At 45.2% G+C, this 140,834-nt stretch overlaps 6 protein-coding genes, 4 long non-coding RNA genes, 12 other non-coding genes and 1 pseudogene across 24 annotated transcripts in view; 13 read left to right on the forward strand and 10 right to left on the reverse strand.

The window, feature by feature from the left end:
* Window positions 1-2,186: 2,186 nt before the first annotated feature.
* Window positions 2,187-2,259, reverse strand: Trnaa-agc (transfer RNA alanine (anticodon AGC)). Its single transcript has one exon. It is a non-coding gene; the product is annotated as a tRNA-Ala (tRNA).
* A 12,330-nt stretch (window positions 2,260-14,589) lies between these two features.
* On the reverse strand, window positions 14,590-25,417 carry LOC139706083 (uncharacterized). The gene is made up of 3 exons (XR_011707801.1): window positions 25,256-25,417; window positions 16,613-16,687; window positions 14,590-15,058 (listed from the first exon to the last, which is right to left on the reverse strand). It is a non-coding gene; the product is annotated as an uncharacterized lncRNA (long non-coding RNA).
* LOC114102788 (uncharacterized) lies at window positions 23,375-39,660 on the forward strand. Of its 3 annotated transcripts, none has more exons than XR_003584568.3 (4): window positions 23,375-23,513; window positions 30,654-30,858; window positions 38,028-38,304; window positions 39,570-39,660. It is a non-coding gene; the product is annotated as an uncharacterized lncRNA (long non-coding RNA). The 3 variants fall into 3 exon arrangements; XR_004618765.2 differs by having other exon boundaries at window positions 30,672-30,858; XR_004618764.2 differs by lacking the exon at window positions 30,654-30,858.
* On the forward strand, window positions 24,016-24,109 carry Trnai-uau (transfer RNA isoleucine (anticodon UAU)). Its single transcript has 2 exons — window positions 24,016-24,053; window positions 24,074-24,109. It is a non-coding gene; the product is annotated as a tRNA-Ile (tRNA).
* Trnas-gcu (transfer RNA serine (anticodon GCU)) lies at window positions 32,542-32,623 on the forward strand. Its single transcript has one exon. It is a non-coding gene; the product is annotated as a tRNA-Ser (tRNA).
* Window positions 39,661-39,699: 39 nt separating the features above from the next.
* Window positions 39,700-42,503, reverse strand: LOC114102781 (histone H2B type 1-K). The gene is made up of 2 exons (XM_027948301.3): window positions 41,996-42,503; window positions 39,700-39,788 (listed from the first exon to the last, which is right to left on the reverse strand). Exon 1 carries the CDS (start codon window positions 42,491-42,493, stop codon window positions 42,113-42,115), a length of 381 nt encoding a protein of 126 aa, XP_027804102.1. The 5' UTR covers window positions 42,494-42,503; the 3' UTR covers window positions 39,700-39,788; window positions 41,996-42,112.
* A 247-nt stretch (window positions 42,504-42,750) lies between these two features.
* On the forward strand, window positions 42,751-43,708 carry H2ac11 (H2A clustered histone 11). The gene has a single exon (XM_027948297.2). It carries the CDS (start codon window positions 42,798-42,800, stop codon window positions 43,188-43,190), a length of 393 nt encoding a protein of 130 aa, XP_027804098.1. The 5' UTR covers window positions 42,751-42,797; the 3' UTR covers window positions 43,191-43,708.
* Window positions 43,709-47,886: 4,178 nt separating this feature from the next.
* LOC114102776 (histone H4) lies at window positions 47,887-48,266 on the forward strand. The gene has a single exon (XM_027948296.3). The coding sequence runs from the start codon at window positions 47,897-47,899 to the stop codon at window positions 48,206-48,208; it is 312 nt and encodes a 103-aa protein (XP_027804097.2). The 5' UTR covers window positions 47,887-47,896; the 3' UTR covers window positions 48,209-48,266.
* Window positions 48,267-49,311: 1,045 nt separating this feature from the next.
* On the reverse strand, window positions 49,312-52,411 carry H2bc12 (H2B clustered histone 12). The gene has a single exon (XM_027948300.2). The coding sequence runs from the start codon at window positions 52,399-52,401 to the stop codon at window positions 52,021-52,023; it is 381 nt and encodes a 126-aa protein (XP_027804101.1). The 5' UTR covers window positions 52,402-52,411; the 3' UTR covers window positions 49,312-52,020.
* Window positions 52,412-52,699: 288 nt separating this feature from the next.
* On the forward strand, window positions 52,700-53,450 carry LOC114102779 (histone H2A type 1-J). The gene has a single exon (XM_027948299.3). It carries the CDS (start codon window positions 52,700-52,702, stop codon window positions 53,084-53,086), a length of 387 nt encoding a protein of 128 aa, XP_027804100.1. The 3' UTR covers window positions 53,087-53,450.
* A 3,772-nt stretch (window positions 53,451-57,222) lies between these two features.
* Window positions 57,223-57,294, forward strand: Trnah-gug (transfer RNA histidin (anticodon GUG)). Its single transcript has one exon. It is a non-coding gene; the product is annotated as a tRNA-His (tRNA).
* Window positions 57,295-57,653: 359 nt separating this feature from the next.
* On the forward strand, window positions 57,654-65,220 carry LOC139706006 (uncharacterized). Its single transcript, XR_011707678.1, has 3 exons — window positions 57,654-57,791; window positions 62,844-62,979; window positions 65,121-65,220. It is a non-coding gene; the product is annotated as an uncharacterized lncRNA (long non-coding RNA).
* On the forward strand, window positions 63,653-63,726 carry Trnat-agu (transfer RNA threonine (anticodon AGU)). The gene has a single exon. It is a non-coding gene; the product is annotated as a tRNA-Thr (tRNA).
* A 7,095-nt stretch (window positions 65,221-72,315) lies between the features above and the next one.
* On the reverse strand, window positions 72,316-72,389 carry Trnai-aau (transfer RNA isoleucine (anticodon AAU)). The gene has a single exon. It is a non-coding gene; the product is annotated as a tRNA-Ile (tRNA).
* Window positions 72,390-77,807: 5,418 nt separating this feature from the next.
* On the reverse strand, window positions 77,808-77,880 carry Trnav-cac (transfer RNA valine (anticodon CAC)). Its single transcript has one exon. It is a non-coding gene; the product is annotated as a tRNA-Val (tRNA).
* Window positions 77,881-92,233: 14,353 nt separating this feature from the next.
* Window positions 92,234-92,316, reverse strand: Trnal-uaa (transfer RNA leucine (anticodon UAA)). Its single transcript has one exon. It is a non-coding gene; the product is annotated as a tRNA-Leu (tRNA).
* A 4,069-nt stretch (window positions 92,317-96,385) lies between these two features.
* On the forward strand, window positions 96,386-96,458 carry Trnav-aac (transfer RNA valine (anticodon AAC)). The gene has a single exon. It is a non-coding gene; the product is annotated as a tRNA-Val (tRNA).
* A 5,909-nt stretch (window positions 96,459-102,367) lies between these two features.
* Trnai-aau (transfer RNA isoleucine (anticodon AAU)) lies at window positions 102,368-102,441 on the reverse strand. The gene has a single exon. It is a non-coding gene; the product is annotated as a tRNA-Ile (tRNA).
* A 9,830-nt stretch (window positions 102,442-112,271) lies between these two features.
* On the forward strand, window positions 112,272-120,435 carry Prss16 (serine protease 16). The gene is made up of 12 exons (XM_027948291.2): window positions 112,272-112,341; window positions 112,412-112,572; window positions 113,364-113,463; window positions 113,599-113,728; window positions 115,164-115,287; window positions 115,489-115,566; window positions 115,659-115,706; window positions 116,212-116,499; window positions 117,184-117,325; window positions 119,490-119,669; window positions 119,748-119,893; window positions 120,006-120,435. The coding sequence occupies exons 1-12, from the start codon at window positions 112,272-112,274 to the stop codon at window positions 120,072-120,074; spliced, it is 1,536 nt and encodes a 511-aa protein (XP_027804092.2). The 3' UTR covers window positions 120,075-120,435.
* Window positions 120,436-124,565: 4,130 nt separating this feature from the next.
* On the reverse strand, window positions 124,566-124,639 carry Trnai-aau (transfer RNA isoleucine (anticodon AAU)). Its single transcript has one exon. It is a non-coding gene; the product is annotated as a tRNA-Ile (tRNA).
* A 779-nt stretch (window positions 124,640-125,418) lies between these two features.
* On the reverse strand, window positions 125,419-125,491 carry Trnar-acg (transfer RNA arginine (anticodon ACG)). The gene has a single exon. It is a non-coding gene; the product is annotated as a tRNA-Arg (tRNA).
* Window positions 125,492-128,749: 3,258 nt separating this feature from the next.
* On the forward strand, window positions 128,750-129,275 carry LOC114102605 (Golgi apparatus membrane protein TVP23 homolog B pseudogene; annotated as a pseudogene).
* Window positions 129,276-135,511: 6,236 nt separating this feature from the next.
* Window positions 135,512-140,834, forward strand: part of LOC139706085 (uncharacterized) — an 8,738-nt gene continuing 3,415 nt past the window's right edge. Inside the window, exon 1 of the long non-coding RNA XR_011707802.1 lies at window positions 135,512-137,545. This is a non-coding gene — a long non-coding RNA (uncharacterized lncRNA). The remainder of the gene's footprint in view (window positions 137,546-140,834) is intronic.

Below are 140,834 nucleotides of genomic sequence, written 5' to 3' on the forward strand. Positions count from 1 at the left end.
ATAAAACTTCAGAGGAAGGCTGTTCCTTCCAGGAAGAGAATTCTGGATTCTAAGCTCAATCTACAGATTCTCTTCCCCTAAATAAAAGTGACCTAGGATACAAGCTCAGATGAGAAGCCAGCTTTTCCAGGGAGAAGGACACCAGAGCAGTGATCATGTTGTCCTGACTCTGCCCCAAGCTCCATTAGTCCAACCAAAGGTCTCACACCCCCAGTGGCCCTGGTAGGCAAAACTTACTCTTAATGACCATGTCAGGAAACTCAAAACCACTGGAGAAGGAGGAGACTGAGTGCTCTCTTCAGGTGACAGCTTCCCTGATTCTCCTGACCCCTTGCTGGCTAATGACTCCCCCACAGCAGACAGGTTACCCAGGTTGCTATGCACTTAATTCGTTTCTCATCTGTTTCTTCCCAATTTAGGATGTAGATCTATGAGGGCACACGTGTTTGTATTTTATTTACTCTTGAGTCTTTGCACCCAGAACAGTAGCAAATATGTCCTCCTAACTGTGGTAGGGTGACCTTCAAAGCACTTAGTTGGAGGGGAATTTGCCTGCAGGTGGAGAAGTGAACCAACCAAACACTTGTGGGTTTTGGGTGTAAAGTAAGTGTCTTCACTACTCATTCTATCAAACCACTGGGAACTGACTTCTGCTTCACTTGAAATCCTTGGTCGTGGGATTTTTTTTTTTTTTGGGGGGGAGGTGCTGCTTTTACTCTGCATTTTATAGTCTTTTTTTTATGGTGGGGAGGGGGTGTGGGAAGCACCCACCCTTTCTGAGGTTGGAACTCAGAACGTTCAGATGATGAGATGCTGCAGGCTGCACCAAGAAGGCAGGCCAGCGGGGCAGTTCACAAAGTATCCCATTCTCCTATCACCACTGCTTTACCAATCTCCAGCCTTTAAAGATAGTCACAGCATGTCAGCCAATGCTGCAGCTGAAGGAGTCTCCACTGTCACGGAGTTCCTGCCTCCCCACAGGTCACCAGCCACCGGGGGCCACAGCCGAGGGCACGCGACCTTTGCCATTCTTGTCCTGCTTGTGACACAAGTCACCTGTCCCTCGGGGTCTAATTCAATCTCAGACCTCCCAAAATTCCCTCTGCTTTTTTTTTCTTTTCTTTTCCTTTTTGTACCAGGGATTGAACCCAGGGGACCTTAACCACTGAGCCTCAGTCCCAGTTCCAGCCCTTTTTATTTCTGTTCTGAGTTTGGCTAAGTTGTTTAGGGCCTGATTAAATTGCTGAGGCTGATTTTGAACTTGCTCCCTCAGCCTCCCCAGGGGCTCAGCAACATTGCACCTGGCTTCTCTGGTTTTTAATGGTCGCATTTAGATCATTTACATTTAACGCTACTACTAACAAATTCGTATGTAGACCTACTATGTAATAATTTATTAGTTTGTTCCTTTATTTTTATTCTATGTTTCTCTTCCTGCTTTTTATTTTTTTTATTTTAGGCTTATTTTAACGTTGTGAGGGGTCTCGGACCTGCCATATGTGGGTAAAACGTCTAAATATTCTTAAAATAAACATCTTGCCATTTAGGTTGGATACAGAAACTTCATCACCATTTAACCCCTTTACCTGACCCCTTGTGTTATCTATGTAGTACATCTAGATACAATTAATCTCCTTCAGACAATATTACAACTTCTGCTTTTAATCACCAAAAACACTTTAACCCACAGCAGAATAAAAAACAAACAAACAAACAAACAAAAAAAACCCCCAAAACATTGCATTTCCCCAGGTATTTCTTATTTCTGCTGCTGTTCCTTCATTGGTGTGTTCTAAGCGTCCAAATGACCACTGCGTCCACCTTTTTGATGTTTCCTTGTTGTTTTCAGAAGATAGAGAAGTCAGTCATCTGGGGAACCCAGGTCCAAATAGAAAAGCTGCGGAATGCGGCCAGCGACCCCACCACCGATCAGCACGGTCCCTTTTGTCCTCCCCGGAGGGTGGCTTAAGGACAGGGAACTCAGTGCCCCTAGCCAAGGTCCAGGGCAGGGCTGGGGCCAGTGTGGTCTTCTAGGAAAGGAGAAAGGGCGGTGGGAAACCCCTGGCGTTGACGGCGGAGAGCAGGTAAGTGCTGCCTGTTTCGCGGTTAGAGCACGTTCTCGGGAACCCTGCTGGCATTATGCGAAGAATTGTCCAAAATTGACCAAAACTTCCTCCGGAGCCAAGTGGAGGATGCGGGCGTCGATCCCGCTACCTCTCGCATGCTAAGCGAGCGCTCTACCATTTGAGCTAATCCCCCGGCTACCGGGAGCCCGGCGCCTCGGTTTATCTGGGAGAAGACGCGGTGGTCCACGCCCTGCTATCCCTGCTATCCCCCCGCGACCGTCAAGGCCGTCCCGCGAGCTCAGACTCCACCGAGACCGACTGGAGACGGCCCAAGCTGGAGCCGGCCGGCCCTCTGGGTCCCCAGGGAGGGAGACCTGGTACCTGCCACCCCGAGGATCGCCGGAAAGGCGCGCCCGCCCACCTGGGGTCCGAGGGCGGCGCACGGCTCCAGGGCGGGCGTGGGGACCGCAGCTCCACACGACCCCTCCTCTCCTCTCCTCTCGGGCTGAGGTTGGGTGCTGGACACGTGCGCTCACTATGTAACTGACGAGCGAGCCTGCGGGTTCAGGGTGCACCGCCTGCAGCTTTGCCCTACGCCTAACCCAGGGATGACCGGTCCCGCTGATGAGACGGCACTGCTCCAGCTTCCGTGGGTAGTGGACAAAGTCCGCTCGGCCTCCGTGCTGCACCCGAGAGCTCCCGAGCTTATTCCCGCGGCTGCCTGAAGTTTGGGTCCTCTGACCACACCTCCCACTCCCTCCTCCACCCCACCCGCCCCCAGTTCTGGAAACCTCCATCCTACGCTCTGCTCCCGTGCGCCTTTCAGATCCCACCTGTGAGGGAGATGGGTGCCCTTTGACTCTCTGTGACCTGGAGGTCCATCTGTGTCGTTGCAAATGACAGGGATTCCTCATTTTAAAGGCTGTATGGACTCCGTGCGTATCTCTACCACATTGTCCTGGTGCACCCATCCGTCGATGGACACGTGGGTTGATTCCGTGCCTTGGTTGTTGGGAATAACGCTGCGGTGAACCCGAGGGCGACGTCTCCTGACCTGCCGGTGTCCCTCCTCCTAGGTACATGCCCAGCAGGGGGCGTGCTTGAGCATATGGTAATTCTATTTTTAACTTTGAAAGAAATTGCTGGACTGTTTTCCATTTTGGTTGTGCCAATTTACATTTCCACCAAAGGTGTACAAGAATCCACTTTTCTCCATAGTGGGCAACATGTATTTTTAAAACAAATCTTTTTTTTAATGATAACCTTTCAATCAGGTGTGAGGTGATATCTGGTGGCTTGGGTTTGCATTCCCCGATGATTAGTGATGTTGAACAGAGTTTCACATGCCTCTTGGCCACTTGTCTTCTTTTGAGAAATGTCTGTCCAGATACTTTGTCCATTTTAAAACCATGTTATTTGTTTACTTGTTGTTGAGTTGTTTGAGTTTCTTATACATTTTGGATATTAACACCTTATCCGATGTGTGGATCATAAATTTTTTCCCCCGTTCAGTGGGTCATCTCCTCATTCTGTTAATTATTTCCTTTGTTGTGCAGAAGCTTGGAGTTTGATGTAATCCTACTTATTTATTTTTGCTTTTGTTGCCTAAACTTTTGAAGTCCTATTAAAAAACTCATTGCCCAGAGTAACGTCATGGAGTGTTTCTCCTGTGTTTTCTTCTAGAAGTTTAACAGTTTCCAGTCTTATATTTCTGTCTTCAATCCATTTGGGTTTTTCACGTGGCGTGATACTGGGGTCCAATTTCATTCTTCTGCTGGTGATATTCAGTTGTTCCAGCACCATTTACTAAAGACAATGTTCTTCCCCACTGTGTGTTACTGGCACCTTTGTCAAAAATAAGTTGACTGTAAATTATAAGATCAACTGCTGGCCTCTGGATGCTGTTCTGTTGGTCTGTGTGTTTGTATTTCCATGCCCAACACCATACAGTTTTGATTACTATAACTTTGTAGAATATTTTGATGTCAAGTACTGTGAGGTCTCCAGTTTTGTTCTTTTTTGCAGAGGCTTGCTTTGGTTATTTGGGGGCCTTTTGTTTGCTTCCATATGAACTTTAAGATGTTTTTATTTCTATAAGACATGAAATTGGAATTTTGAGAGATTGCACTGGATATATACATCACTTTGAGTAATATTGGCATTCTAACACACCTGTGTCTTCAGTTTTTTCATTAATGTTTTTTATTTTCAGTGTGCAGCTTTTTTCCCCTTTCTTTCTTGGTTGAATTTATTTCTAAGTTTTTAACTTTTTTGCAGCTATTGTAAATGGGATTTAAAAATGCTTTTGCAAGTATTTTGGTTGTTAGTGGACACAGATGCTACTCATTTCTCTGTGTTGATTTTGTATCCTGAAACTTTACTAAATTCATTTATACTAACAGTATGTATATATATATATATATATATATATATATATATATATATATATATATATATTTTTAATTCTTCAGGGCTTTCTGTGTGCTCAGGTGATCTGTAAACAGGGTCAATTCAACCTCTCCCTTTCCAGTTTGGGTGGCTTTTATTTTCCCTCTTGTCTTCTTGCTTTTGCTGTTCTTTTGGTACCTGATACTATGCTGAATAGAAATGGCCAGACCGGGCATGGGTTCACTTTTCCTGGGCGCTTAAGCATGCTGGTAGATGTGGGCAGGCCATTTAAAGCCTATACTGTATTGCAGTACATTTATTATGTTCCTAAGTTGCTGAGAGTTTTCAGGATGTTGAATTTTATCAAATGCTCTTCTGCATCTATTGAGATGATCATATGGATTTCCCCTTAATTTTATTAATGTATGCATCCCATTTATTCATTTGTATATTCGAACTATCCTTGAATCCTTGGGATAGATCCCATTTGGTCATGGGGAGTGGCCCTTTTACTGTGTTATTGAATTTGAGTTGCTGGTAGGTATCTTGTTTTTATTAATTAATTTATTTTAATTAGGTATATATGACAGCAGAATGCATTTTGGTCAATTGTACATAATTGCATCACAACTTTTCATTTGAGTTGCATTTATCTTGTGGATTCTTGCATCTGTGTTCATCAGGGGTGTTGGGTTGTAATTCTTTTTTTCTTGAAATGCTCTTGTCTGGCTTTAGTATCAGGGTGATGCTGGCCTCATAAAATTTTTTTTGAAGAATTTGAGCAGGATTTAGTTTTTAAAATATTTTGTAGGTTTTAGCAGTGAAGCTATCACTGGGATTTTCATGGATAGAAGACTTTTTATTAATGATTTAATCTCCCTGTTATTAGTCTTTCAGATTTTCTATTTCTTCATGATTGGGTCTTAGTATGTCTCCAGGAATTTATCCTGTTCTTTCAGATTATCCAATTTGTTGGCTATGTAGTGATCTCTCATGATTCCTTGTGTTTTCATGGCATCGGCTGTAATGTCCCCTCTTTCATTTCTGACATCTTTTTCTTTTTTCTTAGTCTAGCTAAAGACTTGCTGATTTTGTTCATCTCTTCAACAAACCAACACTTCAACAAACCAACTCTTAGTTTGATTTCTAATTTTTTTTTTAATTTTCTTTTTGATTTATTTGTGTTCTGATCTTTATTATTTTCCCTCTTCTTTTTTAAAAAATAATTTTTAACTGATACATAAAAACCTTGAAAATTGTACATATTAGTGGAGTAACAACTGATGTTTTAACAAATGTCTGCATTGTGCAATATTTAAGTCAGGTTAAGCATATCATCTCTTTGATCATTTATTTACAAAGAAAACTCTCATAGTCCTTTCTTTGAGCTTTGTGAATGTGGGGTCACGACTGTTATCTACAGTCACCCTGCTGTGCATGCTAGAGCCTCTTGCTCCTCATGTGACTTAACCTGGCCGTCCACCTTTCTCCCTCCTCCTTCCTCCTGACTCTTTCAGTATTTGGTAACCGTTGTTATTTTCTTATTTCTACCAAGTGTGGGCTTAGTTTGTTCTTTCTTTTCTAGTTCTTTGAGGTGTAATGTTAGGCTATTTCTTTAAGATCTCTCTTTACTGATGTAGGCACTTTCTGCTATATACTTCTTTCTTAGAAGTATATAAGTTTTGGTATCCCACAAGTTTTGGTTTGTTGTATTTCCATTTTCATTTGTCTCAAGATATCTCAAAAATTCTCTTATTTCTTTTTTGACCCTTTGGTTTTTCAGGATCATGACATGAATTTCAACGTGTTTGTAGAATTTTTAAAATCTCTCCCATTGTTGACTTCTAGTTTTATACCATTGTGGTAGGAAAAGATAATTGGCATGAATGCAGTCTTTTAAAATTTGTTAAGACTTGTTTTGTAGCCTGACACATAATTTATTCTGAAGTTCATTGTGTGGTTGGGAAGAAGATTTTTTTTTGTGTGTGTGTGCTGGGGATTGAACCCAGGGCCTTGTGCATGCAAGGCAGGGACTCTACCAACTGAGCTATACCTCCAGCTCAAGAATACGTGTTTTGATGCTGTTGAACAAAACATTCTGTAAGTCTTTCAGGTCCATTCGATGGAGTAGTTCAAGTTCAATATTTCCTCATTGATTTTCTCTCTAGATGATCTGTCCTTTGATGAAAGTGGGGTACTAAAGTCCCTACTGTGTCTGAATTGCTGTTAGAGTCTGTAAACAAGTCAAAAATAACACCTGGCATTTTGCCAGGGGAATGTTAGAGTTCCTAAACAAGTCTGGATGGTGCCTGGCAAAATGCCAGAGGGAGTGGTTTGAAAAGTAACAAAAGAGAGCCATTAAGTGTAGAGATTCCTTATTGGTTGACTGATGTATCTAGTTTATGCTAATTAGATAAGCTGTGTGGAATGTATAAATACTGCTCATGTCCTGCAATAAATGGCTCCTACTCCTGCTGTATCAACGTACACAAGTTATTCGTCCCCCCCCCTGATTATTTTGCAGCCAGCCGGCCTTCAACAAATTGCAGTCTATCTTCCCCTTCTGATCAATTAATATTTTCTTCCTATATTTAGGTACACCAGTGTTTTATGGATTACACATAGATTCACATATAGAATTACAATTGTTGTACCCTATTGATAAACTAATTTGCTTACCATTGTTTGTCTGTTTTGTAGTTTTGATTTAAAGTATGCTGCCGCAGTCCAGCTGCAGCAAACTAGCCGGGGGGTGACAATTTGTGTAGATTGATACAGCAGGAATGGGAGCCGTTTATTGTAGGACAACAGAGGTATTTATACATTCCACACAGCTTATCTTAATTAGCATAAACTAGATACATGAGTCAACCAATAAGAAATCTCCACACTTAATGGCTCGCTGGTGTTACTTCACAAACCACTCCCTCTGGCATTTTGCCAGGCGCCATCCAGACTTGTTTACAGACTCTAACAGTATGCTTTGTCTGATGTGAGTTTATCTACTTTCTTTTGGTTTCCAATTCCATGGAGGACCATTTTCAATCTCTTCACTTCCAGTCCATGTGTATCCTTGAAGGTGAGGTGAGTCTCTGATAGGTAGCATGTAGTTGGCTCTTGATGTCTCTCCTCTTCCTCCTCCTTTGGAGATCCCATCCACTTACACTGAGGTGATGAATGATGGGTAAAGATGTATGACTGCCATTTTTTAAAACCTCTTCTGGTCATCTTGTGCTTGTTCCTTTCTTCCTCACCTGCTGTTTTTCTTTTTGAATTTTTGTGATGGTGCTTTTATTCCCTTTCCTTTATCTTCTGCATATTCACTATAAGCTTTTGCTTTGTAGTTACCCTGAGGTTTCCATAAAATGTCACATTGTTATAATAGACTCTTTTGACTTTCAATCCTCATTCATGTGTATCATGTGGAAGTCATAAGATAAACCATATGAAAAAATAGCAAAAAACTACAAATGTAGTGCAGAAAGGGGTTTAGAAGGTAAGAGCATGTCAACATGGAGGAATAAAAGTGGATGTAGATGAGGAAGCAACACAGGGTGGAGAGAACACGCATGCACAGGAGTCCCTTCATGCATGTTGGAGCAGGATGCCTGTTTAGTTGGGGTGGGTGTGTATGTGGTTGTGTTACTGGTGGGTTGTTCAGTGGGGTCCAGTTTCTTGGCACTGGAAAGTAAGAATTGAACAAGAAATATAGAAGTAACAGGCAGAGCATAGATTTACTGAAAGTGAAAGTAACACTGTTAGAGGAGTGGGCCCAGCCAGAGTGGCTCAAGGCCTCCCTCTGGGTGAGCCTTGACTCATGCTAAGCTGTGCCTCTGTCTCTGCACAGGGACCAATGGAAGACCTTGATTCCATTATTTACTTTATTTTTGCCTAATTGGAATCCAGAACCTATGGCAGGAGTTGTGGTGGTGATAAGCCCTCAGTGGAGGGAGTTAGCTATGGTGATTGGTCTATCATGAACAGGGACATGGTGACTCATCTCTCCTGTATTCCTGGCATTTTTCTTGTACCTTGTCATCTTGATGTCTCTAAACTCCTGTCGGTTGTAAAATGCCTACCAAGGGAAATGGTATCTAAAATCCTAGCCACTTGGAGACATGTCGGGTACAGCATTTGGAAGATGAAGAATCTTGAAAAAATTCCAGTGGAGTTTTTTGGGTCTTCTAGGTATAGAATCAAATCGTCAGCAAATAGTGCTAATGGCGCTCCCGGCGCCATCTTTACAACACTCCTGAGCTCCGGGAAGATAAGTGCTCCAGGCGCCATCTTTACCAACAAATTTAAGTTCTTTTTTTCCTATGTGTATCCCTTTAATTTCTTTCAGCTGTCTAATTGCTTTGGGCAGTGTTTCAAGAACTGCGTTGAATAGAAGTGGTGAAAGAGAGCATCCCTGTCTTGTTCCAGTTTTTAGAGGGAATGCCTTCAATTATTCTCTGTTTAGAATGATGTTGGCCTGGGGCTTAGTGTAGATATGTAAGGGTAAAAGAAATTGAAGTTAAAGCGTAAAAGTTAAAGGTTAAAAGACTGGGTGTTGTAAAAGTTTCTAAGCTGCAAGGTCTGAGTTAAAATGTAAAGGATTAGGTATTGTTAGGTTTCTATGCTACCTGCAAAACCTGAAATTTCTGTAGCTGTTAAGACAATGCTTAGAACAGCCCAGTAAATATTTCCCCTGGCTGTTTGGTTATTTAATAACTGAAGGGCTCTGTGTAACTGGTCACGTAGTCCTCTAGGCCCTAAAACCAATCAGTTTGAATGTGTACCCCGTTTAGAAATGACCTATCACTCCAGCCTGATCTGTTCCTGCCAATGAATGAACTAATCATGTTTAGGAGTTGTTGTTCGATTTTCCCGCGCCTCATGATGATTTGTTCTGATGTATACAAAGCCCTCCGCCCTCCCCAAAAAGTGTACTTAAGCAGTGCTCAGCCCCTGCTCGGGGCTCTGGGCTGCTTTCCCTTCTTGAGTGGGCACGGAGCCCCAGCATGCTGGTTCAATAAATCCCCCTTCTGCCAATTGCATGAGTGGTCACTTGGTGGTCTCTTTCTCCGATGTTTCGCGGGACCCTTACATTTGGTGCATTGGCCGGGAAAAGCGCATCGCCGGAAAAGGAGACCTCCAACGGACTCCTTTAGGGGGTAAGTAAGGCGCCTCTTCCTCTTCTTCTTCCTCCTCTTCTTCTCCTCCTTCTTGTTTTTCCTTTGCGATCGCTTAGAGCTTTTTGGTTTTTGGCTCGGTGGAGAGCGTAAGTTCTCAGAGCTTTTTGGTTCAGGTTTGGTTTTTGGCTTGGATTGGTTTGGTTGGGTTGGCAGCGTGGCCGTCAGCGGAGAGTGTAAATTCTCCCTGGCAGTGGTGACAGACGTGTCCTAATCCACAGGCCACTCCTCTTAAAGGACGCCTTAGAGGATTCGGGGGGGGGGCGAAAGTGCCCCCAGTTGGTAGAGGGACAAGAGTGCCCTCGTTTGTACTCTGCTGCCAACCTGTTTGGTTTCACCGGCAATTCCTTTTCTCAGGTTGAATTCACTGCCTGTCTTTAATCTTTGCTTCTAAACTTGTGTTAAACGTTTACATTTACTGTGTGTCGTGTTTGTGTCACATTTGTATTGTCCTGTCCCTGTCTTTGTTTGAGTAACTCCCAGTATGGGACAAAGCCATTCCATGCCTCTGTCCCTGACCCTTGATCATTGGGCGGATGTCCGCTCAAGGGCCCAGAATCTTTCTTTTTCAGTGAAACGCCGGACCTGGCAGACACTCTGCACTTCAGAATGGCCCACCTTCGGAGTTGAATGGCCCCCAGGAGGGCCCTTCCACCTCCCTCTAATCTGCGAAGTCAGAGATATTGTTTTTCAGCCGGGGTAGCGTGGCCATCCAGACCAGCAGCCATATATTTTAACCTGGCTGGACCTCTGTGAATTTCCTCCCATATGGGTGAAGCCTTTCCTGGTCCCTGCCTCCACTCCGACCCCTTCCCCCAAGATCCTATCACTCAATCCTTCTGCTCCTCCCCTCTTCCCCTCCATTCTCCCTGAGTCACAAGATTGTAGATCTTGGGGTTGTGAAGGAACGGGAGCTGCATGATGATCTTTGTGTGTCATTTTGTCTGTGTCTCTGTTAAGTGTGATGGCATTGTTTTACTTTGGACCGATGCAGAGTCCCAAATTCCAAACGGCCTTAGATGTGTGGAAGTAACTTTAGCTAAATTTTAACCTAATGCTTCTCCTGTGAGGGACCAAAAGTCAATAGAACCGCCAGCTTTTCTGTTCTCACCTTTTACACCTTTCTTAGCTGTGTTTTAAAGAACTTTGATAAACTTTACCCTCCTTTGTTGAGCGAGATTAGGGAAGCAGTGTTTTCTTTTCTTCCCGTAGTTGGCTTGAGCACGCCCACTGCAGAGGGAAATGCCTGGGGTCTAAAAACTTTGATATCTCGCTTAAACTTTTCTCAAACTCGAAACAACTGCAAGCAGAAGATGAACTTTTTGGGAAGCTGACTACTGAAAAGTTAGGAGATGTGAGAAATGCCTAGTGCCTGGGGTCAAACCAGGCCAGAGGAACTAATCCTATAAGTAAAAGGTGGAACTAAGGGGCTCCCAGCAGCTACCAAAGCCATTTTGCTTTGGGGAGTCTCCTCCTTCCTTACCTGCACTTTAGGGATTACTCCACCTCTGTTTGCTTAACTAATGAGACAATAAATGCAGTAATGTGTTGAAGTTATAGATTGTTTCTTGGGGATAATCTTGGCTAAATGTGTATCTAAAAGATAATTTTTTTTTTATTGTAACAGTTTGGTATCTGAATGGGTTTCTAAAGCATTGCACTATCTTCCAGTTAAAAGTTGGGTTTAAGCAATTGTTTAGTTTGATTTCAGATAGTTCATGCTAGAAAACTTAAATACTTAGGGTAAAAAAATTAGAAAGTTTCAATTTTGAACTGGGTAGCCTGAGAAAATTCCACTAGGTATTCCAGTGCATTAACTTGGGCGAAGATAATAAATTATGATATGATATCTGTTCCCCTCAGTGTGTAAGATTCAGAAAAAAAAGGGGGTGCTAAATTAAAACATTGGTCTGGCTTATTGAAATGACATTAATTAGCAACAGTCTTGGAAATTTTTAAGGCTTGATTTTGGATGTACATGATAAAACTTAATACTACTTTAGGAACTTCAGAACAAAGGAAGCAGCTTAATGATCCTGAGGAAATTTCCTCTGATGGTGGCCTTTATATTACCAGAAAAAGATCCTATTTTCAGTTTTGTGTGGGCAAGTGTTTCTAATGTAAAGAGATATAAAGATATAAAATTTTGAGAATTGTATCTTAAACCTGAAAATTATGACTTATAGCTAAAATGCCTTAGGCATGAGGTTTCTGCTCAGAATTCCAGTTTTCCCAGTTCCTTCCAGACCTCAGCCAGGACTTAAGCTGATATGCAAATAGAAGAAGCTTGGGGCACTCAGCAGGAGACAGATTTCAGGCCCAAGGAAAAAAAAAAAGGTTAAAGTGTCTTTTTACCTGAACTCAAACTAGACCCCAACCAAAAAGTAAATTATATGGTATTTATTAATTACTGGCCAGTCATCTTTTTTAGGACTCTTGCTTTTTCTTAGATTCTGTATTTTTTTTTGGAGCTCATGATTTTAATCCCACAGACGGGTTAATGTTTTCTGATCAGTGCCGCAGTCTGGCTGGGCACAAATCACGAGCCACTGAAGCAGGAACAAACTTTATTTTTAAACTGTAGGAAAACACTTCACACAGCTCCCGGGGAATCGTCCTGAACGCCACGAGGCTTGTCCAGGAACCCCCCGCTGGAAATATCTCTCCCGGAAATCCCTCCTCCTGCACTTCCCCAACCAATGGGAACTCTCGGGGAATCCCCGGAAATCCCCACGAGAACTCCAAAATAGTGCGAGAACTCAAAAGTTGCGGCAGAGGCGGATAGTAATGCCTCGCCTGTCAATCAATACTGTTGGCAAAATGCCAGGGGCCATACAGACTCAGCCGTGGCTCTCAGCAGATCAGTCCTATTTCTGATCAACTGTGGAGTTTTTAAACATTGCAATGGAGATTTCACCTGAAAAAGCTACTAGGGTGTTACACTTGTGTTATGTGTTGTATGTCGGTATGTCTGTATGTGTGTATGTCCATATATCCTGCAGTGATATGACAATTAACAGATGAGGAGCGCTCATAAAAAAATTTAAAAATGGATCCAAATATCTTTGATTCACGTGATTCAAATGGTTCAATTTAAATTAGATAAACATATAAAAGTAAAGATGTCTTGCTGAGAGCCACGGCTGAGTCTGTATGGCCCCTGGCATTTTGCCTAGCTGTCTCCCTGCAAAATTCTTCATTGGCAACCTTCCATAACAAATATTGTCCTCCATTTAGCACAGATTTACACATACTAGCCCAATCTGCTGGCGTCATGTCCAAGTTGGTAATGGATTCGACCATGCTTACAGTGAACGGTGCTTGAGGACCATAGGTTGTTACAGCCTCCTTTAACTGCTTCACTGTTTTGAAATCTAAAGCACGGTGAATTCGCTGCCCTCCTGCCTGCTCAAGTACAGGGCATGCTAATCTTTGAGGTCCTGTCTCAGGATCCCATCTATCAACTACGGGGTTTGAGGGCCACTCAGCTATCTCCATAGGGGGAGCTGTTGGTTGAATTACGCCCTCTGATGATAGAACGGTGTTAGTAGCAGCCTCCTGTTGTAGCTTTTTCCCTAATAGCTGTTTCTCCTCTAAGCTTTCTTCCTTTAAATTTTCTTCCTCTGTCTGACTAGCTTGAGAGACCTTCTCTTTTGCTTGATCTAAAATGTCTTTCTCCATGGTCTGAACCTCTAACAATTTACTTAACACTCTTTCAGTTTGTTTTTTACTAATTTCTAATCTGTTATAAAGATAACGCAACCCAATAAGATAACACAAAACAAAACCGAAACAGAATGAAACAAAAACGGAACAAAAAATTGTTGTATCAATTTTCCTATTTTCTTGATATGTGCATTTGTGGTCTATTTCTATCTCTTCCTCAGGGGTGAACAACTTCAAACCTTGAGCCAACCATTTTTCCCAATCTGCCTGAGAAAATTCTAGGGATAGGCAGCTTGAAACAAACACAAAACAAATCAAAACAAGAACACATTGTTTTTTAAAATGGTCACCGATTCTCTCACCTTCCCTTAGGGGCAAGTAATTTCACTTACCCCGAAGCTTCAGACGTTCCCCGTACGGGCCACCAAATGCCGCAGTCTGGCTGGGCACAAATCACGAGCCACTGAAGCAGGAACAAACTTTATTTTTAAACTGCAGGAAAACACTTCACACAGCTCCCGGGGAATCCTCCCAAACGCGCCACGAGGCTTGTCCAGGAACCCCCAGCCGGAAATATCTCTCCCGGAAATCCCTCCTCCTGCACTTCCCCAACCAATGGGAACTCTCGGGGAATCCCCGGAAATCCCCACGAGAACTCCAAAATAGTGTGAGAACTCAAAAGTTGCGGCAGAGGCGGATAGTAATGCCTCGCCTGTCAATCAATACTGTTGGCAAAATGCCAGGGGCCATACAGACTCAGCCGTGGCTCTCAGCAATGTCTTTAAAATTAAGCTTATAAGTTTTTCTAGGTGTTCAAAAAGACCCTAATAAAATGATGATGTCTATAAAATAATCTGCTTAAATTCAGAAATTTACAGATATTGTTTTAAAGTGTGAACAAAAGGAGGTTAACAGATGGAAAAGAAAAACTAGAAAGTTTTAGGTATGGATTTAATAGAGGGAAAATGTGTTTCTGGATAAGAGAGTCTATGTGATTAAGTAATTAAGAGGGTTTAAATAAGTGATAAAAAGGTCTGTGTAAGTTAGTTATATGTGTAAGTTTTTGAGCAAGTAATCTTAAAGAAATTAAAAATTATACAACTATGGTTAAACAACAACTGTTATTTTTCAGTACTTTTCTTGTGCTCTCTTACTCTGCATAATATTCTTCCAAAACCAATTGCAGAAAGTTTCTAATTAGACTTTCAACCAGCTTCTGCTTAGGCACTACCGGCCTCTGATGACCGATGAACCCCTAGCATCTTCAAGAGAACAGTTCACTCAGTGCTGAAGCTCACTACCAAGCACGATGGAATGCAACGGACATCAGACAGTGGGAGACAACAAGTTCGGAGAATCTCATAATCTGCCATCCTGGATTCATGAGTCTTTATGTCCTTCTGAGCTTCCTCATGGCCCTTGGTCTCTTTTCTGTCAGTCCCCCAGCATGGAACTTCTGCCAAAAATTGACCTTTGCTTTAATCTTTATCTTCATTCTGTTTTTATTCGCTCTGATTTTCTTCAGGTGCTGGTAACGCCAACTTGGCGCCTATCTGGAAGAACTTACTAATAAATGGGTTGCCTGCCACTTATCTAAGCCCTACAATCTCCCCCTTAGTTCTATATAAGCACACAGCTTTTTGCAAGGTTAATTATGGTGCTGTTAATGTGTTCATATCTTCCAGGTATACAAGTCTGTAAGGTAGAAGCTTCAAAAGAACATTATATCGAGCTGGTGTTCTAAAGTTGTATGGTAATTTTAGGCTTAAAAGAAAAAAAAAAAAACATGTTGGAGATTTATTCATATCATTTGTGTTCTACAACTGGACTTGTTATCAATAAGATATGTACGGTTCCATGTTACTTTCTACTCTGACATACAATTTATGTATTTTTAAGTTAATGAGAGCCTAATCTGTGTGAAGGTTTCATTGCAAAACACAAAAGTACATTACTACTTTTCTACAAGAGGTTAAAAGCTTTCAGCCTTTAATTCATGTTTTAAATGTGATATTATGTTGTGTTAGCTAATGTTCATGTAAACTTGAACAACAATTTATGTAAACTTTGTAAAATGATCAGCTTCAGAACTATAGTACTTGAGATTTATAAAGAGCCCTGCCTTACTTGAGATAAGGCTCTGTCCCATCTCACTACATGTGAAAGTGGCTATGAAAGAAGTAAGCCAGATTTCAGTACAGTTAAAGTTGTGTCCAAAAGTAGGTTTTTGCCAAGATTACTAGGATCTCAAATAGGAAATTATGATGTATAACCCTGCCAGAATTCAAGGTAGCTATTATGTAAGCTAAATATGTTTGTACCCTAGTTAGTTTTGTTTTGTAGTTTGCTTATAGATGGTTTAAGGATTGCCTGTTAATGTTTTAAAGAGGTACTGCTTTAAGAACTCACAAGCTGGGTCAACTTAAGATAAGGAGTTATCACCTACAGGATAGAGAGATAGACATTAAAGCCCAGTGCTCTTAATAGAAGGCTGTTAACTTATTTGCTGGATGTTTAAGATTAAGTTTTAAAATTAAAAATTTGGCTCTTGCCCTCTGAGTCAGTCTGAATCAGGGAATAGGGGACTTCTCCAAAGGGCTCTGCAACTCTAGGCCACATAACCTCCTGAACAGGGAGATTAATGAGACCAGTGGAGGACAGAAAGCCAATCGGTGCATTTGCTGTGAAGAGGAGGGTCATCAGAAAAGGGGAAACATCCCTGATGCTTCCGAGGGAAGCCACATGGTCAAGCAAGGCCTGGACCCATCCTGGCGCAAATGGCACTAGCAGAACTGAGAAGCTGCTATGAAGTTCCCCGAGGACTCCCAGGGAAACTCGGCTGACTATTGACAATAGATAAGAACAAAAGTCAGTTTGACTTGCTTCATCTTAAACACTTAGCAATAGTTAAAGCCAAAGCACAGTTGTTCCTGGACATTTTAAATGATAATAATAATTAAATGTAACTTCCAAAAATAAGTAAACTGGAGGCTACAAAAGAGATTCTCAGACAGAAATGTCTGATAACTATTAAAAGGAACTGCCAGAGTAGTTTTTAGTTTAAGGCCCACAGATATTCCTAACCTACACAGGTAGGCTTGGTGTTTGCTAGTATGGTTATCCAGCCCTAAGTAGCAGAATTAAAGGTTTCTCTATTAGACACAGGTCATACTAGTAAAAGGATTTTGCAAGATCAGATGACATTAAATTATTAGACTATATCTTAAAGGAAAAGGACATCTGTAAACCTAAATGTTAGTTGTTGTGTTTACATCCCCGACATTTCTGGCAAGGTGACAAAGGTCCTTAAAGATTTACATGCTCAGATAGAAGCCATGTCCTCAGCAACTTTGTCGTGGAAACAATATCTTAGCTCCTGGTTCTTGGTACTTCCTGGTGAAAAACATTGTTAGTCTCTGTCTTGGCCATTATACTCATTGGCATATTCCTGTGCTGTGACATTTATTGCTGCATCAATATAGTTCCAGTACTAATAAATTCTTGTTTCTCTTATAGACCACCTATCCCTCGAATGGCCCTCCAGCCTAATACTTCTCAATTGGACTTTTATCATAGACCACTCGATAGACCCGATTATTAAAGAATTTTATTGAGATTTTTTGCATCTATGTTAATAGAGATATTGGTCTGAAGTTTTCTTTCTTTGACATGACTCCAAACTGCTTGCCCCACACCGTCCCTTTTCAGCCTGAAGAAGCCGGAAAGATTCTCTTCGCTCCCCCCTTCCTTACAGCAGTAAGGAGTTCCCAAATTAGAGGGGGGAATAAAGCCAGATTTAAAGTTAGGTAGTCAGTGTAGTTAGATAAATCGGGGTCTAATACCGAGTGGAATCTAAAATGGAGGCCATGCTGAAAATGATTCCAGGGAACGCAAAACAACTCATGAAATGTGAAACCCTTCAATGATCGTGATGCATTACTTTTAAGATTAAAAGTAGTCAGAAAAAGGAGTGGGGAATGTAAGGGTAAAAGAAATTGAAGTTAAAGCGTAAAAGTTAAAGGTTAAAAGACTGGGTGTTGTAAAAGTTTCTAAGCTGCAAGGTCTGAGTTAAAATGTAAAGGAGGTATTGTTAGGTTTCTATGCTACCTGCAAAACCTGAAATTTCTGTAGCTGTTAAGACAATGCTTAGAACCGCCCAGTAAACATTTCCCCTGGCTGTTTGGTTATTTAATAACTGAAGGGCTCTGTGTAACTGGTCACGTAGTCCTCTAGGCCCTAAAACCAATCAGTTTGAATGTGTACCCCGTTTAGAAATGACCTATCACTCCAGCCTGACCTGTTCCCGCCAATGAATGAACTAATCATGTTTAGGAGTTGTTGTTCGATTTTCCCGCGCCTCATGATGATTTGTTCTGATGTATACAAAGCCCTCCGCCCTCCCCAAAAAGTGTACTTAAGCAGTGCTCAGCCCCTGCTCGGGGCTCTGGGCTGTTTTCCCTTCTTGAGTGGGCACGGAGCCCCAGCATGCTGGTTCAATAAATCCCCCTTCTGCCAATTGCATGAGTGGTCACTTGGTGGTCTCTTTCTCTGACGTTTCGCGGGACCCTTACAGATAGCCTTTATGATGTTGATATATGTTCCTGTTATCCCTAGTTTTTCTAGTGTTTTGAACATAAAGGGCTGTTATATTTTGTCAAATGCTTTTTCTGCGTCCATTGAGTTGATCATATGATTCTTTGAGTCTATTGATGTGATGAATTATATTTATTGATTTCCATGTGTTGACCCAACAACCTTGCATCCCTGGGATGAATCCCACTTGATCATGGTGCACAATCTTTTTGATATGTTTTTGTATTTGATTTGCCAGAATTTTATTGAGATTTTTTGCATCTATGTTAATAGAGATATTGGTCTGAAGTTTTCTTTCTTTGACATGTCTTTGCCTGGTTTTGGGATCAGGGTGATATTGGCCTCATAGAATGAGTTTGGAAGTGCTGCCTCTTTTTCTATTTCCTGAAATAAATTGAAGAGTATTGGTATTAGTTCTTCTCTAAAGGCCTTGTAGAACTCTGCGGTGTATCCATCTGATCCTGGGCTTTTCTTGGTTGGTAGGCTTCTGATAGCTTCTTCTATTTCATCACTTGATGTTGGTCTGTTTAAATTGTGTATATCTTCCTGATTCAATCTGGGCAAATCATATGACTTAAGAAATTGTCTATGCTTTCAATATCTTCTATTTTATTGGCGCATAAGATTTCAAAATAATTTTTAATTATCCTCTGTATTTCTATAGTGTCTGTTGTGATATTACCTTTTTCATCACATATGCTGGTAATTTGAGTTCTCTCTCTCCTTCTCTTTGTTAGCGTAACTAAGGGTCTGTCAATTTTATTTTTTCAAAGAACCAAACTTTTGTTTTGTCAATTTTTTCAATTGTTTCTTTTGTTTCGATTTCATTGATTTCAGCTCTAACTTTAATTATTTCTTGCCTTCTACTGCTTTTGCTGTTGATTTGTTCTTCTTTTTCTAGGGCTTTGAGATGTAGTGTGAGGTCATTTATTTGTTGAGTTTTTCTTCTTTTAAGGAATAAACTCCATGCAATGAATTCTCCTCTTAGTACTGCTTGCAAATTGGTGCAGCCAATATGGAAAGCAGTATGGAGATTCCTTGGAAATCTGGGAATGGAACCACCGATGACCCAGCTATCCTTTTCCTTGGACTATACCCAAAGGACTTAAAAACAGCATCCTGCAGAGACATAGCCACATCAATGTTTATAGCAGCACAATTCACAATAGCTAAACTGTGGAGCCAACCTAAATGCCCTTCAGTGGATGAATGGATTAAAAAATGTGGCATATGTACACAATGGAATTTTACTCAGCAATAAAAGAGAATAAAAATCATGGCATTTGCATGTAAATGGATGGCATTGGAGATGATAATGCTAAGTGAAGTTAGCTAATCCCAAAAAACCAAATGCAATGTTTTCTCTGATATGAGGAGGCTGACTCATAGCGAGGTAGGGAGGGGGAGCATGGGAGGAACAGGTGAACTCTAGATAGGGCAGAGGGGTGGGAGGGAAAGGGAGGGGGGCAGGGGATTAGCAATGATGGCGGAATGTGATGGTCATCATTATCCAAAGCACATGTATGAAGACACAAATTGGGTGTCAACATACTTTGTATACAGAGATATGAAAAATTGTGGTATATATGTGTCATAAGAATTGTAATGCATTCTGCTGTCATTTTTTAAAAAAAATCAATAAAAAAATGAGAAAAAAAAATTTCACAAAGTTTACCAAATCAAAGTGCTGTTTAGTTCATCGTGGAACAAAGGAAGGGATAGTTGATGGAGAAGGAAAAGATTCCAGAGGTCGTATAGGAAGCCCCACAGTTTGTCAGGCGGTTGGTGTGGGGATCATGGGAGAAGGAGTCAGGGTTACCGTCCAGGGGTGTTGGGTTCCTTGTCTCTGCTCAGCAAAGAGTTGAAGAACAGGACATACAGATAGCAAGCAAGCAGCAGGTTTACTTTAAAAGTGACAGTAACAGACTTTTCTCAAGAGAAGGGGCTCCTGAGCTGGGAAGCTGGTGGGGGAATTTTGGCTTCTTCTTTTTATGGTCTCTGGAATTTCCTCTTTTCCTTATCTCCTCCCCTGTCCATATGCTCTTCACTATTACTGACTGGTGCCCCCTCTGTCCCTGTGTCTGTTTTAGTTTTTCTATTGTACCCCTTGCTCAGGAGCATGAGTACAGAAGTGTCTGTATGATTGGGTCCCCTGCTGTGTCCACAAGCACTTTTGTCAACCAGGAAGTAATAGATACGCATAAAGGTGGAACTCCCTGCTGCATTCAGACATGCACATAGCATAGTTTGGTCAATTTCCTTCCACCTTCCTCCTTTTTTCCCACCCAACTCCCTCACCTCAATCCCTTCCCTCTGTCCCACTGATCTCTTCTATTTTCATGGGATTCCACTGTCCAAAGCAATACACAGATCAAACACAATTCCTACCAAAATTCCAATGATATTTTTCACAGAAATTAAGTAGCTCTAAAATTCACCTGGAACTGTTATTGGAGGAGTCCCTGAGCAATGGTACTAGACTCAAGGTTCCAACAGACCAGGTTCAGCCACCTGACCCAATACTGCCCATCAAAGAGACCAGTAGTGGTGAAGAGAACTTTAATCATGGCCAGGCCAGGAAGAACAGGCAACAAGCCTGCAGTCACCAAAGAGCTGTCTTCAAGGGACTGACAGAAGCTTAGAGGTTTTATGGAAAAGGAGAGCAAAGGCAGGGTGGGGACTCTATGGAGGGGTGGTGGTGACGGCACAGCTGGTTATCTCCTGACTGGTTCTCCCCAGGCGGCTCAGAGGAGTCTGCATAGCTCCAGGGGGCGTCTGGTTATCCTGAGATGATTGCTTCTGCTGGGGGGTGGCAGCCTCATTTCCTGTTGTGGTGTAATTGCTCCCATTTGGGGGGTGATCTTATCATGGGGTGATCTGTGAGGTTCTGCAGGTGACTGCAGATTTGGGGAAATGACTGCAGATTTCAAAGTGTCAATTCAGGCGACTGGCAGTTGAATGTCCCACAAATCTTGAAAATGTTTTGGCTACTCTTTTCTTGGTGTTCCCAGTCTTGCAGGAAAATGAGATAAGTAGGTAAATTTGTGTTGATAAACCTGGTATTACACTTCTCAGATGATTACCATGCCTATATGAAAAGTTGGCAAGACTCTGACCCAAGGTTCAAGGTAATAAAGGAGACAGATAAAAAATGAAAGCAGAGATGTCAAGTTTTATCCTGCTTTTAGTTACTCATTGGGCATCTGCAGGCCTAAATCAAGAGTAGGTGCTTTTAGCAAAGGCAGCCTTTCTAAGTCCCTGTTATAGAATCACAAAAGACCTCAATGGCCAAAGCAATTTTGAGGAAGAACAAAGTTGGAGGTATCACACTACCTAATTTCAAAATACACTACAAAGTCTCGGGGAATGAAACCGACCAACTTATATTGCTATATTGTCTGCATGTACAAATATGTAACAATAAATTCCACTATAATGTATAACTATAATGTACCAATCAATATTATAAAAACATAGTAACCCAAACTGGATGATACTGGTACATGATTGAACCTTGGGTCAGAGTCTTGCTAACTTTTCATATAGGCATGGTAATCACCTGAGAAGTGTAATACCAGGTTTATCAACACAAATTTACCTACTTATCTCAATTTCCTGCAAGAGAATAAGCCCAGAAATAGACCTAAGCACATAGGGTGGTCTATTGATTTTTCACAAGGATGCCAAGAATACACAATGGGTAAGGAAACTTCCTTCAATAAAAGATCTTGGGAAAGTTGGGTATTTATGTGGAAAATAATTAAATTAAACCCTTACTTCATACTATATGTGAAAACAACTCAAAATGGGTTACATATCAAAACATAGGCTCAAACTATAAAACTAAACAAAACAAAAAACAACCCCAAAACTATAAAACTCCTAGAAGAAAGAAAACTCAGGGAAAGTGCTCCTTGAAATTGGCCTTGGGAATGATTTATTTAGTTTTTTGGATAGGACATTAAAAGCTCAGGCAACAAATGCAAATATAAATAGGATTACATCAAACTAAAAAACTTCTGCATAACACAGGAACTAATCAATAATGTGAAACGATATTGGAAAGATATTGGAAAAATATTTGCAAACTATGTCTTCTAAAAGCTAATATCCAAAATATATGACACACACACAATTCAGTGGGAAAAACAAAACAGAAATATGCACATACAACCTCCCCAAATTTAAAAGTGGACAAAGAACCTGAATAGACATTTAAAAAAGACATACCCATGGCTTACAGGTATGTGAAAGGAATGGGCACTATTACTAACCATCTGGAAATGCAAACCGAAACCCTGTGGAGGTGTCATTTCATATTCGTTAGGAGAGTGAATATCAACAAAATAAAAGATAAATATTGGTGGGGATGTGGAGAAAAAGTCGGTGGGAATGCAAGTAAGTGCTGCCCTTATAGGAAACAGCACAGAGGTTCTGAGGAGTTGAAAATAGGCCCACCACGTGATCCAGTCCTCCCTCTTCAGGGTAAGTGCCCAAAGGAAATAAAATCAGGGCCCGAGTGTACCTGCTCTCCCAGGTCATGGAAACGTTGTTCTCAGTAGTTGAGGTGTGCGAACAACATGCCAACTGAGAAATGAATGAAGCGAATATACCGTGCAGAGCTACCCAACCTTACAACAGAGATACAAAGAGGGGAAAGGAGGAACAAGTCCCACACGGATGAAGCTCAGTACCGTGATACTAAGGGAAAGGAGCCAGGCAGCACTTCGTCATCTCCCTCCGTGGATCCAAAGATCTTGAACGCAGAAGGGAGTAGGGAGTAGGCCTGTGGCCGGAGGGCGGTGGCCAGAGGTCAGGGTCGAGCCCTGTGGCCGGAGGGCGGTGGCCAGAGGTCAGGGTCGAGCCCTGTGGCCGGAGGGCGGTGGCCAGAGGTCAGGGTCGAGCCCTGTGGCCGGGAGCGCGGTGGCCAGAGGTCAGGGTGGAGCCGCAGTTGTGAGGGATGCCTGGGTCCAGAGACCGCAGCTGACCCTGCGCTTTCACCGGGCCCACAGGAGACGTCCGTGGGGGACGTGGACAGGTCAGTTAGCTTGTCTGTGTGATGTGTGGCAAAACCTCCGTATCAGGGCTGTACGTATTGTAGCTTGAACGTGTGCCGTTTGGATTTTTTTTTTTTAAATGCAAACAACAAAGAGCAACAACAACAAAAACCCCAGCAGGTCCCTAACTGCGGAGTCTCACGCCCGCCGCGGGCCCAGCGGCTGACCCCGAGCACGCGCACCTGTCCCACGGCCTCCCCGTCGGAAGGGCCCAGCAGGAGGCCTTCACTCAGACCCTTGGAGACCTCGCTGTCCCAGAACCGAGACTTCAGGGTTTCAGCGACCCCCCCCCACCGGCGGTTTCGGTCGTTTTCAGGTCCCGGGAGGTGGGTGGCCCCGGGAACGCACCGAGCTCCTGGCGCTGCGTCCGCCCACCCTGGGTGGCCCGCGTGGCTGCCGAGAAAGCGTCACAGCTGCCCTGGTCACCGCCCCGGGTTTCCAGCCCGTTTGTCAGGCGGGAGCCCGGGCGAACGCGACGGAAACGCCACTTGCGGGGGCTCGGGCTCCTGCGAGGGACCTCCCCGCCCGCTCGGTAGGCGCAGGGAGGAGGCGCCGGGGAGAGAGGCCGGGTAAGGAGAGGGCGAGGGCAGGCGAGGCTGGGGAGGGAGGCCAGGGCAGGGGGAGCGCCTGGGACAGAAGCCTGGGCGGGAGAGGCTCGGAGGAAAGAGGCCAGGTTCGGAACCTCGCAGGGGAGAGGCTGGGAGAGGCGGGGCGCGGGCAGAGGGTGAGGGCAGCAGGGGAGCGCCAGGGGCCAGCGACGGGCTCCACGCCTCGCGGCCCCGGACTTTCGCCGGTCGGCACGGCACGGTGACCACTGCGCGTCCTCTTGGCCACGCGGGGACAGCGGCAGTTTCCCCAGAGTCCGCGCCTCCCGGTCGCCTGGGAAGGACGCAGCAAGCGGCGCTCGGAGCCTCCAGGTCCCGGGGCTCCCGCGGGTCCCCGCTGAGCCCAGGCACCTCGGGCGCGCGTCGGGGAGACGTGGCCCAGGGAACCAGCGAGCGCGCCCGGGGTCCCTGGCCACTGGGACCCGATGTGGGTTGAGTAAGGAGCGGCCGGGAACAGGCTGCGGCTGCTCCAGTGGCGCAATCGGTTAGCGCGCGGTACTTATACGGCAGTATGCTCGCGAGCCATGCCGAGGTTGTGAGTTCGAGCCTCACCTGGGGCAGCCCTGCCAGGGCGAGCCGGTGTTTTCCCTCGCCTGGGAGCCCGGGAGCTGGGGCACGTGGTGGGTTCCGCCTCTCCATCCTTTTGAGAATCTCCATATGCTTTCCAGGTTGCACTAATTTGCAGTCCCACTGACAATGTTTAAATGTACCTTTCCCCCATCTCCTCAACAGCATTATATAATCTGTATTCTTAATCATGGACACTGTGATTGGAGTGAGATGAAATTTCAATGTAGTTATTATTTTCATTTCCCTGACTGCTGGAGATGTTGAACTTTTTTTTTTCTTTTTGTATGTATTTTTGGCCATTTGTATTTCTCCTTTTGAGAATTGTCTCCAGTTCTTTTGCCAATTTATTAATTAGGGTTTTTTTGGCATTAAGTTTTTTTGAGTTCTTTATATATTCTGGGTATTAATCCTTACTTGAGGAGCAGGTGACAAAGATCTTCTCTCACTCCATAGGTTCTTTCTTCACAGTCTATTTAGGGGACTTCTTTTCCCGAAGAGCTCCGGACTGTGAGAATATGTAGGCATTGATACTTTCACTTAGCTTATGTCTTCAGCTGTTCCCACTCCCACATACTTTCAGAGGAGACATTAAAGCTGCTTACGGTGATCACTTCAGATCAAAGCCTCAGACTAGTCATCCTTAGGGAAAACAAAAACTTGTTGATAATGCTCTCCACCGTTCCTCCAATCACATTACAAACTTGTAGTGATGATCTGGAATAGGTTGAAGACTAACTATCAAAGATAGTAAATTTGCTATTATATCATGTGGGGGTGAAAGGGAAGGAGAGAAACATTGGGCATAAGAAGAAAGAAAAAGAAAAGATAGAAAAAAAATATACAAACCAAGGGGAAAAGGAGAAAAAGATGGATGGTGGGGACTTGAGGCCATACCAGGTAAAAGGGAGAAGAGCTAAGAGGAGCAAGGGTAAACCCAAATTAGGAAGCAAAGAGAATGATTCCCGTTATTGCTTTAGAACATTAGAAGAAGTACAGTCAGATGGGTTGAGGGCACAATATCAAATACTAAGGGAACAATTATTGATCAAAGTGAAGAGTGACAGGTTTATCACAATGGACAGTAGACCTACTTATGGGCAACCATGCCAAAGGGAGAAAATTCTTATAGCGTCTACCTGGATTGGATTTCATCAGGATTTGGCACCTTTAGAAGACGTCCATCACTCTTCAGCTTTGGGTCCTCCTGGAGGTGCTGGGGCACAGGAGCCACTTTCCTGGTGGCTAAGGGTTTCTCACCACAGTCCCCTCTGGGGCCTGGGCTGCATGCTGGGAGGGTGCTGGGCTGTGTCTGCTGGCTGTCTACTGGTGCAGGAGCCCAGGAGGTGTTAGAGTCTGTAAACAAGTCTAGATGGCACCTGGCAAAATGCCAGAGGGAGTGGTTTGTGAAGTAACACCAGCGAGCCATTAAGTGTGGAGATTCCTGATTGGTTGACTGATGTATCTAGTTTATGCTAATTAGATAAGCTGTGTGGAATGTATAAATACTGCTCCTGTCCTGCAATAAACGGCTCCCACTCCTGCTGTATCAATCTACACAAGTTTTTTCGTCACCCCCCTTAGTTTGCTGCAGCCGGACTGCGGCAAGGAGGCAGGGCTCAGGCTGTTGCTTTGACTGCTGAGGGACACTGTGCCCTCACTCCCCTCCACAGGGTCTTCTTTGACAGCCTGGTGGCTGTCAGCAAGCGTGGCAACTGTGATTGCAGGCTCTCTGTGGACGGTCTGTGGTGCCGAAGCGTCCCTCTGACTGAGGTAGATCACCAGAGCTCTGTCCCTGAGACTGGGAAAGAAAGTCAGCTGGGCCACCTGCGTCTAAACTCCAACTGCCTGTGGCTGTGGGTCCAGTCCTGCTCTCCTTCACTGCCTGGGACAGAGATGGTTGGGTCACCTGTTTCTCAGCCTCAGTGCCCATGGCCTTGAATCGTGGGTGTCTGCTCCCATCTTTGTATGGGCGCCCACAGAGGCTGTGTTGAGCACGGGATCAGGGCCTTCCTATAGACAGTGCTCCTAACCTCAGGTCATTGCCCCTTCTAATTTGACCAGTTCTCCCCGTCCCGAAATTATTAACAAATAATTCATTATGGTCATTTAAAAAAATTCTAATATTTGAATGTTTATTTTTTAATTGTTTTTATTTTATTTTCACTTTCATTACACAAATGAAAAAGCAATACAAAATGGACAAAGTATAGGAGAACTTGTTATCCAATATTTTTTAAAAAAATCAACACTGATTCTTTTCCTTAGGGCATTATAATTATGCATAACTCATTGTTACATATTTGTTCATGCCACAATGTAACAATATAACTGGGTGCACTGTGATCCAAGGTTCCCCCCCCCACTTCCCTCTCCTCCTTCCTCCTGTTCTCCTTTCTGTATTCTACTGGAATCCCTTCTAGTTTCCTAAGATTCCTTCCCCCAACTGTTTTCTTCTTTTATATCTCTGGCTTTGAGATGTGAGAGAAAATATATGACTGTTGACTTTCTGAGTTGGGTTTATTTTGCTTGACATAAGTCTCTCAAGTTTCATCCATTTTCTTGCAAATGACATGATTTCATTTTTCTTTGTGGTTGAATAAAACGTCATTGTGTATATATACCACATTTTCTTTATCCATCCATTTGTCGAGGGACACTTAGGCTGGTTGCAGAGTTTGGCTGCTGTGAATTGTGCTGCTATAAGCAAGGGTTTGTAAGTATCCCTATAGTATGTTGGCTATAAATCTTTAGGATGAATATGGTGGAGTGTTATAGCTGGGTCATATGGTGAATCCACTTCTATTCTTTTGAGGAATGTCCACATTGATTTCCATAGTGTTTGTATAATGTATAATCCTACCAACAGTGCAAAATATTCCCCCCATCTTTGCTAGCATTTATTATTATTTGTATTCTTGAGGGATGCCATTCTGACTGGAGTGAAAATAATTTTCATGGTAGTTTTTATTTCAATTTTCCTGATTGTTAATGATGTCAAACATTTATTTTCATATATTTGTTGGACATTTGTATTTCTTCTTTTGAAAAGTTCATTTTTTCCACTTATTGATTGCTTTATTTATGCCTAAGTATTTTTTGTTGAATTTTATTCTGGTGTTAAGTTTTTAAATTCTTCATATATTCTGAATATTAATCCTGTCAGAAGTGTAGCCACAAAATTTTCTCCCATACCGATGGTTCATGGGTTCTATCTTCTTAGCTCTTAAACTGTATCCTTTGCTGTACAGAAGCTTTTAAGTTTGATAGCATTCTGTCTGTTAATTCTTGGCATTATTTTCTAAGCTTTAGGGCTGATCTAAGCGATAGTTTGAGTTCTTCTTTTCCTATCCGTATTCCTTTAATTTCTTTCATCTGTCTAATTGCTCTGGCTGGAGCTTCAAGTACTGTGTTAAATACAAGTGGTGAAACCTTCCAATTGTTCTCCCTTTAGAATGCTGTTGGCCTTAGGCTTAGTGTAGAGAGCTTTCACAGTGTCTTAAGCTGGAAGGGGAGTCACATAATGGAGTAAGTGACAAGAAGGCTGGTCAAGGCTTCCCTAGGGAGGACTATGATCAGATGGACATGCAGAAGTCTGCTAGGCAGAGGGACAGCATGCTCAAAGGCCCTGTGGTAAGCGGGGAAATCAGAAGTGGAGAAGGCTGGCAGAGCAGAAGTGCTGAGCTGGGAGAAGCATAGTACAGAGAGGGCGGCTGTGACCAGATGACACAGAAGCATTTAATGGATGTTATTGTTCCTAGTGATGTGAAGCCATTGAAGGGCAGTAAGCTGACAAATGGCACGGCCTGCCTTTGGTCTAATTTACCTTTGAAGACACATTCAGCCTGAATGTCCACTCATGGGAATGGTCAGAAGCTTGGTGGATATTTAATGTACTATGGCCTGAGGCAAGTGGCAGCATGAAGTTTGATTTCTTTCCCCACATGCATTTGAGAGCAGGGGTCTGCTACCCCAATACAACAAGTGTCCTGGAAGAACCTTGGCAAGATCAGTCACAGCCTCCCTATAAATGGGAGGAGGCAGTGGCAGGCGGACACCTCCTGGAGACCGGCTCAGGGACAGGGGCTGGAGTAGAGGCTGAGGTCCCTTGGCCTTTAGGGTCTGTGTCTTTGGTTGTGGCTATATGAGCTAGCAGAAGGACAGAGACCAAGGGTGGGGAAGGAGGGTGGGGGCGGGACCCCTTGGACATTCATGTGGCCTCCACGATCTCTTCCTGCTGATGTTTTTGATGTAAAATGGTTAAGTTCATGCTTATCAAGGATTTGAGAATCCAACAGAAGAGGAACAAGGGAAGCAGGTGCCATGCAGACCTGGGCTGCAGCCTCCCCCACCTGGAGGCTCTGGGGCTGATGGTGATGGCCTGGACCACTGTGAGGAGACTGGTGGTGCTGATGGACAGGCCCCGGGCCACCCTCTCCAGGGAAACCACAATCTTACAGCCTACGTCACCTAGGAGGTTTCCAAACCAAAGCTGGCTATTGTCCTTGGTGTACCTTTGCTAAAAAGCATTAGGGTATTTGCAAAAAACAAGTGGATGAGAATGAGGTGGATAGGTTTCTTCTCACTGCCTCTGGAAACGTAAATGTAGTTCACAAGAACAAAGGTGTTCCCATCACTGCCAAGTCCTCTTAGAAACGTGAAGGTTGTTCCCTTGACTAGGTTCAGAACCATCTCCAGACAGGAAGCTTGGATTCAGCAAACACCTTTGTAAAGAAAGCCACAGCAATTGTAAGATGCATCTGCTAAAACAATTTTATGTCAGCAATTTCTAGAGTATAAGAACAGCCCCAGGATATACATAACAGTGCAGACTTTTGTTCAAGTTACTAGTCCTTTTCCTGTGGCACTCTTTATTTGTCATTCTATGTAACAGCCAGCACCATCTTGAGGACTAGTATTCAATCAAGTTTTTCACCCCAAATTTCTTCAAAGCCTCATAAAAGAAATCCCATCTACCTGTTGAAATCCGTAATATCCCACCTATGTTAAGCCTCTGCGTAGTTCATTAAACACAGTTCCCCAGCCAGAATTTCTTCCTGCCTTTTTTATTTCCTTCCATCATATTCCCATTAATCTATTTGAAAAACTCATGCTTGACCTGTCTACCTTCCCTGACCCGACACAGACACAAATTCTACTGTCAACATATTTAACGTCTTGCGAATTCATCCATGTTTAAATTTCCTCAGTGTCTGTCATTTCATTGCATGTTCCTTTCTATCCATCATTTTGGTTAGCATGACAATTTCTCAGTTTGCTTTTTGCTTCAAGTTTTGTCTTTGATGAAAATAACTTCATATTTCTGTACTTCTTAACCCCAAAATTATTCTGTGATTTCACTGCTTACAAATACTCAGTGTTTTATTTTTTTTTATTATTTTGTTTTTTTAATACTCCTCAACATGAAGCCAAACTGCATAGTTTTTCCAGGTTGGATCCAATAGTTGAAGCTGAGTCAGCCAAAGACATCTAGGAAAAAGTCTCTTCCCTGAGAAATCCAGTAGACAACAGGAAGCAGTCAGGGAGGGTGCCCCAGAGAAACCAGCAAAAGCTCCTCCTTAGAGGTCCTTAGCAGGGGTCTGAGTTCCCCTTATGACCTCAAGGGCCTCCAAAGGAGGGCTGGGTCAGTTCTGCATGCAGTGGTGTCTATCAAAGGGTTAGGATGTGAGGGATGCGCACCTGCTGCGTGCTGTCAGGAGAGGAAGGCAGTGTATGAATTAGGAATCCCCAGAAAAACCTCTCTGTAGAAAAGGAGGTTGAGAGACACTGGGCATGATGAACGCACGAAGTCACTCGAGAAGAATCAAGAGGGTCAAGAGGGCATTTTATGGCTGCTGCAGAACACTGGGGGAAGCCTGAGCTGTGTCTTTTTTTTCTAATGTAGTCAACAACAGGAAAATGCTTTGATCTTTATCATCCCATCGGATCTCATGCAAGCCTGGACAGGATGTTACCTTTTCACACTTTACCTTTTCCCATCTCAATCTCACCCAAGAACTTATGCTAAACTATGTTTGGTTTCTGCAGAACAAAGGAACCAGGCTGTTAGAAATAAACCCAGGATTTACATAAGTTCTGTGTGCTTCAAGTGTCGTTCTGCAACCCTACCCCTCTTCTTCCTGCAAATCATTAAAGGGTTGCTTTTCGTTTCTCTCTGATGAAGGTCTCTGGCAGCATGAAGTGCAGGAATTCAGGCTGTGCCCAGGTTTGGTACCAGGCAGCCCCTGAGTTTAGGAATATCAGTTACTGCCTTTCAACCTCTGTTTCCTCCCCTGACTGATGGGGAGGCTGAAGACTGTGCCAATGCAGGAGAGAAGGCAGCACACAGTCCTAAATGTCAACTGCATGATGCCTTTGGCTACAGGCTTTAGTGACAGGCATAGCAGTTGTAATAACTCTGGGAATAAGTGGATGGACTGCTTATTGTGAAACTGGGTGCCATAAAGGTGACTACAGTCAATATGCCTCAGTACCCCGAGCACTTACCAAACCTGTTCTTCTTTCACATCTTTCTAGTAACTCTTATTTTCCCAGGATTCTCTCACTTTCCCAGACTTTCATAGCCTGACACACCTCTCAGACAGAAGGAAGAATGACAGAGGAGGAATATTATCCCAAGTTGCATTAGGAACAGTGTCGTCAACTATTATAAAAGATAGGCTTTGCATTCGGAGAGATGTGCAGTGCCCCTTCCGGGCCTAACACCCCGCAGCTGAAGCAGGTAAGCCCCTCCATTCCAGGCCCCGTTGTCTACAGTCAAATGTGAGATTAGTGTTGCTTGCTGCATAATACCAACCAAATTTAAAGGGTGTTACCTCAAATAATAATATCAGGCTGAAAAGCACCAGTAATGATTAATTCTCAAGAGAGAAACTGTGTTTTTAAATAAAAATTATTGTAGGAAGTCCACCAAATGGCAGACCTACAAAGAAGGAAGTTGACTTACATGGGATGGCACAATGTTAGGTGTAAGAACAGAGAGCTGAAGAATGGATGCAGAAAGAATACCTCTGAATTAAGCACTTGGGGCCTTGGTAATGTAATACAAGTGCAAAGGCTGCCCCTTGTAACACAGTAACACACCAAAACTTAGGGGCAGAGACCTTGGGAAGCTAAAGATGCTGGCAGTCATAATGCAGGACCACACGGAGCCTGAGGAGAGTATTTCCTGGAGGCAGGCAGTCCTCTGTCTCTGGAACTTCAGAGCACACCACAGAGCTCTCTGATGAATCCAGTTCCTGAACACAGGGCAAACAGGCTCCAGCACATCTGCAGGGACATCTGCTGTGAAGGGCCCCTGCATCTTGCTGGCCCAGGTGCCTACAGGTGCCAGAAGAGTGAAGGTCCTAAGGCTCAGACGCTCTCAGCAACTATTTTGTATTCACTGGAAGAGAATGAAACCTGTGCTTCTTAGGAAATGTCACCCGGCACCGTGCGGAAAGCAGGACTCATGCCCAGACAAGCTCTGCACCGGTCCTTTAACAAGGTGCAGCTCCCGAGGTCGGAAAGAGGACAGCCTCTGAGATACACAGAATGAGTCTCTTCCCTTCCTTCTCAAGTCCTTCTTTACACTCAGGAATAGAATCTATGTGAGAGGTTGTAGCTCTTGAATGAAGACAGTTAATGAAACACCAGTTACTCCAATCACCACGTCACCCTGAGATGAGCCTTGGGTGACGATTGTGCTGTCGGGTCCTCCTAACTGAGGAAGATGGGTTTTAGATCCTGTCGCTGCGGTTTGTGCCTGCTGGCTGTACAAGGGGACCGCCCTGCGCTGGCAGCCTCCAGAGCAGTTCCTGGGTCCCATTAGGTTCTGTTTCTCTTCAGGAATAGAGTCATTTCTCTCCCTTTAGAAGCGGTTTGGGGGGTTGGCTGGAGACTGGGTTTTGATCATCCTTGCTCAGGACACATACAATAGATAGCAGCATCAAGATTTGAACCCAAGAGCAGAGCCCCACCTCACACAGGGTGGCCTCTGCTGCTGGTCCACCTGCGCACTCCGGCCGGTCCCCCTTTCAGTCTGTCTCACTGTCTCTGGATCTCACTAGGCTCACATTTCGCACAGAGTGGAAAACCGCCCAAGTAGGGGGACAGACCATAAATAACGATGGTGACGCGGAGCCAGGAGTGGAGGTTGTTCCCCGAGCTTCCTCCCTGTCGCAGCCCAGCCTCAGCTGCACTGAGGGACCAACCGCCCTGCTGAGACCCGGGCTCCCAGGCGCAGAGGGCGACCCCGGGCTGGGCCTGGCTGCCTGCGGCCGCGCACAGGTGTCTCCCAGCACAGCAGGCGCCTTGGCGGCGCGGAGTCACCGCTGTGGCGGGTGGTGCGGACACTGGCCGGGTCCTCCGTCCAGTCAAGCACCTGCCTAAGCTAGTGTGGGGGAAAGCAGCGCCACTACCCCGTGACGAGGTGGCCGAGTGGTTAAGGCGATGGACTGCTAATCCATTGTGCTCTGCACGCGTGGGTTCGAATCCCACCCTCGTCGGAACCTTAGAAAGTGGGATTGGAACTCACTTCTGGCCAAATTTCTCAGGACTCCCTAAATTCTCCTGGCAAAGGAAGGAGGGTTTACAAAACATCACCAATGTGGCCACCGCCTTCAGCTGGAGAGAAGCCCATTCCCACTAGTTTTACAAATTGCTAATGTGAACAGTAAAATTCAGCAGACACCAAGGCAGAAATCCAATTAGATTCTCAAGATCTGAAGAAGTGTGTGGCCCAGAAGAGATGGCCAGGGTTTTCATGGACCGTGCATAAATCCAAAAAATTTACTCTTGCAGACCCTCCAGGTTCTTCAGATGCCTTGGTAACTGTGCAGAGATAAAAATTCACCTGAGTGAGGGTCTGTCCTGAACACTTTCTTTTAAACTTTTGTTTTCATTTTAATAGCTGCATTACAGCCAAAGGAGCTGATGTGCTACAATCCAGTTTACCAGGCTCCTGTTTTTGAAATGTCTAGTCTCTTAGGAGAATTGATGGTTTAAGGGATTGTTGTAGAAGTAGATCAAAGGCCCTGCACATCTCTGGCTGTGGCTGATGAGAAGCCAGGTTCTGTCCTTCCTCTTCGCAGTACCTCCGTCTGGACAGAAGGGACCCAGTTCCCCCAGAGACCCTGGCCAGACTGGAACAGTGGTGATCTATACACTTCATACATAGACAAAGTGAAACAGACACAGCATATTCAAATGTATCTCAAGCCCACTTCATGGGTAGCATGGCTAGAATTTTTCAAATTCCATTTTTCTAAGTATTTTTGTTTGCTATAAGCCTATCAGACTGACTGCAAATATTTTTCCTGTTCTCAAATAATTTTTAAAATAATTCAATCATAGAAACTTTAAAAATACACTGAAGTTTATATTACTATAAAATATCCATGAAATTATCTCAGAACTTCATCTTTTCAGTTTTGAAATTCCTATTTACAAAATAGCATTCTTTAAATCTTTAAACTTTTTCTCTTGGACCCTTACCCTGCATGCACAAGTCCATAAACGTTGTGCCAACTTAATCACATAGCAAGCACCTGTGCAGCCCTGGCAAAGGCCATGCAGCCCTGGCAAAGGCCATGCAGTGGTGTCAGTTGCTGGCTAAGAAGGGCTCCTGTATGGTCATTGTCCCTTCCCCACAACAGCAACCACTGATGGACTTTGGCTTCCATTACTACTTTGCATTTTCTTATTATTTTAGCACCAATTTATTCTTAAATGCTAATCCTTACTTATACCTGAACATTATATAAATAAAATCATATATATTTTCTACTTTTTGCTAATATTCCATAAGTTTCGTTTTTCTGTGTCAATGTCACTCCTCTATTGTGATTTTGTGTGGAATGCCACAGAGTGAATTCACTGCGACTTATTTATCACTTGTCTTCATTATCTCTCCATGGAGGAAGCCGCCCTGGAGCTTAACACATTTATCATCTTCTCATTTCTGAGGTCAGGAGTCTAGAAGCAGAGTGACTTAGCCAGGTGCTCTGCTCAGTGTTCCTCAGGACACTTCAACCAAGCATGGGTCCAGCAACACCAAGGTCAGAGAGGTCCCTGACCTCCTCAGGATGTGAGAGGCCCTGGGTGTGAGCGCCTGCTGTTTGGGGGCCACTCTCCACTCCTGTCCTCCACACTCTGCAGGACAGTCTCAGCAGAGTGGCTTGGTCCATCACAGCAAGCCCGCCAGAAGAGCCAGGAGAGGGGCAAGACAGAGGTCACCACCTCCAAAACCTCATTTGAAAGCACTTTCCCAAAGCACTCGATGCTCTTCTCAAAGCAGATTAGATGACTCCGAGGGCGCCTTTCTCCGAGGGTGTGGATCTTTTCTCCCTGTAAACTCACACCACAAACACCCCACTGAAGAATGGGCGAGGGTTCTGAAAAGACAATTTTCTAAGGAGGACATAAAATGTCCAGCAGGTGTGTGAGCAGGTGCCCAACATCACTGACCATCTGGAAATGTAAGTCAAAACCACCACAAGTTGCCTCCTCATGCCTGTGAGGTTGTCCGCTCTCTAATGGACAATGCATAAAAAGTATCAGTGCAGGTGGGTGTGGAGGAAATAAAATATTTTTTATATAAAAATATGGCATTCTGGTTATTTTTTTATGCTGTTAGTAGGAATGTCATTTGCCATGACCCTTATGAAAAAGTACATGGAAATTCTACAAAGAATTAAAAATGTCAACAAGACAATCTTAAGCAAAAAAACAATTGGGTGGCATTATAGTATTATAGAACCAAAGCATACTACAAAACTGTGGTAAGCAAGACATCGTGGTGTTAGCATAAGAAAGACTCAGACATGATCGACAGCGTAGGGAGCTTGGAGGAACCCACGTGTCTACACCCACATGTCTGCAGCCACCCGAGAAAAACAGCCTTTTCAATAAAGCAGTGCTGGAAAACTTGCATACCCACTGAAGAACCATGAAGTTAGAGCCTCTCACCAGTTAAAACCAATTCCAAATGGATTAAAGGACCCAAAACGGTAAAACTGGTAGATGTAAACTCAACAGGCAGGAAAGCCCTAGGCCACTGGAATGGACATGAATTGTTGTACAAGGTGAAGAGACAACCTACAGAATAGTTGAAAACTATTCACAAAAATTTAATATTCAGATTGTACGTAAAAGACATAAAAATTCAATAGCAAGGGCTATGGGTATATCTTACTGATGGAGTAATTTCCTAGCATTTGCAAAACTCTGTTTTCTATCCCAAACACTGCAGAACAAAAACATATACGATCAAACAAAAGAAAAGTGTAAGACAAAATTCAATAGGAAAATAAACTAAAACTTCAATTGTAAAAACAAAACAAAACAACAAGCCAAGATAAACAAATTCCCTGATTTAAAAATGGCATCAGACTTATGTATGAATTTCTCAGAAGAACACAAGATTGTTCAAGGTCACTAATCACCAGGGTGATGCAAATCTAAACCACAATAAGATCTCCTCTCACCCCAGGTAGAGTGGGTGTTCTCAAAAAGACAAGAGACAACCAGTGTTGGTCAAGGTGGAGAGAAAGGGCCTTACAGACTGCAGGTGAGAGGGAAAGTAAATAGAGCTCTTAGGGAAACACTGTGCCGGTTCCATAACACTGGCCGTAGGTCTACCTTGTATCCAGGCATCCCACCAGTGGGCATGAATCCCAACCATCTTAAATCAGCTTACTGAGGAGGCTCTGAAATCCTACCTTCATTGCAGTAGAAATAGCCAACGAGGGAACCAAGTCCAGGGGCCATGAATGCATGCATGGATAGAAAACGTCCAGTCGCCCTCATCTCACCGTGAACAAACAGCAACTCAAAATGAGCCAAAGGCCTGAGAATTAGGCCAGAAACTATGCAACTCTGAGAGGAAAATGTAGGGTCACCACTCCAGCAAGTAGGCCCAGGCAAGGACTTTCTCAATAGGACCTCTAAATCTCGGGAAAGAATGTCAAGAGGTAACAAATGGGTCAGCATCAGATTAAAAACTTTCTGCACCGCAAGGAATAATTGAGAATGTGAAGAGGGAGCCTATAGACTGGGGAGAATCTTGCTACTCTCTGACAGATGAATATCTGGAATATATAGAGAACTCAAAAAACTTCACAGCAAAATATCAAATAATTCAACTACTAAATGGGCAAATGAATTAAACAGACACTTCTCCAAAGAAGAAACATAAGTGGACAACAAATACGTGAAAAAACGTTCAACATCATTAGCAATCAAAATGCAAATCAAAACTACACAGAGATTTCATCTCACATTAGTCAGAAAGGGAGTCATCAGAAAAACAAATAATAGCTGGAGGTATAGCTCAGTTTGGTAGAGTGCTTGCCTCGCATGCACAAAGCCCTGGGTTCAATCCCCAGCACCACAAAAAGAAAAAGGAGAAGAAGTACCCTGACACTGCTGGTGGGACTGTCCGTCAGTACAACCACTAAGGAAATCAGACTGGATATCAGTGTGGATATCCACCCAGCTGTACCACTCCTCGGTACTTAAACTGAAAATTTTAAATCATCATACTGCAGTGATACATGCATATCCATGTTTATAGCAGCACAATTCACAATGGAACCAGCTTAGATATGAATAGATTTAAAAAAAAAAGGGGGGGGGGAATATACACAAAATGGCATTTTTTTTTCAGCCATAAAGAGAAATAAATTATGTCATTTGCAGGAAAATGGATGGAATTGGAGACCATGATGTTAAGCAAAATAAGTCAAACTCAGAATGGAAAAGGTGGACACTGTATGAAAAAGAAGTAGATTGTGGGGGAGGAAAAGGGGAGGTACTGGGGAATGACCCTGACAAATTTATGTTGTGTGTGTGTTTAAGAATATGTAACAATGAATCCTACTAGCATGCCTAATTATAATGCACCAATAAAAAAATCAAAAACTTTTGAGAAAAGAAACATAAAAAAAACAGAAGTTATTGTTCTTTTTTTAATTTTTATTTTTTTAGTCATACATGACAGAATGCATTTTGATATATAATACATACATAGAATGTACATACATCGATCATATTGTCTATTCTATTCTGCTGCCCTTCCTATCCTCCCTACTCCTCCCCTCCTCTAGAAGTTGTTGTTCTTTGATTCTCAGCTTTATCTCTAAAGTGAAGATGACAAGATTTATGCAAAAACAGTACACTGGGTTTAACAAAACAACATGAAGGACTCAGGTTAGCACCCTGAAAGCCCTGCCCAGGCAGTGGCAGTCAGCACTGCAAGGTCCCCAATGAGCACGCTGAGGAGAAGTGTCTGAGCCACCTTGCTGCAAGTACACGGTTAAAGTGAGGAGTCAGGCAGCCAGCTGTGCATCTTTTCATGGGGACTAGGGACCCTCTGCAGCATAGCCAGAGGGGAGACTTTGGACAGCGAAGAATGATCATAAACCCATCAGAAGAGAAAATAAAGTCTAGGCCAAAGATAAGCACAGCTGTCCTTGCCCAGAAGACCTCAGTGTCCCTACCCTGGGAAAGCAAGGAGTGTCGTCCCAGCATGGCCCACCAGAGTGGCATCCTTCTGAGTGCAGGTAACAGTGGAGGCCTTGTTGACTCATGAGGAGAAGACTTTAGAAGCAAGTGTTTCTTTTCCAGGAGAAACAGAAATCCAGATGGCTGAGAAGGGAAACCGGAAACACCATCCTGCCACTTAGAGCCCCAGAGCTGACCAATCTGTGACTCTTTCCTAACCCAAAGGTCCTGAGTTCAGGCTTCAGAGAGGACAGGGCCGGCCTATCTTCGAGAGACATGATGTGGCAACTGCCTTATTTGGCATATAAAAGAAAGTAAATACTATGTTATCAATAATCATTAATGAGAAACAGGAAAAAGAAGACATCTGAGCGGCCACAAAACACGTTTGTTTTGTTTGTTTTCCAGAAATGAAAACTCTGAATTCCACCAGAAACACTCACAGAAGGGCCACAGGAATGAGCATTCTCCTTGATCTTCTGAGTCATCCCCTGAAGGAAGTTCTTCCAGTTTTCTCAGCTGGCAGCAGCAGAAGGAAGGACCATTACTTCATCGGTCTATTCCAAGGCTCTCTTCTAGAAGTTGGAAAACACAAGGTGCTCGACACACCCTCCCGCCAATCCCGAGTCTCCAGGAATCCATGCTGTGGGGAGGTGGGAAGTGGAGCTAATAAGCCAACGGATTGGTAAGGAACACAGAATGTCAGATCTTGACACATTTTCATGACAAAAAAAGAGCAATAAGTAGGGTCAGGAAATACAGAGAGGGCAGCAGTACAGCAGGCAAAGAAGGTCAGCTGACAGCACGGGCTCCTGGCGTCAGCACCGGGGCCTGCCTTAAAGAGAAGAGGTCCCATCCCAAGAAGTACAGACCGGCCCACCCCACAGTGGCTCTGCTGCGCCCCTTGGCAGCGCCGAGGGGAAGTCCGCCGAGGGGAAGTCCACCCAGGCCCTTGCCCTCAAAGATGAGCCGAGGGCTGTCAGGCGGGTTCCCTCCTCAGGTCACAAGTGGAGGCCAAGGAGAGCTTCGGCCCCGGTGCGCCAGCGCGCGGGAGGGGCTGCAGGCCACGGCGCCAGTGCACGGGAGGGGCTGCAGGCCACGGCGCCAGCGCACGGGAGGGGCTCCAGGCCACCGCTTCAGCGCACGGGAGGGGCTGCAGGCCAGTGCGACAGCTCACGGGAGGGGCTGCAGGCCAGTGCGACAGCTCACAGGAGGGGCTGCAGGCCTCGCCGCCAGCGCACAGGAGGGGCTCCAAGCGAGGGGTGAGGAAAGCAACGGGCAGAATGGTGCGAGGAACACGAAGCCTCCGGCCAACTGAATCAAAGGGTGCACAGAGTCCGCATTTGCGTTTGTCTCTGTACAAGGACGTTTAAGACGGGAGCACAGGAAACTAATAAATAACTGATAATAAACGAATAAACGTAGAATATCGAGGACAAACACAGCAGAGGGCAGTGAGTGCAGGGAACAGGTGTGACTCTGACTACCCCAGGGAAGGAGCCGGGCCCTTCTGACTGTGCAGAGGCCCTGGGGGCCTTTAACAGGAGGAAAGGAATGGCCCGCGCACGGGCAGTGAGTCCAGGGAAGCCCATCTGTTGGCTAACTGGCCCTCGCACTTCCTACCTGGGCTCCCACCACAGACCAGGGCCAGGAGCCCTGAATTCAGAAGCCGATTGGGACAAAGAGTAAAGGCAGCCTGGGTTGAGATTTCTCAGACCGGCACTAGAGGGAACAGGGGCTGTTCCTAGGACGCAGCCTTGAGCCGTCAGGGATTACATGAGTGTCTGCAGGCCCAGGCCGGTGGGGGAGCTAGTCAGAGGGGCTGAGACGAGCCTGACCAGAGTGGGACCAAGGAGGGCATCTTTGTCAGGTAGATGGGGAACTGGGCATTTGCGGACGATTGGGAATGGAATTAACTGTGCTCTTCATATATGCCATCATTGCCCGCAGCTAATGAAACGACCGATGGAAACCATAAAAACATTCAGCTGCATTACCCTAGAGAGCCACAAGATGGCGACATGTTCCTTAATGACTTCAGGATGGACAAGGGCCAGCGGGCCAGCTTCTCCCCATGCTGACAACTGATTCCAGTTCTCTTCCTGTGGTTCCCTTAGTTCATTGGCTGGAATTTCTCTGCACCCATGCTTGGTTCCTTTCAGTGTGGCTCTATCGTAAAACAAAACAGAAATATGTTCACTGATTGGGCAACATTTTTTAAAATTACTTTTAGGGGGTTCAGCATGGGGGGCTATGGAAAAACTGAAGTACAAGTTATGCAAAAGCAGAGAGAATACTGTACTTCCAAGTGCAGAACACATACACCTCGATTGCCAGCCTGTTGTCCTTGTTCTTTCATTATCCAACCCACACAGGCTGGGAGGCAGGGTAAAGAAATCCCAAATGTCATTTCAATCATGAATATTTTCACAAACATCCTCATAGACATGAATGTAAAGAAAAAATAATGATCTCACTTAAGAACTTAAAAATTATTTGTAACATTACCCAATACCTAGTCCTTAAAAAAAAATCTCTATTTGCCTCAAATATTTTTTTAACAATGATTTTGTCTGAGTGTGGATCCCCCCAAGGTCCACACATGGTATCTGGTTCCTCTTCTTAAATATCTCTAATCCATAACACCTACCCAAACCTCCAAGCAGCCATCTTTGCTCTTTCGAAAAGGAATTGAGAGCTTGTATTAATAGCTAATTAATAGCTAATCACAGTAATTTCATTACTGTGACCAAAATAACCAACAAGAATAACTTACAAAAGGAAAAGTTTATCTGGGCTCATGGTTTCAGAGGTCTCTGTCCATGGATGGCCCACTCCGTTGCTCTGGGCCCAAGAGGAGGCAGCATATTCTGGTCACAAGGAAGAGGCAGGACATGTCCCTAGTGACCCATCTCCTTCCAGCCATACCTGCCCTCCTAGTTACCACCCAGTCCATGCAAGCTAGGGTGGTCTGATTGGGTTACAGCTCACCACCCACTCACCTCACCTCTGAACATTTCTGCACTAATGAGTTTTTGGGGAGGGGGGGGAGAGCACCTCATATCCAAACCATAACGAAGATTGATATGGGTGGTGGGAATTCTCACTGATCATAGATCATTGCTTTTAGATTGTTTCTATCATTGCCTTTAGATTGTTCTATGACAAAGGCTTAGGGTGTGTGTGTGAGGGGGGTGTTTTCTAAAAAGGAAAAAAAAATAGAATCCTGTAAATTCATTTTTATTCAGATTAAAGTTAAAAGTATTCTTAATGTCTGTAAATTTGTAATTGAAACTTTTAATCTACAAATCTTAACTCCATATACAATAAAAAATAATATACTTCCTGTATTAATAGGCAAAATACTAAAGGCACCTGACAGTTTCACTATTCTGAATTAGGAAAACGGGGAAAGAGAAGAATGGAAAGGGAGATTGTTAGAATAGGAAACTGTGGGGCAGGAATGCAGCGCTGTGGGCTCTCCTCAGTGATTAAGGTGTATGGTGGGGATGAGTTACATAGATCTGATAATGTGCAGGTAACACAGGGATGCAGACATGCCCCTCTGGTTTCCTAGTGGCACGTGTACAGTAGTTTCCACAATAAGCAGGCACAGATGCACTTGCCAACAACCAAGGAAACCATCAATAACACATGAAACAAGTTCCACAGGAATCCTCATTTTAAAGTTAAAATTCAAAATTTCCATTCCACTTTCATGTGCAGAAAGTAGCCTAATGTGCAGAAAGAAATGTAACCTAAATAGGTTTGCTTATCCAGTAGTTAACAGGAAAAGTCCTCCAAAATCATGGCTTAGAATAAGACATCCTAATCATTGAGTAGTTTTCAAAACTATTTTGTGCATTATCATTCAAAATTTATTCGCTTAGATAAAACAGTAACTTGAAACTGGCTACTACTCTTAAAACAAAACTAGTCACAAGGAAAGCTCCAAGGCTTATACACACCGTGGGGTTTAAGATATTTGGAGGTGATTGGGTCAAGTGAGACCTGCAAACGCGTTTCCTCTTTTTTCCTCTGCAGCTTTCCTGACTGCACTAAGGGAGAGGTAATCAGTTAGAATCGATCTTCCAGACTCCGTGACGTCCTGAAAGAATTTAGGAAACTTGCAAACTAAAAAAGCAAGACTAACTAACCCAGTCTGGTAGCAGCGCGCGCACGCGCGCGGGTCCTAATCTCGGCAACCAATCAGAACGTAAAGGCAAAAGCGCCGCTAGCCCGGGAAATTTAAAACTCGCGCGCAGTATCTGCAAGCCAGCCGTGGCCCAACCCACCCCACCCAGGCGGCGCCCTTGTACCGTAGAGCGGTGGCACTTACGTCCAATTAGAACGTGGACACTAAACCGCTTACTTACCTCATGATTAGCCAGACCCGGTAGTAGACCAAAATGATAGACAAGTAGCAGCTCTCTAAGAAATGTGGGTGGCTCTTAAAAGAGCCGTTAGGTTTGAACTTGCAACTAATTCCCCGGTTACTTGGCGCTGGTGTACTTGGTGACCGCCTTGGTGCCCTCGGACACGGCGTGCTTGGCCAGCTCCCCGGGCAGCAGCAGGCGCACTGCCGTCTGGATCTCCCGGGACGTGATGGTCGAGCGCTTGTTGTAGTGCGCCAGGCGCGAGGCCTCGCCCGCGATGCGCTCGAAGATGTCGTTCACGAACGAGTTCATGATGCCCATGGCCTTGGACGAGATGCCGGTGTCGGGGTGCACCTGCTTGAGCACCTTGTACACGTACACCGAGTAGCTCTCCTTGCGGCTGCGCTTGCGCTTCTTGCCGTCCTTCTTCTGCGCCTTGGTCACCGCCTTCTTGGAGCCCTTCTTCGGAGCAGGAGCGGACTTGGCTGGCTCAGGCATGGTCGAAGAGCAGAAGCTTCAAAGCAAAGCGAGGGGGACGGTGCGGCTTTATATAGAACCTTATACGCAAATAAGGTGGAGTTAAAGCCTGCTTCTCATTGGTGGTTGTTCCGATGAATGTCAGAAGGTAGCTTTATCCAATCAAAATGCGTAAATTCCAAAGTCGCTTTTCTATTGGTTGGAACGAAGTTACAATTTCGGCCAATGACAAGTCTAACTCTTCTTGCCTGTTAGTAACTATAAAAGGTGAAGCAAGTGCACTTTCGTTTACGGTAGTTTGTGGTGAGACCGACGAACTAAAGCTATGTCCGGACGCGGCAAGCAGGGTGGCAAGGCTCGCGCTAAGGCCAAGACGCGCTCCTCCCGCGCCGGCCTGCAGTTCCCGGTAGGGCGAGTCCACCGCCTTCTGCGCAAGGGCAACTATGCCGAGCGGGTCGGGGCCGGCGCGCCCGTCTACCTGGCGGCGGTGCTCGAGTACCTGACGGCCGAGATCCTGGAGCTGGCTGGCAACGCGGCCCGCGACAACAAGAAGACGCGCATCATCCCTCGCCACCTGCAGCTGGCCATCCGCAACGACGAGGAGCTCAACAAGCTGCTGGGAAAAGTCACCATCGCGCAGGGCGGTGTCTTGCCCAACATTCAGGCCGTACTGCTGCCCAAGAAGACCGAGAGTCACCACAAGGCCAAGGGCAAGTAACGCCCTGTATTGGCTTGCTACAAACCGAGTCCAAACCAAAGGCTCTTTTCAGAGCCACTCACTGCTTCTCAGAAGGAACTGAACACTGGCTGAAGGAGAGATGTCTGAAAAAGTTACGGTTTGGCGCGGTGTTGCGCTGCACAATTGAAGCTATACAGCTAAGCCCTCGGCAGGCAACCGCTCCCAAAAGCCTGCTAAGCTGCTGCTCGGGCTAAAAGTCGATGACCGCGCTGCGGAAGGCATGCAAGGCTACCTAACCCTTAACTAGGAGGATACCAATTTCTGCCATCCTTTTGCAAGTCACCGTCTCACACAACACGTTTCAGCTCAACTTAGTGGTCAGCAAAGAGTTTGAAGTCTGCTATACTAACCAAGTAGCGGAGTTATACGTGTTTTTTCCTTACAAAAAAAGTGGAACAATCCCCTTTTCAACCCACTTCCCCATGTTGAAAAATGAATGCCCTTAAAAGGGACATTGTATCTGGATCTAAGATTAAAACTAAAGTTTGGTTTGTCTACCCCATTGTTCAGCTTTAATTTTTTTACCGAAAACTATCTGGGAAAGCATTAATAGGAGAAAAACATAAGTTTATTAATGTAGTTTTATGTGATAAGGAAGCAGTCGTAAATGTGTAAATCTGGGTGTTAGACGTTTGGACATTGCATAAATATTCACATCCTTTTCTATTCCATGTGTTTAACCCACTTTTCAATCTAGTATAAATATGATTTATGAAATAGAAGTGTTAATGATACCCAGCAATGATAGGCACTGATATGGCCCCTCAAAACTAAAATACTTGGCTTTTGGTAGAATTTTTAAAAGCTGTGTTAACTATCGATTTTATTCAGTATTCAGTTCTGCCTTAAATGTTTTCCACCTTACTAGTTTAATTAATAAGTAAACATGCAGTAGTGAGAGGTGCAGGATGTATTTTGTAAGTGTAAAGAAGTTTGCTGCCAGATTTGTAACATGAACGAATGTGATTGGGATCACTTTGGCCAAAGGAAAGTATAATAAATGAATAGAATTTGTTGAGGGAGGGGTGAAGAATGTGAGAATTCAAGGGAAATACCTTGATTTAAACTAAGTTCATCTGGGTAATTGCCATGTTAGAAAAAAGCCTGAAAAGCATTACTTTTTAAAAATAATTCTAGGTATTTGTAGAAAAATCAAACACTTCTGGCTATAAAGCTTAGAAAATAAAGATAACAAACTTGTCAAACATCCATTGCGAGAGTGGTAAAATTTTGCTTCTACCCAGGGAAGGGCTTAGTAGCTAGGTCTGAGAAACAGAAGAAACAGGAGAAAAGCATACAAGTTTCTTTAATGTAAGTTTTATGTGACAAGAGTGCAGTCATAAGGAATTGAAAGTAACAAGGTTAATCTTGGAAAAGCAACAAAACTGTGGAAGAAGACTAAAGCATCACATTTTTAAAATAATTAGGAATTACATTAACAAGATCTTCAAGAGTTCTCTCTGGCCTCAACTTCCTGTCCATGCTGGCCTGACTCCTTCCAGGATAAAAAGGAGTCACCAGAGAGCACTTCTTGCATCTGTTGCTTTAATTGCCTTCCTCTCAAAATAATCCCTATGCCAAGTGGTATACTTTGTTGTGGCAGATTCTCCCACCTTCACCGTCTATTGCTGTCCTTATGACTTCCTGTGCAAAAAACCTATGAAATCAAGTAAGGATAGAGGCTTCCTGTTGATGGAAATTGTACTGATGTTTTATGTCTTTAAAATATGTTCCAGTTAATATTGGAGAAATGTAATTAAAAAAAAAAAAAAAAAACCCAAAACTCCCCCAATGAAGAGAAAGAGCTTTATTTTTGAATAAACATTGAGCCAGCATGAAACACTAATCGCAGACAATCTTATAAACAGTTTGCAAAGACAAAGAAATTTGTCTTTTATGTGGCTATATTAAGTTGATCTCAAAATTAGGGGTCAGGTGACAGCTGAAGTTAGACCATCTGCATCTGGAAACTGAGGAAATCTAATTATATTCCCTGTTAACTACTACATTTCGAAGAGATGACTCTCCAGTCCTTGAAAAAATATTCCTGCATTTTGAAGCTGAATAAAAAGATTTCCATACATTTGAAAATGCTAGAAAAACTCTAAGTGGAAGAAAGCCTCTTATTTGCAAGAGAAAATTAAGCCTTTTATTTTTAACATGTCTTTGCTCTTAAACTAGCTTGTTTGTTTGCCTATGTGATCTACCTTCTCTATAATTTAGGTGGAATTTGGCTACATTTATTGTTGAATCATTTTTTGTTTTTGTTTTCCCAAAAGTGTTCAGCAATTTTTCTTTTTATTGAAACATAAGTTTCAATAAAAACATAAGTTTATTTTCTTTTTATTGAAACTACAGAAAATCTCAAATTTTTCATTGAAAAGTTTATTTTCATTTACTTACTTTTTTATTTATTTTATGAAATTTAAGTGTAATACTGTGGATATACTATATAGTGCACACCTGTAATCTCAGTGGCTCAGGAGACTGAGGCAGTAGGATCACAAATTCAAAGTCAGCCTCAGCAATTTGTGAGCCCTAAGCAATTTAGCAAAACCCTGTCTCAAAAGAAAAAAAGGGAGGGGGGAGAGGGGGCTGGAGATATGGCTCAATAACTAAGTGCCACTGAGTTCCCATCCCTGGCACCAAAAAAGAAGAAGAAAAAAAGAAAGAAAATACTGTAATGCAACTTTGCTCTAAGGGATCTCTCATTAAAAGGTAAAAAAGTAAAGGAATAACAAGGAATCACAAGTTACTGGTGGAAGAAGTGATTAAAATGTCTCAATGGTAAGGGACAGAGAGATCTAATCTAGGAGTGCTGGAAGCATGAGATTAAGGGAATAATTTGAACTGGGCCTTTTGTACTGACCCCCATGTGCTTTCTTTTTAAGAAGCAATTTACCTGCAGTCCTGCCTGTCTTAAGTGGACAGGTATGTTACATTCCTCAGCAAACTGCCTATTGTCTGCAGGAAAAATGCAGGCCTGAAATAACATCCAGTTATTTAGAGTCACTCTAAAGAGGGAGATTTTGTGACCCTTTCAAAATCCAGATCCCAGAACTCAGGAAAATAAGGATAATTCCAACTAGCCATAAAATCAGTAAGAACTGGTCAGCAAGGGCCAAAGTGACCAAGAGTTATCAAGGCAGTGGGGACTTAAAAGTCTGATGTCATCCTGTGGTCAAAAAACAAAAAGTGATCTGAGAAGGACTCTCTGGAAACTTCCCTAGGACCCCCCCCCCCCCCCCCCTAAAACTGGAGGGCAGGAGAGGAGGAGAGGTCCTCTCAGAGAATCCACTATCTCCCTTGAAAGTATCATCTTTCCACCTTTCCCAGCCCTTCTAAGAAACTGTTACAGAGCAAGATAACTGAAATCTGACTTGATCCCAAGAATTATCTGTTTCCCAGAAGGTTCCAGCCCTGTGACAGACAGCAGCAAAGTAAAATGACATTTTTTAAATCAAGTATATGCAGCCAAAAGCATGTTATGTAATAAGTACTTGAATAAACACTGTCTTAGAAAGATAAAAGCATACTCACTCTTCCTTGCATTTGAATCTTTTACTTTTTCATTAATGAAGACAATAGCTCTTGTAATTATACAAGATATTTTTTAATTTAATACATATTCCCCCAGCTATTTTGCCCAGCCAGCCGGCTTTCGACACATATTATTAAAAAAAAAAAAAAAAAAAAACCCTACTGTGATACACTTAAAAACCTTCATTGATAGATTCAGTATTTTTCAGGTTGGGAGTTCACAGTATTTCAAAGTCAGCAAATTTACCCAATTTGAAATTTGAAATTTACGATTTCAAACAAAATCCTAAAAGATTTCATTATTGTAAGTGAACTATTTGTAATTTCAAAAAGTATAAACGGTGACAATAGTATAAAATTATTTTAAATAATTATGTAAGTGGGAATTACACTGTCAAACACCAGGATAGTCTTCAATGCTACAAATAATCATAATTACTCCAGCACTACACATAGATTAATCAATGAAGCAGAAATTTCATAATTTTAATTGAAATATTCAATACACTGTAAAAGGATTCTTCAAATCTGGAAGCAAAATAGTTAACATTGCACTGCTTGGCCAGTTGGTTAACTGTTTAAAAACTTCTCTTTACAAGAAATAAAATCCAAATTATGATGGATTAGTAATCACCATTGGAATCCTTCAAAAACAGTCTACCTTTGCGGCAAGATACTTTGGCAATACAACCTAAGGGAGCTTAGAAGTCTGACTTCTATTAGTCCACCTATTCTGTTTCTAAAAGTTGGCCTATGGAGTCCATTCACACGGCACAGAAAGGAGAAACACTACAAACACCTCAATCATTGCACACGCTGCTTAAGAAGACCTGTGCAACAGGCAGAGGAAAGAACAGAATATTTTCGCTTTTCACGTATATTCGACAACTTTAGAGTTTTGTTGTTTGCGGATAGGACGGGAATTACATTAACTGAAAAAAGTTAATAGATTAAATCTTTAAGATTAAAACAAACCGAAAGTAAATTGCAGCACTGTGGGCTCCGGTGCCTCCAGGCCCCTCCCCCTACCCGGAGGGCCTTCCCGCCACCGCGCTTTCAGTCTTCACTCCGGTCCGCAGAGCTGACCTATAAAAAGTGCCTCCGACCAAACCCGACAGTCTTTCACCTTCTTCTCTCCCCTCAAGATGTCTGGTCGTGGCAAGGGAGGCAAAGGTCTTGGCAAAGGCGGCGCCAAGCGCCACCGTAAAGTCCTGCGGGACAACATCCAGGGCATCACCAAGCCCGCCATCCGCCGCCTGGCCCGCCGTGGCGGCGTCAAGCGCATCTCCGGGCTCATCTACGAGGAGACCCGCGGCGTGCTCAAGGTGTTCCTGGAGAACGTGATCCGCGACGCCGTCACCTACACGGAGCACGCCAAGCGCAAGACGGTCACGGCCATGGACGTGGTCTACGCGCTCAAGCGCCAGGGCCGCACCCTCTACGGCTTCGGCGGCTGAGTGTCCTGGTGCCGCCATCACCTGCTTTCCCCAACTAAAGGCCCTTTTCAGGGCCGCACATCTTCAATGAAAGAGTTGCAGGTTGACACGCTCTAGTTTGGGGGTCTTGGGGAAGGAGTAGCTGCTCCCTCTGTAAGACAGTTTTCTGGGTATGGGCGGTTTGAGGGGCTGGAGTTGTGGCTCACTTGAGCAGAACACTAGCCCAGCACGCGAGGCACTGTTTTGATTCTCAGCACATCTTGACTTTATTGTCTTATACACAACCCAACAAACATAAATACAGAGGATTGTTGAATAATTAGTTGCATTTCTTAAGCTGCTTAATTTTTTGGTTTTCATTGTAGTCAGTCTTTGTCGGCATGTGGCAAGCACATTCATACACTTTGAACTTAATTTGGGGGATACAAAACTGCAGGCATCAATTAGGGGGTAAAAGGCTTAGCTTTGTGATTTGACTTGGACAATGTTATTCTTAAGGTTTAGCTTAACAAACAGGAAAACCTGATAACATTTAGGTGTTGAATATGTTGGATGTAATATTCTTGTGATTTATTATCATTCATAAAAGAGGCATCTGTAACTCAAACCTGTGGCATTCTTAACCATGCTCAGTATATAGAAAAGCCATCATAAACAGTCTTAGGGCTAGTCCTATAATGGATAACCTGGAGAAAGAAACGGGTATGAGACCTGTCAATCACTATCCCAGTTGGAATGGGTGATTTTATACTTTTCAGGTTGTGAGCCTAAGAAAGTAGTTTTTCCATCAGAGCAGTCAGTATCCCCTACCCCACAGCTCTCATGGTCCAAGCCCTCCAGTGCCCTTCTGATTTCAGAAGATCCGTTATCCAGTGAGGAGGGCCCCATGGGGTAGTTGACACACACAAAAAAAGCAATGTTTATATTTCATTTAAATGGGTGCTGGTTTGGTTTTGGATAATATTTATACTTGAGGACTTAGATTCATAAATCTGAATGATTCAACTTAAAACAACTAAATACAGACCAAGAATTCCATGAACATTTTATAATTTTGTTGTACTGTAGAAGTGTAAAATTCACCATATTTTGAAATCTCGAAATAAAAAAACAAAGCAATGCAATGAGTACAAGAAAGATCCATTTAATAAATTCTGTATATGCTGAAATAACATGCTGGGTCAAACAGAACATTAAAATTTTATTTTTTTTACTTAAAAATATGGGTGCTAGAAAAATAAAAATTGTGTGTATTACATTACATTTCTATAACAGTGCCTATTAGAGTAACAAATTGGCTTTAAGCTTTCAGACACAAATATATGAATAGTTCAGAGACTTAAAAAAAAAAAAAAAAGTCCTAGTTCAGGAGAGAAACTGGAACAATAAAATGAAGATTGAATTTCTTTTTCCTCCACTAATTATTCCTGAAAATGAAGTCTTCCAGTTCTACTCAGACCTAAGGTGATAAAGAAAGCACTGTGACATATTACACTACTTATAGGCACAGAGCTGTGGAATTTGTCCTGTTTTAAGTACTCAGTAAATAATGCCTAAGGTTTTCCCTGCTATTCAATGAATAAAGCCATGCCATTTTCTTGGTCTTTTGATTCTTCAACCTCTAGACCCACATATGCATTATTATAGACTAAATATGTGATTGCCAAGTTATTAACCAGAGTTAAATAAACCTCCATATCTCCATTGTAAGCTTCTCCTGGTTTCCCAGTCTGGCAGAACCTGGAGCTGTAACTGTTGGTGTAATTCAGGACACTATACCAATTTCCAGACCGAATTGCTATGGCTCAATCACAACTGTTCTAAAGCATGAACTACTTACTCATGACAAAATAATTTTAGGAGATAGTAAGCACAGTTAATTTTTTGATAAGAGATTATAAAGATACAAGCAGTCTTATTTTTGTTCTAAATGAAATCAAGTTAATAATACTTGTCCAAAGAGGAAAAGATTGACGTACATGAGTGGTACAATAGGGGGAAACAAGGGCATACCAGATCCTTGTTCTACCTCTCGTAATTTGAGCAAATTATTTAAGCCCTGTGCATCAGCTTTGTTAATTGTGAGAGAACATTGACCTTAACTTTGTGATTCTTTCTAGCTGTTTTATTCTGAACTAGCCAGAGAAACAAAAGGAGATCCAGGTGAAAATAATGAGAAAAGAGGTACTGGTGAAAGTTATGGCTAAACTTCCATTCATGTTTTCTATTAAAATAAAATGCACTTTCAGAATTCTGGAACAGGAGCAAAAAAAGTCTGAAAATAAACTTTGTAAAGCCAAGATACAGCTTTTGCAAAAATGGTTATAAGCCTGTTATTAATGACAGCGGCACACCAGTTATACAGTTCTAGGCCAAAAACAAAAATCTAAAAAAATAGCAAAATATACCTTGTAGGTGGAATTCATCACCACCATTGGTGTATTTTAGTTAAACTACCAAAATCCTACATAGCTAGGGCCTGCAATACTCACTGGAGAAAGTAAGCTAATGTAATGCAAGCATTTCCTTTAGTATCCCATTCTTCCCCTTGAAATCTAACCAGGCAGTGCCATTACCCTGGTAGTTTTCTCCCATCCGCCTAGGGGTCAAACAGCTCTTGCTATCCAAAGATGTCCTGGCAGGGAAACCAGTCTACAGAAAGCTCAAATTACACTCACACCTCTCCTCACTTATGAGGCACTCTGCCCTTCCCTTGCTTATGCCCTTGCTCTTCAAAAAAGACATTTCTTCCAAGTCTTTGTAGGTGACTTTCCACATTTGAAAATGTAAGTTAATACCTCCACATCAGATGATAATACATCACAGGCACATATACAGAACAGTGCTTGGAATGTTGATTAAAAACTCAGTTAAAAATTATTTGAGGGCTGGGGTTATGGCTCAGAGGTAAAGGGCTCACCTAGCACGTGTGAGGTACTGGGTTCAATCCTCAGCACTAAAGATTGTGTTGCCCACCTGTAACTAAAAAATATATATATTTTTAAATCAAGATTAAATGTAACCCATAAATCACTGATAGAATAAGACCTGGATAAACTGAACATATGTACCCTGTTAATCCCTAACACACTTCCAAAAGAGCAGACAACTTATTACATTATGTTCACTCAGTATACCCGACTAAGAATAGGGAAAACCCACCCCGCTTCTGAACTACACACCTGGCCAGGTCACAACCTCCTTTCCTTTGGCCCTGGGCTGTTTACTAAAACTGCTCAGACCCTGGCCTGGCTCATCACCCCCCCGAACTTCCTCTTGCCGTGCCAGTGGCTACTCTGAAATCCAGAATTTCTCGTCAAAGTTCTATAAACCTCCGCATGTTTTTCAAATGTATCGATTCAAGCAGTGAGTGTTAGTTGTTCTAAACTGGTCGCCGGACCTTTTGTGACCCTGGCGTTCCCTGCCTCTATTCCCAAGGGAAGTCGTTTCCCAGCCCCTGTAGACACCAGCTACCAGGAGCTCTCGTGTCTTCCCGACCCACGTGGACTGATGAGGATCCGAAGTTGGGAAGAAATTTTTTAATAAGGAAGATCTCTAGTCCAGGTAACGTAAGAGTCACGCAAAACGCCACATCAAAGCAAATTTTAACTCAAGATGATTGTGAAGCTCCTCTGCAAAACCCTAGTCCTGAGTTACGAGACAGGAGACAAACACCATTCTAACTACAGTGTAATGGAAAACTTCCGACACTTTTTTAGGCTTAGCCTAACTAACAAAGATCAGAAGACGAATTTGCAGTCCTGATATTGAAAATGTGTAGGTGGCTCTTAAAAGAGCCTTTGGGGTTAGGTGCAAAGACGCTCACATGGCATTTACTTGGCGCTGGTGTACTTGGTGACCGCCTTGGTGCCCTCCGACACAGCGTGCTTGGCCAGCTCCCCGGGCAGCAGCAGGCGCACGGCCGTCTGGATCTCCCGGGACGTGATGGTGGAGCGCTTGTTGTAGTGCGCCAGGCGAGAGGCCTCGCCGGCGATGCGCTCGAAGATGTCGTTCACGAACGAGTTCATGATGCCCATAGCCTTGGACGAGATGCCGGTGTCGGGGTGCACCTGCTTGAGCACCTTGTACACGTACACCGAGTAGCTCTCCTTGCGGCTGCGCTTGCGCTTCTTGCCGTCCTTCTTCTGTGCCTTGGTCACCGCCTTCTTGGAGCCCTTCTTCGGGGCAGGAGCGGACTTGGCTGGCTCAGGCATGGTCGAAGAGCAGAAGCTGCAAAGCAAAGCTAGAGGCACTGTGCGGCTTTATATAGAACCTTATACGCAAATAAGGTGGAGTTAAAGCCTGTTTCTCATTGGTGGTTGTTCAGATGAACGTCAGAAGTTAGTTTTGCCCAATCAGAATGCGTAAATTCCAAAGTCGCTTTTCTATTGGTTGGAACGAAGTTACAATTTCAACCAATGACAAGTCTACTTTTTCGCGCCCAATAGTGGTTATAAAAGGTGCCGCTTTGGTGTTTGGTCTCAGGACTTTTTTCTGTTAGTTTGGCGAGATATGTCTGGACGTGGTAAGCAAGGCGGTAAAGCCCGCGCCAAGGCTAAGACACGCTCGTCCCGAGCCGGTCTGCAGTTCCCTGTTGGTAGAGTCCACCGCCTTCTGCGCAAGGGCAACTATGCCGAGCGGGTGGGGGCCGGTGCGCCGGTCTACCTGGCAGCAGTGCTTGAGTATCTGACAGCTGAGATCCTGGAGCTGGCGGGCAACGCGGCCCGCGACAACAAGAAGACACGTATTATCCCGCGCCACCTGCAGCTGGCCATTCGCAACGACGAGGAGCTCAATAAGCTGCTGGGCAAAGTCACCATCGCGCAGGGCGGTGTCCTGCCTAACATCCAGGCGGTGCTGCTGCCCAAGAAGACGGAGAGCCACCACAAGACCAAATAAGGAGCGAGGTTGGAAATATCGCAAAACAAAGGCTCTTTTCAGAGCCACCCTAAACTGTCCTTGAAGAAGCTGTTGGCACACAGTTTGCACTCTTGTTGCATAATATTTGTGGGAGGCAATTTTCTTAAGGTGAGTTGAGAAGCACAGGGATGTAGTAGTCCCAGTAGCAGTAAGTGGGGGTAGTCAAATCTACAACTGGTTGAAACACGAGTGGCAATATTAAACTCCAGGATGTACTGACTAAAAGTAAATTGAGAAAGGCGGTCTTGTAAATGGGGGTCACCTGCTTTAGTGACAAGGAGTAACTTTGCAGAGGATGGAATTGACATTTTGTTAGTCGCTTGGATTCTGGAAACTAGGAATTGATGTGCTAATAAACAAATTTTCTAAGAACCCTGTTGACCCATTGATCCCATTTGTTTGCAACAGGTGTTTACTTGTTGCCCAGTAGCTAAGGATAAAGCAACCTGGAAAGTCTGCCTCCCTGGGAATTTCTTCTGGGTGGAGATGATAAGCTTGTCAAGGTGTACTTTGCCAGGTGATGCACATCAATTATAACAAGCTACAAAGCTACAGGGACTACCATTCTAGATAAGGTTACCAAAATGACCTTGAAGGTGTTACTTGAGATTCTTACGTTCACACAAAGGCAGGAGGCTTATCAGGACTTGAGTATTTCAGGAAGAGGGAACTGAATGCAAGGGCCTTGAGACAAAGATGTTTTTTTACATAGAGCCCCAGATGTGTAACTCCATTACCATATTTTTTTTCTTGTAGTTTATTGTCATTTTATTCAACAGACTTCTGCAAGTAAAGATGGGAATAGCAGATAAATCTGGCTGTATATTTAATTGTAAACTGCCCTAGTAAATCTTTCAGCTTGTGAACCACATGATAAATACTATTTTTATGGAGTCTCTTAAGTAGCTTGGATTCCATACATTTTCAATTTTGTGTTATCAAAATTTTAAACCTCAGACTGCTGTTGCTTGACTGCTCATCCACATTTACATGCTCTACACAGCCCTGTATTTTGGGTCCTCTCCCCCTGTTCCTACCCCAACTTGATATGGCTTGCTTTCACTTCACAGGAAACTATAAAACTAGAGTAATTATTCCATGATGGCTCTCACTTCCTAAAGGCCCACCTCTTAACACTAACATATTGAAGCCAGAATTAGGAAGTTAGCAGAGATAGGTAAATCCAGTCAGGTCGATCAAGGAGGCCAGTTGACTGACTCCAAGAAATTAGAGACTGCCCCTTGAGGGATTGAGATGTTAATTCCTTTGGGTCCTTCCTCCACCCTTATTAAGAACCTGCCCCTGCTCCAATCTGTTGCTAAGGTCACCTGTCCCAGCAATTGCCCTCCCTACAGGGAGCTAATTGCTCCATCCTGCCCTTTCCCCTTCAGCCCACCTGTTTTCCACCTTTTTGCCATCCCACCAAGCATTTCCTGGGCCTAGTCACAAACACAGGAAGGAGAAAGTAAAGAGCAGAACAAAGGAAGCCTGGAACATAAAAAGGCAAAACACCCTCACTTCATGGGGTACCCAGACACCAGCTATGGGCCCTTTCTGCCTCCCAGGAGAAGTCTGTTACCCCTTTTTAAATAAACCCTGCTTTATAGGCTGGCCCCGGCGTGCTTTCCTAATATTATACTTCAGTGTCTGAGGGAGCAGAACTCATCACCAATAGCCAGCGGTATCAATATTGGCGAGTAATTTTCAACATCTGGATTCCAGGGACACATTCAGACACGTCAGTTTCCAAGACAGGGATCCAGCTGCTCTATCTACTGCTATCCAGAAGCCAGGCCCACTTGCAATAGCCCAGGACTGTAAATCCTAGTTGCTCCCAAAGCAGAGGCAGGAAGATAACAAGGTCCAGGCCAGCCTGGGCAACTTGGTAAGATACTAGTGGTTTAGTGAGAACCTGTGCCAAATAATGATAAAAGGTCTGGGGATCCCCGGTACCAAAGCTGACAAGTCAGATGAGAACCCATCAACAAGTACTGGATACACCATTTCAATTAGTGGAACAAGACCAGCTCCAGGGGAGGCTTGGGGAATGCCAGTAGAAGGAGATTAAATGAAGGAGTGAGATGAAACAAGAGGGAGCTCCATGACACTGGGAGAATATGGCTGAAAGCTGGTTGACAAGAGTGCTGGTGATACCGCCGGTTATTGGTGACAAGCTCTGCTCCCTCACATGTTGAAGTCTGAACATTAGCGAAGCTCACCAAGGTAAGCATTATAAAGCAGGGTTTATTTTAAAAGGGGAGAAACAGACTTCTCCCAGAAGGGAGAAGGGGGCCACAGCTGGTAGCCTGGTATCCCAAAAAGCAAGGTATTCTGTCCTTTTTATATGTCCTGGGTTTCCTTTGTTCTGCTCCCTTCCCCCATCTCTCCTTCCTCTGTATTCGACTAGGCCCCTGACTAGGCCTAGGAAATGCTCTTTGGGTGTGGAATGGCCAAAAGGTGGGAAACAGGTGGGTGAGGGGGAAGGGCAGGATGATGTACCCCAGGACAGGTTAACAACCGGATAGCTCCCTGTAGGGAAGGGCAACTCCTGGGACATCAGAGGGGAGCAGGGACAAGTTATCTGGATATGGTGGAGGAAGGGCTCTAAAGGCCTTTCAGTCCCTGAGGGGTGTTGGGGGGCAGTTTCTAACTCAAATAGGCCTCCTTGATCTGACCGACCGGAATTACCTATCTATACCGACTGCCTGTCTAATTCTGGCTTCATTGGTAGCTGAAGGGAGGCAGAATTATTCCTGATAAAAGAAATAACAACTTGGAATGCCAATAGGAAAGATCCTACAGAGATAAAAATAGTTTTCCCATACATACATCTATAGATGTGAACAGGAGACAGAGGAAAGAATTGCTAAACTATGCCCTTGAGTGGGAGAGAATTCCAACGTGGAAGAGTGTGGGCCCTGGAAGTGTTGAGCTGGTAGGATGTGTTGCGACCTCTCATCCTTCCTCAGAATCTTGCAATGATAGTCAGACAAAATCCTCAGGCCTTTAAAAGTTAGCACGAGAAAGGGCCTGTGACACCCACAAAGTAGCACACACAGATCGACCCCAGCAGGAAACCCACCCCGCAGCTGCGACTCCACCCACAGAAGCTTCTGGCCTCGCCTCACCAGCCCACCCACAGCAGCTCACCTCCCAGCCTTACACCAGCTGAAGGGGCTGGGAACTGGACCCAGGGCCTGACACCTGCCGGAGAAGCGCTCCACCTTGGAGCCACGTGCCCAGGCCTGCTGTGGCTCCATAAAGGGGATGGAGAGAGTCCTTCTGCAAAGGAGAGAAGTCCAATTCCAACCGGCCTGGGACCAGGGGAAGCCTGTACCCCCCCCCCCCCCCCTGCTTACTGGCAGCATCTCATTTCTTTGAGGTTTGAAGATTTCTTTGAGACTGAGAATGCCACCAGATCTTTCCTTATCAAAAATGATGAGTGTTGGGGAGCGGGTAATTCATCCAGCAGGCCTGGCAGTGATCGGGACGGTCTTGTTTACACAAGGAAGGGAGATAGAGAAAATTGCTGAAAGTTAAGCTGTGGATTGTGAACTTCCTACGCGGGCTGCCAGCTGGAAGCACTGGGGGCGCCTTCGTTGGTCCGCCCACCCGCTCAGCAGGCTGCGACAGTGACCTTCGACCTTTAAAGCCCTGGGGACGGACTGCTGAGTAAAGAGCCGTCCCCTCAGAGCACCCTGGAGGACGGGGAGATTATTAACCCAGCAAACCCACCTCGAGCACCGAGGGAAAGATTAAAAGGGCGGGGGCTAATCCGTGACCTAGACGAGGGGAGCAAGGTCAAGCTTCCCCGGTGAACCCACGCGGGGGCAGGAATCCCGCAGCAGCAGCGCGCAGCGGAGGCGTTCTGCTGCCAGGCCCGCGCCCCCGAGCGCGCACTGGCCCTCGCGGCGGGGAGGCAGGTGCGGCCCGGAGCGTCCCCCGTCCCGCTGGCTGCGAGCCGAGCCGTGAGCCGCGGGAGGGCGGAGAGCCGGAGGGAGGCGGGCGGGGACTGCCGCCGAGCGCACTTCCTGGCGCCGCCCTCGGGCGGAGAAGACGCCAGTCCCTGTGAAGGGCGCAGAGCACGAGCTGCGTGACGGGCGGCCCCGTGGCGCGCCGTGATCGTATAGTGGTTAGTACTCTGCGTTGTGGCCGCAGCAACCTCGGTTCGAATCCGAGTCACGGCAGTAGGTGAAGGTCACCAGGGGTCGCTGTTTTCCTCCGCTCACCTCCGAAAGGAGCTCGTGGGTGGCCCCCGTGGCCCCCGCCTGGCAGTGTGCGAGGCCGTCCTTTTTCGCCCTACCCATGCCCGACTGGGCGTGTTGCAAAAGGTCTCAAGGAATTGAGGGAGTCAAAGGCTCTTTGGCCGGCAGGGAGGAGGAGAAAGGACGGTTAGAAGCAGGCCGCTTTGCCGCGGCTACCTGTTTTCTTGCTCTCCGAGCTGAACTGGGGTCACACTGACCGGCCCAGAGGCGGCCTCCTGTTGAGATGGCTCGTCCTCCACCCAGCGCAAGAGACAATTCCTAGTGCCAGGTGGGCAGCGGGTAGAAAGATCTGTGCTCGGTGACTTGCTGGAAGGAGAGTTTGCTTGGTGGCGCCCTGTGACACCTGGTGCGAGGACCGTCTGCGGTAATTCCTCCCGATCTGTGCGCTCCATGGCAGGACGCAGCTCATTCCAATCACTGTACGCAAAGTATTTTCACACCATTCCTGCCTTCTCGGATGTACTTAGGAGAATGATGTCCATCTCATTCCACCGTCTTTCCTTCCCCATGCCCCTCCCTCCCCCTCCCTCCCCCTCCCTCCCCGGTGCCCTGTCTAAAGTCCCCCCATTCCTCCCAGGCTCCCCCTCAATCCCATTATGCATGTGAACCCTCATATCAAGGAAAACATTCGGCCTTTGGTTGGGGGGGGGGGGGATTGGCTGACTTCACTTAGCATTATATTCCCCAACTCCATCCATTTATCTGCAAATGCCATGATTTCATTCTCTTCATGCTGAGTAATGTTCCATTGTACACAATATGGCAAAGTCTCCCTCTCCATTCATCCACTGAAGGGCATCTAGGTTGGCTCCACAGTTTAGCTATTGTGAATTGTGCTGCTATAAACATTGATGTGGCTGTGTCCCTACTGTAGTATGCTGTTCTTAAGTCCTTTGGGTATAAACCCAGGAGTGGGATAGCTGGGTCAAATGGTGGTTCCATTCCCAGTTTTCCAAGGAACCTCCATACTGCTTTCCAGATTGGCCGCTCCAATTTGCAGCCCCACCAGCAGTGTATGAGTGGCCTTTCCCCCACATCCTTGCCAACACTTATTATTGTCTGTATGCATAATGGCTGCCATTCTGACTGGAGTGAGATGATATCTTAGTGTAGTTTTGATTGGCATTTCTCTAAATGCTAGAGATGTTGAACATTTTTTCATATGTTTATTGATTGGTTCTACATCCTCTTCTGAGAAGTGTCTATTCAGTTCCTTGGCCCATTTATTGATTGGGTTGTTTGGTTTTTTGGTGTTAAGGTTTTGGGGTGCTTTATATATCCTAGAGATTAGTGCTGTATCCGATGTGCATGTGGTCAAGATTTGCTCCTATTCTGTAAGTTCTCTACTCACCTCACTAATTGTTTCTTTTGCTGAGAAGAAGCTCTTTAGTTTGAATCCATCCCATTTATTGGTTCTTGATTTAATTCTTGCGCTACAGGAGTTTTATTAAGAAAGTTGGGGCCTAATCTGACATAATGGAGATTTGGGCCTACTTTTTCTTCCACTAGGTGCAAGGTTTCTGGTTAAATTCCTAGGTACTTGATCCATTTTGAGTTGAGTTTTGTGCATGGTGAGAGATAGAGGTTGAATTTCATTTTGTTACACGTGGATTTCCAGTTTTCCCAGCACCATTTGTTGAAGAGGCCATCTTTTCTCCAATGTACGTTTTTGGCTCCTTTGTCTAATATAAGATAACTGAAGTTATGTGGGTTTGTCTCTGGGTCCTCTGTTCTGTTTCATTGGCCTACAAGTCTATTTTGGTGCCCATACCATGCTGTTTTTGTTACTATTGCTCTACAGTTTTAGGTCTGGAATAGTAATGCCACCTGCTTCACTCTTCTTGCTAAGGATTGCTTTAGCTATTCTGGGTCTCTTATTTTTCCAGATGAATTTCATGACTGCTTTTTCTGTTTCTATGAGGAATGCCATTGGGATTTTGATTGAGATTGCATTAAATCTGTATAGTGCTTTTGGTAGTATGGTAATTTTGACAATATTAATTCTGCCTATCCAAGAACAAGGGAGATCTTTCCATCTTCTAAGGTCTTCTTTATTTTCTTTCTTTAGCATGTTGTAGTTTTCATTGTAGAGGTCTTTCACCTCTTTCATTAAATTTATTCCCAAGTATTTTATTTTTTTTGAGGCTATTGTAAATGGGGTGGTTTTCCTAGTTTCTCTTTCAGAGGATTTGTTACTGATGTACAGAAATGCCTTTGATTTATGGGTGTTGATTTTATATCCAGCTACTTTGCTGAATTCATTTATTCTAGGAGATTTCTGGTGGAGTGTTTTGGGTCTTCTAGGTATGGAATCATATCGTCTGCAAATAGTGATAATTTGAGTTCTTCTTTTCCTATCTGTATCCCTTTAATTTCTTTCATCTGTCTGATTGCTCTGGCTAGAGTTTGAAGAAATAGATTAAATAGAAGTGGTGAAAGAGGGTATACCTGTCTTGTTCCAGTTTTTAGAGGGAATGCTTTCAATTTTTCTCTATTTAGAATGATGTTGGCCTGGGGCTTAGCATAGATAGCCTTTATAATGTTGAGGTATGTTCCTGATATCCTTAGTTTTTCAAGTGTTTTGAACATGAAGGGGTCCTGTATTTTATCAAATGCTTTCTCAGCATCTATTGAGATGATCATATGATTTTTATCTTTGAGTCTATTGATGTGATGGATTATATTTATTGATTTCTGTATGTTGAACCAATTTTGCATTCCTGGGGTAAACCCTACTTGATCATGATGCACTATCTTTTTGGTGCAAGGACTGTTTATGTGAGATGTATCAGATGACCCTGTTTACAATAATGTTTTGTAGCTTTGATTGATTACCACTATAAATCTTGTATAAACTGATCAGAGGAATTGCAAAATAAAAAGTTTATCTTTATGAATGTACTAATGTTGGTCTGGGAACATCTGACACACATTACCAATTACATCTGCAGAATAATAAACGCCTTAATTCTGCCTGTGGTACTCAAAATCTTAAACTGATTTTTAAACCACCACCTCCTATGATTTTGTAAAGATCTAAGGATATTATGTGCAGTAGCTCAGTGAGCTCCAAACCAAAAATATGGTGTGTGTGTGTGGGGGGGGGGGGGATAAACAAGCAAAAATGTGGTGAAACAAGTCATTTTTGTTATTGTTGAATAGCATTGCCACTTAGCTGGAGGAAGGACTTTGTACAGCAATGATACTTTAAACATTGCTAGGAGACTCACTGCGTATTTAAATAGAGGGCATCCTCTTTTGTTTTGTTCTGTATACTAATAAGCTAAATTCCAACCACAACAGGCAGGATTTTATCTGTTCTTGGGATTAAGGTTTATTTGAAGATTTGAACTAGGCTTTTTAATAAGATTGATGATGCCAAAATGTTGGCTTCAGTAGGCCATAAATTTGGGGGAGGCACAGAAGTCATGCATAAAGGGGAATCCTAGAAAGAATGGCATTTTCCCTCAGTTGAGGAATCAGAAAAACAAGCCTTTCTTCTAATAGTAGCAGAAACAAAGACAGAGCCCTCCAGGCAGGGTGTGGAAGGGCTCATTTCCCTCCAGTGTGCAGCTACTCCTCACCTACTTTATGTACAATGTTGGTTCCTGTCTTGGAAGACTTTCCAGGAGGAGAAGCAGAGAGCTCTTCCACAGACCTTAGGCCTTAGCAAGGTCTATAAAGCACTTACAAAACTTCACAAAAACCTCAGCTAAGAGAGCTGAGAAATGTATAGCTCCTGGCCATGGGATGAGCTAGGCCGTAAGTAGAAGCTCAGGCCCACAATGAGATGGATCCAGAGTAACCCTATTCAAGGTTCATCCTCAGCACAGGGTTGTAGCTCCATGGTAGAGCACCTGCCTACCATGCACAAAGCCCTGGGCTTCCTCCCCAGCACAAAAAAACACAAAACAACCTCAAGATCCTCCAAAGGCATGTCATTGCCATGTGATCTCTGCTGTACTTCTCCCCCATCAGGGAGGAGAGATTTCCATGGTCATATGCAATAGCAAACTCCGTCAGAGTTGACTAGGTGAAAGTGACCCCGTGAGAAGAGAAAGGCCCCTTTTAGCAACTGTCTTCCGCTGCTTCCAGCTAAAATGTCTGACTGCTTTGTTTTGCACAAATGAGCCTGTAATCCAACTGTAACTAATTTTTTTTTGGGGGGGGTGCCAGGTATTGAACCCAAGGGCAATTAATCACAACTCCAGTCGTTTTGTTTGTTTGTTTGTTTGTTTTTTTGTATGTTATCTCTTTATTTTTATGTGGTGCTGAGGATGGAACCCAGGGCCTCACACATGCTAGGTAAGCATTCTACTGCCGAGCCACAACCCCAGCCCCTCCAGTCATTTTTATTTCGAAACAGGGTATCACTAAGTTGCTCAAAGTCTCATCAATTTGCTGAGGCTTGTCATTATCCCTAAAGAACAAAGTACAACAAATATCTGCCCAGATTCACACCGTGTTAGGTGCCATTAGTCATCTGGAGGTGATATAGGACCTATGGGAGCCTGGACTGAGGTCAGGTGCAGGACTAGGCCCTTTTGCATCAGGGCCTTCAGCGTCCCAGGTCTGGGTGTCCTTGGGGTCCTAGAACCAATTCCTTTATATTTCAAGGGATGGTTTACACTCAGTTTGGCCTATATTACACTATTAATTCTGTTGCATGATTTCTTTATCTCTACAAAAACATTATGCATATTAATTACTTTCATAATACATCTAAGCAACTCCATTATCATCTTTTTTTTAAAAAAAAGTGATTGAAAATGCTAAAATTCTTTTGTTTTTCAAGATACTGGGAATCTGTTAGAATTGTGAGCAATATATGTAGATACATAGATTGAGTGATAGATTTAACGCTTTGTACTTTAGTATATTTTTGGTTTCAGTTACGTGATATATCTCTACATTCAAGTTTTTTTTATATTTATTCACAATATTGGTCTCATTATTTCAATTGCATTCTTGACTTGGCCTCCTTCAAGTACCTCTAGACTCATCTATAATTATCTACCCAGGTATGGGTCAAGTTAAACAGTTAAAACCCCTGTGTGCATGGACCTCATATTGTGGTTCCTAGTGCTAATAGGAGCTGAATAAATATGCCTGGATCTCAAGGAAATTATAACTGAAGTTACAACAACCACAGGTCCTCTTTTTGTCTAGGTCAGAGCTGGCCAATTAAGTTTAGGATATCTGAGCTGCCATAAGACTGGAGGCAAGTACATCCATTCTCTTCTCTTCTACCTCTCCCCCCTTCTCCCACCCCCACCCCTCTCCCTACTCGTGACCCAGTGCTGTCCTGACAAATCTCCTTCAAACTCCTCCTCGGTGCTGCTCTCCAGAGCCTTGGCAAAGAGTCTCTGGCCTTTTTAAAGTCAGCAGCAAGGGCCACCAGCCTCAGAGCCTGGGTGTGATCCGCACCATCCTTCTTCTAGGATGCCCAAGAGTTTCTCATTGCTTCTTAGAACAAAATCGCACTCGACTGAGAAACCAATGGCTTCAGTGGTGACGGCACCATCGGAGGGAGGCCAGGCCCATGCAGAAACCTCCATCCACGCGCCTGGTGACCCTGCCTACTAGATGTCCCCGCCAGCTCTGGAGGTATGCACAGGATCACAGGAGACAGAAAAGCATTCTCTCCCCTCCTGCTGCCCCTGGACCTGCTTCTCCGGGCTGGGTGGGTTCGGGTGGGTGGACCGTGCGGGTTAGCTCGGACACAGGGAATGACGAGTGTGGATTCACCAGCCCCAGAACCCCGCGTGGGAGACCGGTTCTTGTACCCTCTGTTTGTCATTAGGCTTTCAGGTTTGTTGGGGCGGGGGGGGGTGGGGGGGTGGGGGTGGCAATTTTTTTACCTTGCTTTCCAATGTCCCTCTAGATACAAATCATGTAATACTGATTTGTTGATGTTTTGTTCACGGTTCTATCTCCAGTGCCCAGAAAAGTATCTGAAACATAGCATTAACTCTACTTTCAGGTACAAAATGAATAAAAGGAGAAATGGATTTAAAATATGCTGCAATTTCCAATACTTACTCGAGGGGGCGATAGTCACCATGAAATAGAGAATGCACCTTTTTTTTTTTTTTTTTTTTTTAATCAATTTTAAACCTTGTATTGATGAAAATATTTCTTAAATAACGGAGTTTTTTGTTTTGATACGACTTTGGACATATTGGTGAATTTTCTCTGTCACAAAACAAACAAGTTGGCAAATTGCTATATTTCATATAAAAGTTATATATATGATATAATTGAGCAGAGGCTTCAGAGGGGCCCTGTGGCTTAGCTGGTCAAAGCGCCTGTCTAGTAAACAGGAGATCCTGGGTTCGAATCCCAGCGGGGCCTACGTGGTTAGGTTTTTGTGTTTTCCATAGTGTGTGGTCACTAAGTATGTCAAGAATGCCTTGAAGAATTTATGAGTGGCTAAGATCTGTACTGAATTGTTCCAATTTGCATGATGATGTGTAATTTGGGATAAAGGAGAAAATGAGTAAGATTTCTAGAGCTAGTAAAAAGCAAAAGGTTTGCTCTTGATTGTTAAGACTGAGACATAATGAGAGTTGTGAAAAAATAAATCATCTTGCAGCGGGTGATAGAGACAACCATTTCAAACTGTCTTGGAAATTCATTTTCAGTCTCAGCCTGTAATAGCCAAAATCTTCAGCTAAATGATGGATTTTGCTTGTCAATAGGAGGCAAAGCATTGATAAGCCATGGTATTTGATTTGGAATCAGATTCATTTTTTGAGACCAAGGAAAACAGCCCTGCTAAAATTTAGACTCGGGCCCTTCTGGTTTTGAAGGACCCTGCGAATTGCTACATTTATGCATCACAGGATCCTCCTGAGAATGGGGATAAAAATGTAGCTCAGTGGTGTTTTGAGAAAATAAGTCACAAATTGAGTCATTCTCTTGAAACTTCAATGGCACTGTCGTTCATAAACTAGGAGCGTGCCCTTTGAGACTGGGGCCTGCTCATGAGGCTCTGGGTTCCATCCAGAGAGGTCGAAGGCAGCACCCCAGCCCTCTTCAGGGGAAGTACTCCACACTAGGCCTGAAAGGCTGGTCACCCCTCCCCTGAACTTAAACTAGTGCTCCCTAGTCTACTTCCCAGGGAACTGAGCAAAATGAGGGCCCCAGGTAACTGTCACATGGCTATGTGATCGCCTTAAAAATCAAGTTCTGTGAAGGCGAAAAGGCTTGTAGGTGGAAGGGTTATTCCTATCCTACAGTTACCCAAAGTAGGTACACTCGGGTTAAGTGGCCCCAAACAGTCTCTGACTGAAATATCAAGTGCAAACTCCTGCTGGTAGTTAAACCTGCCAGTTCCTCCAAGTCTGCCCATGATTAAGGCGTGCAGCCTGCGCACAGCTCTGCTGAGACAGGAAAGTGGAATCCTGGCCTTCTCTTCTCCTGTACTTAGAAAAGCCCAGAGAAGTCACTTAAGGGAAGAAGTTGCAGCAGAATAATCATGCCACCATTGTTTAAGGCTTTGTAAGACATCAAGAGATTCTGTGAGATTTTTTTGCAGAGGTGTGGCATGAAATGTTGTTTAAAAGATCACATTAAGACAATTCAATAAATCAAACAAACAAGAAGACTTCAAGGAAGAGGAAAACATTTGAAAAATAGAATAACCAAATTTTTACTAGCCATTGGCTTAGAAGTCAGATGGTGAAAATTATTTTTTAATTAATAACTTTCAATCTTTTTATATATATATATACACTCTGAAACAGGCAGAACATTCTTCAAACAAATCATTCATCTCAAGAGCCTTCTTCCCTGGCTTTATCTTCTACTGGGCCCATGGATCTGCTGGTCAGAAGACCCATATTTAAAGGAATTATCTTGCTGCTGTTGAAAACATTAAGGGCCTAGCCATGCAAACTCTCAGTACTATGGTTTGAGTATCTCCACCCACCCAGCTTGATATTTAATTCCCACTGTGGGGAGTTAAGGGATGGAAACTTAATCCTACTGTGGAAGTTGGAGGGACCTCTGTGGAATGATGAAGGTTAAGGCCCTAGGTGTGGGCCCTGGCCACAGCCGCATAATGTCCTTTGGCCAGAGAGAAGCAACAGTAATCAAGTCTAATAAGCCATCATTTTAGTCACTTTTTTCCATGTTAACTAGTCCAGAGGTCTACCACTGGGAACTTACCTGAGTTGCCTATGGAGTTCCATTAATATACAAATGAGTAGGACCTACTGCAGACTTATCAAATCCTTCTCTCAATATTGCAGATGTATTTTTCAATCAGGTTTACATGTTAGTGGTTTATTATGTCTCAGAATTATTATCTTACATCTCAAGGTTTTTTTTCTCTGTAAAGATTATGTTTGTCTACTTTTATAGATTGAATGTTATATTAAATTAAATGCTGTCTTCTTTGAAAATGTGGTTGATGGTCATATGTATTACGTCTAAAACTTATTTTGGATTGGTTTTATAATCTTATTTTGCAAAATGCCACAGAAAAACCAAAATTCCTTATTTGTGTCATTATTCTTGTTATGAAATCTCATCAGATCTTTCACTTTTGAAAAAGTTACAAACAATAAATCAACTACAACCATTTTAAATCTTTTTTGCCTGCATGTAGTTATTTTGTTTTATTTTGATGCTTCCCCAAATCCCCTGCAACCAGCTACAGAACTGAGAACTCAGAAAAAGGACCAGCTCCAAGCTTCATGGGACAGCCTATGCAGGTGCCTTTGGGCACAGACTCCTGCTGACATCGCTTCCCCAACTTCAGGACCACAGGGTTCTACTCAGTCAGCATGTACAGAACTTCAAGATTCGCATGGGCTCCTGAGACTGTGCTGGGGAAACAAACAGCCCTGGCAACAGAAAGACACTTCCTGTAGACTGCAGAAGCAGAGCATGCTTCATTGACTTAGCATTGACAGAGCTACACACACATGAAGGTGCACGAAAGTAACGGCAAAATGAGAACTGTCTCACTCATTTTATGCTGCAAACCCAAGAGGGTGGTAATTTCTCTTAACCCTTTGAGAAGCCAAGAAGTGCAGCTCATGTCGGTCTCCCACACATCTGAGAGCCCCTGAGCACATTCTAGAAGCACGTTTTCACAGATCTAACGTTAATTGGGCCCATGATCTTGGAAATAGCCTACTTTGCAAAAACTGGAGGCTGGGTTTTTGGGTTTTTTTTTTTTTTTTTTAAATATTTATTTTTTAGTTTTGGGTGGACACAATATCTTTATTTTACATTTATGTGGTGCTGAGGATCAAACCCAGTGCCTCATGCATGCTAGGTCAGCACTCTACCACTGAGCCACAACCCCAGCCCCTGGAGGCTGGGTTTAATCCTAAAAGCATTCATCTCTACTCCAAGGTTAGAGTAGAACTTAGACTCACTGAAGCTGCAAGGAAAGACTGTGGGAAGGCTGGGGAGATGAGCACTCTGCCCCACATAAATGAAGAGAATCACTTTCTTTGACCCTTCAGTGGCTAACTCAAGAAGTAGCAGAACAAGAATCAACTGGATAGGACGGCATGATCCAGGGCCCTGTGTATCTCAGCAGCAGAGCACTTGCCCAGCATGCCCAGGGCCCTGGGTGCTATCCTCAGGACTAAAAAGAAAAACAAAGAATCAGGATTGTGTGAACCTCTCAGGGCTGTTGGTGTTTTAGTGGTCTGCTTTCTGGACATAGAAAGAATTCCTTTTTATTTCCTCCTAAGTTATTAGGAGCCATCTACTTAGAACAGTTTAGTAGACTATTCTTTTGTAAACTGAAACATTCCTGAATGTCTGTTATCCTTCCTGACCCCTCCCAAATAGGAAACTGGTATTGAGTACCATAAGTAATCATGTAGATCAATAAGACCCTGTCCTCCTTTTCTATAGAACCTAATTGGAGCCAAAGCTTTGCCTTTAATGCCATATTTGAAAAGGATGCTCATCTGATCAGATATGACCTGACATGTTTAATAGACTAAAGCTGGCCTCAGGAGACTTACAGAGCCATCTTGGGAAAGCTAGTCTACCGCCCAGCCTGTAAGCGACTATGGAAAGACACTTCCTGGCAGGCCCAGTCTGTGAGAACACCTTTCTAACTCATCAATTTTAACCTATTGTTGCCTTTGAGCAATTTTATAATTCTTTGTACATAGATAGGCACTATTATCTGGGTAAGTTCCCCAAGGGCCCATGTGTGGAAGGTTGGTTCCCAGACCATGTGCTCCTGCAAGGTGGTGGGAGCTTAGGAGGTAGGTCTGGGGGGAGGTTCCAGGTAACTAGGGGCTGCCCTTGACAGGGGTTGTAGGGCCCTGGTCTCCAGTCTCCCTGCCCCTAACTGCAAGGAGAGGACTGGCTTTTGGCCCCACCACTCTACTGCCATGGTGTCCTGCCTCTGGCACAGGCTCAGAAGCAACAGACACCAAAGCCATGACCCCAGAATACCTCTCCTTTTTAAGTTGGTTATCTCAGGTTGCAGTAACAGAAAGCTGACAAACACAATAGACATGAAACTTCTGCCTTGTCCTGTGGACAGTCATGCCTGCATTTCCAGCTCAATTCCTTTGCTCCATATAAATTGGTACCTTTTGACTTTCCCTCCACACTAGTTATAGCATTGAATAAATAAAATATTTAATCAGTCTTCATTTTTTTATTGAGGCAAAATTCAAACAACAAAAAATCAACCATTTGAAATTGAACAATCTGGTGGCATTATGTCTACAATGTTGTGCAGCCATCACTCCTGTCTAGTTCTAAAACCTTTCCTCACCACCGACCAGAGACCACACTCACTCAGCAGTGGTCCTTGGGGGTGTCCCGGCAGCTTTGAGTAACCACTGAGCTAGTTCTGTATCTCTGCATTGACCTCTTCTGGACACTTTGCTGAATGGAGTCATACGCCGTTTGACCTTTGGGACTGACTTCCTTCCCTTACACGTTTGAGGTTCTAGGTTGTAGTGGTTGTTAGCATCTCCTTATTTTTTATTTTAAGCCAGGTTCCACCAAGCGGATATTCCACATATTTATCCACTTACCAGGTGATGGGCACTGGAGTTGCCTCCACCCCTGAGCTATTGTAAATAGTGCTGGTATACACATTGCTAGTATTTGTTTGAACACCTGCTTTTGATTCTTTGGGATGAGACTGTGGAATCATCAACTGTACATTTAACTTTCGCAGGAGCCACCAGGCTTTTGCTGGGTGGCTGCAGCATGTTTCAAATCATTAGCGTCTACAGGGGCTCCAATTTCTCCACGTCCTCACCAGCACTTGACCCTTGAGTGTTTTCTTTGAGTTAGTGGGTAGGAAATCACATCTTATTGTGGGTTTTGTTTTTATTTCCTTACCAATAATGTTGAGCATCTCTTCACGTACTTGTTAGTCATTCTGATATTTTCTTTCAAGAACTATCTATTCAAGTCCTTTGCTCAATTTTTAATAGGTTTGTTTTTCTTCATTGAATTCTAAGGATTCAATGAAGGACATAAAATCCTTACCACACATTATTTTTAAATATTTTCTCATTCTATAGGTTGTCTTTTCATTTTGATATGTCCTCTCATGCTCAAAACTTATTATTTTCAATGAAATCCAATGTATGTATTTTTCTTTTGTTGCATGCATTATTTGTGACCTAAGAAGACTTTGCCAAGTTTAAAGTAATGAAAACTCATCCATTTTCTTCTTACAGTCTTATGTTTAGCTCTTATCTTTAGGTTTCTAACCCATTCTGAGTTAGACTTGTATAAAGTGGAAATCCACCTCACTCTTTCACATGTGGATATTCAGTTGTTCTAGCGCCCTTTGTTGAAGAGTTGTTCTTTTTCTATTGAATGGTCTTTTCAGTCCTTGCAAACTTCAGCTGGCCATGAGGGAATGGGCGTATTTCTGGACTTTCAATGCAACTCTGTCAATGTATATGTTATCCTTATGCCAAAATCACAGTGCACTTATTATGATAGTTTTGTAGTAACTTCTGAAATCAGGAAATAGGAATCCTCCAACTTTGGTTTCCTTTTCATTTGGAGTGCCTTGCACTTTCATATCAATTAAAATTCATATTTTTTCATTTCTGCAAAAAATATCATTGGGATTGCATTCAATATTGTTGAGGGCCACAGCCGAGTCGGGATGACACATGGCATTTTTGCCAGAAGTAGTGGTTGAGAGGTGACGCCAGGGAGCCATTCGAGCCATTAAGATGATGACTTTTGAGTTCTCATGGAGTTCCCATTGAGTTCGCTTTGGTTGGGGAAGTGCTGGAGGAGGGATTTCTGCTTGGTGGTTCCGGAAGGAGCCTCGTGGGTGGCCTTCGGGAGAGTTCCCAGGGAGCGTGTGTGGAGTGTGCTGGTGGAGTTCAGAAATAAAGTTTGTTCCTGCTTCAGTGGCTCGTGATGCGGCAAATATGTAGACAGAATTGGGTGGAACTACCATCATCACAATATTAACTCTTGTAATCCATGAACATGGGATATTGTGATTATTAATTCTATGTATCAGCTTGACTAAACCACAGTACTTAGCTATTCTAGATGTTTCTGTGAAGGTACTTTTTGGATGGAATTAGTGTTTATATCCGTGGACTTCAAGTAGAACAAACTGTCCTCCCTAAGTGTGAGTGGGCTTCATCAGCTGCGGTCCGTAAGAGAGAAAAAAATTAACATCCCTTGAAGAAGGGAAAATTCTGTAGCAAAATACTTTCAGACTCTGGCTTGCAACATCAGCTCTTCCCTAGACTCCAGCCTGCTGTTCAGCCCTGCAGACCTCCAACTCACAGGCTGCACAAGCATGTTAGCCACTTCCTAACACCTCTCTCTGCACATGTCTGTGTGCGCGCGTGTCACACACACACACACACACACACACACACACCCTATTGGTTCTGTTTCTCTGGAGAGCCCTCACTAGTACAGAAGTCTTTCCTTTTTTCATAGGTGTCCATTAACTTCTCTCAGCAATGTTTTCCAGCTTCTGGTGTACAATTCTCACATCTTATTGATTAAATTCATTCTTCAGTATTTTTTTATCATGTGTTCATTTTACATCTGTGAGAGTAATGGTTTTATCTTTTTAAATTATCTTTTGCCACAGAACTATATAGTTTCCTTTGATCCACAAAGTGGTCTGGAGCCCCTACTGCAGGACTCTGAAATGCCACATAGTTTCACACAGAAAGGGCCTTATTCAATTAAAACAAAATAAAAGGGGCTATTTTGTCTCCTTCTCTCCAATCCTGCTTATATATATTCTGCCCCAGCTGTGGGAGGAATTTAAAAGGTCAAGACTCAATTCCTAGCTGGCTGAACCAATTCAATTGAAAATAAGTTCTATTTCTGTATGGCTATTCTATTTAATGTCCTGTTTGAAGGATTGAATGAGTGTTGTTAAATTAGAGATCTCCAAGGTACATGAAGTGAAAAAAGGAAGACGTTACATGTGTATGTTGCAGCATATATGAAGTAGGACAGAAGATAGGAAACTAGAAAGGAAAAATAAAATGCATATTCATATTTACATCCATCTATATGCACGAAGAAAATCAAGGAGGATACTATGAACTCTGAATGATAGTGATATACTGGAGTAGAGCTGAGAAGTGGGCAGACGGGGGATGAGAGATAAAGGAAACTCTTCGCGGTGTACCTGTTTAGTTCCTGGTCATTTGAATGCATTTTCTTATCCAAGGGGGGGGGGGGGAATGTGTATTTCCTTAATTTCCAATGGTCCTCAAATTATCCTTAAAGGCTCGCTCCCGCTCCGGGGCTGGTTGGCTCGCTCTCTCGGTCCATTCTTCCTCCGTGACGTTGACCGTCGTGCTTCCTTCGTCTTAAGACCTAGTTCCTCGTGCACTGCCCCAGGAGGAGACACCCAGGCGCAGGACAAGCAGTGCGCGGTGCGGGGTGGAGGTCTTGCTGGCTCCTGTCACCGCGGTTGCGGTGACAGTCGCACAGAGGTAGGGCTCCGAGCAGCACCCACTGCCTGCGCGGCTCCGCGAAGCGCGCTCAGCTGGGGCACCCCCGGTGTGGAGTGCGGCGCAGACGGCCCCAGGAGGAGGGCTCTCCGCTCCGCTCCGCTGGGTCCGCCCTGGGGGGGTCCACTCCTAGACCTCGGCGCACCCTGGCGGCTCCTTCCCCTCCGAGGTCAGCGACAGCCTTCCTTGTGCTTTAACCCCGCAAGTAGAAGACCGAGCACAGAACTGTGACATTAGTTCTGGACCAGGGCAGAGGAAGGCCCGGCGTCCCTCACCCCGCTACTTACCCACGGGAATCCGTGTCCACGCCGTTTCCACCGCTCCCCTTCAAAAGGAGGGACCACCCCAGGCCGCGAGGCCAAGTGTGGGGAGGAACGGGACGGGCGCGCAGAGGCCCAGGACTGGCCTCCGAGGGGAGGACGACCACAGCGCGGGAGGACGCGGAGGACTCGGGGTACGCGGGAGGAGCAGCGGGGACGGGTGAGGATGGGTGAGGACCGGCGAGGACGCGGGAGGATGGGTGAGGACCGGAGAGGACGCGGGAGGACCCGAGGACGAGGAGGACATTGAGGGCACGGAAGACCCCGCGCTCCGCCCCGGCGCGCCCACCTCCGGGTCCAGTCAGGCTCCGCGATCCGGGGCTCCGGCACGGAAAGCAGGTGGACCCCTGGGCGCGCCCGGTGCCGCCGCGCGCGGGAGATTGCCAGCGCCTCGGAACAGCGGCCGGAGTGGCCGGCATTTTCTCCGCAGGCATCGCCTCGGGGTTCTTCCCAAAACAATGCGGGAAACTTCCAAATTCCTCCTGCTTCCCGGTCCCTGAGCGCACCGTGCCACCGCGCTCGGCTTCCTATTTCCTTTCTAACTGCTAAGAACTTGCGCAGCGGCGCCCAGGAGTAGCCGGGTTCGGTCCGGAGACAGAGGGCGGAAGCGGTCCCCCAGGAACCGGTTAAAGTTGGGAAAAGTTAAAAGGAGCAACTGGCCCGTACGGGGATCGAACCCGCGACCTTGGCGTTATTAGCACCACGCTCTAACCAACTGAGCTAACCGGCCGCCAGTGAGAGGCCGTGCTTTCTTTCATGTTTTGAACTATCTCTAATGTCCGGGACGTTTTACGAAGAATGAGTTCCGCTCTTCTTATTATTTATTATTTAAAAAGGAAGAGGGAAGGACTCCGCACCAACAAGAGAGAACTGCTCCCTCTGGGAGGCTGGGCCCTGTGCGCGGCGACCCCTCCTCTCCGCATTTTCCGTCGGCAGCTCGGCGCGGGGTCAGCCTGGCGCTGTCGCCTAGCCGGGTGGCGACGCACGCAGACGCCAGGGCGTACCGAACGCCGCGGCCGGGGCCTCGAGGACGCACCCTGAAGAGCCCCAGCTCTCTTCCCGCGCTCGAAAACGCGAGAGTCGCGCCAGCGACGAGGCCGGTGGAGGCTGGAGGCCGTGGCGTCCAGCACCGGACAGTCGCTGGGGTCGGAAGACGCGGGTCGCCGGCCGGTCCGGAAGCTTGCAGCAGGAAGCGGCGCGAACCTGCGCCCGGGCGAGCCCCGCGCCCGCCGGACCCACCCGCTGGCGGAGCGCACCCAGGAGCGTTGGGCAGCACCCCCGCGCCCTGCGGTCCTGTGCATCCCACAGCCGCTGGTGCAGTTTCCAAGTTTCTCCTCCTGTTTCATCTGAAGTTGAGACCCCATGAATACTGGAAGGACACCTTCTCCTCTTTCGCTTTTTCTTCTTTTTGAGAAAGGAGCCCTGTATCTTTTGATAAACCAGGTCGACTATTCATTTGCATCCTTTCCGCCAAGAAATTTGTAAATTGTGACTTTTTTAAAAAGGGGGTGAGCTCGCGCTTTTTATTTGAGCACCATTTTACTCCTCCAGCTCTCAGCTCTCAGACCCTTTCTGCCCCTCAGCCGGGGGCCCACTGTTTGGGTGCTGGGCGGCCTCTGCTCTCCGGGCTCACAGTCTGTTTTTGTCTAGATCTCTCGTCCGGGATCCTTGCTGGGGTTGCTCGTGGCTCTCCACCCGACAGTGCAAACACAAACTGCCCTAGGTTGATTTCTCTTAGTTCCCCCGCTGCTACAGTTTGGATTTTAAATGTCCCCCAGGTCCTTGTGCTCAAGGCTTGGTCCCCAGCACGCTTGCAGCTACTAGGAGTTAGCAAGGCCTTTAGGTCGGACGTGCCCTCCACCGGAACAGCGGAAGCCCCGCCCCTTCCGCCTCCTGACCACTTCCGGTTTTGCTCTGCGGTCCACTTGGGCCATGGTGAGCTACACGTCCAAAGCAACAGGGTGCATTTCACTCTGCATCTTTCGGGGTCTTCTTATGTCCATCCTACATATGACATCCAGGGGGCTTATTCCAATAAGGAGGATAAGGACAGGTACATCTTCCAGAAACCTTGACATATTTTCATACCTATATTTATCATTGTATCTGAATGTTTTTATTAGTAGACGGATTGCACCTATAAAACTTAGGTATGATTTGTATTACAAGGTAATGTATTAGTGTTTACTTGTATGCATATTATATTTATTCATATCCTATATTTAGTTATATTTATTTGTGTATCACCAGTGAAATCAGTTATTATTACTAAGAGCAATAAACATATTCAATTGCCTTTGATTCAATGTGTTAACATTAGCATTATACCATTTCTATAAAACTCAGAAACCTCTACTTTTTTTTTTTTTTGTACTCTTACATAAGAGCAAATATCTTGGTATCTCTTTCTTGTAGTGTTGGTTGCTGCCTTGTTAATTGGGTGGTTAGTAGGCTGAGACTTTCCCATACTTTGGGTTCCTATACAAACTGAAGTTCACTGTAAACAGTAAATTAAGTTTACTGAAAGTAAAACTCACCAATCAGAAACCACCAAACTGACCTCTAACTAGGGGTATTAAACTAGTATCAGTCAAATGCCTTTTCTGTGTCTTGCTTCCTGAACACCTGTAGTTCCTCCTGTGGCCCTCTCATCTGGTGTTGCCAGATGCCACAGTGGTCTGCTCAGATTAAATCTTTACAGTGCCTACGTTGTTTGTTGTTATTTTTGCTGTTTTACTAGGGATTGAACCCAAGACATTTTAAACCACTGAGCCACATCCCCAGCCCTTTTAAGTTTTTACTTTAAGACCAGATCTTGCTAAAGTGCTTAGGGCCTCACTGAGTGGCTGAGGCTGGCCTTAAACATGTGATTCTCCTGCCTCAGCCTCCCAAGCCACTGGGATTACAGGCATGCACTACCCGCCCAGTTTATCTTTTAACAATAGGGATTGGCTTTATGATGGTCATCCCTTGAGGAATCAGCTTCCACTCAGGTTTTGAAACCATGTGTTCTCTCCCTCTCTCTCTCTCTCTCTCCCCCAGCCCCCCTCTCTGCTCCACCCCCAACCCCAGCAGCTTTCTTCACAGAGCCCAAAACCCTTTTCCTGGTGGACAGCCCAGTTAGTGTTTTTGATTGGCAGTTAGTCTTCAAGTCTTCATCCTTGGTTTTGTTTCGGTTTTCACAGCAGCAATGGATTGCTTCTTGTGTTTTAATTTGCATGTGAGTGACTTGATTTTGAATCTTCTGTCTGCTCATCTAATAACTTTAGATGACTGTTACTTTAGTGACTGTAACTTTGTTTGGACTTTGACTTCCAGAACCAGTTCACCCTATTTCTTCTCACACACTGAAATCGCTCTTGCTGTGTTTCCCACCTGTTCCTTTCCCCCATGACTTTGGCAATGGGATGACTAAAACTGACATGCATTCTTCTATCATCTAAGTACATTGTCCAAGTCAAAGAGTTTCTCCCAGTGCAGACACAGCAGAGCGCTTCTCCCATCCTTCGGTCCCAGATGAGTTCACAACTCCTCATTGGTTCAAATGCTAAGAATCTCATCTCCCGTCCTCATCTATGATCGCTGGATTCAACTTACACTAAGCAGCACGGTTTTTAGACCTTTCTTATCTGCCTCAAGTTGGTCTTTCACCACTTCCAATAGTTTTGGCCTCTTTTGTGCCTTTATTTTTTCTATTTCTTCAGATAATCTTCCTTTGAAATATTCAAAGATTTCTCCATCTGCTCCTCTTCAGCAACTATCTGGTTGCTCCTCTGCAGGTTCTGGCGACCCATCAGGTGAGGTCACCAACTGATCTAAAATCACTAAGAATCACTCTGATTTATTCCAGTAGCATGATGTAGTCAAAGTCCTCATCAACAAAGGCTCATTATTTTCTTAATTATGTCCAGGCCTTCTGTCACCCTTCCAGACACTGCACAACACCACCGAGGTGGTCTAGATCTTTTCCTGAGGTAAGAAGAAACCAAGATCCTTGTTGATCACTCTCATTGTTCACCAGGGACACTGTGCTTTCCTTTTAGTGCTTCTTTCATGACAATTTTTCTTCAAAAAAAAAAAAAAAGCCATGACCTTGAAGCTCGCCCCTGTGGACCACCAGCGTGCCAAGGAAAGCTGTCCGTACAATGTGGAAAGCCAATAATTGGGATGTTTTATTTTGAACCCTCTGGGAAATTCGAGCCAGCTGAAGGGAAGGAAAAACAGAAAGCCACTCCTAGGTATGACTTCACGGACTGAAAGTGATCTTCACGTCCGGTCTTAGATCCACAGGTCTGGTCCTAGATCCCACTGGCAGGACTTTTCCCGAGCTGCTTTCCACAAAGGCTGCCAAGTTGAAGACAGAGAAGGACAGGGTGCCACCCACCAGCCCCAGAGTCACCACTGCCCTGTCATTGTCAACTGTCCTGTGACACCACAATGCTCCTCATTCTCAAAGACCCAAGGACAAAGATTTCTTTGAAAACCACCTGCATTGCAATGGTGCTGTTGAAATTTCAGTAGGTGTTGTTTGCTATGTCTTACAGAGTCAAACAGTGTAAAGTAACAAGAGTTGCACTAGTCAGGGCTCCCCAGAAACACAACCATGTGTGCAAGCATGTGTGCAAACACAGAAGGACTTTGTTTTAAGGAACTGGCTCACACAGTTGAGGAGGGTGATGAAGACTGTTTGCTTGCCCAAACTCTAGTGAAGCTCCTGCAGCTTCTCCTGGGCCTATCTGGGCACTTGCTCATAAATTCCAGTTTTAGTAATGAACCTGCCAAGTCTAGTTAGCAGAAAGCCTCCACCCTCAGTACCTGATAACCCAGTAGCTCATCAGGTTCTGCATGCTGCACCATCCCCAGGTGGTGTCCATCACCTGGACCATCTCATCCCCGATGCTCCTCTTGGTGGTCTTCTGTTCACTAGCCATCACACCACACTGGCTGGGAGTTCCCACTTGCCAATGCTGTGTCCAGAGTTGAGCCCAGTGTCTACCACACAGGAATACCCCGTTGCAGGGGTGCCTTAGCTGCTGCAACCGTTCCAAATAGTCTCCCATGCCAGGGTGTAGCAGGTGTCCCTGAATCCTATTTTTTTTTAAAAGTGAGCTTTGGCAAATCCAGAATCTGACAAGGGAGCCCAGCAGGCTGGAGACTCGGGAAAGGGCTGAGCTCTAATCCAAATACAACCTGCTGCCAGAATTCCCTCTTGCTGGAGGAGGTCTGCCTTTTCTTCTACTTAGCTGACTACAGGAATCCCACACGTTATGACAGGTAATCAGCTTCATTCCGTGTAAATATAAATTTCATCCAAAGGCACTCTCACAGAAACATCCAGAATAATGTTCACCCACACACAGTATCTCGGCACCATGACTGAGTCTAACTCACATATAAATTAACCATCCAAACTTGTGGATGTTTTTATCCTATAGTTTCTAGACAAGGTTGGAACACTCAGAGATGTGCGTCTTTTATTGAAAAAAAAATGTATATATAGTTTGATGTCATCACATAAATGGACACCAAAAAGGAGTGAAATGTGGACTTGATCAAGCACAGCTACATGTCAGGGAAAGTCTTGCCTGACAGTACTTGCAGTACCTCGAAGAGATGGCTGGATGTAGCTTAGGGCAGGTGCTTCCCTAACCAGAGGGAGGTAGGAGGAGTTGTGTGATTCTACAAAAGAAATTTTTTAAAAAAGAAAGAAGTCCCTAAATTCTGCAAGCAATTCAGAAATATGATGGGAAGAGAAAACAACTAAAAAAAAGAAAAAAATTGTAGTGTACCATGAGATAGAAGAAACATGCCTTTGTTACTGCTTATAGAATACAGGTAATCCAATCAATCTTCCTATTGTTATTCTTTCTTTTAAAACTTTAGGTTAAGTATCTTAAGAATAAACACAAAATAATATAGGTACAAAACAAGTATCCATATTCCCAAAGTTTCCATATTGAAGCACAGAAACAGTATAACACACCTCTACATGTTCACATACTATTGTTTAGTTAGTCCTAATATTGATTACTTTTGACACGTCTAACCGGTTCCATTCTTGTTTTAGAGAAACGCACACTTGGGTAACAGACCTAAGTGGCAAGGAAGGATAAGACCCCTCTAACTAAAAACTAACCTGTAAGCATCCTGTTTCCGCCCGGTTTCGAACCGGGGACCTTTCGCGTGTGAGGCGAACGTGATAACCACTACACTACGGAAACGGCTGCTGGCAGCCCTCCCTCCCATGTGTAATTGACAAGCTCTCCCTGTGGGGCTCCGGAGCATTCAGGGGGGTCTGCCCCTAGGGTCACTATGGTGGCTTCCCTCCTTCTTTTCTATTTGTCAATAATAACTCCGGGCTGAGCAAAGCCTCCGCCCTGGGTCCCAAATGCGGAAAGCGTGACAGTCTGTGGATTGATTTCCAGATCCCCGTGCTGTCTACACAGGTGACCGTGGGCACAGCGCTGTGATACTCGCCTCTCGGTGGCAGAAAATGACTCCGAAAACCATAAAGCAGACTTCTGAGCCCGGGAGAGGGCCAGAGGTCGTGAAAACTGCCGCAGCTGCCCTCGGGGTTCCCCGTACAGTTGATTGGCCAGCAGTAGCCACCTGGCTCCATGGCGAGACCAGCTTTCCGCAGACACCGGGAAGCGCCAGATCCCGCAGCAGAGCTCAAATTCCAAAGACGCAGCCTCTGCACTCAAGACCCAGGGTCTAGCAGTGAGGCTTCCTTATAAAGTCACGGTAATATCATCCTGTTGCGTTATTGCCCTAACTTATAGCTGGTGCAGACAGCAATGTTTTAAAAGGGTTATAAGTAACCTCACTCTTGATCTCAAGAACTTTCTAGCACAAGCCCAGATGTACACTAAATATGACGTTAAAGCAAATAATAATGATAGTAGTAGTAATAATAATAAGTATTTGCCAACCTAATTGACAATATCTGCTTTTTAGATGTAACTGGCCACAGTCACTCTTGATGAGGCTCAGACTCAGAATAGAGTTTTCTGGACTTACTGCTATAAAGTGAACGACCCATATAGAGTATTAATTCCCACTGTAGGGTGATGTGGTTTAGGGCATGCCACCCCAAAGGATGGCACTTTGACATTTGGGAAAACCATAAAAGTAGGAAGGTCATTCCCACCTCCCCCACCCATTCTCCCTAACCAGGTCTCAAGACCCTTACTCCAAGGGTGCCTTCCCTGCACCCTAAGGAAAGGAGCATTCTCACCACTGAAAATGCAGGGGAGACAGTGAACACTCAGATCTTGCTAAGCACCCCGCCCCCATTTATTGCCACTAGGACATATTATCCAGATTTCTTCATAGTTGTTCTCCATATTTATTTACCTCTTCTTCAAACCTAGCATAAATACACAGGGTTACCTGTTTCTTCAAGTATTCCTGTCCTTAGGAAGGCACCGTGGCACATAATCTTAATAAATTGGCGTTGTTTTTTTTTTTTCTCCTGCTGGTCTGTCTTGCTTTAAAGGCCTCAGCCATCAACCCAGCAATGAATGGGGAAAGATACTTCTTCTGATGCTGGGGATGGACAAGAGTGGGCTAGTAATCAAGGAAAGGAGGAAAACTGCATGACACTTCCGTGACAAGAGACTATGTTGAGATTTTCTTGAAATAGGACCATGAAGACTTTTTTCTTTTTTTCTGGAATGAAAACAGAAGGGAAGGTGAGAACTGTTACCTTCCTCAATCTCATTTACAAAAATCATTCTACATGCCTTTGTGCTAACTGGTGGGATCATCACTTCTCCATAATCCAAGAATTTAGACCTCTTGCCTGAATAATCTGCAGTGGCCTCTGAGGCGATGGTCTTGTGAGGCTCTGCTGGTATCCTGCAGTATCTCTAGCTAACACCTCTTCTTGTACCTGAGGCCCCATAGGGTCAGACACAAACTGTACCCTTGGTATATACACAAAGAATTGCATAGTTTTGTCAGTTTATATTGACAGAACCCTGACAGAGATCTTAATAGGAATGGATCTTAAGGGTATGGGATCAAGATGAAAGGATTTTAAATATTGCATAGATTTGATGTGTTGATATTGGGCTTCTAGGCAGAGATATCTTACTCAAGGTTATAGCTCATGCAGCTGAAAACAGCTCTAGGTTTTTCTGGTTAGTGGTTTGATGTTATGCACTCAAAGCCAGGGTGAGACCAAATAAATGAGATTGAAATATCAGTACTTCCTTGGTGTACTTTAGAACCAGTTATCTAAAGGTTAAGGAAGATTGAAATGCTGAATGGGGTTATGGAGCAATACCTAAGACCTCATGCACTTTGGGCTTTTCCAGAAAGCCTTTTTACCAAAGTCAAGAGAAATAAATTCATGAGAAGATTCCCAGCAGCCTTACAGTGCTCAATGGTGGACCTTCCCCATATGCTACAAATTACCACTGAACTGGAATCCCTAAGCACAAGGGTGATGACTGGAACCCAGACAACAGGAGCCCAGCGTTAGCAGCAAATCATCAAAGACGAGTTGGATGTCATTATGGACTGAACCCCCTCTCCCCTAATTCACGATGCTAAAGCCCTGGTTAATTCTGATGTGAGATGGGCAGTAATTAAAGTTAAAGGAAGCCACACAATGGGGCTCTAGTCCAGTAGGGCTGGTGTCCTTATAGGAAGAGGAATCTAATACAGAGATCATTCTCTCTGTATACACAGAGGGAAGATCACAGGAAGACACAGTGAGAAAGCAGCTGCTCACAAGCTGGAAAAGGAGGTCCCCAGAAATTAACTGCATCCTCCATCATGGAACCCCCCAGAACTGTTGTTAAGTAGCCCATTAGGCATCCTAATTAGGATCCTATTAGGCAGTGCACGTTGGCTAATGCAAGCTTGTTTAACAAAGTAAACAAAAGCACTAATCAGAATACTTTGGTTCAGAGATCTCTGGTGGTATATTACAGTGTCCCTGACTGTCTCATTTGGTTTTGTTCTTTTTCCCCCCTCCTTTCCTTCTCTCTTTTCTTTCATCTTTACTTCCTTTTTTTCTTCAGAAAAACAGCTTTCTTCCTACACTTTTCACAGCAGTCAGTGGTAGTGAAGCAAACTATTAAAGTGCTTTAAAAAGGAATGGTTCTGAACTGAAATTTGGGTTGGGAGGTGCAGCCCCACAGTGCAGTCTTGGTTATCACTGGAGTCTGAGAGATTGCCAAAGCCTCCAGGAAGCCATCTTCTAAGTGTCTGTGTTCATCAATTACATATTCTTGAAAAGATACTTTGTAAAATACACGTGCAATCTACACAAATCTGTTTCCTATTGGTGCACATTACTCCAAACTTTTTTTTTTCAAACGTCTGCACACATAATGCTCTTTCTTGTTCCCTTTTAAATATGCACAATACTTCACTATGTGGTTGTGCCATAATTTATCTAATCATATAATTCTGATCTATTCAATTAAATCATAAGTTTAAAAACACTTATTTAATAAAACCTGAATTATTTGAGTTTCTCCCAATCTACAGTTTTAAATGATGGTACAGAGAATAAGCTTCAACACTACAAAATCTCTCATGTGTGCAAGTATATGTTGCACACTGGTGGAACTGCTGCTTCAAAGGGCAGGCACATTTGAAAACTTGTTCTCCATAGCAGCAATGCACGATGCATTATCTGTGGAGAGCACAATTGAATAGAACACTGGTCACACAACTCCATGCTTCATTCCCTGCTACAACTATGAGAAGAATACAGGCAATTCAGAAAACCATGGTGGGTGGATGGGTGGGGCGGGGGTAGCGCATGGATCAGAGATTCTTGTAATAGGAGACTATTGCTGTCTCTGTCAAAAAGGTGAGATTTAGCCGCAAAGAGCCTGGAGAGGGGGAGGTCAAGCATAAGGCTGGGAAAGGGTTGAGTGGACGGGTCTGATGAAGGTGTTTGAGGAGTACTTTTTGTGAATTGCTGAAATTAAACATGCCAAACATTGATTGACAGAGTCTAGCCAGGGCCTTCTGCAATCCGTGTTTTTAATGTGTAGGTGCTAACCCTAGGCTATAGTGACCGAGTGTGTTAGAGTCTGTAAACAAGTCTGGATGGCGCCTGGCAAAATGCCAGAGGGAGTGGTTTGTGAAGTAACACCAGAGAGCCATTAAGTGTGGAGATTCCTTATTGGTGGACTGATGTATCCAGTTTATGCTAATTAAGATAAGCTGTGTGGAATGTATAAATACTGCTCCTGTCCTGCAATAAATGGCTCCCACTCCTGCTGTATCAATCTACACAAGTTGTTGGTCACCCCCCCCCCCCCCCCCCCGTTATTTTGCTGCAGCCGGACTGCGGCACTAGTGGCTAAGGCTTCCCGCGCAGGCCCATATCGGGCCACAGTGCTCCTCGGTGTCGCTCTTCCTACACTGTGGACAGGATCCGTACTGTGGACAGGATCCGTACTGTGGACCAGGACCCGTACTGTGGACAGGATCCGTACTGTGGACAGGATCCGTACTGTGGACCAGGATCTGTACTGTGGACAGGATCTGTACTGTGGACAGGATCCGTACTGTGGACCAGGATCCGTACTGTGGACAGGATCTGTACTGTGGACCAGGATCTGTACTGTGGACCAGGATCTGTACTGTGGACAGGATCTGTACTGTGGACAGGATCCGTACTGTGGACCAGGATCCTGAGGACGCGCCCCTGGTAACTAAGGAAGTGCGTGGGGCTCGCAGTCTGGACCCCGCTTTGGGGCGCGTGTGCAACTGCTAAACGCTGAGCGGCAGCAGAGCCATCGGATCTATTTTTAAATATCCAGAACAAAACTCCGCGTGCTGCTAATGGAAGAGCTGGACGCTTCCTCGAGGAGCTCCGGAGTACAGAAACAAGCCGGCTGCGGGGAGCCCAAACGGTCAGGGTTACGGTGCTGTGGGTGCGAGTTGCCAGCACTCCTTGGAAACCTCGCTGGGAAGCGGCCAAGGTGGGAAATGCGAATTGTCGGGGTGCGGGCCGGGTGTGGGCGGGGGGACCAGCGCCCCGCCCCTGGACCGCCGCGGACCGCAGCTTTATTTCTCTGCCTGTCTCGCCCGCATGGAGCCCTTAAGCAGGGCTTAGCCTGGTTTTCTGATGACGTCTGGCATTCTTTAACTGCATAACTGTCTCCATTTCGAGCTTGTAAATTGCTGACCTAATTCGGTTCTTAAGATATTTACCTTTTTTGAATTCTTGCCCGTTTACCTAATTTGGATGTGGGGAGGTGTTTCGGAAGGTCTTTTCTGCTGCCTAGAGACTGAAATTATTTTCCCGAAAGTTATGATTCTTTCGACAGTGAGATGGAAAACATGATTAATACCTTGATTGTATTTTATTTCACTTTGTTTAAAAGTTTAGAGTATGGATCACTAATTATTGATCTATTCCCAGTATCAATCCAACATAAATATATAAGAAAAATAAAATTGCTTAATGAATGGACACAGGAACTGACTCCCTAAATTAATGAAATTTTCACAAGTATAAACGACAGAAACCAGAAGAAACCAAATCAATGAAAATGCAAAGGACAACCACTCAATCAGATAAGTGATATTCAAAAGCGGAAAATTCCTTCATAAATATAAATTTTTAAGGGGATGTAACGTGCAAACTCAAACTTTATTGAAAGAATGTAACTTCTGCAAATTGAAATGATTTTTTAAAGAGTATTCTTAGTTGCAGATGGACACAATACCTTGATTTATTTCTAGGTGGTGCTGAGGATCAAACCCAGTGCCTCACACGGGCTAGGTAAGTGCTCTACCACTGAGCTACAACTCCAGCCCTACAACTCCTTTTTTCAACTCGTTTCTGTTTTCATCCTGATGCAACTGTTCTTACTTTCTTTACGAAGAACGTATGATTACCTTCGGTCATACTCCAGTGGTTCAATGGATAATGTATCCGACCACAGAGCAGAAGATTTTAGATTTAAGTCCTTGCTGGCTCAGTCTTTTTTGTGCTTACCCCTTTAATATATATATATATATATATATATATATATATATATATATATATATATATATATATATATATATATATTTATCTTTTTACATTGTTCAAATTGATAACAGAAACGACTTCTTGAAGTTCTTCAGAGAGGAATTCACTTGTTCTGATTCTTGGCAGATTTTATTTTGTATGTCCTGCACAACATTGCCATCTTGACTTTCTGGTAACTCTGCATGGATGCTCCAAGTACATCTGTTCTGCGATTTCATTATTTTTCCTGAAGTAGAGGTAAAAGTAAGGGATCATCATCTCCTCCTCTTCCTCCTCCTCCCCCTCGTCCTAGTTCTTTTAATTTCAGTATTAGGTTATACATAGTAGTTGGGTTCATTTTTACAAAATCACATATATGCAAGGAATTTAATTTGAAATTCCCCTTTTCCATCCAGTCCTCCCTCCTAGTCTCCTTCCTCTGCTCTACTAATCTTTCTTTTACTCCTTTATTTATTTATTTGTTTGGTTGGTTGGTACAGGGATTGAATTCAGGGGCACTTAACCACTGACCCACATCCCCACCCTTTTTCTATATTTTACTTAGAGACAGGGTCTCACTCAGTTGATTAGCACCTTGCTAATTGCTGAGGCTGGCTTTAATCTGGCGATCCTCCCTTCTCAGCCTCCTGAGCTGCTGGGATTATAGGCTTCCTTTGTTTATTTTTGGTTGGTACTTTCTGTGTGTGTGTGTGTGTGTGTGTGTGTGTGTGTATAATTCCCTTTGGTACCTTCATATATGCATATTACATGATTTCCTTAAATCAATTCCATATTTTCTCTCCCATCCTTCCTCCCTCCCTTTCTCCACCTTCTACTCCACTGATCTTCCCTATATATTTATGATAGTCGATCCTCTGCCAACCAGCTTCTTTCCCTTATTTTGCTCTAACTTACACATATGAGAGAAAACATTAGACTCTGGATTTACTGAGTCTGACTTATTTCACTTAGCATGATGTTCTCTATTTCCATCCATTCACCGAGAAAATATCACCATGAATTTTGTATTTATATCTTCCTCTTTTTTTAAATTTTTTACTTATAGATGGACACAATATCTTTGTTTTGTTTATTTATTTTTATGTGGTGCTGAGGATCAAACTCAGTGCCTCACATTTGCAAGGCAAGCAATCTGCTACTGAGCCACAACCCCAACCCCAATATCTTCCTCTTTTTAATGATACTGAGGAAGTGGATTGACTGAAAGAATCTTTGGGATGTAAACTTAAATGCCACAGTCCAGCTGCAGCAAAATAAGGGGGGTGGGGGGGGGGTGGGGGGGGTGACGAACAACTTGTGTATGTTGATACAGCAGGAGTGGAAGCCGTTTATTGCAGGACAGGAGTGGTATTTATACATTCCACACAGCTTATCTAATTAGCATAAACTAGATACAGCAGTCAACCAATCAGGAATCTCCACACTTAATGGCTCGCTTTTGTTACTTCTCAAACCACTCCCTCTGGCATTTTGCCAGGCACCATCCAGACTTGTTTACGAACTCTAACATTCCCCTGGCAAAATGCCAGGTGTTATTTTGACTTATTTACAGACTCTAACACTCAGATGCAAGTATTTTAAAAGGAATGAAGTTCAGAGGCATCATACAATATCTATGAACCCTGAAAGCATCGTTCTGAAGAAGTGAAGCCAGGCAGAAAAGACCACATTAAAAAAATAATAATAATAAGTTAATGGGTCTGGGGTATTGTTAGAGTCTGTAAACAAGTCTGGATGGCGCCTGGCAAAATGCCAGAGGGAGTGGTTTGAGAAGTAACAAAAGCGAGCCATTAAGTGTAGAGATTCCTGATTGGTTGACTGATGTATCTAGTTTATGCTAATTAGATAAGCTGTGTGGAATGTATAAATACTGCTCCTGTCCTGCAATAAAGGGCTCCTACTCCTGCTGTATCAACATACACAAGTTATTGGTCACCCCCTCCCCCACCCCCGTATTTTGCTGCGGCCAGACTGCGTAAGGGTTGTGGCTCAGTGGTAGAGCACTTGCCTAACATGTATGAGGCCCTGGCGTTGGATTCTTAGCACCACATTAAAAAAATAAATAAGCTAAAGGTCCCTTGACAACTAAAAATGTTTTTTAAAAAGATTAAATAAAATAATTTTTACACTGTATATAACTCTTATTTATACGAAATGTCCAGGATAAGCAAATCTAGAGACACAGCATTAGAGGTGGTCATGGCTAGAGAAAGAAGGGAATGGGAACAGAATTTGCTTAGTGTTTGATGAAATGTTGAGAAATTAGATAATGATGACGGTTGCACAACTCAGAGGATGGACGAAAGAAAATCCATGAATTACAGTGTCAATTTTATGGTATGTGGTTTATGGATTTCATGGTATAATTTTTAAAAATCAAGGAAGCGTCAAAGAAAAAGCAATAAAAATGGATCGAGATTTTCTTTTCTCTCGAGGGGCCGGACTCCCACTCCACCTCTCTCCTGCACAGCGTCTGTCCGTCTGTCCCGAGCGTCCACCCAGGAAAAAGGCGCAGGGCACTGCCTGGACAGATCCTGAATCTGGGAAGCGCAGCTGTGGGCCAGGGCCGTGTCCTGTTTGGCCGCATCTTGGAGCCGGGTTCCGCTGCCGTCAGTGTGGGACTTCACGGCCAAAGACCAAGGCCCAGGAAAGGTCCAGACAGGAGCCAAACCTACAGACCAACGGCGGAAAGGGAGGGCGCTGGGCTCCCCAGGGGGCTCCCCCCACTAACCCTAGGCTCTCGACATTGTCCGTCGGCGGGGCGGAGCGCAAGCCCGAGAGACTGGCCGCAGGCAGCCATCCCACCAAAGCCCCCATTTCTACTCCCCGGATGTGGTGCTGGAGATTATTTAATTATCTATGATAAGTGTGTGTTAACTCACATCTTCCTGGGATTACTGACGTGGTGACATCAATCAAGTCCTACCAATTTGCCAAAGATGCAGCTCCTAGGAACTAACTCCACGGCGTTGTCGTATTCCAAAGAACATGAATTTTTGTTTTTTACTTCAGTGTGTATGTTCTCCTCCAAAATGAATTTTTGGTGTTCAAAAAATGGCTAATTCCGCATAATTTGTTTCTTTTTGTTGTTGTTTGTTTGTTTTTAATATTTACTTTTTAGTTGTAGTTGAACACAACACCTTTATTTTATTTACTTATATATGTGCTGAGGATTGAACCCAGGGCTCGCATGTGGTAGGCGACTGCTCTACCGCTGGGCCTCAACCGCAGTCCCCCCGACCCGACCCGCCGCATTAATTTATTTCTTTGCCTTCTCTTCTTCCATCCAGGAGGACCCCCTGGGTTGGATGGCTGGAACCGAGCTGTAGCACACAGACATCCTGGATTGCAATTTAGGGGGCACAGTCTGTAGACTCTGTGGTTTTGAAAAGTGTTGACTATAGTTTTGTGGAATATTGTTTGAGGAATTTTATTCTAGGTGGAACCTAGAATAAAATTAAGTTGTTAAATGTCGTAGAAAATAAGAGCCTGTTGCTACTTTATAGATGTGATTTCAAAAGGTGTCTTTAAGGAAGAAAAGGAAAGAATAGAATAAGTGAAAATCACTTTGCATGAGAACCACTCCCCAAGTAGCATGACTATAGCTCCATAAATTATTTCTCAGCCATCAAAAAATTCAGAATTTTCCATCTGATGAAAATAACCCTCCCCTACACAATGAGATCGTCAGTGATTTCCTTTGCAATCATTATTGTGTCTTTCATCCATGACTTTACCTTTTGAGAACCCACAATGATAACTCCAACAATTGCCAGAAATCACTATTTTCTATTTCATAAGATCCTTGGAACTAGTCTTAGTTCTTTCTGCAACTTTCAATATTCATCATGCATGATGGCCAATAAATAGTTATGAATGGGTTGGAGGAACATCCAATTTCTTTTTTCCAATTTTATGGAGGTCTATACAATGGAGTGGGAGAGTTGAGAGGCTGAGAGGCTGCAGAGCTGCTAAAACCTGAAAGAAAACTTTCTGTGGCTCCTTCAGCTTATAAAATTCCACCATCAACTGGGCTCAATAAAAAAGATAAAGGGCTCACATCCCTTTTAAAAGAGCAGTCTAAGCAGATGAATTGGAAGCTGAGAAGTTATAAACCCATAACTGGTACAGGTGGCCACACAATGACCAGGTGCCCAGAGCCACTCCCTGTAGCTTCATGTCCAACCTAGGACACACTGAAGACTGCCAAGGAGACCCCATCACCGATGGGCTTTGTGCATTGTGAGTGTTGCATGATGGATATTCCAGGGTGACTGGCTCATCTTCTCCCCCAAGTCCTTTATCTTCAGGCTGGGCCACCTGTAACTCCTTCAAAATCCCCATGTTCAGTTTTCCTATATTTTATTATCAAATACATTTATGTGCTTCATAAATTAATTCCTGCTAACATAGATTTTATTTCCAAAGCCTCTCTTTTTGTTTCATGAAAAGTTTTCATCAATGAATTCTAACGTTAGCTATTGGATAAATTATTTTTGCTTTTCATTGTGAGGTCTGAGGATATTAGTGATACATGATATACCATATGACATGACAAAGTTTTTTTTTTTGTTTTCTGGAGTTTTCGTTTCTTACAATTGCTTTTAAAAAAAATCTCTTTTCCTTTGTATCTATCCATCTATCTGATGATCCTTGCTGTGCATTTGCTAGCACTGCCAAAACAAAGTACCACCGACTAAGTGATTTAGACAATTAAGATTTATTTTCTCACATTTCTGGAGACTAGTGTCTAGGAAAAAAGTGTCAACAGGGGAACAGGGGTTTGGTTTCCTTTTTTCTTACTTTCCTTTTCTTTTTTTTTTTTTTTCTAGACAAGTCTCACTGTGGCCCAGCCCACCCTCCTGCCTTCACCTGCAAAGTGCTGAGATCACAGGCACCATCATGCTCGCCCTGCCCAGCCTGCGTTGGTTTCTTCTGCAGCTTCCCTCCTGGGTCTGCAGGAGCAACAGCCACTCCTGCCTGAATCTTCCCATGGACTCTGTGTCTGTGTCCTAAGCGACTCTTCTTACAGGGACACCAGTCTATTGGATTAGGCCCAATCTAAGACCCACTGTAACGACCTCATTTAACTTAACTGCCTTTTCCAAGCTCTGTCTCCCAAAAGAGTCACTTTCTCAGCCCAGGGTGGTTAGAACGTCAACATATGAATGGGGTGGACCAATAATCTAGTCTTTAATACACTTATCTGAGAATAGGGACTAAAGTGTGGATTGAGAAGACGGAGCAGATGGTTTCTTATCCCTCACACTTAGTACTGGTAAAACCCCTGGATGCTGTTCATTAAACAGGCATAGGACAGCTCTGAGAAGCAGAGAGAGGCAGCACACCAGCTATGTCATGGGGAGCCCCTCCAGAAAGCCCTCTAAGTCCGAACTTCAAATCAAAAGAGAGCTTTCTTTACCTGGCCAGGGACTGTCACCCTCCGCAGAGACTCAAGCTCTTTGGGAGGACAGCAGCTTCCTGGTCCATCCAAGGAGAATATAAGCACAAAACCCCAACTCGGTGACTTGCTTATCGTCATATAAGCTAGCCAATTACAGAGATTAAAACATTAATAAGTTGGACCTGTGGGCTCTAGGAAGGACTGGAATTGTCCAGTCAGCAAGCAAGCGGTAAACAGAAGCTAAGAAAAGAGCATTAGCTTTGCAGTTCAGTTGACCACAGTCCCGGGTTCAAGCAGGAGCTAAACAGTCTTATCCTGAATTTGGGCAGGGGTCACAGCTGGGCGAGAATCTATTTCAAAGTCATGTATACCCACAGGGGCATTCACACCCAGGATGTAGCTCCCCACAACCACTGCTGCATCCTGAGTAGGGTACAATTTGTCCGGTACAAAGTACAGAAAGACAATTTTTATAAGAAAACAGCTTTTCATTTCAGTTTCTCAGAAACAGGTCTTGTAACAGTTTTTCATAGAAGGCAGCAAAATGGAGCCTTAGGCCTGCCTGTGACAGTTCCTGCTTTATGAATTGTCTTATGTCACTCATCAAAATCTTATGATCATATTTTTAAACTAATCTATAACCTATAACTTACACTCTTTTTGATTGTATTTATCAGTTCACACAACAGCTAGGCGCCTTGGGCTCTGAGGAAAGAAGTGGTAGGAAGATCTGCGTTTCCCTTTTGCTTCCTATATCCTGAACAGTGTGCTAGAGAAACCAGCAATCCTGAGTGTCAACTAACATGGACAAAAATCCTCAGAAAGCCTGGCCTAGCCAGACAGGCACCTATAGGGAAAAAAATTTCTTTTTTTAAATTTTAAAAACCTCTGATCCAGCACGCTGCAGAAGATGCTGTGTGCCTGGTGATGGTCCTTTATTCCCTTTGGAAGGTCCACTGGGGATTTAGCCCACTTTGATCAGCAGCTGAGTGGCCTCAGAGAAGGACAGCATGAGGCCAAGATCTTGGCCTTTACTTGGCACTATCAAGACCAGCCTCACCCCCACACCCCTGGCCTCAGTGGAAGTTCAGAGCACTTGGGTGAGAAGTTGACTGTGGTTGCCATTGCAGGGCCATTTTGACTGGGGAAAATCTCCACTGTAGGGGTCAGCATTTGGGTTGGGCAGATTCCCAGAAAGGGACCTTCCAGCCAACTGCAGGAGATTATAGCCCTGGAGTGTAAGATTAGAATGATGTGGTGGGATTCGGTTGGTTTGTAGAATGGCAGGTGTCTTTGGGATATGTTAGTTCCAGTAGGGCCAGTGAGCCTCATCCTCCAGATACTCCACCAGTATCCCCAAACCCTGAAATTGAGGGACAGGTCATGTGAATTGAAATTCCTTCAAAGTGACATTCCAACCAGCCTCACTCTCACTTACATATGTATATACCTGCACCACCAATTCCTTACACTTGGTTGGTTTCCACAAGATATTCAGTTTTTCCCAAGTGTGTCTCAAAACAAAGCTTTCCTGTATATAACACTATCCCATCTGCTATTTGGCTCCCAAAATTTTGCTGCTACTCCCAGCTTTAGATTATTGTCCTTTTACGTATTTGAACACCTTCCCCCCACCCCTCCCCCACGCACTCTTGCCCTGTCTCTCCCTTCCCTCCCTTCCTTCCCTCCTAGCAGACTTTTGGGAAAACAGACATCAGATGCTTGTCTTTAGTATGACATTCTTTTAAGTAGTTCTACTCCCGATTTGCTCTGATGTATCAAAATGCTGGATACTCAGAGGACTAGGAAAATATACAGTAGACCACAGAATGGATGCCATTGTTCATGTTCAGATTATAATCTCAGAAGAACTCTACCTTCCAGCTAGGATGTAAAAAGCCAGAAAGATTGTTGCTTAAGACAAGGTCCAGACTTGCATAACTTTCCTTCAACCCATAAGAGAGCTGGGGTTTCAGAGGAACCAAAGCAATCTGAAATCTAAGGAATAGCTGGTAGATCCACACAGAAGCAGGACATGAATTCTGGTCACCCACTGCAGTGGGATGAAGACAGGTCCTTCACGCAGAAAGATAAGAATTCAGCTAATATTCGTATTTATAATGAATTGCTAAAGTCTAAGCATGGGTCAGCTAGACACCTTAGGTCACCACCGGGATGGCCGAGTGGTTAAGGCATTGGACTTAAGATCCAATAGAACCTCTCAGACCAACTCTCACAAGGAGTTTGCACATTCATATAGAAAATATAGAAGAAAAAAAATCTTTTTTGGCGTTGGATTTGCTCTACTCTCCTCTGTAATAAAAGTTGGTTAATGTTAGATCTTATACAAATGGAAGATTTCTTCTCTGCATAAGTCATTGTTGAGAAAATTAAAAGACATGTTATAGAATGGGAACTATTTGTAAAACACATACCTGATCATTGTGATGTGTCCCGGAAATATAAACAATTCTCAAAATTCATTTATAAGAAAACAATGCAACAAAATGGGCATATTTGAGCACATTTTCTCAAAGAATATATATGACTATAAATACATGAGAAAGATTCTTTAATCTTTAGAGAAATTCAGATTAAAACCCATAGTAAGATATTAATACATATCCTCTAGAATAGCTAAAATTTTTAAAGATAATTGATAGCACCAAGTATTGATGAGGGTAAACGGTGGAACCTAAATTCTAATACATTGCTGGCAGGAGTTTAAAATGGCACACATGCTTTGGAAAATAATATTGGAGTCTGTGCAAAAGTGATGCTCACTGCATTGGGGACCAGTATCACCGCGGACAGGAGCAGATTTGGCCTGAAAACAGCTAGGGTCAAATGTTAACTGGCTGCAGCCATCATCCAAACGGTCTCCGGTTAAACAAAGAGGTACCCGGTCGCAAGGTTCTTCCTTCTACGAAACCGCGACCACCCCTCTGGACTCCACCGACCGTCCCCTCGTGTTGGAGCACGTTGAAAAGCACACCACTCGTTCCGTGGCTGAGTACGCCTGCTCTGGAGTTGGGCACGAGTCTGCCCCGTCTGCAGGAGCACCTAGATTCCCGGTGAGAGTAGGATGCTAAATGACATTTTTGCATAATAAATTCTCACGCTCCTGCTAAGGAAAAGCAACACACCCACCAGTCCTTACCGGGAGTGGGGCTCGAACCCACGCAGACGTACGTCTATTGGATCTTAAGTCCAACGCCTTAACCACTCGGCCATCCCGGTGGCGGCCTGAAATGTCTAGCTGTTAAGTTTTACTGGACTAGAATTTCCATTCTCTAAAGGACTTCCATCCTCTAAACGATTTCCATCCTCTAAAGGGCTTAAGAATTTTATATTCCTGAAATGAATCTGAAACGAGGCTTTAAGGGGTGTGTAAAATAAACGCACCCTGTGCAAAGCCTCCCGGAAAGAAACACGGGGGAAAGGTTATCTTCGACAAAGACTATTGAATCATTGGCTCGTGCCACACCTTGCACGGGGCGTTAGAGAAGGGAGAAGCATCCAACCTCTGGGACTCTGGTTAGGACGAACATCCGGGGTTTTAAAAGGCGCAGACTCCAGGGGAGTACCGCCGTTCCAGACCCGGCCCCTGCGCCAGGCGCGCTCCCCGCGTGTCCCAACGCCGGCGCCCACGTGCGGAGTTTGAGTGCGCGACGTGGATATTAATCAGGAGGTGTTTTAGCGGAGAGCCCTAACTGCCCTCGGAGGAAACCCGTTCCTGAGGCCTGCTGCGCCCAGGGCACCGAGGCAAGTGCACACCACCTACCAAGTCAGCAGGACGCGACAGACACTCCGGGGAGGAAGGGTGGGTAAGCGCAAAAGCCGGTCCAGCTAGGTAACTGGACGCTGATGAACGTCTGTGAGGACCTCTGCAACTAGAAATTGAATCCTGTTGAATCCTGCAGTTTGGAATAGAATTAATTTACAAACAACATGAAACTCCTATTAAGAGCCACAGAAATGAACACACTCCACCACCCCCACCCCCTGTTATTTTTGGATACCAGGCGAAAGAACTAGAATACAAGAGGTTTGTATCTGCGGAACACAAGCAAAGATGAATAACTCTCTACCGACGACCATTGAGGCAGAAAGAGTCTTGCTTTGGGGAATTCACAGAGCTTTGGAGGCTCACAAAGGTGTCTTCCCCCAGTGCCTGATAAAGCCATGAAAATATGAATGTACCCTTAGCCCATGGGTCCATTCAGCTCTGGGTTCTGCCTCTGACCTTCTAGACGTTCTGTCCCCGTGAGCACATGGTCTGGAGAGTCTTGCCTTTGCATGTGGAGGGGAATCCAGGCCTGTCAGTGCTGGGGTCAGAGTCAAGTTGGGAGGATCACTCGTGCATTCAGAAAAAGACATCAAAAAGAGGAGTCCTCCCTAGATTGATAGACACAAGACGTCTTTTATTCTATCTTTATTAACATAGAATTATCTACGAAGTTTATAAAATGTCTAGAAAGTTTAACACCTCTATATGACAAAAAATAATAGAAATATATGCAGAAAAAAATGTATATTTTTTTTAAATGTCTTAAAGATTTAGGGCAAAGATCCCAGCGCCATAGCGCATTGTTAGAGTCTGTAAACAAGTCAAAATAACACCTGGCATTTTGCCAGGGGAATGTTAAGAGTTGGTAAACAAGTCTGGATGGTGCCTGGCAAAATGCCAGAGGGAGTGGTTTGAGAAGTAACAAAAGTGAGCCATTAAGTGTGGAGATTCCTGATTGGTTGACTGATGTATCTAGTTTATGCTAATTAGATAAGCTGTGTGGAATGTATAAATACTGCTCCTGTCCTGCAATAAACGGCTCCTACTCCTGCTGTATCAACAAACACAAGTTGTTCTTCAGGCCCGTTATTTTGCTGCAGCCGGACTGCGGCAGCGCATGCCTGTAATTCCAGCGGCCCAGGAGGCTGAGACAGGAGGATTGCGAGTTCAAAGCCAGCCTCAGCAAATTAGCGAGGCATTGAGTAACTCAGGAAGACCCTGTCTCTAAATAAAATATAAAAGGGGGGATGTTTCTCAGTGGCTAAGCACCCGTGGGTTCAGTCCTTAGTAAAAAAAAAAAAAAAATCTAGGGCAAAGAGAACTTTTTTAAAAAGAGTTTTGAAAGCACAAACATCTTACAGCAAAATGCTGGTATGAACTGCTTCATCTAACTCAAAGATATGTTCAAGGAAGGTCACAGTGGGAACTATTCAGAAAGGTATGAGAAAAGAGAAGATATTTAAAATACTTTAAATGACAAGATTTTAATCTATATTATTTAGTAGTGAGACATGAAAATCAGCAAGATCAGAGACAGCACGCTCAGTAGGAAATGGATAAAGAATAGGGACTGAAAGCTCATCAACCCCAAGAGAGAGAAGAAAGATTTAAAAAGATTGAACTTAAAAGATTTTAACATTGAATATTGTTAGTAATTTATAAAATGCAGAGAAATTGAGATGCTGCTCTACCTCTGTTGGACCAGAAGAACTAGACAGCTGGATGTGTCCATTACAGCAGGAAGGAGAATACAATGGCTACCAGCTCCTGCTGGAGGCTGTTACCTTGATGCAGCCACCTGGAGTTAAGATGATTTACACCTGGCTGCGCCGGCCTTCTCCTAGTTGTACAAGACCCTCAAACCCAAAGTCCAAAGGGACAGATTGTGTCACATATAAAGGGTAATTGCAGAGTTAGTCTTTCAGAATCATATTCAACAGTGATGCCACCATCCGAGTGGTAAATGCAAATATTGACTATTATGGGAAGCAATAGAGTAGGTGTGCATGTGCCAATACTGTGGCCTTTAAAATGTACCAGTACATGTGGACTTTAAAAAGGAAGGTTTTTTTGTTTAAAAAAATGAACACAGGAGTTCCCCCACACACACCCCATTAACACTAACTGTGCTGCTCTCTGGCCTCCAAATCCTACTTCCTCCCTCTACTTTCTGATCTTGGTCCTGTGCATTCCCTCCTTTACAGTCCCTTAATGTTCTGTGTAGGGTAGAAAGAAAGAAAGCAAACGCTTTGTTAGAGTCTGTAAACAAGTCAAAATAACACCTGGCATTTAGTCAGGGGAATGTTAGAGTTCGTAAACAAGTCTGGATGGTGCCTGGCAAAATGCCAGAGGGAGTGGTTTGAGAAGTAACAAAAACAAGCCATTAAGTGTGGAGATTCCTTATTGGTTGACTGATGTATCTAGTTTATGCTAATTAGATAAGCTGTGTGGAATGTATAAATACTGCTCCTGTCCTGCAATAAACGGCTCCCACTCCTGCTGTATCAACGTACACAAGTTATTCGTCACCCCCCGGTTATTTTGCTGCAGCCGGACTGCGGCACGCTTTTCTTAATTCGCCATCATTACAGTTAGGTCTGTGTCAGCTATGATTTCTCATCTCCATGGAACCCCAAGGGTTAGCAAAATACTGGTAGTGACAAAGAATGACCATTAATTTGAGGTCAAAATACTAAAGAACGTCATTGGGGGGGGGCGGTCAAATCTCCCTGTTATTTTACCACTCACCTGTGATCGGAGGCTAAGCTGAGGACCAAATATAACATCCAGGACGTAATCAGAACCGTGTGCAGGCTGCTTGCTAGCTCCTTCCCTGGCAGCTTTTGGAATGTGAAGCGCGGTCCCAGGAGCTCCCAGGAGAGACACTGGGAGGCGGTCTTCTGTCCCGGGAGTCCCAGGTTGCCCCTATGGATAGGCACGAAGAAGCCGCGAATAAACACATAGAAGAGTAAAAAGAAGTGTGCATGCGTGTGTGTGCATGCGCGTGTTTGCATGCGTGTGTGTGCATGCGTGTGTGCATGCGTGGTGTGTGCATGCGCGTGTATGCATGCGAGTGTGTGCATGCGCGTGTGTGCATGCGCGTGTGTGCATGCCTATACACACTTTTAAAAGACTCTTTGGTCCTGTCTTGGTTTTAAGCCTCCCAAACACACCCGGCTGTTTCTCTCCTGTTCCCTGCCTTTGCTGAGTCGCCTGATTTGGGTTTCAGTCCTCAAAGCGTGTCACCTAGGTGGTCCTGGAGTTTGAAGGAGCCTCGCCGCCGCAGGTGACGGACAGGCTGTGGCATGAAGCACAAAGAGCCCATCAGGTCCTGGTTTTCAGGCGGGGAGAGATGAAAGCGGGAGCGCCTAAGCCGAGAAGAGAACGTGCCAAGCCACTTGCAGCAGCCCCTCCCGGAGCAGGCCCTCCCGGGAGCCGCTCTGGACCCTTGGAGCCCTGAAAGGACGTGGTTAGCTGAGTTTTAACTAAATGAGATAGGAAAAGAGCACGCTCAGCAGCGTTTCCGTAGTGTAGTGGTTATCACGTTCGCCTAACACGCGAAAGGTCCCCGGTTCGAAACCGGGCGGAAACACCAGTGTACTTACTTTTGTAAGTTGACTCTGTTCTGATTTAAACCAAATCCCAAACCTCCACCTTCGTTTGCAACTCAGAATTTTCAATCAAAAGAATGATATAATAGCGCTGAGACTTACATCCTTGCGCTCCCTGAAAGCCGGTTCGGTCTGCGTGGTGCAGCGCCGCAGTGCACAGCTTGGCTGCACAGCCTGGGCGCGTGCAGGACGTCCGCAGTGAGCGCGTAGGAGAGCACAGGCCCCGGGGGAGAAGAGCGGAGCCACTTCAAAGAAGTTTGCCTTGTTCTCTGGTAAAATGAGGAGGCGTCGGATTTTAAGCCGCAAAACGATTCTTTACGAGTGATTTGAAGGTCTTTCTGCCACCTCTGGGGAGAAGATTTTGTACGGACAGAAGGAAGGCAAGGGGATGCACGTCCCCTCCTCGGAGCTCCTGGTGGTGACAGTGGAGGTGGTGAGGAATAGAGTCTGAGGACATTTCAAGGACAAAGCCAAGAGGAATGGGTGTGAAGAGGGAGAGAAAGAATACAATCAGCGATGACTCCTCTGAAGGTTTTCCAGAAAACCTGGAGGGCCTTGTCCTTCAATGAACCAGGAGAGACTGGGTGCAGCAGGGCTGTCTGGGGACAAACTGGGAATTCCACTTCGGACACCAGAAGTCGCTTTAAAAACCCAAGCGTCCTGAGGTATCGTGTTGAGTATCCAAACCTGGAGACTGAGGGACTGCACTGGACATTACTGGAGCCGCGAGGTGGACAAAGCCCCCAGGCAGAGAGTGCAAGAAGAAAGGCCAGAGACCCCTCCTGAGGAGGCCGCTGAGAAGGGTGGAGACCAGGGCTGCCCAGAGGGGCCAGCGGTGGACAGGCACTCAGGAGGCCTGCTGGGGGTTAGACTAAGGATCCTTTCAAGAAGCACAGCTCCTCTCCTCTCTCTGAGAAGTCAAGAAAGAGAGGGACTTGGGAGTGACCAGTGATCCTAGATGGGTAGGGGTCATTGGTCACGTGACCCGAAGTTGCCAAGAAGTAATGGTGCCAAAAAGAAGGTTTTAAGTGTTAGAGTCTGTAAACAAGTCTGGATGGCGCCTGGCAAAATGCCAGAGGGAGTGGTTTGAGAAGTAACAAAAGCGAGTCATTAAGTGTGGAGATTCCTTATTGGTTGACTGATGTATCTAGTTTATGCTAATTAGATAAGCTGTGTGGAATGTATAAATACTGCTCCTGTCCTGCAATAAAAGGCTCCTACTCCTGCTGTATCAACGTACACAAGTTGCCCATCACCCCCCAGTTATTTTGCTGCAGCCGGACTGCGGCATTTAAGGAAAAATAGAAGTGGAGAAAGTGCAGATAGTAAATCCGGATAAGTCTTTACAGACTTGTGTGTGACACACACACACAATCATCTGAGAAAATGTTTCCCTGGGGTCTTCAGTCGCCCTCCATTTTCCTTCCCTGCTCACACACTCCTGGCTGATGGCTACCTTGTTATGCTGGTATTAATGAAAAAGTAGACAAATAGACCAATGGAACATAATGTAGAACCCAGAAATAGATGGACACAAATATTGTCAATGTAACAGACAAAAGATACTCTTTTCAACAAATAATGCTAGAACAACACCACCCACATGAAAAAAAAAAAAAAATCTAGACACAGACTTCACATCTTCACAATAATTAATTCAAAATGTGCCATAGACCTAAATGCAAAAGGCAAAAACTTTGAAATTCCTAGAGGATGACTTAATAGAACTTGGTCTAAGGGTGACTTTGTAAATACAATGCTAAAGGTATGATCAGTGAAAAAGCAAACATATTTCATATGGATGATCTGGACTTCATTAAAGTCAGAAACTTCTGCTCTGCAAAAGGTGCTATCAAGACACGAGAAGTTGCAGACTAGAAGAAAACATTTAAAAACTCATATCTGATAAATGCCTGTTATCCAAAATATACCAAGAAAACTTAATACTCAACAATAAGAAAATGGGGGCTGGGGTTGTGGCTCAGTGGTAGAGCGCTTGCCTAGCATGTGTGAGACACTGGGTTCGATTCTCAGCACTTCATATAAACAAATAAATAAAAAAATAAAGGTCCATCAATAACTAATAAATTGAAAAAAAAAAAACAATAAGAAAATGAATGACCTAACTTAAAACCGGTCAAGAGAGCTGACCAAATACCTCACCAAAGAAGAAATGCAGATACAAATGGGCTCAGGAAGCGTTCAATTTCATGTGTCATCAGGGAGTTACAAATTAGAATGACACTGAAGTAGTACACACACTTATCAGAATGGCAAAACTCCAAAACCATAATACCACCTAATGTTGACAAGCATGTATGACAACAGGAACTGTCATTAATTGCTGGTGGGATACAAAATGGTAGTCACTTTAGTGTTTTTTGTTGTTGTTTTGTTTTGTTTTTTGTTGTTTGTTTGTTTGTTTTGGTGGGGGAATACCAGGGATTGAACTCAACCACTGAGCCACATTCCCAGCCCTATTTTGTATTTTATTTAGAGACAGGGTCTCACTAAGTTGCTTAGCACCTCACCATTGCTGAGGCTGGCTGTGAACTCAGATCCTCCTGGCTTGGGAGGCTGAGGCAGGAGGATCGTGAGTTCAAAGCCAGCCTCAGCAATGGTGAGGCACTAAGCAACTCAGTCACTCTGTCCCTCAGATGCATAAACTTGTTGATGCATAAACGCTGGAGCATCTAGACAGTGGGGTATTACTTAGGGCTGAAATGTGACAAGCTAATAAGCCATGAAAAGACATAAAGGGACTTTGCTGCACATTACCAAATGAAAGAAAGCCATCTGAAAAGGCTACATACTGTCTAACTAGGACATCTGAAAAAGCACAGAACCATGGAGACACAAAGATTATTGGTTGTCAGACGTTAGGAGAACGGGATAGATAGGCAGAGCACAGAGGAATTTTGGAGCAGTGAAACTATTCTGTATGACACAATAATGGTGGATAGTGAATCATTTGCTCAAACCCAGAGGATGCACAATACCAAGACTGAGCCCAACGTGAGGCATGGACTTTGGTCACAATGATGTGTTAGTATAGGTTCCTCAGTCATAACAAATGCACCACTCTGGTGCACCTTGTTGATGGTGGAGGAGGTTGGGAGGAAGGGGATGATGCAGGGGATGTAGGAGAACTCACTGTACCTTACACCAAATTTCACTGTGAACCTAAAATTGCTTTATAAAATTAAATCTATTTAAAAAATTTTAAAAACAAGCAGGAAAAACAAATAATCTTTATCAAGAATTTTGTCATGTTTGCTAATTTCCCATTGGCCAGTCACAGTGCTCAGTTAAGAGAAAGAGCAGAAGGTCAGTATAAGTCAGATCAAAAGCAACACAAATGGGAAGGGATGATTCTCTTCATTAAGTCATTAGGTCCATGAAAACCACCAGAATGTAGCTGGTTATTTCTAGTTAATTTGATGCAGAAAGGTCAAGATGGGAATATTTTTTCTACTTGGTTGTGTGTTCAACCGATTTTTCAGTTTTTACCCCAAGTCCATCACACAAGCCACAATTGTGGCCACATCCCTGAGCCAGTAGTGTCCTCACCCTCTCCTTAACATTACCTCTGCTCATCACTGAACTGAAAGTTAATCAAAGTGTCTAAAATGCATTGGGAAAGCCAGGTGAAGTGGTGCATGCCTGTGATTGCAGGAGATTTGTAAATTCAAGACCAGCCTGAGTATCTTAACAGAGGCCCTAAGCAATTTAGAGAGACCCTGTCTCAAAATAAAAAATAAAAAGGTCTGGGAATGTAGCTCGGTGGTAAAGTGCCCCTGGGGTCAGTGCTCCATATCAAAAAATAAAGTGTATTGGGAAACTCAGAGATAAAGATATTTGGACATTAAAAACACACGTTTAATGCGATTTTGATTTTAGACTGAAGAAATATTGGGGACTTGAACCTGCCAGGCAAGTGCTATGCCACTGAGTTACATCCCCCAGGCCGAAAGCCAAATAAACGTAAAGGAACCAGGGAGCCCGCAGACACCATTTTAAACCACTCAGTCTGCGTGGTAATCACTTTGGAGCAAGCTTTTGCAAGCCGACCAGGTCGACCTTCGGTGTTTTAAAAACCCTTCGTGACAACCAAGCGATGCTCTTTCCAGTTCTGCCAACTCGACGCGCCTCTGAAAATCGCCCACCCCTGAATTCACTGCTTCCCTAAACCCTCCTCCCCCAAAGCTCAGGGCTCTTCAGGGACGGTGCTTCACTAGTAGGCCGCGGCGGTTTCGTCACCATTTGAAAATGCCCTGTGTCCAGTCCCACGTGTCCACATGTCCTTCTCCGCTGAGGTTTTTTGTCATTTATTTTCCATGTCCGCGATTCTGTGTGTTCTGTGAACGGACATGACTAGTTTGTGGCCTTACATAGTGACTCTGCAGGCCTCCTTCCTTTGTGTAAGTCATCAGGTGTCTGAGAGCACACGGACGGACGGTGCGTCTTCGCGCGGAGACACGTTGGGGAGGGCCCTGGTTCCCCCAACAAGCTCTCCCACCAAACGCAAGTTGTTTGCGAAAGAAAGCACGACTAAGTGTCCACCAGTGGCCTGTTCAGGACTTGTCGACGCCTCCTGTCACAGCGGTCCACTTGACGTTTGAATGAAGCCCTGGCTGCTCTGCCACGGAGACTTATTTTCAAACGACTTGTTTTTCTTCTCTCATTCCCAAATCAGCAAGCGAAGCCTGATTCCCCTCAGGTAACTCCTGGGACGTAGCCTTCGAGCCACTTCTCTAAAAACCTTGAGTTCCCCCACGGGCAGATCTGTTAGAGTCTGTAAACAAGTCAAAATAACACCTGGCATTTTGCCAGGGGAATGTTAGAGTTCGTAAACAAGTCTGGATGGTGCCTGGCAAAATGCCAGAGGGAGTGGTTTGAGAAGTAACAAAAGCGAGTCATTAAGTGTGGAGATTCCTTATTGGTTGACTGATGTATCTAGTTTATGCTAATTAGATAAGCTGTGTGGAATGTATAAATACTGCTCCTGTCCTGCAATAAACGGCTCCTACTCCTGCTGTATCAACCTACACAAGTTATTCGTCACCCCCCCCCCCCCGTTATTTTGCAGCCAGCCGGACTGCGGCACAGATCACCTCTGGGACGGGAGGCCCCTGGTCTTCCTTTGCTAGCAGAGCAATAACCCTACTTTCTCTTTCTTTCTTTTCTTAAACCGTGGCCTCGGTATTGGGTGGCACGGGACAACGACCCAGCCTTGGTAACACTCCCCCAGCTTTGGCAGGCCCTGAGCCTGACCTTCACGTGACCTTCCCGGTGAAGCCCGTCCGAGCCCCACGAGAGGAGCTGCCTGGCGGAGCCGAGCCGCGCCGAGGCCCGACGGGACGGGACGGGGCGGGCCAGCTGCCCCCTCCGCCGCAGGTCGGCGACCGTCTGGTCGCGGTCCCGGCGATGCGGCCTCCCGGTGATTTCTAGTGGTAAGCCGCCCGGTCACCCGCGGTCGTCGCCCGCTGTCCCCGGCCGAGGGTCCCCTGCGTGGAGCTGCTCCGCCCCCGGAGCAGGGCGCTGGGGGTCTCTCCCGCGGACCGAGGTCCTGGCCGGGGCCGACCGCAGTGGAAAAGGAACGGGGCCGCAGGCGGGTGTCCGCGCTCAGGGCGGCCACGGGGGTCGCCTCGCCCCGCGAAAGGACGAAAGGACGGGAGAAGGCGGCCTCGGGGGACCCACCAGGGGGGGCCTGCTCTCCCCGCGAAGCGCTCCCGTCTCCCCCCGAGTTCGGTGCCCCGGTGCCGCGTTCAAGCCTCTGGAGGAGACGGGGACGAAAAGAGCAGGGTCGCGGCTGAGGATTGAGGAATGGGTCCCCGTTGTCCCCGACTTGGGGTGAAGAGACGTTACCGAGGGGCCGCAGGAAAAGGAGTGGCCCGTACGGGGATCGAACCCGCGACCTTGGCGTTATTAGCACCACGCTCTAACCGACTGAGCTAACCGGCCTCCGGGAGACACGCCTGCCCGCAGTCCTGCGCTCCCCTACCGAGAGCCGTTCTTCCCGTCTCAGCCGCGACCCCGTCGAACCGCTGTTGAGCCGCCTCTGCTTTCCGCTTCGCCGTCGCTCCCCGAGCAGGGGAGGGCCCCGCTAAGCAGAACCGCGCCTCGCCAGCTCGCCTGTTCCTCAGGAAACGCAGAAAAAACGCTCCCGAGGCCGGTGTCCTTCTCGCGACCCCAGGGAGGGATCTGGGACAGGCGGGTCCCTGGAGCCAACGCCCACCCAGGTCCCTGCGGACCTTGACCGCCACCTCTCCGTCCCGAAGGGCTGGACTCACGGTTGACCCTCCCTGCAGCCATCGACGGGGAAGCCCTTGCCCTGCACGTGCGCCTGCTGCTCCACTTGGGTGTCACCGAGACCAGATGCTCGCGTTCCTCTTCCTCTGCCCCCGGGCTGGGGCTGACCGTCCTGTTCGTTTCTCAGTGCCCCAGGTGCCCGCACACACGATATTTAACTTAATAAACGGAGAAAGGTGTGCAGAAATCATTTCTGCAACTCACCTGTGTTAGAGTCTGTAAACAAGTCAAAAATAACACCTGGCATTTAGCCAGGGGAATGTTTGTTCCTGCTTCAGTGGCTCGTGATTTGTGCCCAGCCAGACTGCGGCACACCTGGTCTTCGGGTCTTCGAAGTGGAGTGCAAAGGTCATTCGGTGTCCTGCAAATGTCATCAAGATCTCTGATTTTTTCTTGTTTTCAGAAAACGATTTTCAACGAAAATAAACTCATCGGATTGTTGGTGGTGGAAGAGGGTGGACAGATGGCCGTCAAAGACAGTTCTGAGAGCTCTATCCTCCGGAACTGGAAGGGTCGCGACTGTCGCTTTCCCGCCGCACCAGCTTGGGGATGACCCAGGGGGCTTCCTTCTCAGCCCTGCAGTTGCCGCTCACCCTCTGGCTCCGGGTGCGGTTGTTAAGTTCAGGCACGTCGGCGCCCACCGCCTTTCGGACGCGGAGCACGCGCGACGACCACGCCACCGGGCTGAGCATCTGGGGGGACACCAGCCCCGGCCCGCAGCTCCGCCCAATGTCCTGGGACAGCGGCGCCGGCTCAGTTCCAGCTTGGTGGCGGCGACTCAGGCCAAAAACATTCCAAATACAAAGAAGGACTCCGACCATTTCAGCAACGACCAGGGCGCCTGCAGACGTTCGAGCCACTTGCAAGTTTCTCAAATTTCCATTCTTCCGCAAAAAGACTACGCGATCCGGTGTCCCTGCTGCGGGACATTCTTGGCAGCCACTCAAACCCCGAAGAACTTTGAAGAGCCGCGTCGGGGCATCTGGCCTGAGTGGGTCCCTTGGTCTCGGAGACTGTGTCCTGCAGAAACTAGAAATGAACGACACTGAAGAGCTACCAGCTTGATCCGTCTACCCTCGCCTAGCTGAGCCCGCGGGCTTCAAGACAGGCACCGCCTTCGCTCCCCCTTTTTTAAAACTATGCACCTCCTCACACACCAATTTGTTTCAAACTTAGATTAAGTTTGTCTTTGTATTAAAACTATTGACATTTTTAAAAAATAAAATGCCGGGGTTCTGCCCCAGCGGGGTCCAGGGGGTCCTGAAAGATGAATGGTGCCAGGAATGAGAGAGTCGGAGTCGTGCCTTTGGAGCAATCTCAAGAGAGAGGGCTCTAATTCAGCTTTCTCTGGGCCATCTTTCATTACAATTTTTCTCATCATTATAGATTCAGAATCATTAATAGAATACGTCGTTGATTTTACAATTTCCAGGTTTTCCCAAGATGTGACATTTTCTTAACAATTGTTATGGGTATAGAAAAATGCGTCATCAATTTACATTTTCCCAGGATGTGACATTTCCTTATCAATCATTAAGGATACAAAATCATTAAGAAAATGCGTCACTAATTTGCATTTTCAGATTTTCCCAAGATGTAACTATTTTCTTATTATCAGATGCCAGACTACATAACCAGACCCTAAGTCTCCCAACCTATTATTAACTTTTAAGTTTAAAGTACACCTGCACTTTATTTCTAATCTAAGATCCCCATCTAAAGAAGTCCCCTTAAATCTTATACTTAAAATATCCTAAAGTCTATAAACTATTCTTAAATCATCTTAAGGACCCAATACAGCTAGAAACTTAAGAATTCTAAACTTAAGAATCTAAACAAAATTATATTTCTAACATTATTCTAAAAATGTGTCTTGTAAAGCTACTTTAATTCCTATGTTTATTCTCTTAAAACTGGTTGAGCTGCTTTCTAAAAGAGTTTCTTTGTTTTGTTTCTTAGTCAAGGTACAAGGTTCTTATATCTTTGTATCTCTCCCACTGAAAGGCAAGTTCTGAGCATCAGTCCACTTACCACCAATATTAGCTATTCTTATCATAAGTCCCTATGTGAGGTAAAAGAGGATTTATAGAAGAGGGGGGAATGTATCTTTATTTGCCTTAACTTTCCTAAGTGTATAACATAATTTTCCCTTAATTAAATAAAACTACATATGGTGGGCTTTGTGCAGTAAGCATAATAATTAGGCTTTCTAAGAGGCTGGAGATATGGGCTTGGGTTCTTAGTTGATATAATCAATGTGGTGCCTAAAGTTCTCATGACTTTTCGGAGAATGATTTTTGTTCATTATCAGTTTTGTCCTCAATGTGCTGAGATAGAATGCCTTCTATTTTGTCCTCCATATGCTGAGAAGTAGTAGAACAGCCTTCAAGGCATGAACTACCTGTTATGTTCTAGTCATCTGAAATTTAATTCGGTTTAGCATCCTCATGCTTCCTGTCAGGAATATGAGCATGAAAATAAAAAGTCCCAATTACATAAAAAAAGGTCTCATGGTTTTGGTTTCCCACCAGTGCGGATTTGCCAGCATTTATCCTCACTGTGACCTTGTCAAGACAGTGGGAGGGGGAGCGACTTCACCAATAAAACTTTTACACCATTTTTAAATTTACTAAACAGATTATGAATTTTGAATAATCTAATTATTGTGAAAAAATAAATGCATAAACACTTCTTTAACAGCCTTTAATTTTATGTCATTGTTTTCTTCTTGAACCTCGATGTGTATCAAATATAAAATAATCATTTGAAGCTTTCTATATCCTACTTTCCCACCATAAAAACATACATGCACTCTACAATAACTTTGGAGATGGCATAAACCTCTAGTTTTTATTAGAATTTCTAGGCATTGAATTATCATTAAAATTATTCTTGTATACAATTAACCATAACAATAAAATATTATCAATTTGCAAACTAATTCATAAATTTAAAGGTTAAATAATCACATATTTATCTAAATGTAATTGAAAGACCCCAGCCCAATAACTTTAGGCCCAGTAATAAATCACCAGGGCTTGCTTCCGCACCTGCACAGACGTCAGATGTATTTTTCAGAAAATCAGTTAAGTGTAACCGATTGAGAAAGGACAGGATGGTTGGGAAAGGAACCGGCACGGTTGGGCAAACGGGATCATACAATGAAAAACCATACAATGAATAACAAATGGTTTTTATGTGGTTTTTCCAGGAACCTATAGTAAAAAAACAAGTTTACCCTTTAAGTGACCTATATGCTGGATTCAAAAGAGCCAATGGGATACCTGTTACTGTGCTAGGAGGGAAACTGACCACTGTACCCTATAAAAGATCTGTACCCCAAAGCCCGGTGTGCCAGTTCACCGAAGCTCCGGCTGAGGTTTCGCTGGGCACCCGCAGGCGCCTGTGTATCAATAAATCACCTCTTGCGTTTGCAGCCAGTGCCTCGTGCGTCTTTCTTGGACAGGGAATCGGTGGGTCTTTCATAATTAGTTCATATAATCATCAGTAAAGATGCACATTGCCATAAGTTTCAGCATTAACTTTATGCCTAATTTATAACTACTGAGAAAATGTATTTTAGCACCCAAATAAATGAAAATAGACCAAGTTGTCTACTGGTTGTTTTCAAGTTAGTTGAAGTTGTCCAGTGAGTGCTGGATGAGACACTAGGAACTGCCGCAGTCTGCTTGCAGCAAAATAACCAGGGGGTGAGGAACAACTTGTGTAGATTGATACAGCAAGAGTGGAAGCTGTTTATTGCAGGACAGGAGCAGTATTTATACATTCCACACAGCTTATCTAATTAACATAAACTAGATACAGCAGTCAACCAATCAGGAATCTCCACACTTAATGGCTTGCTTTTGTTACTTCTCAAACCACTCCCTCTGGCATTTTGCCAGGCACCATCCAGACTTGTTTACGAACTCTAACATTCCCCTGGCAAAATGCCAGGTGTTATTTTGACTTGTTTACAGACTCTAACAGGAACTTAATGTAATGAACCCACTGTGCATACCACCCTTGGAAGGTCAGGAGTCATTGGCAATGCATTTAACAAACCGAGAGCATCTTAACTTATTCCCTGCAGAGATGGAGAGCTAGCTTCTGCTGGACCAGCCCCCCTCTCCCCTCAGCTCTGCTGAACCAGCTCTCTCTCCTCAGCTCCACTGAGTCACCCTTGTCTCCACAGCCGAACTGAACTGTCCCTCTCTCCATAATTCCAACTGAACTACTCATCACTCCATCCATCTTCTCATGGATGGTCTCAGACTGGAGAAGACATCTCCTCCCGTTTCCCGCCCTTGCCTTAAAAACATCTAGGACAAATGTCAATACAAACTGGTTTTAAAAGCCTTATGCACGGACTTGAAAGCAGACATATAATCTTTCAAGCCTTCGCATTTTGTCGGTGCCTGTGTTCTATCCAATCCACTGAACTACAAGTCCAGGCACCACCAGGCTGAAAAGATCTGATTTCCCACTCAAAGGGCATCTTCGCTGCTGCAACGCTGCCTCAATTTTTTTTTTTCTTTTTTTGGTAGGGGGGTGGGTCTGGGAATCTCTCAGTTCTCACTTTCCTGATATCTCCAGGTTTGGAGTTGGAGCCTTCCCACAAGAGTCAGATGTTGCTCAAGTGGTAGAGCCATTTTGAAAAAGAGTTTAGCAGTTGTCTAAAACATTATATGTAATTTTAAACATGACCCAGCAACTCCACATATAGGTATCTATACAAGAGAATAAAAATATATAGCTACACAAAAACCTGTATATAAGTGTTTGTAGTAAAATCATTCAAAAGAGCAAAAAAGCAGAAATAACCCAAATGTCCATCAACTGATTAATATATAAATTAAATATCTTATGTCCATGCAGTACAATATTATTTAGCCATAAAAAGAAAGAAGTAACATGGATGAACCTCAAAAAAATGCAAAGTGAAAAGGCCCAACACAAAAGAGCATATATTGTAATATCTCGCTCATGTGAAATGTCCAAAACAGGCAACTCCACAGAGAAATAAACAGGTGGCTGTGGCTGGAGATGAGGGTGGGAACTGCTACAATCAGGCACACAGAGTCTCCAGGGTGCCTGGAAATGTTCTCAACTGGATTGTGGTAACAGTTATACCAAACTGTATACTTACTTAAAAACACTGAATTGTGCACTTAAAAAAGATGAACCCAATACTTGGAAAGTCTCACCTTCCCAAGGAGTATCTCTGGTGCCCAGGAGTCAACATAGGAAAACCCTGTCACTTAAAAAAAAAAAAAAAAGTGAATTTTATGGTATATAAATCATAACTAATTATAGACATTGTTTTTGTTGTTGTTTTATCTTGTTTTTGGAACCTGGACTTGAACTCAGGGGCGCTTTACCACTGAGCCACATCCCCAGCCCATTTTATTGTTAATTTTGACACAGGGTCTCACCAAATTGCTGAGGCTGGCTTTGAAGTTGCAATCATTCTGCCTCAGCCTCCTGAGCTGCTGGGATTACAGGTGTGCACCAGGGTAGCCATTGTGGGTTTTTGTTTTGTTTTTGTTTTTGCTGTTTGTTTTTAATGAGTTCAAGAGTTCCCTAAAGTGGTTGTTTCATTTTATATTCTGGTACTTGTACTGTCAGTCTTCATTACAGCCATCCCTGTATGAGGAGGTATTTTGGGCTGGGAGTGTGGCTCAGTGGTAGAGTGCTTACCAAAGACCTTGTAAATAAAAAGTACCCCGGGGGTTTTTTATTTTGTTCTTGTTGTTGTTGTTGTGTTTTTCCTGTATTTTAGTAATGACCAATGATGAAAGACATTTTTTTTCATGTGCTCATTGGCCATTGGCACATCTTTGCTGAAATGTCTGTTTAAATCCCTTGTCCCTTTTTAATTGGACTATTTGTCTTCTTCTTGTTAAGTTGGGGTGAAGAGCTCTGTCTTTCCAGGGTAGCAATTAAAACAATTTAGTAAGTTGATGCTTCACAAAAAAACAAATTAATGGGGCTGAGGTTGTGGCTCAGTGGTAGAGTGCTTGCCTAGCACATGCGAGGCCCTGGGTTCGATCCTCAGCACCACATAAAAATAAATAAAGGTATTGTATCCAACTAAAACTAAAAAAATATTTAAAAAAAAACCAAAAAATATTTAAAAAAAAACAAATTAATAGATATACCAATCTACTAATTAAATTATTTATCTGTTTAGAGACAGGGCCTTCACATGCTCTCCTGGGCTCACCTCAGCCTCCAAGTACTGGGACTACAGGTGCTTGCCACCAGGCTTGACTTAATGCATCAATCTTTTAAGGGGCCTTCAATGGCAACATACGAAACTTAAACTGAAAACCAAGACATTCTATAACTTTTTAAAATTCAACAGGTTTTAATGTTTTATTTTTTATCCGTGTATTATGGCCATACACAACAGTGAGGTTCTTCTGACATATTCATACATGCATGGTATACAATCTGCTCCGTTTCAGTCCCCAGTGCTTCCTCTTTACCTCCCCACTGTCTCTCCCAGTCCCCTTCTTCTACTGGTCTTCATTCTATTTGTTACTTTTTTAATTGGTATTTTATAGGTATGCATAGAGGTGGAATTCACTATGATATATCCATATATGTATGAAGCACATTTGTCAATTTTATTCCAAAGTTCATTTCTCTTCCTGTCCCTCCTCCCTCCCCCTGAAGTGCCCTCCTCTACTTCACTGATCTCCCCTCCATTTTTGTGGAATCCTCTCCCCTTTTTTTCTTACTTTGCTCTAGCTTCTGCATATGAGAGAAAACACTTGACCCTGGACTTTCTGAATCTGACTTATCTCACTTAGCATGATGTTCTTCTCCAGCTCCATCCATTTACCAGGAAATGCCATAATTGCATTCTTCTATGAGCAAAAAGAACATAAACAGACATTTCTCAAAACAGGAAATACAAATGTTCAACAGACAAAATGTTCAACAGCCCTAGCAATCAGGGAAATGCAAATGAAAACTACATTGAGATTCATCTCACTCCAATCAGAATGGCAATCATCAAGAAAACAAATACTAATGAATGCTGGTAAAGACATGGGGAAAAGGTCCACTCTTCTATTGTTGGTGGGACTGCAAATTAGTACAACCATTTTGGAAAGCAGTAAGAAGATTCCTTTTAAGACTAGGAATTGAATCACCAGCTCTCCCACTCCTTGGTATTTACCTCAAAGAACCAGAATTGTCATACCATGGCACATCTATGTCTTTACTTGCATACAGGCACAATGATGTTGAGAGCTGTGTGACTCACAATAGACAAACTATGGAACCAGCCCAGGAGCCCATCAGCAGACGGAAAGAGGAAGAACACGTGGTGTGCACTCCATGGCTTTTGAACAGTCAGGTCTGCTGACCTCTCTTCTCACCTCACTCAAGTTCCTTCATTCACTCTCCCCCAGCCCTGACCATGGATGCTCCTTAAAGGTGTCCACTGGGCTGGCGACTGTCTTTGCACCTGCCGCTGCTGGGCCAGGAGCCTCTCACCCCAGATCACCTCACACTCCCCAGCTTCTCATTCTTACCTCCACTCATGGCACGTTCTCTGGGTACTCTTTCCTGGCCAGAAAATCGATTGATGAAGTAATGAATTTGCCCATATAGTTTTATATTTATTAATCACCTATCAAGGGCCTCCAGTGGCCCGGGTGTTAGGGTCACACTGATGACCACAGCAGCACGAATTCCAGGGTCAGGGGCTGTGCTGTCTGTATGGCTAGTTAGGTAAAACCTCCCTGTAAGGCGAAATATGAAGAGAACTAGAGAAACTGGTAAAACAGAACCTGCCCATCTCAGGGGAGCTGTCCATTGAGAGCAAAGATTAAAGAAGTGTGGCTGATGCGCTGTGGAATATGAAGCCGTTCCTGCGGCTGAGCAGTGAGCACAGGAGGGAGTGGAGGGGGATGGAGCTCTGAGGGCAATGAGGCTCCATGGTATAGAGAGACACTCTAAAAGCTTTAGGCTTGGGGTGTGGTGGTGCATGACTGTAATCCCAGCCACCAGGGAGGGTAAGACAGGAGGATTTCCAGTTCAAGGTCAGCCTCAGCAATTTAGCAAGATCCTGTCTCAAAATGAGGATTTGGCTCAGAGGTTAAGTGGCCCTGGGTTCCTTGACATGGGGTGGGGACGGGGAGCCTGAGTTTTTACTTCAAGTAAGATAAGAGAGAATGATTAGATTCATAGTTATTAGAATCTGTCTGTGGAATGGAGAATATCATGTGGCAGAAACATGAGACCATTCGAGAAGCTTCTGTGATGTTCTAAGTCAGAGGGACAGTAACTCAGAATTGATGACCCTGGATATAGAAAGTCGCCATCAGATCCAATTATATATTTAAAGTAGAATCAGCAGCAGTGGGTGATGGATTATTCATTCACTCAACATTTATTGACTGCTCACCATGCACACTTCTAGGAACAAAGTGATTAGCAACGGACACAGGAGCTAAAAACCCTTCCCTAGAGAGCTTACTTTCTAGTCAGAGAGACAGAAAATGAGCCACATGATTTTATTTTGCTTTGTGTTTTGGTATTCGGACTTGATCCCAGGGTCACTTTACCACTGAGCTACAACACCAATCCTTTTTATTTTTTATTTGGAGACAAGTCTTACCAAACTGCGTCCTGAGGCGCTGAGATTACAGGTGTGTACCATCGCGCGTAACTAAGCCACATAAATTTAAAAATACATATAATATTTCTCATAGTGATAAGCACTGTGAAAAGGAATGAAGAATAAAGCCAGCAAGGGGTTAGGGTCAGGATAGCCGCAGGAAGACCTTTCAGAACAGATGATGCTGAGATCTGATTGAGGCAAGGGAAGAAGCCACATGGGTTTATGGAAACAGAAAGCAAAATGCACAGAGCTGAACAAAGGTGAGAATGTCAAGGCAGGAGCAAGCCTGGTGTGTTCCCAGAGCCCTTCCAAGGCAGGGAGCTGGGACTGGGGGTCGAGAAATGGGAATAGAGAGGGTGAGATTATGGGACAAGAGAAACTGTAATTGAAGATGAAAAGTGGTGAGGGGCAGGACTGACGGGCAAGAGCTAAGACTGGACATTGGGGCCACTGAAGAGGGCTGGAGATATGGTGGGGCAGAGAGCAAAGACGGAAAGCAAGCAGGCAACTGAGGGTTCAAGAGGAGGCACAGAGGTAGAAAGGTGCAGGACAGGACGGCAGAGACAGGGCAGCCCAAGTCAACAGGGGAAGGCAGAAGATGGAGCGGAGGAGAGGGAGGCACAGAGGGAAGGTGGCCCCGGGGGCTGGAGGGGAGAATTCAAGTGCAGCACCAGCAGGCCACTCAGGTTCTGGCGTCCCTGCCCCGCTTTAGCGGTTCCTACAGACGCTTGACCTGCCATGAGAGGCGTCAGGGAAGAAACCTGAGCCAGCCTTTAGAGACATGAAAAAGGTCCTCGGTGAGTGGGAAGCAGGACACCAGAGTCCTCTCACGGGACTGTACAGCATGGCCATTGGGCTCGCCCAGTGGCTGGGCCCTCTGCTCCTGGTCTCCCTCTGGGGGCTCTCAGCTCCAGGTAAGTGGAAGATGGAGGGCCAAGAGGGGGCCAGGGGGCCACCTGACTCCCTCCCCTCTGTGTCTTGCAGCCTTGCTCCTTAGACGCCTGGGGGAGCACATGCAGCGGCTCCAGGAGAACTCTGGCCTGCACCTGCGCCTGGGCCCGGGCACTGCGACCCTCCCAAGAGCAGGGTGGCTGGAGCAGCCGCTGGACCCCTTCAATGCCTCTGACGGAAGGTCCTTCCTGCAGGTGAGACCAGAAGTTCACTGCCCACCCTGACGTGCTCTCGTGACGCCTCTGACTTCCTACCTCTCAGTGTACAGTTTAGTCCGTCAGTCCACACCTCTGTCCACACCTCTGCCCCTGCTCTGAGTCTCATACTGTACTGCTTCAGTGTCCCCTTACAGTCCTCTCATGCAGCTCCACTGCCCCAGGTCTCAGGTCCACGTAGTATAGCCACCACCACCCACGTCTCAGCTTTACCTTTACTCTCATCTCTCTCCTCAGTGTCCCACATCTTGGTCCCTCATATACTGTCCCTCACTCTTTCCTTCTCTGTCTCTCTTACCCTCTCATTGCCCCTCAGTGTCCCCTCTCCCTGACCTGCAGATTGCACACGGAGCCTTCCAGCAGTATGTAGCAGAAATGTGAACTAGCTTGGTAATCGGATCTCAACCGACACTCACAAATCCCTTTTAAATGAATAAACAAATCTATGTTTTTCAGTGCCTCCTTTATATACAGTCTCCCAAGCTTTATCCCACTTGGTCCCTACTCCCGAATTCACCCAAACTCATCACATATCCTACGATTATTACTTCAAAGAATAGGACGTGCCTGCCATGCACCAGCCACCTCCTCAGTCCTGGGGACATAAGAACGAAAGAGCAGACAAAAATACCTGCACATGTGGCTCTTGCACCCTGGAGGAGGAGAAAGGAGAGAAATAACCCCACAAATAAACATTCTGCTGCTGGGTATCTAAGGAAAGTCCCATTCCCTCTCATGCCGCCTTTCTTCTCCCCCTTCCCACCTCTCAGAGGTATTGGGTGAATGACCAGCATAGGGCTGGCCAGGAGGGACCTGTATTCCTGCATCTTGGGGGAGAGGGCAGCCTCGGACCTGGCTCAGTGATGGCAGGTAAGAGGCAGGGTGGAAAGAGGCCTGGTTGGAAGCTGGTGGGGACAGCAGGGGGAACTGCAGTGGTGGCACTGTGAGGCCTGAGGGGGCAAGGGCCCAGCTTGCATCTCCCTCCCCACCCCATGCTCCTCACAGGACACCCCGCAGCCCTGGCCCCTGCCTTCGGGGCCCTGGTGATAAGCCTGGAACACAGATTTTATGGCCTGAGTGTACCCCCTGGAGGCCTGGGCATGGCCCAACTTCGATACTTGTCCAGCCGCCACGCGTGAGTGGGGGTAGGGAACGTGCTTGGGTTTCAGGACGAGTGATGTCTGCCTTGGCCCCTCTCCATCTGTGCCTCTCCACTGCCAGTGCCCACCTGGGAGTCTCTGGTTCCCTGTTCCTTCTCTTTCATAGTGTCTTACTCTTTCTTTCTCTGGGGCTCTGACTCTCCCTGCCTTTCTCTTACCCTCCATTCTTGTCTGTCTCTATCTCACTGTGGCCCACTGGTCCAGATCACCAGCACCTTCACCAGTCTCCCTGGTTCTGCCCTTGACTTGCAGGTGCAAACCAGAATGATCCTGTCTGGCTCCAGTCCCTCAGGAGCCCGTACATTGTTCAGAGTGAACCCCACGTATTTAGCAGGGCCACAAGGTCCCCTAGTTGACAGGGCTCTAGCCTCAGTTAATTCTGGCCTCTGACTCCCTGACTCACTAGGCTCCAGATGCCTGAGGTCCTTGCTATTCTCCAGGTACATTTCTATCTTGGGCCTCTTAAGACTTCCCTCTGCAGGAGTGGCTTCCCGCAGACATCTGCAGGGCCCCTCCCCACCTCCTCTGAGCCCCACTGTTACCAGCCCCACAATGTCCCAGCAGCATTATGATTCTCCAGAGCCTAGTCCCCTCCCCTCCCCGGTGTCTGTCTCTGTAGCAGCATCTTTGCCATCTGTCTCATTCTTGTCTCCACTGCTCTGTGCCCATATCTGTTTCTCTTTGTGTGTCTCTAAATCTCAGTTTTTTCCTACAATCTAAACTGGTTTCTAACTGCACAGTATGGCACTAAGTGAAGACAGAAAGCCCTGAGGAGGAAAAAGAGGACGTTAGGAATATCCCAGTATCTCTCTGCTTTTCTCGGTGTCTCACCTTCTCCCACACCTTTTAACCCATCCAGCCCAGGACCCCTCCTGCTCCTCTGAGTAGCTGTCTTCCATCGCCTTCAACTCCTCCCCATATTTGTCAAGTTTTAATATAAAGTGCCTTGGAGCCCGGCATGGTGGTGCACACTTGTAATCCCAGGTTGGGGAGGCTGAGGTAGGAGGATCACAAGTTTAAGGTCCGTTTCAGCCACTTAGCGAGGCCCTAAATGACTTAGTAAGAGCCTGTCTTTAAAAAGGCTGGGAACGAGGCTCAGTGGTAACGCATCCCTGGGCTCAAACCCCAGTACCCAAAAAAGAAGAAAAACAAAGTGACTTGGAAAGTTTTCCTTTTCCACCTAAAAAACAGTGAGGGGAGGCGGGTAAAGGCTTCCTAACAGGCGGAAGACAGGATCTCCCCCGGCCTAGACACAGGTGTTTTCGGAAATGCACGAGACCTAAAGGTCCCGCAGAAATGCTAGAGAACTGAGCCTGGCTCTGCCATCCAAGTCCCTCGGTGGGCTGCCCGCGGGTTGAATCTGCAGGAATGCACACCGCGGTGGGCTGACCGAGTTGCCCCTGTCCCCAGGCTGGCCGACGTGGTCTCTGCCCGCCTGGCTCTTTCCCGCCTCTTCAACGTCTCCTCCATCAGCCCCTGGATTTGCTTCGGAGGTTCCTACGCCGGCTCCTTGGCTGCCTGGACCCGACTGAAGGTCCTGGGACCCCTGCGATGGGCCGGGGAGGGAACCAAATGCGGGGTCCAGTCGCGGTGATAGGAGCCCTCCCCCTCGACGCTCCGCGTGCATTCGGAAGAGCTCTGACAGCCGTGTCACCGGGGCTCGCGGGGCCGGCGGCGATGACCCCAGGCGGAGGACGCGGCACCCCGGTGCCCGCTGACGCCTCTCCTTTCTCAGTTCCCGCATCTCATTTTCGCCTCGGTCGCCTCCTCTGCCCCGGTGCGGGCGACGCTGGATTTCTCCGAGTACAACGACGTAAGAATGTGGGCGACCGGGGAGGGAAGAGGAGTCCCAGCGGGCGGAGCCCTGGACACCTCCTTGAGCATCCTTCCCGCGTCCGACTTCAGGTGGTGTCCGGAAGCCTAGCGAACGCGGCGCTTGGTGGGTCGCTGGAGGTAGGAGGTGGGATCAGGCGAGGGGGATAGGGTGAGAGGCCAGCCCTCGGAAGCCGGGCCAGCGGAGGGCGACGACGGCAGGGTGCTGGAGCGCGGGCAGCGCCGGGTCTGCGAAGCCGGCGGGAGCTGGGGGGGGAGGGGAGGCTGGGGGGGGGCTGGGGGGGAGGGGGGGCTGGGGGGGCTGGGGGGCGGGGCGGCAGGGGCAGAGGCGCACCCCGCGGGGTGGGCGGCGCTTTGTAGAGCGGAGCCTATCCGCAGGGTGAGCTCGTGTGGGCGGGGCGTCGAGAGCGGAGGCGCTCCCACCCGGGGACGGGGGGTGGGAGGAGCCAGGCCTGGTGTGGGCGGGGCCTCGGTGGGCGGGGGGACCTGTGGGCGGGGGCCTTGTGGGCGGGGCCCGAGGGCGGGAGGCTAGACTGCCGACTGTGGGAGCCTGCGGGACGCCCGTTCTGGGTGGTGGGGCCGGGCGGGCCTGGGTCCCCGTGCCCACCGCCCCTCGCTCCCGCAGTGTCGGGCTGCGGTGTCCGCGGCCTTCGCGGAGGTCGAGAGGCGGCTGCGCGCGGGCGGGGCCGCCCGAGCAGCGCTTCGGGCCGAGCTGGGAGCCTGCGGGTCTCTGCGCCGAGCTGAAGACCAGGCAGAGCTCCTGGGCACGCTGCAGGCCCTGGTGGGGGGCGCGGTGCAGTACGACGGGCAGGCGGGGGTGCCGCTGAGCGTGCGGCAGCTCTGCGGACTCCTCGCGGGCGGCGGCAACCGCAGTCACCCCGCGCCCTACGGTGGACTTCGGCGCGCAGTGCAGGTGAGGTGCCCAGACCCACTCTGGCATGGCCCTAGCGGACCAGGGCTCCTGCTCCACCCGCTCTGTGTGGCTTAGGCGAGAGCCCTCTCTGGGCCTTAGTTTTCTCCTCTGTCAAGTGGGGTGTTACCTCACAGGGCTGATATTCAGAAGGTGACATGGGAGACATGTAAAGCGGTTAGCTGGGAGCTGAGAACGCAGGAGACAAATGATAGAGACTGTGGCTATTATCTGTTTTGCCTCTTGTTCTGTTCTCTTTTCTGGGCTTGCAGCAGTGTCCTGCACATAGCAAGTGCTCAATTAGTATTTGATGAAAAAGCACAGCCCTGGAAACAGAGCTCTCATAGGGACTGGGCCCACACCTCTGAATCCACAATTCCAACCCACTTTTCTGGTGCTATCTGGACTGGGTGCTATAAGACATGCCTCACATATGTCATTCATTGAATTCTTAGGAGATAGGCCCTAGCACAATGCCCACTTACAGAAGAGGAAACTGAAATCCAAAAGATTTTCACTTGCCTAAAAACTCATAGGTGATAAGCTCCCAATCATAAGTGTACAGGGACCCAAACATTCACCTGCTCTGACTATTGACTCCCAGGAGCTTACCCTCCTATGAGTCTGACAGGCCCTAGCTTGCTGGGGGGAGAAGGAATTTATGTGTGTGTTCCTACTGTTTCCTAGATTGTCATGCACAGCCTGGGCCAGAGGTGTGTAAGCCTTTCTCGAGCAGAGACAGTGACACAGCTGAGAGCCACTGAGCCCCAAGTGTCTGGCCTGGGTGACCGGCAGTGGTTGTACCAGACTTGCACGGAGTTCGGCTTCTGTGAGTGACAGGCATGACCACTGACCCAAATATACATGCCGTGCCTGCCAGTGGCCATCACACAGGTGATGTGGGCTGATTTTGATTTCCGTACGACAGCGAGCCTGACCTTGTATGCTGGGCTGGAGAGGGTAGGCGGCCATAGTGGTGTGGGTGAGCTTGAACCTCAGAGGCCTCTTCATGCTCACACTCAGGCCTTCCACCTGCTCTTCCTGTGCTCCCGTCCCAGGGAGGTCTCCCCTCTCTCCCCAGCCACCAGACCGGAATCCTGAGGCGAGTTTTAGGTGTCTCCTAGGCAGTATTCAGATGACCTGTTAATCACTGAGTACCACCACTCTTGGACCCCTTCTGGTCCCTCTGCCTCTCTCTTCCCCTCTGCTGTCCTGAAGAGGACCGTCCTCTCCTGCCTAGACCCCTGACCAGCCCTGACCAGGTTTCCAGATTTTTCATCTCACCTGTACAACCCACCACACTGCATCCAGGAAGGTCCTTGTTGCTCCTCTGCTCAAAACCTTCCCCTGGCTTCTTAGTGACCTCAGGTGGAGTTGCCAGACAAAATATAGGTTACCCAGTTAAATTTGAATTTCAGATAAACAAAAAAATTTCATATGTGTGTCCCAAATATGGCATACTAAAAAGTGGAGTTTTTGTTTATTTGAAATTCAAATTTAACTAGATATTCTGTATTATTAAATCTGGCCCTTCTAACCCAGATTTCAGTTCAAAATCCTCACTGTGTCTTTGGAAGGTAGTGAGGATAGTGATTTAAAGTAAAATATTCAAATTCCAATTCCATTTCCTACTTATGTGATCTTGGGCAAATATAGGCTATGCTTAGTTTCTATAGCCCTAAAATGAAAATAATAAGGGTATTCTCTCATAGGGTTGTTTCAAGGATCAAAGGAGGTGATGTACATAATATGCTAAGAACAATGCTGGTGTACAGTGTTGGGAGCTGCCACATAGGAGTGAGCACTGACCCCTAGCCTTGAGCCATGCAGGTGTGACACTGGTTTCCGATGATAGAAACAGGTGGATCTCACCTCTGCTAGGCAAGGGAATGAAGCTCTGGGAGTGGGTGTCACCCAGTGGGACTGGGCTACACCCCCCTGAAACCCAATCTCTTGTCTCATCTGGGTAGAACTTTCCCAAGTGTCTTTCTCAATAAAAAGGGTCTCAGGCATGCTCTCTCTCTCTTTCCAATGGACCCTTAAGATGGAGAGCCGTCCCTGATTCCTGCAAGCAAAAAGTATTTCTGTGTGTCTCATGCTTCTTTAGCCATTTTCTTAAGTTATTGGTGCAGCCAGCTCTTGTGAACCCAGCTCAGGTCGCCAGCCCGGCTAGCTGGTGATAAGACAGTAAGTATTCTGCAAGTGTTTGCTCCTATTGTTAGGAGGCGTTTGATGTTTTGATCCTCAACATGCCCATCTTTCTAACTTCAGAAGACTTGCAGGTGTTGTTCACGCTGCTTGTGATGCACATTTCCTGCTTCTCACAGTTTCCTCATCCTATGAGTCTCCACACAAGATGCCCCCTCAGGAAGCCTTCCGTCCTCCCTCAAGATACGCCAGCCTTCCCATGCTCACTTTTGGTAGCTCTGTGTCCTCTTTAAATGGTCCAGTTGTCCTCCAGGCATTTCTTCTTGCCATTAAGTCCTGCAGCAGCAGGATCCAAACCTGTTTGTTTGCCACTATGTGCCCAATAGTCCAACTTCTGAGCACATGGTAGGTGCTCAATATATGGCAAAGGAGGAATGAGTTGGTGTGGGGGTTACAGAAGTTAGATTAACCTGAAGCACAGTGAGCTCTGGGTTTCAAGCAGAGGAGACATGATCAATCTGAGCATGGGTGGCTCCAGAGACCTCTCACCTCCAGATCTTGCACATTCTGTCTCCGCTGTTTGCAGTGCTTTCTGTTCTCTGGCTCACTCGAATTCCATAAGGCCTCATGCCTTACAGGATGTCCTTGAGCCCATTAGGTTTCCTCTGGCATCCCCACCTCCTGAGCGGTTCTCATCATCATAGCCCTGTCCCTCTGGGTTGTCACCATGGGGTGTGCAGTCTCTGAAAATACTGCAGGCTCGCTGAGGAGAACCCTGTAAGTGATGGTGGAGAGCGGGGGGCTGGCTCCGTCTATTTCTCACACTCAGGTATCTCCCTTCACAGACGTCACCTGCAAGGGTCCTGGATGTCCTTTCTCCCAGCTCCCAGCCCTGCCCTCCCAGTTGGACCTATGTGAGCAAGTGTTTGGACTCTCCGCTTCCTCTGTAGCCCAGGCCGTGGCCCAGACAAACGCCTACTACGGTGGCCAGAGCCCCGGTGCCACCCAAGTGCTGTTCGTGAATGGTGAGCCTGACATTAGAACCTGGCTGGTAAGCTTCCCCCAGTGCCAGCTCAACACACCACCCTCTTCTGTCTTCCCAGGGGACACAGACCCCTGGCATGTACTAAGTGTCACACAGACCTTGGGACCCTCAGAGCCAGCGCTTCTCATCCCTAGTGCCTCCCACTGCTTGGACATGGCACCTGAGAGACCCTCAGACTCTCCCAGCCTCCGCTTAGGACGCCAGGTGAGAGAAAGGCCCTGGATACCACGTGCTCTCACTGGCATGCTTATCCCATGCCCCTTCTGTCTACTAGAGCTGGGGTCTGGCCTTCAGAGCTCTTCCTGCCTCTCCACAGAGCATATTCCAGCAACTGCAGACCTGGCTCAGGCAAGCAAAGCAGAGCCAGCTTCAGAGAGGGGTCTGAGCCTTGCACCCCACAGCTCCCCGCCTGGCCACCTTCCTCCTGGACATACTCATTCACTGGACAAAAGAAGGCCTCTTGTTTAGAAGATCCCCAGGGATTGGGATTCTGTACCTGTTCTGCATATAATTGTCTGTAAACACCCTCACTCCCAGACCACAAGTGTTTGGTACAGGAAAGAACATGCAAATATAGTGGATGATCTTTCTCATTGTGCATGTTGGTGTTTTGCATGTTAAATGTCAGAGAGATGCAGCTCTTTCTGCTCTGCGGTTTGGGAGGAGTGTTCTGCCGTAATACTGAACAAGAGTTCAAGTTTTTATTGCTGGAGGAAGAGAACTTGATGAAGACCCAAACTCCTGCACTCCCAATACCCCTTCCCATTTCCAACTTTTTCTCTACACTATTTTTCATCATTTACTTTATTATGTAATTTGCATGATTATTTCATTTTCTGTGCAATGGTAAGCTTCATAAAGAGAGACTTTTGTTCACTTATAATTCTATATCTTCAGTTTCTAAAATAGTAGCTAGCACAAAGCAGACACTCAAAAATAATGCACAAGTTATATTTTCACTGTGAGGATTGCAGGTGAGAGCAGGTTCCCAAGAGGTGATTGAGCCCACAGAAGCAAAGGCAATAACGCTCATACATAAACCCAGGGGTCTCAATTTACACAAAGTATTTGTTTTAGTACTAGGATTGTGGTGGGGAGTGTATGCCTGTGTGGGGGTGTCCAGATCAAGAATCCTCCATCAAAAATTTACATCCACCTAGATGGCACACGCCTGTAATCCCAGAGGCCGAGACAGGAGGATTACAAATTCAAGGCCAGCCTCAGCAACTTGCCCTAAGGAGCAGCCTGCCAGAGTCTAGCGCAGAACACAGCCGAGGGCTTCGGGCATTTCGGGTTTGCAGGTTTGCAGGCCTCCTCAGGTGAAGCCTCTTTTGGGGACATTGACCTGTATTTCTTAGTTTGAAAGAGACCGACTTTACCTGGGAGAGGGAGGGCTGCTTTGGGCACAAGTTGATCTTTTCTATTTCGTTTTCACTGTCCGCGGTGGGGAGGTGGAACTCAGAAGGAACTCAGGCCTGTCCACAGTGTTTCCAGATTGTGATTTTTTTTTTTCTTCCAGAGAAATTTTTGAAGAAGCAAGATCCATCGGCGTGGTTTATGGTCATATATTCCTTGTAGAAGAGTTAATGTGCTGACCAGCTAGCTCACTAGGTTACAGTGGTGGTAATAGTGCCTAGGTTGCTGGTTTGAGGTCCATGTGGGGCAATATAGGGGTTTTTTACTAGTACTTAACACCTGTCGTCTCCTGTTTGGACTTTTCTTCTTATGTGTCTCCAACAACGAAATAGATCACCATCGCCTGTCCAGAGCACCATCATCCAGATAGCGCTCTTGATGGAATGGTCAGTGCACGATTTTGTTAATTTAAAAGTAACCTGCAAGAGATGGAAGGAAGGAAGGAAGGAAGGAAGGAAGGAAGGAAGGAAGGGAGGGAGGGAGGGAGGGAGGGAGGAAGGGAGGGAGGGAAAATTGGGTTAAGATAGAGTCAAACAACTTCCTATTTTATTTTAGGAAAAAAGCACTTAAAACAATGACCTTTAAAACGTAAGGGACGTGCCACCTGCTGTGTTTGGTTATTGCATTTGGCTGGAGCAAGGTGTTCATTGCTGGGAGCCATTAGCCAAGTAGGTATGACAGTTTCCTTGCCAGCGTACCCCATGTTGCTTAGTGGAAGGACTCGTGGAAATAGGACATTTTGCAGTGACATTGCATGTAGGTGACCTTGCTCAAGTACCAGGGCGGATCCGGGTTTAGGTGTTCCCGGTTTAGGATAATCGGGTTTAGGGCGTTCCAGGTTTAAGATTATTCCTGCTGGGAATAGGGCGTATCCTGCTGCCTGAGTTCCCCTTGAGTTCTCACGGGATTCAGACAGTATTTTTTGGGAGACAGAAGCCCAGTGGTAGTGGATTTGGGCAGAGAACGTGGATTTCCCCGTACGGGCCACCAAATGCCGCAGTCTGGCTGGGCACAAAATCACGAGCCACCACACAGCTTGTAGATTCAAACAGCAACTCTTTATTCCCGAACTCACACCAGCCGTCTACAATCATGTTCTGGGGAAATCCACGTTCTCTGCCCAAAAATCCACCCCCACTGGGCTTCTGTCTCCCAAAAAATACTGTCTGAATCCCGTGAGAACTCAAGGGGAACTCAGGCAGCAGGATACGCCCTATTCCCAGCAGGAATAACCTTAAACCTTAAACCTGGAAACTAAACCGGGAACGCCCTAAACCCGATTATCCTAAACCGGGAACACCCTAAACCCAGATCCGCCCTGGTACTTGAGCAAGGTCACATACATGCAATGTCACTGCAAAATGTCCTATTTCCACGAGTCCTTCCACTAAGCAACATGGGGTACGCTGGCAAGGAAATTGTCATACCTACTTGGCTAATGGCTCCCAGCAGTTCATAACACCATGTGTGCTCTTCCACTCAAGCTGAAGGCCATTTTATTCTTTTTCTACACAAATAAGGCACCACTCTGACCTCAGGTCCACTCCCAGGTCTCTGTTGCAGAGCAACAGAAGCAGAAGTCACCTAACAGACGTCTAGGCGGCCACCTCCCTGTGGTCTGGGCCCTGCTGCCAGTCTCCAGAGCAAAGGTACAGAGCACCCAGCCAGGGAAAGCTGAAGGCCCTCGGGCAATACCTTTTGCCTTTGGGAAACATTCATGCCCAGAAAGTGAACCTATTTTGATGGTTTCTGACAAGAAATGAAAACCATCTGCACTTCCTACACTTCTGCACCTGGGTATTTGCCAGTTCAGTGAAAGAGAAAACCAGAGTCTTAAAATGTCAGGTGTGAACAATTTTCATGAACATCCACACAGTAGGAAAGAAGCCAAGAGCTGAAGACTGATTTCAAAAGTAAAAATTTTTTAAACATTTGATTAAAGTTTAATTTGGGGGTAAGAAATATGCATTTCAAAGTTAAAGAACAATAAAAATAAAAGAGTGTGAAAAGTCTCCTCCTCACCCCTTGCCCATCCTAAATAATTTTCAACTTCAGAAGTAAACTGTACTCATAGATGTTTGTGATTTTGTTTACACAAGCTATTTGTATAAATTCTTGCTATCATCTGTTGCATCATTGAAGGAGGGAAGGTGTGTGAGGAGGAGGATGTGAGGAACTCTGCAAAAGTGGCTGGAGAATCCTGTATTTGCATATTTAAAACTTTTTTTCTAATAATCTTGCTTCTCATATATTAGTTTGGCTAGTTATATATTTCTTGGCTCATACTTTTATTTCTATTTTTAATGCTGTGTCTAATTTTTAATTTTGTTCTTTGAAAGCCCAATGCTTGGCTTCTGTTCACAAACTTCTTGGATAATGGTTTTAATTGCTATTTTTACTCTGCTGATTCTTTCAGGGAATCCAATTATGAATGTATTGGATTTCTTTACCTGCCATTGGATTTCTTTACCTGTCATTTTTCTATGGCTGATTTTTATATCTTTGCCTCCTCTAGGGAATGAAAAGGTGGTAAAGAAGTAAAAACGGACCTTTATCTTTCTTTCTTTTTATCAAACGTTTTGATCTAGTCTCCCTGGAGTGTATTGGAACCTCCATTTCTGATGTGATCTTTTTTCTTTTTCTTGATTTTTTTAAAAACTAAACTCAAAACTTTTACTTCATCTCATCTCATTTTCGTTCATTTCTGTTTTAGTTTGATTTCTGGCTGAAGTCGTTGACATGCTTGGTTTTCATATCTACAAAAGCTTGTTTATGAATATTTCATTCAATTTAGAGAGTCGTGTTAAACTTCTACTTTTCCGTCTTGTCCGGGGGAAACTGATCGGCAGGTGGTGGGTATGGAAAAGACCAACCCCAGAAGCTCAGAGGTAACAGGCCTGGGAGTTGTTCTTCCAAGTTGGAAGCAGATTCACCATCCAGGAGCTGGTTCAGTCTGTATCATCGTATTTCTGTGTCGGCGGAGGATCGAACCCCGCGCCCCGCGGACGCCAGGCGAGCGCGTTGCCGCCTGAGCCACAAGGCCAGCCCCGGAGAACATCGATTCGACTCCCGCCTAGTTTATCCGCCCCCCCCCCCCCCCCCCCCCGCAAAAAAGGGACTGTTCCTCGTTCAAAGGAATAGCTTCCCCACAAAGAGCCATCTCAGCTGTCCGTTAAAAATGAAAAGGTCTTCAGAAAAGGGACTTCTAGGGAGGGATTCTCCTTACATCATATCTCTTGAAAACTTGGAAAAGGAGGTTGGATTCAGGACTCATTTGGGAAAGAAAAGGATGCCACGCCACAAGTTGTAGAGCTCCAGGAGGACAGAGTACAGGTGCCGCGGGGATCAGCGGGCTGAAGAAGGTGGGGGTACACGTAGGTGAGGCGATCCTTGGAGGAGACGAACCCACGGTCTCCGAGGATGATTACGGGGCTGCTCCGGAAGAGAGCCAGGCAAAACTTGGCCCGTACGGGGATCGAACCCGCGACCTTGGCGTTATTAGCACCACGCTCTAACCAACTGAGCTAACCGGCCACTGGTGACCTATTGCCTCAGGTTACACAGAGCAAAGTCACCGCAGGCGGGACACTGGGCTGCACCTCTTTAACAGACAAAATCTCGTTTCTCGGGGTTCTGCTCCTCGGGACGTGCCCCTCCCGCGTCCTGCTCCTCGGAACTCCTGTTCCTTGGGGGCCGGGCTCCTCCCAGGTCCTGTTCCTTGGGGCCGCGCTCCTCCCGGGTCCTGTTCCTTGGGGGCCGCGCTCCTCCCGGGTCCTGTTCCTTGGGGGCCGCGCTCCTCCCGCGTCCTGCTCCTTCCAGGTCCAGCTCCCGGTGCTGCGCAGGGAGGCGAGTCCGGGCGAAGGCGGAGGTCCGGATTCGCGGAACCGAGCGCGGGATTCGCGGCTCTGCCCCGCGGCTCCTCCGGACCGACGCTCCCCAAGGAGGCGCCCTTCTGTTTGCGGTGGGACCGCGGGTCTTGCCCTGCAGAAGGATGGGGTGGAGACTGGTGGACCGCCTTCTTAGTTTTTGTTTGCTTCTCCTTAAAGCACCTTTGTCTTCCACGACCCTTTCCCCATCGGTCGGTAGCTGGAAGAAGTTCAAGAAGGAAGTCTGAGATCAGGGTGTTCTTTTCGTGTCACCGACCTCGATCCGAGTTAGGCAGCTGCTAAAGCCGTAAGGCAAAATTGGCACTAGACAAACAGAAGGCCCCTTTACAGTAAGTGCCATCTGACATCTTGGAGAATTCGCTTCTGTATCCGTAAAACTTCAGAAAGATTTGAGTTGACCTTTCGGCCGGAAGAAAAGGAGAGCCCCGAGCCAGCCAGGAGTCGAACCTAGAATCTTCTGATCCGTAGTCAGACGCGTTATCCATTGCGCCACTGGCCCGAGCTGGCGAGGCCCTCTCACATGATAGCTGATAAAACACCATTTCCACGTCATTCGTGCGGGCACCCTGATAATCTCACCACAGAGTTTGGATCCTGGTGAGTCTATTCAGATATGATCGATATCCGTATTACACCTTTGTTTTAAATTCCTAAAAGAATGAATTTAACCTTTAGCGCATCACATTTGAACAGAAGGAATTGTCTTTTTTTCCTGTGTGCGCTTGTTTCTCTTGATGTACTTGTGACCTCATCACTAAATTTTTATCTGTTAATTTGCCACAATTCCACTTTTCCTATATTTATTCTCATATATACTTATAATGAGTACCAGTGACGTGTGCTTGGATTACTAATGAGTACTCAGCATTATTTCTCATTAAATGTTATAAAATAAGGTACGTGGAATACATTTAGTTACAAGAATTACATCTTTTTATTGCTAATAAAGGAATAACTCATTACAGGAGAGATGCAGGGCAAAATTGTATGTTACATCTTGCAGCAGATAAAAGCACGCAAAATAATCTGCAAGCAAAAGGAGGCAAAGTTCAATAGGAAACACGCACTCTAGAAATCGTATTTTGCATCAAATGCTAGAAACTGATTTATTAACCAAAAAACCTAAAACAGATGTTATCTTTAGATAAATTGCTCCTTTATTTTAGTTTTCAAAATTAACAAAATAGACACTTCAAAATATGTAACTGCTTTTAAGAAAATGGTTCTGAGACAGAGAATAGTAACATCCTTAACAACACAAACCTAGAAGCCAGAATGCAAAGCTCCTTATCCTTGGCTACCTTTTGCCCAAATGGCCATGACCAAATCAGGGAGGGAGTCTTCTTTGTTCTTGGAAGTCCTCTGCAGAACTTACAATTCCATTGTTTCAAGACTGGCTAAATGCTAGGCTTCAGCACTGCTCCAATCAGGATGACATGGAATAAAGCTTTCATTTTCAATTTTGGAACCGCAGAGAAAGCACAAAGACTTTGTCTTTAAGAAATTGGGCTTTTTTTCCTCGGCCTGTGGTGCACGCGAGGAGGTGATAGGGGAGCGGCCTCCGGGCACCTCTTCAGCCCCCTTGTGGCCTGCCCTGTAGGGGTGCGTGCCCTGCAATCCTGTAGGAATAGGAGACACTGACAGAGCCTTGCTTTCAGGTAGCTGTTACCACAATAACCTTGACGGACAGCAATGATGACACTGAAGATGTTTCATTGTTTGATGCAGAAGAAGAGACAACTAATAGACCAAGAAAATCCAAAATCCGACATCCAGTGGCATCATTGTTAGAGTCTGCAAACAAGTCAAAATAACACCTGGCATTTTGCCAGGGGAATGTTAGAGTTCATAAACAAGTCTGGATGGTGCCTGGCAAAATGCCAGAGGGAGTGGTTTGAGAAGTAACAAAAACAAGCCATTAAGTGTGGAGATTCCTTATTGGTTGACTGATGTATCTAGTTTATGTTAATTAGATAAGCTGTGTGGAATGTATAAATACTGCTCCTGTCCTGCAATAAACGGCTCCTACTCCTGCTGTATCAATCAACACAAGTCATTCGTCACCCCCCAGTTATTTTGCAGCCAGCCGGACTGCGGCAGATGGTGGCCCGTACGGGGAGCCCCGGGACACTCGGGGGTAAGTGACGAAAAAAAATGCTGCCCGTCCATAGATAGGACGGGAGCAATCTGCTCGTCCCTAGGCAGATAGGGTGAGAGGAAAAATGACCATTTCAAGAAAATGGAAAAGATTGATACAGTATGTTTGTGTCTTGTTTTGTCTCAGTGTATTGTATTGTTTTTGTGCTGAAAAAATGGAAGGGGTGAAAAGTAAATTACTAAGGGAAGGAAGCACCCCAGTGGAACCAAGAATAGTTAGGGCATGTGTTGATAAGAGCCCAAGAACTCTAGTCAGAAAGAAAAAGAAAGTTCAGAAGAAGAAGGATTATCAGGAAAAAAGTTGCAGCAAAAGGCTATTACTAAATACTTTTCGTTACCGGAGGGTGCGTGAAGCGGAGAGGCGGCTGCCAAGTGTGCAAGCCGGTCATAGCGCAGCAAGGATTTTCCAAGAGGCTGCGGCAACTGGCCCTTCCCCGCCTCCTGGCCGGGGAGCTGGCTCTTCCACTGCTGCGAGCCCAAATCTAGACCTGACCTGGAGGCACAGTCTTGCAGGCTCTTGCTCCCTGTGCCCAGTAGCAGTTTGAGTCCGGGACACTCCCCAGGGCGATCTGGGGCTGCCCAGGCGCTACAGCCAGCAGAAGACGCTACCAGCGTCCCTGATGTTTGGTCATTTTCAATGCCAATAACTAAGCTACAATGGTTCTCCCACACCTGGAAGCTGATGAGTAATGAGCACTATTAATGCTTATTTCAAATGCAAAAAAACCTTGAGATAATGTACTAAATTGTTCAGAAGATTGTTTTCTTAGTAGAATGCTACAGGATTTTCTTTAGCCATCCGGAGTTCCTGCCTTCCTCCCAGTGCCGGTAAAGACCAAGGTGGAAGAATTTTCAGTGTTGCTGAAAACCGGATGAGACTTCAGCTGAGAAACAGAGGAAACTTCGGATCAAGCTAGTTGCCTGCAGAACTTACCTGGACTGTGATTTAAGCTAGCTGCCTGCAGAACTTACCTGGACTGTGATTTAAGCTAGCTGCCTGCAGAACTTACCTGGACTGTGATTTACCTGGACTGTGAGTTAATCTATTGAGACACTGCTTTACCTGGACTGAGACAACAAACTGTAATCTATAATTGTAACTCGGTATCTTTGCTAACAGTGTCATTGCTGGTATAATTTTTCCAAGGGCTTCTTGCATGGAGCCATCAAGTGGCTTGGTATTGTAGCATTTTGTATCCTTCCCTTCTGTTTGTAGCAGGTTATTTATGGTGTTTCTGTAAAAACCACTATGGTCGTTATTTAAATTAAACAAAAGGGGGAAATGTTAGAGTCTGCAAACAAGTCAAAATAACACCTGGCATTTTGCCAGGGGAATGTTAGAGTTCATAAACAAGTCTGGATGGTGCCTGGCAAAATGCCAGAGGGAGTGGTTTGAGAAGTAACAAAAACAAGCCATTAAGTGTGGAGATTCCTTATTGGTTGACTGATGTATCTAGTTTATGTTAATTAGATAAGCTGTGTGGAATGTATAAATACTGCTCCTGTCCTGCAATAAACGGCTCCTACTCCTGCTGTATCAATCAACACAAGTCATTCGTCACCCCCCAGTTATTTTGCAGCCAGCCGGACCAATCATTTTTCCATTTGTTCTTCCGAGTCAGTGCCATTATAGTCTATCTTCTCTGAGAATTGCTCAGCAGCAGCTTTATTGTCTGTATGGTGACAATTATCTTGTTGTTGTCATGTGACTTTTGGGCAGTGAAGAATGTCACAGGTAGACTGATGGTAGGCCTTGGTGGTGGAATCATATTGATGAGGATGGAAAGAGCCATTGGGTGTTTGAGTCCAGGAAGGCATCTCCTCAGGAGAATAAAACTGTTTCAGAAGCTGAATCAAGAATCTTTTGGTTAGGACTAATTGCCTGTCCAGTGCTGTGGGTGATATTTGCCTTTAGTGCTCTCTTCTCCTTCAGAGTAAAATGGTTGGCATGGTTATCATGGGTGTGGTGCTACAGGGTGCCAACCTGTAGGGTTACATCAGGTGCAAGTGGGCAGCCGGAAGAATTTAACCAGCATGGCTACCTGCATCTTGGAAAGCAGTATTTAAAACGAAACACCGGAAATGAACAGACTTCTTGGATAGAGAGAAAATTATGTTTTCTTTGATATTGGGAAATGGCCGAAGAGATACTTGATTATGAACTGTTTGGAGCTCAGTCCAGTTGCAAAGAGGAGTACTGGGTTTTGTTGTTGTTGTTTTGTTTTCACTTACAAAGTTACCATGAAAACTGTTTTCTTCTTTTAAACAAAGTTTTTATTTTCTTTTTCTAGTAGTTGAGGCTGGGAAGTATGATATCATTAAGAACATTGTCAGAATTTATTTTATGGTATACATATATATGCATATAGTAATGTATCCGTATATCCCAAATTAATGTGTTAGTTTACATATGTTACAGAGATATTTGTCTCAAAGGTATGTGTGTTTACATACTATTTCTGTAGGTTATTTTCAGAAATAAGTTGATTCCATGATTAAGAGTAAACACTTGGCTTGTGTATGAGTTAAAATGTTAGAAAAAATTGTAAATTTTAAATATATACTTCATGTTGAAATTGCTTACCTTAGACATGCACAAGGGAAAAACAAATTCAGGCTGGTAGTGTTAACTAGTGTCTAAAATTTTCTTTTATTTTTATACTTGAGGCCTAAATAATAAATGGAATCTTTATAGTTTATGTTTAAGGGACACCCAGGGATTGCTGCTGTTCTATTTATTTCATGGAAAGGACAGTCAGATTTTATTTTGGAACTTCCTGGAAACTCTGAAATGGTCTCCGGACTAAAAAAAAAAATCTTTTAGCACTAAATGAATATTATTCTTATGTCATAGTAAGAATAATCATTTAAATACTTGGCATAATAAATGCCTAAAGACATTTTATGAATCTATTTTTTCTTGCTATAATGGGGATATTGTAAATCATACAATTGTATTAAAAATATTTCTTAAACAAGGCAATATACTTAACTGTAAACTAAACCAATCTAAAACATTATCGTAGACAGCTGTAAATTCTGTTGTAGGTACTAGAAACTTTGTTGGAGTCTTTTACTCAGCAGATTATGTTGTGAATGTATTTGTACATTGTTAAGATATTTTTAAAGATGTTTTAGTTGAATAAATGTGTATTGGAGTGATAGCTTGGAAGGTGCACAACTTTATATTTGTATAAAACTATTGTTTACAAAGCAAAAAAAAAAAAAAAAGAAATTGGGATTTTTTTTCCTTGGTGGGGGGTTGAACTCAAGGCCTTGTTCATGCAAGGTAAGCACTCTACCCACTGAGCTATATCCCCAGCTCAAAACGTTTACATTTCTTGATGAAGTAAAAAATGTTGGAAAAGCCGTTGTCTGGGCTAGGTTTCCAATCCAAGGGCCTGGGTAAGTCCGAGCTGATTGCCACACTATGGAACTTCCTGTAGAGTTCTCCAGTCCACACCAGAAGGGAAGGGTGACTCTTTGGGTACCCTCAAGCCTAATAATTTTTGTTTTTTCTTTTAGTATTCTTCATCCATGGCACACTTCCTTCCTTCATACTTTCTATTCGTTAAAATTAATAGAAGTTCCATGACTCACAAAGAGAGTCCAGATTCCTTCCCAAGTGCCAGACAGGGTATTTTCAGGCTCCCAGGGGATTTGATTTCAAAAGCCTCCAATAATTTGCTGTGACTTTGGTTTCATCTCTCTTCCTGAGTCCTGGAGACCACTCAGAACTCCCACAAGGGGCACAGCTTGCAGGTGGTGGGTCAGAGTGTTATGGGTGGGTTTTGTCCAATTGACTGTCAGAGGAGGGTGGCAGGGGGGTGATGCTTGATAATCTATGTGTCTAGACTCTATGCTTAGTCTAGATGACATCAGACATTTTATTCTGTCATTCTGTTATTCTGGTGAAATAAAAAAAAAGTGGACATAAAATCTAAACCATTATATTTAACTAGGTTTTATTGATTTTGTACCTGTGAGATGGTCAATAATGTATTCAGGAAGTTGCCAAACTCATCCTTCTGGAACATAGGTTTCCAAAATTCTGATTTTTGCTTGATAACTTGAGTTTTAACATTGACTCTCATTACTGTCTGTTAGAGTCTGTAAACAAGTCAAAATAATACCTGGCATTTTGCCAGGGGAATGTTAGAGTTCGTAAACAAGTCTGGATGGTGCCTGGCAAAATGCCAGAGGGAGTGGTTTGAGAAGTAACAAAAGCAGCCATTAAGTGTGGAGATTCCTGATTGGTTGACTGATGTATCTAGTTTATGTTAATTAGATAAGCTGTGTGGAATGTATAAATACTGCTCCTGTCCTGCAATAAACGGCTCCCACTCCTGCTGTATCAACGTTTACAAGTTATTCATCACCCCCGGTTATTTTGCTGCAGCCGGACTGCAGCAACTGTCAGTTTGACAAGCACCCAAGCGTGAATGTTGGGCATTCTCTCAAGTAAAAATGACATCCCATCAAAGCTAGTTCAGCTCACCATGCAAATACTCAAATGATTTCCCTCAAGGCAATCACTCTACAGAATGCAGTAGACTTGCTCCATGCATGTGATCATAGCATTACTAAGACTCTTTAAAGATGAGTAGGGCCTGTCTGGGATAATGCATCATATGCAAGCACTATTCAAAGGTTTCTTACAAGTAGGGAATCCAAAGCATGAAGAAGCTAAGTAATTTGCTAAAGCCACAAAGCAAATAAAAAAACAAAGCCAATACAACAAATCAATGATGTCTGGCTTCAGAGTTGGGACAGTTCGATGACACCCTATTTGCCTCTCAATCTTTCTTTAGTTTTAGTGCTGGGAAGTGAACTTGAGGCCTCCGGTATGACTAGAGAAGTATTCTATCTCCAAGCTGCATGCCCAGCCTGTCTTTCCAGTCTTCAGGACCACACTCCAAGGAGGATTTTTATAGTTTTTTCAAGTCAAGTTGTCAAAGCCTCAGTTTTGATTTTATAATTTACATGATTTTATAATTTTTAATATATAGTTTTTAAGTTTCTTGACCAAATATGACTTTAAAAATATGTACATTTCTATTTTACCTTTCTTGGTGTTTTCCTTTATCTGTGGCATAATTTTCATCTACCACTTAGAAAGGATTCTGCCCCTTTTTTTGACAGGGTGAAAGACATTACGGTCTGCTTAAAAATGTATTCTAGTAATAAAATAAACTCCATGTTTGTATAAATATGTCAAAATAGACTCTACTGTTATTCATAACAAAAATTTTTTAAGAATAATAAAAAATGTGTTCTGTTTTACTCAGGTTATTTTTCTTAGGTAAAATTTTAAGTTATATTGATATTAAATACTGGTCCACTCACGTCACTCATCTCCAATGTAAATGTGTAAAGAAAACAAAATTCATGTGGAAATATGAGAAGCTGACCACTGCAAACTGACATTTAAAAACAGTTTATAAAACAATATTTCGCAAAGACAATGCGAAACTGTTACAGGCAGAACAATCTTCGCATACTATGGGGAGTATCTGTAAGAGAAATATTGCTCCTTTGTTGTCCGTTTATCATAAAACTGTGAGCGAATGTAAGTCATGTGATCGCAAGGAATGTCGTTCTGGTTCCCAGGATCACAAACAGTGTAGGTCCGCTTCTCCTCTGCTTCTTTTACATTTTGGATCAACAGATACTCCATAACTGGACATCTCATTCGTGCACGGAGCAGGACCCGCCGCGGCCGCTCACCAGCCTTGGCTCGGGACTCGTCCCCAACCCCACCTCGTCACCTCGTGTCCGCCTCCACCTCCGCCAGAGCAGGCTCCCCCCAGGTCCCCGCGCAGGAGGAGTGCGGGAGGGCTCGGTCACCCCGAGCTCCGGTCGCCCCTAAGTCAACCTCGGTGTCTCTCCCATGAGTACAGCCACAGCAAGTCCCCCGAGGTGTCCTCCGAGCGCCGCCTGGCACCGAGCGCGCCACCTCGGGGTTGCGGGTACCAGGTCGGGATCCTTTTTGGTCTTCAAGAGAGGGATCACAGGCTTCCCTTCTGTGGTCAGAGAAGCCCACACAGGACTAGATCGAGGCTGCTGCTGCTTCCTGCCTTCCTCCCCCTCCTCCTCCCCCTCCCCCTCCCCTCCCCCTCCTCCCCTCCCCCTCCCCCTCCTCCTCCTCCCCCTCCTCCCCCTCCCCCCCCTCCTCCTCCTCCACCTTTTCTTCTTCCCTTTACCCTTCCCCTTCTGCTTCTTTTTGATCTACTCTGCTGGGAGACCTGAAATTCTCTAGTTCTGGGAAGGGAAATTTCCCCCAAGATGTACTATTTTCTCAGTGAGACTTATGGACTTCCATATGATTGATGAGTGGAAAGCCGCAATAACCTTGATCATTTCCTGGAAAAGAAGATCAATTCGACTTACCGAACTGGGCAGTCGGGGAAAATGCCAAGGTCTTTGGCATCCACGACCCCAGCATCTCTCAGCAGGTCTGTGCACCAGGGCCAACAGGTGTGCACCGCCAAGAGTCAAGACCCTTCACCACCTGCTCACACTCTCTGAAGTGTCCACTATCCTAAAAGAGCTAAACTTAAAAGACCAGAATGACCCTGTCCTCAGCCTAGGGGTCTGGAGCTGGCAGTTTGGTTCCATGAAGGGAGAGCCTAGTGGAGGACTGGCAGCCACGGCAAGGGCCCCGTAACTATGGAACTGTCTGCCATTGCACAAAGTTAAGGAGATATTTTAAAAATACAAATCTTTCCATGGGTTCCCATTATTGTTAGGACTCATTCAAAAATATTAACCTTGGCCTAAAATAGGGATCACGCTTTTTTGTTGAGACCTGATGTAGATCGATAAATGCCAGTTAACTACTTTCAGTACCCCACTGTTTTACCATAAATTTATTCTGATTTAGATATTGTATTCCTCTAGAAGATCCTGAATCATGCACCTGCTCTCCCCTGCCCTGATCTCCTTCTACTTTGCAAAGCAACTCCACCCAGGAAGCCCAGTCTGAATACCCAGACACCCAGGCTTGTCTCAGCTTCTCTCCACCCAGGTGTTTATGGCCAAGTTTTACCTGAGATGTACAAAAGAAAAACACTGCTGTTCCTTCTCCCAACTCTCCACTTAGCCCCTTCCTTTTCCCATCTGATTTTACCACACCTCTCTTTGCCATACATCATTAACTGCACCCCAAATCTCACCTACCCCCAGAGAAAGTGAGATTGCAGAATCAGACGTGTTCTTAATGTGAATAAACTCCACATGTTCACCAATTATCTACTTTAGTTTCAGAGAAGTAGGAAATTAGGGAAGAAGGAGGAATTGGAATGTGGCCAAGATTCTATGTAATTGTGCTAAATATGTGTAATTAAGACAAGCTATTGAGAGGCTAGCACAGGAGGCTCACAAGTTTAAAGACAGCCTTAGCAAATTAGCCAGACCTAAGCACCTTAGTGAGACCCTGTCTAAAAAAACAAAAGGGCTGGGGATGTAGATCAGTGGCAAAGCCCCCTGGGTTCAATCCACAGTACAGGAGAAAAGAAAAAGAAATACAAACAAACAAACAAACAAACCCAGGTGCACAAAAAGGATAAAGGGCTCAGGTCTTTGAGGGCGGTGAGATAAGGTCTATCAAAATTACCAGTGAACATATTTTTTGATGCGGTTCTTCTACATGTGTGTAAGTCATGGTGGCACACATGAGATTCAGCCACCGCCCACAGCTATAAACAGTGTGTGACAACAGGAGGGAAACTCCAGTGCCAACACTGGTACAGAGCATGTAACTGAATAGGAGGCATATTTACCAGATAATGAAGAACATTTTTCTGTTTCAGATATGGGAAGATGGAAAAATTACATTCCGTATAAAATATTAAAAGCAAAGGATGGAATGTGAATAAATTGCCACTATCTGTGACAGAAAAAAAAAAGAAAATATATTTGCAGAACTTTGGTTGCTCATTTAAAAATCTTTGGAATGAGAAAGAAATCACCACAAACAATGGTAACATTTTGGAGAGGAGACTGGGTGCCTCTAGAGCTGCAGTTCTAGAGCTAGTCAGACCTTGGATCGGGAAAGGAGGCAGCAGGTAGATGGGGAGGCTTCCAGGAGTGGCTCAGGAGACTGGGCATCAGAAAGCTGCGAGACCCGGGACCGCCAAGAACCTGACGGATCAGAAGATCCTTCAGGCAAACAACTGCGTTCCGTTAGCGGCGGGTTTTAGGAGGCCAGTGGCTGACAGGTCTGATTCATCTGGCGCACGTGCTGATGAGCAGGCGTTTGCAGAGCAGTAAAGGTAAATATTTCCATGTATTCTTTTTTTTTTTTTTTTTTTTCCTGATCAAAGAGCTCATCTGGAAATGGAAACACATGTAGATGAAAAGACCTTAAAGCCCCAGGCCCAACATTAGGAAATCCAGCCCCTATACCTTGAAGCTGCAGAATGCTTTCTTGCCCAAACCCCATGTCAAAGCCCCACCAGCTGCCCATAGCATTTCAAATGTTGCACAAAGTTACCACAAGATGTTCTATGTAGATAACCCTAACAGGCCCCCTACCACAAAATGTTCCTTTCAGACAGCCCTACCAGCTAAACTTGAGAACTAAGTTTAAAAACAGGAACCAAGAAGGGCAAGGTGTAACTTTAGGGTTTTTCCAAGAACAAAAAGTCGAAAAACAAGTTTACCCACTAGGTGACCCCCCTGCTGGATTCAGAGGAACCAATAGAAGGGCTGTTGCTGTGCTAAGCTAAGAACTAACCCACTTGTACCCTATAAAAGATCTGTATCCCAAAGCCCGGTGTGCCAGTTCACCGAAGCTCCGGCTGAGGTTTCGCTGAGCACCCGAAGGCGCCTGTGTGACAATAAACGCCTCCTGCTTTTTGCAGCCAGTGTCTCGTGTGGTTCGTTCCGGGTTTGGGATCTGTGGATCTTTCATTTTGGAGGTTCCACCGAGATTCCCGATCCCGGTTCCGATCCCGATCCCTATCCGGAGAACACTCGACATCACTGGGAGGTAAGCTGGCCAGCTCGAGCTGTCTATGTCTAACCTGTTGTCCTATTGGCTATCTGTTCTCTGTTTCGCGCAGCGTCTGAAAGACTAGGCATAGTCATCGGTATTCCGATTCTGAAATAATTCTGTGATCACTCAGCTTTCTGAGGCAGGCGGGGAAGGAGTTGACGAACTCAGACTTCACCCCTGCCACCCTGGGAGACGTCCCAGGGATCAGAGGGGTCCATTTCTTTGGGGCCCCCGGTGTTTCCGAGGGATACACTGTTTTTGTAGGCGACGGAGAGGTGCAAACTTCTCCCAAGCCATCTGACTTTTTCGGTTTCCACCGAAGCCGCGCAGCGTTCTCCCTACTTGGTTTCATTTTTGTGTCATTGTGTCTGTCTTTGTATTTCCTCTCTGAAAGTAATATGGGACAATCACTAACAACCCCTTTGAGCCTTACTCTAGATCATTGGCAAGACGTTCAAGTTCGAGCAGACAACTTGTCTGTGACAATCAAGAAAAAGAAATGGCAAACTCTCTGTACTTCAGAATGGCCAACCTTTAACACCGGCTGGCCAACAGAAGGGACTTTTAACATTGGTCTTATTTTACAGGTGAAAACCCGAATCTTTACCCAAGGTCCTTATGGACACCCCGACCAGATACCCTACATTGTTACCTGGGAAGATTTAGCCTCCAACCCGCCCCCTTGGGTTGCTCCTTTCTCTCCACCCAAGTCCCCTCTCCAATCTCCTCTTGAACCCTCTGCTCCCCTCATTCCGGTTCCCCCTCCCCAAACCTCTCACCTTTACCCTATCCTTAACAAATCTGAGATTTTGCTTAAACCAGGAACAACACCAAAGAAAGTCCTGCCACCGGAGGACTCACCTCTCATTGACTTGCTGACTGATGAGCCTCCTCCCTATCAGCCCCAACCCTTACAAGCCCCTGAACCTGATCAGCCATCCTCCGAGGACGAAAACCAGGAAAGCCCAACCGCCAGTGCTCCCCCGGATCCATCTCCCATGGTGGGACGACTCCGGGGGCGCCGGGATCACACCGCCTCAGGAGACACCTCTAAAGTTCTCCCCCTGCGACAGACGGGGGGCCCCAATGGCCAATATCAATACTGGCCTTTTTCTGCCTCTGACCTTTACAACTGGAAAACCCATAACCCTTCCTTTTCTAAGGACCCTATGGCTTTAACCTCTCTGATTGAGTCTATTCTAGTAACTCATCAGCCAACATGGGATGATTGCCAACAGCTCCTGCAAATTCTCCTCACTTCAGAGGAGAAACAAAAAGTTCTTTTGGAAGCTCGCAAAAATGTGCCAGGGGACGACGAGCGCCCCACCCAACTCCCAAATCTGATTAACGAGGCTTTTCCTTTAACCCGGCCCAACTGGGACTATGCGACTGAAGCAGGTAGGGATCACCTACGTCTCTATCGCCAGTTACTCATAGCGGGTCTCCATGCAGCAGGGCGACGGCCCACCAATTTGGCTCAGGTAAGACAAACTACCCAGGGGGCAGAAGAAACTCCAACAGCTTTCCTAGAGAGATTAAAGGAAGCTTATCGGAGGTTTACCCCCTTTGATCCTGATAGCGAAGACCAAAGAGGGAACGTATCTATGGCTTTCATTTGGCAGTCCGCCCCAGATATCAGGACTAAACTGCAGAGATTAGATAACTTACAGGATTTTTCCCTAGCAGACTTACTGAGGGAAGCTGAAAAGATATATAACAAAAGAGAAACTCCAGAGGAGCGAGAGGACAGGATCAGAAAGATGCAGGAAGAACGAGAACTTAAACTCAGAGAGGAATCAGATAAGAGAGAAAGAGAAAGAGAAAAGCGGCGCAACAGGGAACTAACTAAAATATTGGCCACTGTAGTTCAGGCAGGACATCAGGGAGACAAAGTAAACAGGGATAAGGAGCGAAGCAGACCCCGTGTAGACCGAGACCAATGTGCCTACTGCAAGGAAAAAGGACACTGGGTAAAAGACTGCCCAAAGAGACCCTCCAACCCCAGGAGAAACACCAACCGGGCTCCCCAAATATTGACATTAGATGAAGATTAGGGGAGTCAGGGCCAGGAGCTCCCCCCTGAGCCCCGGGTAACTCTACAAGTAGGGGAGCAACCTGTGACCTTCCTAGTGGATACCGGAGCCCAACACTCGGTGCTAACACAGACACCAGGGCCCATGAGTCACAAGACGACGTGGGTCCAAGGCGCCACTGGGAGCAAACCTTACCGATGGACCACCAAAAGAGAAGTACATCTTGCCACAGGTAAGGTTTCCCATTCGTTTCTACACGTACCTGACTGTCCGTATCCACTTTTGGGAAGAGACTTATTGACCAAATTAAGAGCCCAAATTTATTTTAAAGATGAAGGGGCTTCCATCACGGGGCCAAATCAGACTCCCTTACATGTATTGACTTTCAAATTGGAAGACGAATATAAACTTTTTGACAAACCCTCGGTATCTATGAGAGACATGGACTATTGGCTTAGTTCCTATCCAGAGTCCTGGGCTGAAACCGGAGGAATGGGAATGGCAAAGCAACGGCCTCCAATAGTCATTCATCTAAAGGCCGCTGCTACTCCCATCAATATCAAACAATATCCTATGTCAAGGGAGGCCTATCAGGGCATTAAGCCGCACATCAAACGCCTCCTAGACCAAGGTATCCTAACACCTTGCCAATCGCCCTGGAACACCCCATTACTGCCAATCAAGAAGCCAGGAACTAATGACTACAGACCAGTCCAAGACTTAAGAGAAGTAAACAAGAGAGTAGAAGATATTCACCCCACAGTGCCAAATCCTTACAATCTCCTTAGCACTTTACCTCCTACTCATACTTGGTATACTGTTTTGGACCTGAAAGATGCTTTTTTCTGCTTAAGACTGTCTCCCCAAAGTCAGGCTCTCTTCGCATTTGAATGGAAGGATCCCGAAGGAGGAGTCTCTGGACAACTGACCTGGACGAGACTGCCACAAGGATTCAAAAACAGCCCAACCCTCTTCGATGAGGCTTTACATCAGGATTTGGCAGACTTTCGTGTAAGACACCCTTCCCTAATCATGCTCCAATATGTAGATGACATCTTGCTGGCTGCGACCTCCGAGGAAGATTGTCAGGCAGGTACAGAAAAATTATTGCAAACTCTGGGACTATTAGGGTATAGGGCGTCAGCAAAGAAGGCCCAAATCTGTCAGACAAAAGTTACCTATCTGGGCTATGAGCTCCATGATGGTCAACGATGGTTGACAACTGCCAGAAAAGAGACTATCTCAAGTATACCAACCCCCCAGAGTCCCAAGCAACTGCGAGAATTCCTGGGGACCGCAGGCTTCTGTAGACTCTGGATTCCTGGGTTTGCGGAGATAGCAGCCCCCTTGTATCTACTGACTAAACAAGGTGACTCCTTTACCTGGACCAAGGAGCATCAATTGGCATTTGATCACATTAAATTGGCTCTTCTGTCAGCCCCCGCCTTGGGCCTACCGGACGTTACTAAGCCTTTTGATCTATTTGTAGATGAAAAACAAGGTTATGCAAAGGGGGTCTTAACCCAAAAGCTGGGACCCTGGAGGCGACCTATAGCCTACCTGTCAAAAAAATTAGATCCAGTGGCGGCAGGATGGCCACCATGCCTCCGAATGATTGCAGCCGTGGCCCTTCTGATTAAGGATGCCACTAAATTGACTCTGGGACAGCCATTAACCCTATTAACCCCTCATGCCATTGAGACTGTAATTCGCCAGCCACCTGATCGCTGGATATCAAATGCCCGACTCACCCATTACCAGTCTTTATTATTGGACACCGACCGAATTCAGTTCGGTCCCATGGTGACGCTGAATCCAGCGACCCTCCTGCCACTCCCAGGAGGAGCAGATCCTCACAACTGCCAGCAGATTCTTGCAGAGACGCAAGGAACCCGGCCAGACCTCACCGACCAACCGATGAAGGATGCAGAACTAGTCTGGTACACAGATGGAAGCAGTTATCTGCTCAATGGAGAACGCCAGGCAGGAGCAGCCATCACCACCGAATCTGAGGTAATTTGGGCGAGTGCACTTCCGGGCGGAACATCAGCTCAACGGGCAGAACTGATAGCTCTGACTCAAGCTCTAAAATTGGCTGAGGGAAAGAAACTAAACGTGTACACTGACAGTAGATATGCCTTTGCTACTGCTCATATACACGGAGAGATTTATAGACGCCGGGGGCTACTAACCTCAGAAGGAAAAGAGATCAAAAATAAGGCTGAAATATTAGCTTTGCTTAAAGCTTTATTTTTGCCTAAAAAGTTAAGCATCATGCATTGTCCCGGTCATCAGAAAGGAAATACTCCAGAGGCCAAAGGGAACAGATTAGCAGATGAAACAGCCAAAAAGGCAGCCCTAGGGCCACAACTTTTGATAGTAACTCTATTGCCCCAACAAGCAGACCCACAACATGATGACCATGAGGAACACTGGGTCTATGAAGACAAGGACTTAAGTGTCATACAGAGATTGGGGGCCACTTATAACCCCGAGGAAAACGTCTGGAAATACCAAGGGAAGATTATCATGCCCCTCAAAAATTCAAAACAATTGGTAAAGTCCCTACACAGGCTGACACATCTTGGAGCTAAAAAGATGAAGGAACTCTTAGAGCGTGGGGAAGGTACTTTATATCTTCCAAACAGGGATCA

This window comes from Marmota flaviventris, chromosome 6, assembly GCF_047511675.1.
Source record: "Marmota flaviventris isolate mMarFla1 chromosome 6, mMarFla1.hap1, whole genome shotgun sequence".
Classification (NCBI taxonomy): domain Eukaryota; kingdom Metazoa; phylum Chordata; class Mammalia; order Rodentia; family Sciuridae; genus Marmota; species Marmota flaviventris.

Coding starts and splice junctions, on each gene's coding strand:
- LOC114102781 (XM_027948301.3), bottom strand. CDS start 42,493: ATGCCTGAGCCAGCCAAGTCCGCTCCTGCTCCGAAGAAGGGCTCCAAG.
- H2ac11 (XM_027948297.2), top strand. CDS start 42,798: ATGTCCGGACGCGGCAAGCAGGGTGGCAAGGCTCGCGCTAAGGCCAAG.
- LOC114102776 (XM_027948296.3), top strand. CDS start 47,897: ATGTCTGGTCGTGGCAAGGGAGGCAAAGGTCTTGGCAAAGGCGGCGCC.
- H2bc12 (XM_027948300.2), bottom strand. CDS start 52,401: ATGCCTGAGCCAGCCAAGTCCGCTCCTGCCCCGAAGAAGGGCTCCAAG.
- LOC114102779 (XM_027948299.3), top strand. CDS start 52,700: ATGTCTGGACGTGGTAAGCAAGGCGGTAAAGCCCGCGCCAAGGCTAAG.
- Prss16 (XM_027948291.2), top strand. CDS start 112,272: ATGGCCATTGGGCTCGCCCAGTGGCTGGGCCCTCTGCTCCTGGTCTCC. Junction 115,567..115,658: donor ATTTCTCCGAGTACAACGAC/GTAAGAATGTGG, acceptor GTCCGACTTCAG/GTGGTGTCCGGAAGCCTAGC. Junction 116,500..117,183: donor GACTTCGGCGCGCAGTGCAG/GTGAGGTGCCCA, acceptor ACTGTTTCCTAG/ATTGTCATGCACAGCCTGGG.